General features: G+C 43.9%; 2 long non-coding RNA genes across 7 annotated transcripts in view; both read left to right on the top strand.

Annotated features, from left to right (window-relative positions):
• Positions 1 to 6,595, top strand: part of LOC121141549 — an 8,307-nt gene extending 1,712 nt beyond the window's left edge. The window contains exons 2-3 of the long non-coding RNA XR_005878491.1: positions 162 to 1,087; positions 5,590 to 6,595. This is a non-coding gene — a long non-coding RNA (uncharacterized LOC121141549). The remainder of the gene's footprint in view (positions 1 to 161; positions 1,088 to 5,589) is intronic.
• Positions 6,596 to 41,163: 34,568 nt separating this feature from the next.
• On the top strand, positions 41,164 to 122,084 carry LOC110340884. Of its 6 annotated transcripts, none has more exons than XR_005878490.1 (8): positions 41,164 to 41,448; positions 59,301 to 59,480; positions 79,425 to 79,567; positions 94,372 to 95,480; positions 107,546 to 108,737; positions 117,775 to 117,887; positions 120,122 to 120,233; positions 121,344 to 122,084. It is a non-coding gene; the product is annotated as an uncharacterized LOC110340884 (long non-coding RNA). The 6 variants fall into 6 exon arrangements; XR_005878486.1 differs by having other exon boundaries at positions 41,170 to 41,448; positions 117,637 to 117,887; XR_005878487.1 differs by lacking the exon at positions 79,425 to 79,567 and having other exon boundaries at positions 41,171 to 41,448; positions 117,637 to 117,887.
• Positions 122,085 to 144,179: the final 22,095 nt, after the last annotated feature.

Below are 144,179 nucleotides of genomic sequence, written 5' to 3'. Positions count from 1 at the left end.
TCTCCAGAAAGACATTTATCAATGCATTTTGCTCCAATGTTGACTTTATTTTTTTAAATTTCCTACCACCCCTGTGTGTGTATGTGTGTGTGTGTGTGTGTACGCACATCTAAGTACACTGCCTGCAGAGGCCAGAAGAGGACCTTATATCCCCCTTGTAGGTGGAGTTACAGGCACTGAGTCATGCAACGTGGAGGCTGAGGACGGAACTCAGAAACTCTCAAAAAGCTGAGTGCTCTTAACTGCTGATCTCTCTCCCCCTCCCTGTCTCCTTCCCTCTCACCCCCTCTCTCTACCTCACTCTTCCTCTGTCCTCTCCCACTCTCTGAGACAGGGTCTAACTATGTAGCCTTAGCAGAACTAGAACTCCCTATATGAATCAGACTGGCCAGGGACTCCCAGAGATCTACCTGCTTCTTATGTCCTGAGTGCTGGGCCACCACACTCACAGTTTTTTCATTACTGCTATAAAGTCAAAAGTCCCCCTTGTATACATTTGTTTGGACTCGTAAGCCCAGGGATTCCTGCGCATGTCTGAAGATTAGACCTGAGGAGTGCTGGCCCTCAGCAAGGGTTTTGTCTAGAGGCTTCTGGGGGTATATTGGCTACAATAAAAATGCCAACTTTGCTGTTTACCGGGTCCTGTACTTTTCTCTTAAGATACTGTAAAACTAGTTATTTATGTTTTGGTGTGTGTGGTGTATGTTTATGCTTACACATGTTTTTTCAGGTACCTACACACACCAGCTTTTTATGTGGGTCCTGGGATTTGAACTCAGGCCCTTATGCTTGCACAGCAGGTACTCTTATGTGTTCAGCTGCCTCCCAGCCACAGCTCTTCTCTTGCCCCACGTTTAACTTGAGTTATACTTGTTCTGTAAACATTACATCACAAGACAAACAATATTTAGAAGTTGTTTGCTAAATTTACTTCTATTTTTAGTACATTTATTTTTTGAAATTAAAATATAATGACATCATTTCTACCTTTTCCTTTCTTCCTTCCAACCCTTCCAGTGTACCCCGCCTTGCTATCGCTCAAGCTCATGGCCTATGTCTTTGCAACTGCTGTTATATAAACACACATGTAAGTAAATTCCTAAATGTATAAATGCCGTCTTCTTAGTTCATATATTACTACTTGTATGTATAGCTGACCCCTTGGTATTGGACAACCAGTTTGTCTGTGGGTGGCATTTTTGTTCAGGTCTTGTTTTGGCAGTTGTATTGATGTGATGTTTGCAAGTGAAGCTGCTTTGACATTTCTAGCAGGCACAATGAATGGCACAGCAGACTACCTGTTCCCTTGGTTCTTACAGCCTTTCTGTGCCCTGTTCTGCTATGATCCCTGAGTCTTAGGTGCAGGAGCTGTGTTGTGAATGTACCAGTTGGGGATAGGCACCACGTGGACACTTGTTCTTTGTATTTTGGTTGGTTGTGGTTCTTTTTTTCTTTTTTATAATGATCCCTGTTTGTTTTAAAATGAGGGTTATTTTACTTCTTACATGTACATTTCTTGCAAATTCAGGACCAGGGTGATTGAAATCTATTAGACACAAAATAAAAGGAGCCACTCATACCAGACCATCCAGGTGCATGGCCAGTGCTTGTGTTTGAGTGTCTCTGGCATTGTGTGCCATCTCACTCAAGCTCTGGCACTGAGTTAATTAATTAATTTTTCCATTAATTATTTCAAACTGCTATTTTAAAGAATGTCCGGCACGGGGCTGGTAAGATGGTTCTGGGGTTAATAATCCTCTTGCAGAAGATCTGAGTTTTGTTTCTAGAGCCAACATGGGATGGCTCACAATTGCCTATAACTTTAGCTCCAAGGAATACATCTTCTGGACTCTGAGGGTACCTGCACTCACAAGTGAATGCTAACACACACACATGCATACATACACACACACATGCATACATACATACACACAATTAAAAACAATAAAAACCAAATCTTTTAAAAAGGAAATAATGATGAGTGTAACATGTTTCCTCCATCTCAGAAGATGTGACTCATACACATTTGCTTACTTTTTCTTACACGAAACTCTATAAAGCAGGCACAATCCATACCATCCCTGTTTTATAGGTAAGGAAACTAAAACATGGAGTTGTTAACTGAATGTTCCATGGCTGTTCATGTAGGAAGCGCCAGATCTGAGATTTGGATTTGGGCCATCTGATTTTTAGCTCTTGACCTCATATTTTCCACTATATCCTTCCCCAAGGATGTTACATGCCCTAGAAAGGTTGCGCAGCTGGTTTTCTGAACACCTGAGTTCCACACTGTGTAACAGAAGTTGATCGTATTACTTGGGGTTGGAAACTATCCTCAAGAAATTTCAGAGTAGGGACTAGAGAGATTGTTCAGTGGTTAAGAGAACTTGCTGCTTTCCCAGAGGACTGGAATTTGGTTCCAAGCACTCATTAGGGGACTCAAAACTACTGTGACTCCATCTCCAGGGGATCATAACCTTCTTCTGGCACCCATGGCTACATACATGCACATGCAATTGCACACATAAATAATAAAAAAAGGATTTTCAGAGTAGCTCTCCAAAGCATCTTTGTTCAGATGACAAATCCCAAGATGGCTCGTTTTCCTCAGAGTCTTTGATTTTTGGGTTGGTCCACTTGTACATCCATTCAACAACTATTTTTGGAGTCCTTCGTATGTGCCCAGGTATAGTTCTGATTGCTGTAATTGGAGCTCTAGGGACAATGATGCCTTCATCGTCACTTGGCTTCACTATAATAAGGAGGAGAAATCAGACGTTAATAAAGAGGGAAACATGTCAATGCCAGAAAGAAAGTTAGACTTTCTAAGACTTTGAGGGTCTGAGTGTTGGGTGACGGAGGTCAAGGAAGGCCTTTTTGAGGAAGTAGCATTTGAATAGAATCTTGAGTGACATGAATTAGACTGAGTGTGAGCCTCACATAGCAGTGTTGTAGCCACTTTATAAATAAAAAATTTCCATTGTGTATTTGACTTTACACTGAAAAAACAGCACAAGATCAACATAACCCACGAAAATGTCATTCACCAAGTCATCAAGGGCCATTTTAATCTAGTTTCTGTGGCAGGAGGGAGTAGGTTGGGAGATGGTCCATAAAACTATTTGCCTCATGGGCATACCCTTCTGGCCATGGGTTTGAGGACTGCTGAGTGATTCCCTGTTTGTTCTCCTGGATTAAATTAGGGTTCGGGCAGCTTCCATTCTGCACTTTTGTTCTTTAGCTTCCGGTGGACCGGAGCATCTGGCATTTCTTATTTGTATTGATTCCCTTGGAGGAAACTGCCTTGTGCATGCAAAATACACCCTGATTGACAGCCACGACCTCTATTTCTATTGGCTGTTCCTCAAAGCAGAGATGTAAGACCTCTGATTTGAAGTGTTGCAACAGTAGGTTTTCATTTTTCCTGGGAGCTAGGTCAAGGACAGAGGCTGAGAAGTCAACATCATGTGTAATACACTAGACAAGTGAGCGTCCTGGGTGAGGCTGGATCCTTCTTCCATGAAGAGATCACTGTGATGATGTCCTCAATTTGCTTGAGAACACAGGGCTGAATTGGCCAGCATCTTTTGATTCTAGCGCGGATTTGCTAGACATTTCCATCAGCAGGTTGTATGGGTTAACCTTATTGTTGTGAAGGCAGAAATTGTAGATGTTCCCAAGGCACCTTTGACTGAAGGCAGTATTTTAGCTGTGTTCAGAATAAAAGTTGAGGTTTTTGGATTAAAAACAAACAAACGCTTTTTGCAAACTCAGAACTTGTCTTCAGGTTTTGTCCTGCTTGTTGTTCCTTGGAAGACTCTGAGCATCTCAACTGCACCCATCTTTAGGATGACCACTCACTTAACAGACAACACCAAGTTCATGGCAGTGCATGGAGTGGGGCTCTGCCACAGTTGTAGCAAGTCACAGTGGGGTAAAGGACGAAGAGAGGAAAGGCAGGGAAGTGGGTACAAAGTGTAGAAGAAATAAAACTTTTCTAGTCCATCCAGGCAGACGATGGTTATCTGAAGGACCATTGTGAACCCTAGTAACTAGTAGCAGTAGATTCAAAACTACTGGGTGATTTCATATGGTGACTCAATCTTTCTGAGCTTTGGGTTTTCTTCCTGTGGGAGAGAAGAACTGAGAAACTGATTCCACTGAGATAAGCCCAGTCAGTTGCGGTCATGTCTGTGGTGTCCAGTGAATTGCCTGTGAATTACTCCATCTCAACTCTAGCTGGACCCTGAGGTCTCCACTGCACTACCTGCCCTGGGGTGAAGCTGCCCTCTTGTGTTAGTCAGGATTCTCTAGAGGAATGGGTGGGACAGAGTGAACACAGGTTCTGGTTGTCTACCCAAGACAGAGGCTGAGTATGAAGAAGAGTCTGATGCCAGTGAGGATGGCACCAGCAGTAACACCAGTAGAGACAGCCACAGTCAGTCAGAGGCAAAGGCAGGTAACCAAGTAACCCTGTGTTTCATCTGTGTAGACAGAGTTTCTGTTCTGCCTGGTCCCACAACCGCTTAGCCCCAAATAAACACACAGAGACTTATATTAATTATAAACTGTTTGGCCGATGGCTCAGGCTTTTTACTGGCTAGCTCTCTCTTAATTATTAACCTATAACGATTAATCTATGTATTTCTACATGACCTTATCTTACCAGAGAACGCCCAATGCATCCTATTTTCCTGGTAGCTACATGGTGTCTCTTTGATGGCTTCTCTCTGAATTCTCCTCCTCTGGTAGCCTCGCCTATGTTCCTTCCTGGCTACTGCCTAGTGTTATATTCATCAAGCAATAAGAGAAACATATATACAGAAGGACATCCCCCATCACATCTGGGCTGCAGCTGGAAGGTCCCTCACACCCTCTATGGTGGGCAAGCCTTTTTCTATTTGTTAATCTTTCCTGAAAGCACATCCACAGAGCTGTCCAGAGACAGCTCCTGGTATCTCCTAGTTGGCTCCAGATCTAGTCAAGATTAAACATTATACCCCATATCTCAGATTCCCAAAGATTGTACATAGCCAAAGCCTTTTTGATAAAGGAACCCTTCTCTATTTTCATCTGTATATGTCTATAGCACAAATATGTGTATGCATGTTTGGGGGTACATGTATGGAAGGTTGCATGTGTGTGTGTGTCTGCATGCATATGAAGGTCAGAGGTTGATGTGTAGAATCATTGAGGCAGATCTTTCAGTCAAACCAGCATATTACTGATATGGCTAGATTTCCTACCGGCCTTGCTCTGAGAATCCTCTATCTCTTTCCAAGGCTGGAGAATTACAGTCAGGTCACCATGAACACCAGGCATTTTACAAAGGTTCTGGGGATCAGAACTCTGTTCCTCATACTTGCATAGTAAGTGTTTAACACTGGGACATCTCCCTAGTCACCGATGCAAGAATTTCACAGCAGTTTAGACACCAGCAAAGCTACTGAATACTGTGATGTCTTTTCTTGTTGCTGTCTTGGATGTCCGGCTGCCATCAGTCTTTAATCGTGCATCAGTCTGAAGGTTGTCAAGAAGGTGTTTTGTGACATGACCTGTATTTAATCCCATTTACTTTATGTAAAGCAGGTTACCCCCAAAAATGTGGGTGAACTTCATCTGATTGCAGGCCTTGAGAAGAGATACAGCTTTTCCCAGAGAAAAAACTCTGCATGGCAACATCCACTCCTGCCTCAGTTTCCAGCCTGCCCTGTGGAGGTCAGACTTTTCTCATCTCCCACTATTGTACAAGCCAGACCCAGAAACTCCACAAGCAAACATGTATTTGTGTTTTTTACTATGTTATTGTATTATTTTATAATTATTGTATTTCATATACACAAGTTATAGCTGTTGTATATTGAGTAAAAGTGTATTATAGTACGTACTATTACATGTTATCATATGCATTCTATAACAAATTATATTACTATAAGCACATATTTATAATACATACATACATAATACATGCATATATATAGAGGGGTGTGGTCTAGATTATATTTTCTGGGGAGCCTGAACAGTAGATTCCTCTGCTGTGTACATGAGTGCCCCCCCCCACACACACACTATGTTCACATATAATTTTAAGTAGAAATTTGTTGTTTCTGTTCCTCCACTATAGGAGTTCAGGCCTTAGAGCTCACTGTAAAACAAAGGACAGGGGAGGATACTTACTTGGCTGGATGAGCTGGATTTCCTAATCCTATGTTGAGAAGAGGACTTCAGGGTAGATTGGATGTCTTCCCAGCCCTAGACCAGTGGCTAGTCCTTGAAAGGCTCCCCAGCCATTGGGTGGAGTGTGCTAGTCTCCGTGCGATGTTGTTTGGCTTTTCTGGGCACTTTCCCACCCCAAGATTGGTGGTGGTGGTTTGTTTAAAATTAGTTTTTGTTTGGCCTGTGGAGAAAGAGCAAATTGCAGAGTCTAGGTTGGATTCAGAGATTTTTGCATTTGAGGTTCTGGGGGTTGTGTTATTCATCTATTTTGAAACTAGACAGACACGGATCTAAGACTGCCATTGACCTAAAATGTTATCCTGGCAAGAAGTGGTCAGAAGCCTAAGGGGTGTTGAAGGCCATCATTTGAGGAAGAGAGAAGGGGAGAGAAAGGGGGAAAGGCAGGGGGAGGGGGAGGTGGAAGGGGAGGGAGGGAGATAAAGATAGAGATAGAGATTGATTAGAGAAAAGCAGACAGGTCCCAAATCACTGGACCTCAGTTCTGAATGGAGCAGAGTAGCCATTTACTGACTGGTGTCTGGTGTGTATAGGAGGGTCACATGTACTCCATGTTCCTGAAAGAACCATACACTAAACTTTGTGGCCCTCATCTGGATGTACTCCTGTTTTAACTGCCAAGATCAACAGCCTCTGCAATTTTACCACCTGGGCCTGGCCAATGAACTGTTGTTTGCAATCAACCAGTCAGGTTGAGCACTTCCTGAATTCTTACATCCTTTATCTGTATATTGGATTTTATTGCTATCCTATTCTATTCATATTTCTATTCTCATGAGAATGTGGGCAGCACGGTTCTCCACATAAACTATCCCTTCTCTTTGTTCCTTCAGAGTACACCATCATTTAGTACCTGAGACTGCAATACCCCCTGTTTGAAATTTTTCTATTTGTTTCTTCTACTTTTAAACTATTTTACAGTGAAGTTTTGAAGATTTTTTTTTAGTGCGTGTGTGTCAGGAGTGAGATCTGAAGTAACTTCCTTGATTCTTTTCTCTTATTGTTTTAGGCTGTTAGTGTGGAGACAACTACAAGAGGCACCAAGTCTTAGTTGTCTCCCCGACATTGTAAAGATATATTGGGTAATTCTTTGTTGGAGGAAGTCCTTCTGTGTATATGTGTGTCTTATTGGCTGATGAATAAAGCACTGTTGCCCAATAGGGAAGCAAGATAGGTGGGACTAGGAGTAGAGGAGGATTCTGGGAAATGTAGTCAAGAGCAGGGAGTCACCATGTGATCTCAGGAAGAAAGGATGCATGAGGCTGGTGTCCTTGGTAAGATATGACCTTATAGAAACACACACACACACACACACACACACACACGCACACACACACACACATATATATGTAGTTATGGGTTAATACTTAAGACAGAACTAGCCAATGAGAAGCCCTGGACATTGGCCAACTGCATTGTAACTAATAGAGTCTCTGTGTGTTACTTGGGGTTGATGCGGCTCTGGGACCAGGCTGCTGGGAAGAATGTTCCTTACATGATGGCACCCGAACAGGGACATGATGTAGCTAGTTCACTCAGGACTTTCACTACACTAACATTTTCTTCCTGCAGGATCCCATGAGGTTATTGTCGTCTCATTTCAGCAGGAAGTAATTCTGAGAATACTATGCCCCCTTCCCCTACTGCTGACATTACAGGATAATTTACACGTGCTTAAGTGTTAGTTTTCAATTGTTTAGGGTTGGGATTGGAAGGTAGTGTTCAGACTTGGGCATCTCTTTCAGATAAGTTTAAGGTTTAGAAGGGATAGATATGCTTAGAATGGGATATAGGTAGATTATTATATCTTCTGGTGATTTATATTTTGGTTGTGAGCCTAGCCTTTAATGGCTGAGCCATCTCTCCAGCCCTCTTCTGGTGATTTATAATTTGTATACTGCAATTTGTCATACTGTGTAAGGTCTTCTTTCTATTCACAATGTTTGACACATAAATATCCTTATTATCTTGTATGTATGCTTTGTATATGTTTAAGACATTTTGTATATTGACACAATTTAGTTTTGTTTCAAGTCTAAATCTTTTCTTTAGACTAAAAGGGGAATTGTAGGAAGAGACCTAGGCACTTGTGCCGATGACCACGCCCATTTTGGGAGTGGCTACAGGTGCATACAGGCATGTGGAATAAAGGGCTGAGGAGAGAGGCACTCGGCCTCTTTTCAGGGTTCCAGAGTGTGACTGAGACTGGATTTCTCAGAGCACCAATCTGGTTATCAGTTTCTCTTGTGAGTGGTTTTCTTTAATAAATTGACCATCAGTATTCATACCCCATGTACCGTTATCTTTCCTTAACAATTCTTCATGTATCTAGACCCTCAGACACCCATGTTGAAGTCTCAGGGGTCTTTATTTCAAGTCAGGAAGGGACTCCATCAATTAAGTTTTATTTAGGAGGGACTCTCTCATTCATATGATTACATGCATATGATTACAAGAGAGAGGCTGGGGTGATGCCTTCCTGAACTACTTAAAGTTTCTTAGGAAGTGATTCCTTCACCGGGCAGTAAAGAATGCATAACTTGTTTTTGAAATCTTCTGCTGATCAGCTGTGCTCTGAAATCCTAGCTGGCTTTATGACTACAGAATTAGATTTGGAAAAATGTAATAGACTAACTCTCTGGATGCGGAAAACCCAAGATAGCTCAAATTGTTGTTAGTTCAGATTGGGGCTCTTTTAACATTGTTTTTCTGTGTGCACAGATAGAATAAAGGAAATACAAAACTTCTCATGCAAGGAAGACATTTCTAAATTGGCGATTTAAGAACCTTAGGGGCTAACTCAGTTGGCAGAATGTTTGTCTGGAGTTCATGAGATTTCTTGGGCTTTGATCTCCCAAACTGAGTAACTGGGTCTGGTTGTGCATACCTGTAATGCTAGTGCTTGGGGGTTGGATGCAAGAAAATCAGGAGTTCAAGGTTGTCTTTAGCTATATAGCTTATAGTGTGAAAACTCTGCCTCAGAGAGAGGTGTGGGGAGAGAATCGGTTCATAATTACTTCAATAGATTTGAACAAACCCTTTGCATTATGTACTTTTTTTCATCACTGTAACAAAACACCAGGCAGAAGTAATTCAAAGACTCGCTTTGCCTTGTTTCAGATGGTCACAATCCGTCTGTCTTAGTGGTTTCTACTGCTGTGAGGAGGCACCCTGACCACAGCAACACTTATAAAGGAAACACGTCTAATTGGGGCTGGCCCACGGTTTCAGAGATGTAGTCTGTTATTGCCACAGCAGGAAGCATGGCAACGTGCAGGCAGACATGTTGCTGGAGAGGGAGCTGAGAGTTCTAGGTCTGGCTGAGCAATCAACAGGAAGAGAGGATGACACTGGGCTTGGCTTGAGCGTCTGAGACTTCGAAGCCTATTCTCCGTGGCACAACTCCCTCCAACAGAAACACTACTCCAGCAAGGCCACACCTCCTAATAGTGCCACTCTCTATGAGCCCATGGGGGGGACTTTTTCATTCAAACCACCATACCATGACAGCTGGAAAGTAAAGTGGAGTAACGTGGTCTGTGGGATCAGAAGTATGCAGCTGTGGCTTACTCAAATGGAGGACAAGGAGGCTAAGTGCTTGAGGTTAGAACTGGGGGTGGCTATCATCTTCCCAGGCCTGCTCCTAATGACTAACTTTCACCCAGCAAGACCTTCTGCTTAAGCACTCCAGTGGCTTTTAAACAACAACATCCTTTTCTTTTAAAATACTGTCGCATAACTTAGAATTCTAAAAATTCTTTTAAAAACTAATTTATTTTTATCATATGCGCATTGGTATTTGGTGTGAATGTATGTCTGTGTGAGAATGTCTGTTGGATTCCCTGGAACTAGAGCTGCAGACAGTGATTGCTGGGAGCTGAACCCAGGTCTCTCTCGAAGAGCTGACAGTGCTGTTAACCACTGAGCCATCTCTCCAGCCCATATTGCTGAGAGTTTTATACATTTACACTATTTGCAATGATCATGCCCACTCCCCTTATGTCTCCCCTCTAACTCTCCCAGACTTCATCAACGTTTCCCCCTCCCAACTTTATTTCTTCTTCGTCGTCCTCCTTGTAGTTGTCGCTGTCACCTTGTTGTCTTCACCTTTGCTATCCTTATCCCACTATGTCAAAACAAACAGTAACAACTTTCAGTGAAACACCAAGAATGAGCATCCAAAGGATGAGCCTCTCATTTTGTTTAATTCATTCTTTAGGGGCTGGGCTTTCTGGGGGCTCTAAGCACATACACCCACATGATTTCAAGGAAGTAGCAAACATATCCTCCTGAAATGTTTCCTCAGCTATGTGTCTGATAAAGATCTGAGTGAGATAAAGCATCTCAAGCCACCAGAGCCTTATAGCACAGAGAAACACGGCAGGATAATGGTCCAGCTCCTAAAGGCACTGTCTAACTTACCCTACCTCTCATAATCAGGAAGTTGTGTTTTCTGCACAACCCTTTTCAAATAAGCACTATTGAGTGCAAATACTGGCTGTAGTTAAATCCTGATCAGGCTAATTCAGCCTTCATCTCCAAACAAAATTAAAGGTGCTCTGGGGAAATTGAGAAGATATTTGCTGTACCTAAAAATGAAGTAAGAGGATTAGAACTGGAAACTTGGGGTTACACTAGTTAAAGCTTGACATCAGGGTTACTCTACCCATCTTTAGCCCTGATGCTTTTTCAATGTCTTTTTTTCAGAATTTCGAATTTACCCAAATGGTTGGAGCATCCAACCAACCTTTAATAGTTTTCAAATCTCTATACAATTCTGTTTCTTAGTTGTCATGTGGTCCTTAATGGATATTTTGGGAATGAATTTTTAGAAGCTTGTAAATCATACTCATTCTATTGGCACCATAAACCTTCTGGGGAGGGATGTTTTGAAGTATGTCTAGCTCATGCCTCTTTCCAGAGGGAGATGATGCTAGAACGAAACCTACGAAGAAGGGGTTCTGTTGTTAAGGACACGGCTCTTTTCTTACCCAACTTCCCTACTGACTTCATTAACTCTATTTTGCTCTCTAGGAGTTTCTCACACGGGTCTACGTTCCAGCATGGTTCTTCATCACGTTCATTCAGTACCTCCAGTCAATCCCCAATGTACCATAACAAATCTGCCCCCAGTATCTAAGTATCCTTAGATCTTGCTGGAATATGAGTCAGAGTGGACAACTTTGCACAAAAGGTCTTCATTCCATGCATCAGCCCTTGTGATCCTTTCATCTTAACTGCCTCAAATATAGTGGAAGGGAGTGGTGACTTGCTCTGAATCCCAAGGCCATTAATGGCATAGCTGTCTATTGTATGCTGCCCAGAGGCCCCTGACCTCGTATCTTGCTTTCCTTTGTTCCCCTCAAGAACCAACACTTTTCAGCTATTGACCTCTATGACAATTTTTAAAAATTATATCAACATGCTGTTATAGTCCGTGCCTTTGTCTTTGCTTGGAAGGACCACTTAGACTGTCCTTCTTCAATAACATACTGAAAAGCTACCTGTAATGTGTATTCTTCCCACCAGCCTGGTTCCTGAATTGCATCAATCCCAAATGAACATGCAGGACACTATATTAATTATGAAGCTGTTGGCCGTTTGCTATGGTTTCTTAATGGCTAGCTGTGACTTAATTATTAACCCATAATTACAAATATTTGTTTTTTTAAGGACTTATCTTTATGAGGGCACCAGACTTGTGTCCTCTCCTTCTGGGATCACATGGAGACTCCCTACTCTTGACTACCTTTTCCAGAATCCTCCTCGACTCCTAGTCCCACCTATCTTGCTTCCCTATTGGCCAACAGTGATTTATTATCAACCAATCAGACAAACATACACACAAGAAGGACTACCCAGTTTCTTTCAAATCCTTTAGAATGACTATCTGGTGCCTCCCTTGGTGTGGGCCACCCTTACTTCAGTACACACATTATCTGTTTTCATGTTCCCCATCTTAAGAGGCTTGTATTGCCAACCACATTTGCTCATTGTGTTCTGTGTCATCTAGAGATTATGTGGTCTCTAAGTAAAAACCTCAATCAGACCTTGATTAAAATTTTGTATCATGTCTTGATGTACAAACATCTAACTCCAATATTTTCCATCTTCAAGTCAACTTAGCTTCTCTTCTCCACAGTAATAGACAATTCTGTGAATTTTGATGATGTATATAGGTTGCTACCAGAACTGATGGCTCAAATTTTATTTGATGTTGTGTTTATTTTATAATTTAGAAAAAATTTCCTCTCTTGTTTAGTTCCTTATGTTCTCTGCTGGAACACAAGTTTCTGAAGATGTAAAATACTCAATGACTTTAGCTCCTGCTTTAGAACATTCTGATTAAATCTCTTTCCCTATTTGTTCATGAATAGGAAAGGGAATACTCTAGAATGGGCCAATAGAGCACTTCAGTCAGTGGCCCAGTGGTTACCTCCACCTTTGAAGTCATTTGTTTCTGCCTGTATTCTCACGGAAGTCACTGAAAGGATGGTCATGAGATCTCTCTTTCATACCTATCCATGTCACCTATTGGAGACTATTCTTGATTCCTATGTCCTTAGCTAATTTCTGCTGGTCACCTGAATGTCTATGAGATCTTTCTCCTCAACTTCCTTGACTTCCATTAATAACCTTACTGATTTCTGGAACTGCCTGTCATTCCTTGTCCACAAATTCCTTCTTGAAGGACAATGACTTATTTGCTATCTTATCAGAGGTCTTAAAGACCCTTTCTTAAGGGAATAATATTCCCTGAATGAGGGAACTTGTAGGGGTGAGCCCAAAAGGGGCATGGACAGGAGTGCGGGCGCAGGTAAGGATAAACGGAAAGGAAAAGGAAAAGCACTCTCTCTTGGAAGCCTGCCACACTTCTGATCTTCCAGCTTGTGTCTAAGTTCTTTTTCTGGTAAATAAATATATTAATTTCCATATTGCTTTAACCTCCCTTTTCAGGAATTACATTGATTATGTTCTTGCTTTGCAGTGTCTTTTTCTGTGTGATTACAAACACCTCAGAGTGCCCATCAGGTATAACTGGAAACGTTGGCTAAATCTGTAGAGAGGATACTCAGAGGGTTCAGCTGTATTAGTTCCTCTCCCTAGCTCAGATATTTTCAGCTGGTCACCACTCTCTGATGCTAGTTCCCTTTTGAATTTTGCTGTAAGTTTCTTATGGCTTGTCTAGGAGTTGGATTAGATTAAGCACTTGGCTTTTTTCTAAGAAAATTCTAGCCTGTTTTAACAGACATTTACAAGACACTCGCCCTTGCATTGTATTAACCCAACACAGTGGCACTGAGATGGGATGTTTCTGTTCTAACCTAACATTTGGAGCTGGCAGATGATAGGTTCGGATTAAAAGGTAGAAAATGTGAACCGAAAAATAGCTGAGCCTCCTAGTATGGGCTCTGGAGCTACGAGGTCTAAATGCTGAATGGAGCCTGGTAGTGCGGGTGGGGGGCACACACGTACTCTGTGTTCCTGGAAGAACCACAAACTGAACCTTTCAGCCCTTGTCCAGCATGTTCCCATCTCAACTGCCAAAACAAACAGACTCCAGAAAGTCATATTTTGCTACCTGGACCTGATCGATGAGCTGTGATCTGCAGTCAGCCAATCAGGACTGAGTTTTTCCCAAAGGTCAACATTTCTCATTTTCCTAAGTGGACTGGAACGAGCGAGAACCCGGACAGGAACGTTCTGTATATAGGATAACCATCCTCTTTGTGCTGTGGAGTGACCTTTCGTTTTGTACCTAAGGTTGTATTTCCCTACTTTGCAAACTTTTTTTTTTCATTTTATTTTTCATTGCAAATTCTTCCCTGAGAATTTTTGCTGGCAACACACACACACACACACACACACACACACACACACACACACACACACACACACACACATACACACACACTCCAAGTTAGGGGTAGAATGCTTACCTCGCATGCACGAAGGCATACATTTTATCCCAGCATCACATAAAAAGGGTGAGGTGGAGGAAGGAAGCTCAGACATTCAAGGTCATTCTTGACTACATAGCCTGGGCTACATGAGACTCCATCTTTAAAAAATGACAACAAACAAACAAACAAAAACTTCGAACAAAAACAAGAGACCTCCATCTACAAAGATATGCACACGTGCAATACTTGTGCACCCTTTTGCATATCACACCTAAAACTTTATTACCGTATTAGCTCAATTATTTTCTTCATTTCCACTTCAGGGTTGTTGGATTTCTTTGATGGATATCAATGGCAAAGCAAAAGTGATTAAAGGTGATCACTTCTAAATGCCTGAAGGTAGATTTCTAGATCTTTGGTTGTTCAAGTGCAGTCAGGAAGGAATGCTCTTGGGGGCTGTGGTGATGTGAATGAGAATGTCCTCCATGGGCTCATTCATTTGAACTTGGTCCCCAGTTGGTGCTGTTCAGGGAGCTTATGCAACCTATAGGAGGTGGAACCTTGCTGAAGGAACTATGTCACTATGGGCAGGCTTTGAGAGTTCATCATCTCACCCTATTTCCAGCTTATGTTCTCTCTTTTGAGTTTGGAGTTGAAAATATGACTTCTCAGTCTCTTTCTCTGTCTTCCCGTCACCATGCCTACCCCCGCAGCCATTATGGCTCTCCATATGTAACCATGAGCCCAGACAAACTCTTTCCTCTATAAGTTGCCTTTGTCATGAATCTTATCATAACAACAGAAAAATAAGCTTTCAAAGAATATTTGATTTTTATAAGCCCAGAAAGCATTAAAAATCATAAATGAGAACATTTTCTTTAAATTTGTATTAATTTACGAAGAAGACTTCTATATACACCCGTTATAAAGAGTAGCTTTTTCTTCTAATGATAGGCAGCCATGTTCTTGATTATTTAGTAAGTAGTATTTATATAGTTTATATTTAGTAAATAGATAATGTAAGTGATGACAAAACACTGTGGCTAGTGTATTGTGAGTTACTAGTCTAGTATCTTGGTCCTGCTTTCCTTTTCCTAACAGAAGCCTTCATTGGTTGTGCTTTTGGTAGCAATATTCCAGGGAATGTAGACCTGGAAGTTCTTAATGGAGAAACTGAGTCAATCAGGATATGCTTTTGCTCCCCTTTGCCAGTGACTGGCTTAGGGGAAGCCACCCAAAAATTGACACATGGAAGATGATAGTCAATTACTGGAGGATCTTGGGAAATATTGCACAAAAAGTTTTACCATTAACCATCCTTTCCTTTTGTCCTTCAACATTGCCATAATTTTTGATGCTGTTATGGACAAATTGTGATCTTCAGGGACAGTCACCTACTTCCTAACTTGTAGATGTTTTTACTTATTTTTAACAGGATAGTCTGTTACTTGCTATTAAAAATAGTGATGAGCAAATTGGCAAAGAATGGGCTGGCAAAACCAGCAGAGACAGCTGATCTGAACAGGGGAGAGCTCTTGGACCCCAGACTGACAGCGGGGAGGCTAACATGGGACTGATCTGGACCCCCCCCAAATGTGAGTGTCAGTGAGAAGGCCTGGGCAACCTAAGGGGCCTTGAGCAGTGGATCAGTGTCTATCCCTGGAATACAAACAGTCATTGTGTGCCCATAGCACAAAGAGGGATGCTCTCTCAGCCTGGACTCTTAGGGGAATGCCTAGACCCTACCCGGAGTGAAATGACAGACTCTAGATATCCCCTATGTGGAAGGAATTGGCAATAGGGTGGGAGGCTGGGGGGGGAAGGGGAGTGCGGGAGGAGGGGAGGGAGAGGGAACTGGGATTGACATGTAAAACAAGCTATTTAAAATTAAAATAAAAAATGATATAAAAATACTCCTCTAAAACACTGTCATAGTAATTAAGAAAAGAGCTGAATATGAACAAAATTTTTGTCTTCATATATGTGTGTATTTGTCTTCATGAAAGGGACATGCAATAAATTATGTTAATGGTAAGTTCTGTAATTGAATAATGGAGCAACTTGGAAAACATACGTGTGTGTGGGAGCGCATGTTGTCCTACTCCCCATCCATTGTCGAGGTTGATGCCTTGGAGTTTCTAGGCATTGGCTGTATCTTAAAACGGGTTGAGGGCTGGAGACATGCATATTCAAAGTATATGCTTGAATATGTGCTGGTGTGTATATGTGCAGGTGCATGTATGCACGTGTGTGTGGAAGACAGGTGTCAGACTCTGGTGTCTTTACTTAGGAAACATGTGCCTTCTCTTTTGAGGTAGGATGTCTCTCTGGTACCTGGGCTTGCTTATTAGGCTAAATGGCTAGTCAGTGAATTCCAGGGGCCCTCCTGTCTCTGTACCCCATTGTTGGGATTATGGGAATGCACTACCATGCCTGCATTTTATTTGCTTATTTCCTTATTATCAAGCATGTGTATGATATATGTGTGCTCATGTTCATGTGTAAGTATGGATATATACATGTCACAGCATACAAGTGAAGGTCAGAGGACAACCTCAGGTGCTCATCTCACCTTCTACTTTGTTTGAGGCAAGGTCTCATAATATTTTTGTTTCATAGGCTACTGTAGCTGGCTAGTAAGATTGCAAGAATTCTCTTGTCTCTGCCTCTCATCCCATCACAGGAGCACTGTGGTAATTGATGTATGCCATTGTGCCTGGTTTATGTAAGCTCTAAGAATCTGAACTCAGGTCATGATGCTTATCCAGCTAAGAACTAACCCACTGAGCATCTCTCCAGCCTCATGGCTGGCTTTCATGTGGCTTCTGGGGCTCTGAACTTGGATCCTCTTGCTTGTGTGGCTTTGCCAACTGAGCTGTCTTCCAAAGCTGGGATTTTACAGCTTCTTACGTGTAAGAATAATAAGTCGTCAATGCGTAGATAAGGAGAGAAGGGAAGAGGAGACCTAGGGAGCTGCGCCTTTAGATAAGCATGAACAGAAAGCAATTCTCAGTTCTGTTGAGACTTTTAGCCATAGTCCCCCATACAGCTAGAAGTTAGGAATTAGGAGATGGCTCCATCAGTAAAGTGCTTTCCTGCAAGCATGAAGATTTAAGTCCCATCCCTCCCACCTATATGGATGCTGGAACTGACAGTGTGTGTGTCTATAACCCAGAGCTTTGGAAGCAGAGACAAGATCCTTGAGTCTTGTTAGTCAAACCCTGTCTCAAAAACTAAGCAGAGTTGATTAAGGAAGACATTCTGTTGATGTCTAGTCTCATGAATATACATACATACACATACACTCACATACCCAAGTGTACATATAGATACACTCAAACACACACATACACACACACACACACACACACACACACACACACACACACACACTGCAAGATGCAGCAATGTCAGGACATGCAGGGAAGAAAGAATGGTCCGAGTCCCAGTGTTCCCCAGGACAACCCATCCTGCACGTGACCCCGCTGATCCTTCTACGGAAGCTGGCGTAGCATGCTCTGCTGTCTGCAGGCCTGTTGCCTTGCTGTGGGCTGAAGGTGTGCTAATCCCTGGCACTGCTGGACTCACTCAGGGTTGATCATAGGAAAGGTGGTTTCCATTTCAGTTAACCCAGCCATCTGGACTGCGCTGGCCCTAATTGCTCACTGTAAGAAGCTGCATTCGGAAGAGATAAATTTACTTTTGTAGTTTAGGGAAAGGGGTCAAACGGGTCGCTCTTGGGGCCTTGCCAACACCAGACAGGCTGCTGCTAGAGATCTTAAGTGTGTGTGACAGGTCAGAACACCAGGCTTCCAGGTTGCTCCAGGGACACACTTCCTGGCAATCACTTCTCATTTTAAACCTTTCTCTTGGCAGCCCAGCCGTGAAGGCATGGCATCTATAACTTTCACCCGAGGAGCCAAAGAAACATCCAGAAGTTATCACCTGAATTCTGGTCTGGTGATCACCAAGTGACTTCTCAGGGCCCAGGCAATGTGTGAGATAATGGGCTAAGTGGGAATCCAGGGAATCCAAGCAAGGCTTTGCTTTGAGGCTGAGCATTTCTAGGGAGTGAGATGAGAACAATGTAAGGCTAGGAGGACACACATACAAACTCACACATTCACACACATATACTCACACTCACACACTCACACACACAGTCGACTAGGGACAGGATGAAAGAAAATCTTCTGATAGGGTCTGGGGAGTTAGTTCAGTGGGTAAGGGCAATTCCTCTGCAGGCATGAGGACCTGAGTTCTCATTGCCAGTCCCCACGTAAATTCCTGTAAGTCCAGTGCTTCACATGTGAATGTACGGTGGTGGTGGTGGTGGTGGTGGTGGTGGTGGTGGTGGTGGTGGTGGTGGTGGTGATGGTGGGTACAAAAACAGACACAGAGAGGTTTCTGGGACCTGCTGGCTGCCAGTCTAGTTTCAAGTTGAGTGAGAGACTCTCTTAAGGGAATCACAAAAGAATGAGGGTAGAACAGCCAGCATCAGATCTGACCTCTGTGAGTGCTTATGGGTGTGTGCACATCTGTATATGGGCACATGTGCATACCACACACACACACATGCACATCCACACTCAATCTTCTGACCTCTGTGTGTGCATGTGGGTGTGTATGCCTGCATATAAGCAGTGTGTATCTCTCTCTCTCTCTCTCTCTCTCTCTCTCTCTCTCTCTCTCTCTCTCTCTCCCTCTGTCTCTCTCTCTCTCTCTCTCACACATACACACAGAGGTTTTGATAGAAGCAAGTAGGGAGTCACAGAAACTCAACTTACCACAGGTTTCAAGCACCTCCCCTTCGGTGACACTCGTTGGGTAGTGGTAGCTTCTACCCCATGGTGTGGAGTTTCCTCTACCTTATCAGTTTAGACGTGTGAGAAAGGGAGGATTGATTGGTTGTCTTTTAATTTTCAAGTGTGTGAAATCAGTTCATTTAATCACAGAGGAAGCCAGCAGCATCCTAGAGGACAGGAGGGGAAAGGCCCAAGGGCCACATGGGAAATATGAAGGTGCAACTGGGAAACACTCTGCAAGTCAATATTCATGACTTTGAATCTATGGAGAAACTGTTGCCACAAATAGTCCTGCTCTTGTTTTGACCAAATTAATGTCTTCATTAGGTCAGTTCCACACAGCCTTCCTGCAGTCCTTCACTGAGATCGGCCCCTGGGGACAATGCATTGGTTGTATTTGAAATCAATTCCAAGGCCACCAAGTACCCCAGACCTCATACCTTTACGTTGACACTTGCTAGATTTATTTAGTTTTAGATCGATGTTAGTCTGAGCAGAATGTACTGAGACTTCCCTTGGTGCCCTCTCCCTACACTGCAGGGTCTCCCCGAACAGCAACCCCAAAGGGTGATGCATTTATTGGGATGGATGAGCCACAGGAGCCCAGCAGCGTTATCTCCCAGAATCTACAGTTTTACATCAGGGTGGCTTTTACTGTTGTGGATTCTATAGGTGTGGGAAACGCTGAACATCATCTACAGGTATCACACAGAGTAGACCCACTGTTTGGAAGGTCTCTTTGTCCCTCCTACACAACCCTCCCCCACAGCCCTCCCCATAGCCCTCCCCACAGCCCTCCCCACAGCCCTCCCCACAGCCCTCCCCCACAGCCCTCCTATATAACCCTCCTACACAACCTTCTTACCTTCAACCCCTGGCAACCACTAACTTTCCTTGTCACTATCTGTACTTTTGTCTTTTCCAGAATACACAGTTGGGGTCAAATAGTATGTAGATATTTTAGTATTATACACTAAAAATATTTTGTCACATTTATTTACCCACTTATTTATTAATTATTTGTGTATGTGTGTGTGCACACGCAGGCACCCGTGCATCTGTGTCAGGTGTGTGAAAACCAGAGGAAAGACTGCTGAATCCTGTCTCTCCTCCCACGTAAGTCCAGGTCATCAGACTTGGTGGCAAACCCATTTACCTGCCGAACCAGCTCATCGGTTCCAGGCATTTTAAGGAGATTTTTCTTTAAAAATTTTTATTCTTTATATTTAGACCACCTAGTAATTTTCAAAATTACTAGGCTGTGATTAAATAGATTTTTAATCAGAAAAGAGATATGATACAGAAATAACAGAATGGTGAATCGACAAAACATACTCGTAGGTCACTGAAACCTGGTCACTGGTGAACTGGTGACCTTACAGCTTTTGCCCGCATTGCTCTGAGGTGTTGCTTCTGAGTTCCAGCCTTCTAATTGTTTTCCCCACAGACACTTGGTGGCCGCGCTTTTTGTTCGCGATCTAAAACTAAATAAAAGTCAGAACACTTTCTGTTCTGACACAGCTGGCACGCTCCTGTTTGAGTGAATGTACTTCCCAGGCTCCTGTCCTTAAGTCTAGATTGTGCTTCACAAGTGTGTCAAATCTGCAACCTAGGAGCTGCAGAGAGCCAAGGAGAGCTATGAGTGTGGCCCAGAACAAAACTGCAGGTGTGCTTAAACTATTGTGCTTGTGGATCTCTCTGTCTCTGTCTCTGTCTCTGTCTCTGTCTCTCTCTGTCTCTGTCTGTCTGTCTGTCTGTCTGTCTGTCTGTCTGTCTGTCTGTCTGTCTGTCTGTCTCTCTCTCTCTCTCTCTCTCTCTCTCTCTCTCTCTCTCTCTCTCTCTGTGTGTGGTGTACCTCAACTTTGTAGTTCTCAAATGGGAACTCTGTAGATATCTGCATGGTGCTGGTTTGGGAAACTGTCAAAGCACACCTGATTTAAAAGAAGACTCTTGTTCTCTGGAGTAGTATTAGTGACAAAACAATGTGAAGTACCACAGCTTTATTTTCTAAGTGTTTGTGCAACTGAATTTCAGTACACTCAGTCTTCATAGTGACATGTACTTGAACTTACACACTGGCTTCATCTAATTCTCAAACGGGTTCATGGTGCACAAGTTTCTCAGAATCTCTGATGTTCATAGATAACAATCCAAGAAAATGGATGTCAGGGTAAAACCATCACCACCACCACCACCAGCACCACCAAAAATAAAACCAAAAACTCCTTATTACTCCAGTTCTCCTTGTGTTTTACAAGTGGGCTCTCTATTTGCAACACATGTTACATTGGTTAATTGTCATGTGCTATATGAGCTGATGGAGAAGATGTCTCTGGAATCAGGGCTGCCCTCCTCCCAGATCCAACCATGCTTACATCAAATGTTCTTCAAGACCCCTTGTCCTGTGCCTGACTGCCTTGGTCTCCCTAGTCCATTTATGCTGTCTGGTACTCAATTTCAGGTTGTTGTCTATCTGCTACTATTCATTGTCATCACTTGGACTCAACCAAGGGGACTCCCTCCTCCATCCAGGACACTTTTGATGGAAAAACTCCAGCTGGCTGCTTCAACGGGCATTTCCCCGTCGGTGTCTATTGGATGTTTCTAAGTCCCAAGTTTGATGACATTACCTTTTTTGTCTCTCTTGGTTGGGTCTTCTCTCCTGGGTGTTGAGAGCGCCTGATCTGATGCGGCATCTCTCTAACTGCTCTTTGTTATTTATTCTTTTACTCCTGCTCTATACTTAATAAAGTCACCCACTCAAAACTGAAAGCACATCTATCATAGATCACAGTTCCCTACAAAGCCGTCTGATCCCTGCCTCTCAGTGTTTAGGGACAAGATTTGTCCCTTTGTGATGGTCATTATATCAACTTGTAAGAGGAGTAACTCTCAATTTGGTGTCTCGTTACTCACTTCTGAAGCAGCCAATGAGAAGCTGCCAAGTTTTTCACAGTTGCTTATTTTGGTCCCAACACACTCTCCATGCCCTGCTTGAATGTTTTGCCAGATTGCCTCCAATTTATTGCAAAACCAATTGGCAGAACAATCAGGAAATCTGTCTGGGGCCAAATTTTAGCCAATGCTGGTGCCTCCTCTTTCTCCACCCCCACTTTCCCCTAATCCATCGAGCTTCTTCCGGATCCAGCCATTCTTCACAGGGATGCGATACTGTGCGTGACTCCGAATGTAAAAAGCAAAATAAAATAAAAATAAGGCATTTTTCCTCTCCTTGCTCCACTGGCCACCCCCCCTCACCCTATCTCCAACCCTTCCTTCAACATCTGCAACCTTCTCCAACATACACTTCTCTCCTCAGAGACATAGACCAACCTGACATTGCCAGGTTACAAATGAACCCTATGTGAGAGGTGACAGTAACCTTATCAATATAGGAAGTGGCGCATTTAAACCTCTTCCTGTCAAGGTGTGACACTTTCACAACTGGCCGATATTTCTGGTGCAGTCTGTGAAGGCAGGGCCCGTGAAAACTGAATCCTGGGGGACCCTTGGCGGTCTGCTGGTGTTGACTTCGTTCTCAGGTTTCTCCACTCGGTGCCAGGCAGAGGAGATCATTTTGGGTGGGGTATTAAGTGAGGAGGGTTCAGGTAGGAAAGCCAAAAAAAACCACACCAGTCATTTCTACAGAGAGAGTTTGGTAGGGGGAATTGAGGGAATTGGATGTGTCAGCTTTGGCTGGCTGAGAAACGGAAATGATAACAGCAGGATAACAGTGGTGGTGATTGCAGGGAGAAGTCCACACTAGAACCAAGGAGCAAGAGGAGCCATTGGGTCTCTTGGGAACCATAGGAAAGGCCCGAAGTCCCTGGAGTAGACACTTTCAAGGGGGTGGGGGTCTCAACATGGTTAAATCTCTGGGGGTAGATGCTTCCAAAGGGGTGGAGATTCCAGCCTGGCTGTTAATACCACTGTAGGGGCTTGGAGGAAGGCTTAGAGTTGCAGTTCTCACCTCTGAGGAGGAAGCCTTATGCGTTCTGGAGGTTGTACCTTCAAGAAAGCCCTGGGAGAATGCCACCAGGAGATGGAGGCTGTATCTGCCTGCCGCTGTGGGGTAAAGTAGGGGCTGCTGTAGGTGTAGGGGCTGCTGTGGGACTGGTGAGGAAAATTGCCTTCTATGTTTTCCTTCATTTTTCATGTGTATGTGTTGTGCCCACATAGACATTCCTTTTGGATGTATGCGGGCTCGATTATGTGGATGCATGTGTACATACGCATGCAGAGACCTGAGGTGGATGACGGGAATCTTCTGCCGTACTCACTGAGGCAGAGCCTCTCTGGGAAGCCCGGAGCTTGTTAGTATGTTTCATCTTGCTGGTCAGCTTGCTCTGGGCTCCCCTTTCCCCCTGTAAAGAGGGAACCACCATACTTCCTAACATTTCAGTGGTTCTGGGCATGCAAACTCCAGACTGTATTTGCTCAGCAAGAGCTTTAACCACAGAGGTCTCTCCCTGGCCACCCCCTCCTGTTTTCAATCTCCCCCTTTTTTTCTCTCATTGTCAGAACTGATCAGAAAAGAGGCAACAAAGGAAAAATAGAAGTTCTCAGAATTCTTCTTAGCACCCCAAAGGAGAGTCTGGGAAGTTTTGGATCTGGGAAACAATTGCTTACTACCCGAGACAGGTATGCAGGACATTTGTGGTCTCCAGAGGATCTGCCAGTCATTCACGCTGAGTCCTAGTATCAGGAAGAGGCTGAGTTGATGCCAAGTCCACAGGTCATAGAGGAATGGACTCGAACTGCCATGTGAGTCACCGAGACCTGAGTTTCCTAGGTCCTGTCTTTCGTTTGCATAGCCTTCTTGCTTGGGGCAGAGAGAGTGGGCTGGTGTGGGAAGGGAGAGATTGCAGAAGGCAGAGCTGTGGGTGAGGATGCCAGGGCCCCTCATCTAGCTGTGTAGGCTTAGAAACTGCAGAGTGGCTGGGGTGGGGCTGCAGGCAGGGGTCAGGCGGAAAAGAGCTGGCAGCTGATGGAGTAGCTGAAGGTGTCAGTGTTATCTATCTATCTGTCTGTCTGTCTATCTATCTATCCATCCATCCATCTATTTATTTTGGTAGAGCGATCAACATATTGGGTTGCTGTAGCATCCAAACATGCTTATAGATCAGATGTGTGGACTTGTAAGTAAAAAGTATCTCCGGGGGTAGTGTGTGTGTGTGTGTGTGTGTGTGTGTGTGTGTGTGTGTGTGTGTGAGAGAGAGAGAGAGAGAGAGAGAGAGAGAGAGAGAGAGAGAGAGAGACCCACCTAGGAACTCTGTGATGTTTTACTTCAGGTCTTGTCTTTGTCTACTTGGGCTTGAGCTGGTGTCTCTCATGGGCCTGTAACTCACCAAATAAGCTAAGCTGGGTGTCCCCAGTTGTACAGCAAATCCTGGGCTCCACCTGTCTCTGCCTCCCCAGCACTGGGATGATACACATGCCCTCATGCCCTCGTGCTGGCTTAATTTTTTTCCCATGGGTTCTTAAGGAGTGAACTCAGGTCCTTATCCTTGCAAGGCAGGCATTTCAGCAGCCGATCCATCACCCAGCCCAGGAAATACCTTGATAACAAGAAATCCACAGCTCTACACACTTATCAATAACCATGGTGTGTCTAGTACATGTAATCCATGGTACCACCTGGGACCCAGAAATGTGAAGACAATTGAGGTGAAGACGAATCAGCCTTGGGGGAGCTCAGGCCTCTCAGCAAAGTCTTATACTCACAGTTGGGGAGTCACTAACTCACTAGGGTGCACGGGGGAGCAGCTCCACAGAGGGGGTACTCAGCAGGTGAGAACAGCCAGGGGCTGGAGTGCCTTGGAAAAGAGTGGGAAGGTAGGAAGGCAGAATGAAGGAAGGAGCTGGGGTCTTCTTCCAGGCGGTGGCTGTAAGGTCTTGGTTGGAATGCACTACTAGGGAGCAGCCTGACCGGTTTCGGTTTCACCTTCTGCTCACCTCTGATGAAATCAGGTGTTGTCACTGTCCAGAGGACAGCCAATGGAAAAGAAATGCATGATCTGGACGAGGCATTTACTGGGATAAACAGCTACGCTAGTTGAGAGACATTACTGGAGACTTTCCTGGAGTCCTTTTCAGATCTGACTGGAGGCTACAGGTGCCTCTGAATGAATCGGCCATTAAGCGCACCATCCAGGAAGATGCTTCCATCCCAGAGGATGGAAGCCTTGCAGCAGACTTTCGGAACCACCTCCCCCCTCCCATCTTCAACCTTTGGCTTCCCTCTGACCAGCCTTGACACCCAATGTCCAAACACTGATAAAAATTGATCCCTTAAGTGTGGGAAAATCCTAGCGCATCGATTGCTTCCTCCTCCGCCCCGTGCCTGGCGTGAACACTCTCCCAGGATGTGCCTTGCTTGTTAGGTTGGTGGAGGTCAAAGCCCTAATGAAAAATGAGTGGAATGCCACAGGATCAGACCAGTCTTGATAAATGACAGCAGGGGATTGTTTGGCTGGCGGTGGGGGGGGGGTTGGGGGAAGATGGATCCGGGGAAGTGAGAATAATTGGATGGCTTAACAGTAATCCACCTTTATCTGGATATATATGTATGACTTGCAGGTCGAGGGAGGTGGGAGGACACTGAGGGGCTGAGGAGGAAGTTTACAGGGGGAGAGGACGGGGAAGAAAAGAGGGTAATGGGAGATTAAAATTTTTTTTCCGCATGTGGAATCTAGGTGTGTGTGTGTGTGTGTGCGCATGTGTGTGCATATGTGACACATGCACACACATGTGACACGAAGGCAGATGGGAGACTATTTGGGGACAGGGCCATCAAGAGGTGTGGGGGAAGGGGAGGGAATTGGGGATAGAATATAAGAAAGCTACAATATGATATATATATATAATATATATAAAACTACAGTGGAGATACATATATATCTCCATTATTTATATATATATGTATGTTATTTATATATAAATAATGGCTGGGGATATTGTTCAGCTTATGGAATATTTCCCCAGGGTACAGGAAGCCACATAAACTGTGCATGGTGGTACATGCCTGTATTCTCAGCTTGAGGGTTAGGAGTTCAAGGCCATCCTTGGCTATATAGTAAGTTTGAGGTCAATTTGGGCTGCATAAGACCCTGTCTTAGAATAAATGCCATAATGAAACCCACTATTGTGTACATTCACTGAAAAAGGCAATAATAAAGAAAAAACAAGAATTCACTTTTGCCTTCCCTTGTTCCGCTAGTCTACCTGGTAATTTCACAGTAGACTAACTTTTTGCTCCAATGTTCATTTAACAAGAAACAAAGGACCTATAGAATCCGTTTATTATTATTTTTTATTTAATGACACTTAAACAAATTCTTGTGGTGATGTTTTATTCTTTTTCTCAGAGATGAGGCAGGAATGACTGTCATTGGTCTTAGCTCTGTTTGGTTTGATACATTCCCCTTTCAACTCTGATCTGATCTGACCACTTTCTGTAGTGGATGTCCATTCTGCTCTGATTTGGGACTGATGTTAAATAGCCCTACCCAATCTGATGTGAAATGAGAGCATGACAAATAGACTCTCTTCTTGTGACCCTGCTGATTCTAGAACAGGTAAGTTGTTTACAAGCCATACCAGAGTGGGTAGAGGATTACAGTTGACACCTTCTCAATAGTCAGAGTGGCAGTGCATTGTGGGAGATCACAGAAATGTTTTCTGTCATTCTGCCATGGGTTGACTGAAAGATTCCTTTGGGAGAAGGTAACTCCCTGAACTTTCAGGTAGTCAAGAAAATGTATGGATATGTACTTGAAAAAACCTGAGGTTCAAAGGACCTACCTAATGGGGTTCTTGACCCCCACGGTCCACTGGACTTTTGGGGGAGGCCTCTCCTCTGCAGGGGAATTACCTTCTTACTGTTTATGCTACACTACATTCTACAGGATCATGACAGGAGGGCATCCTGCTTATGTTAGCTCTGGGTTCATAAGTGTGCTGGGTTTCTGGTGAGGGACTTCATCACACAGAAGTAATTGGGAATGGGGGTAGAGAATAGAAATTTCTCTTAGCATGGCAGCTCTCATCTGGGGCGGCTTGGTGAACAGACAAGTAATGCACAAGGAACTCCCCACCCCCACCCGAAAGGAAAGTGACCTGATTCTCAGTGTCATTTGTTAGGACATATTGGCTAGTGTCTATGGGTCCCACAGTAGTAGCATAGTTATGCTCAAGCTTTCCTGCTGTTTGGTGACAAAAAGTCAAATTTAGTATTTATGTTTGGTGTGAGTTTAAGGACAATAAACATGGCTCATATGTATGTGGGCGACTGCCACTGACTCACCATCTCCCTTATTTATGATGGTATTCTAAGGAAGACATATAATCTTCATTGGGGACACATCTGGATGTGGAGCAGGATGGAGTCCTTTAGATAACATAATTCTTCTGCCTTCAGCTGAACTCATGGATCTAACTGGAAATGCCCCCCTGCAGACTGTCTCAGAATACTCGTAATTCACAGCTGCCAAGCTGAGTGAAGTCTCCTGGCATCATACACCCCTGCTTTTGTGCCTGTCCCTTAGCATCTTCTCCACCATCTCTGACTTAGAGTCCCAGGCCACCATAGGTGAGGCACAGCTGGCTTCTTAGCTGGTGTAGAGGTCATGAGGGGGATGAAAGCCTCATTTCCCTATGATTGAAGAAGGCCTTGGCCTTTCAACAGTGAGGAGGCATTGCTCTGCCCAATCTACCCTCATATTCTACAGCTTTTTTTATGACTGTTTTAGAGAAACAAAATCATGCTTCAAAGGCTTCATTCTGTCAATTTCCCCTGCCATATGTTCTTATTAAAACATTTATGACACTCTTTATCTTGGGATTAATATGTTAGAATGGTCAGTGGTTAATAAGCCACGCTACAGCTTCCAACTTAATGATTACATGTATTCTTATATATAGGAGTAACCCATGCATGATTTATATCATTTTCAAAGATAGTCCCCAAATGCTCTGAATAGCAATGAAGAATGTTTGCAAGTTGTATTGTTTTCAGAGTTGAAATAAATATTGTAGATAGTTGAACTATATCTATTTATTTATTGCTATGAATGTCTAAGGTATATTTCGCTATTAACAGCAACAGAACACTTGCTGAAGTGGTTTAAATGATCTATAGATATCTGTAACTTCCTTGTCTAATATTTCTGGCCTCTGGCCTCAGTGATTCCTTTTATGATGCTGTTTTAGTGTAAATGTGTTATATTAGGGTCAAAATTAAATGATAAACATGCTATTTCCATTAAATGATTGTGTCACTGGATTATAAAAAATGACACATCATGTAAGAAAATTGAAAACAACACAGGAAAGAAAAATATTCATAACCCCTTCCATCCATCCACAACACCATAATGGAGTACATTAATAGATAGCTGCACCACACACATACTCATGCATAGATAAGTCAAAGGCATGCATATTGAATAATTCATTGTGCATACAAGTTTGTATACTTCCCTTAATGTCCATACTTTGAACATTGCCTCATGTCAGTCTAGAACTTGTATGCATGATGTTGAGAGTCTGATGGTAGAGCTTTATAAAGGCATAGCATATGTCTTGGTTACTCCCAGGAGTTTTTAATTCTTTGTGACTATAAACAACACTACAGTGAGCATTGTTGCCCCAATCTTGTGAATTTTACAAGGATGAAATGAGACGATCCATTTGAGGCTCCTCACTGAATATTCACAGATGATCAAGATGTCTGGTTTCTCAATTCTTTTTCTCTATCCACCTTCTCTCCCCTGTCTTTAACACATTTTTAGATAAAATTTAAAAAGTTTCATTTATTAGTATTAATGTGAGAGAGAGATAGAGAAAGAGAGAGAGAGTGTGTGTGAGTATGGTGTGTGTGTGTGTGGTGTGTGGTGTGTGTGTGTGTGTGTGTGTGTGTGGTGTGTGTGTGAGTATGCATGACATATGTGTTAGTTTAGAGGACAACTTTCAGAAATCAGTTGTTTTCTTCCACCATGTGATCTAGCCATTGAACTCTGGTCAACAGGTTTATACTGCAGTTACTTCTGCTGACTGAGCAATCTCATCAGTCTGTATTTTGTTTTTCCACTTTGATAATCAGGTACCAGAATTGTGACTCCTTATATGCAGTATTTCTAAGAGTATGTTATAGGGCCACCAATTGACTTTCTAACTTTTATATTACTTCATTGAAATGTCCTTGTCATTGCAGATGGTATTGTGTTGCATAAGGACAGGTCCATCCACCCATAAAGTATATAATTTATGTAGAGCATATTCTGCCCTCATGCCCTCTATTATGTCTTTGCTCCTTCTACTCTGCTGTCCTTAGTTGCCTTTGTTACTCTACACAATTTGCTTCTACTCCCCGGTCACATTTGCATGCTCTGTGTGAATCTACACAGAATACAAGACCTACAAATTAGATCAGGGATGGGAAAATTCATTTCATGACTGTCTCCAGCTGTAGCCATTTTCCTGCAAACATAACCTCATTTCCCATTTTAAAAGCGGAAAAACAAAATCCCATTGTGTTTATATCATGACTTTTTTACCCATTCCCCACTTGTTGGATATCTGGGATGTTTCCCTAACTCAGCTGTTGTGAACCGGGCTGGTGCTGCAGTCACTTTGGGTGTGCAAGTGTCTGTGGTGTGTTGACTTTGAGCCCTTCAGGTAAATACCTAGTAATAATGTTGCTGGACTATATGGTAGATCTATTTGCAATTTTTCTCAGGCATTTCGATACCGATTTCCATGGTGAACTGACTAATTCTTTCAGAATTTGAAGCTGCTTTTACTACCATGTTAAGTACTGTGATGTGGCCCTGTTTCCCGATTGTTGGATGAGTTCTGTCATCCTCTGCCTCCGTCTTCATTCTGGTTTAAATATGAGAGGGTGGGAATGAGGGTGTACCCCAGCCAGCCGTCTATGGGTAAGAAGGCAGAGAGTGAACAGGTTCCCATGGTCACCTAGCTTTAACCCACTTGAGGATCAGGCCAGCTGGTTCCTGAATGAATCCAAAACAGTAGGGATGCATTAGCCATTCTGTCTGCTCTAGGAGTCCAGAGTTATGTGTGTCATTAAAGATAAAACACAAACTCCTACCTGTTCACGAAGTCCAGTTGATTCTGTTGTATTTATTAAATTTATATCTACACTCCTCTTCCTATTCTCCCCTCCTTCCTTTTCTTTCCATGCTAAGATGGAACCCAGGGTCTCATGCATGCTAGATAAGTGCCCTACTAATTAGCTACCCTCCTCTAACCTGCTCTCATTTGAGACTTAAATTTTCCCTTTTCATTGCAACTGAAACCCAGCCCTGAATGCTAGATTGTTTGGCTAAAGTCTTAACACCCTAGTCTGGCTTCTCTTGATTTTCATCCGGGGGGAGATGCATTCTCCTCCTAACCATATGACCCATGTGGAAGCATAGTTGTTAGTCTGTCTTGTCCACTTGAGACATTTGCTTGGTTCCCCACCCACATGAGCAAACTCCCACGAGTATGTATGGTATTTCACATCATAGGTGCATTTTCCATTCCTATTTGAAGTTTTAGCTACGTCTCTTTATATAGCATTGATCATGGAGCTAAGTCAACTGGCTGTTTAGAGACTATTCTTCCCAGAATCCTCTGCTCTTCCTGGCATTGGTCAGCACTGCCAGATTCTCAGGCTGCTCATGAAACAGCACCCTCTGGTATACTCTGGCTAAGCCATGGTCATAATAGAAGCAGCAGCTGGCAAGAAGTATGCTAAATACACCTGGCTCCTATGGGAATCACATCGTTAAGCATTCCCACCCTTCAGGGTCACCTTTCACAAGTGAATGTGATTGAGTTTTTCTTGATTGTGTGTTTGCCTGGCCTGATCAGAGAGTTTGGGCAGGAGTTTCTGTTGACACTTTCTTTCACTTTGGGTAAAGTTTAAACACGGTTTATCACAACCCTGACACATCAGAAAGGCTTCATTTGCCCCTCCTGCTTCCCACCTCTTCCCTTCATGAGAAAAAAAGGGGGGGTATAAAGGCTTTAACATTTGTGCACGGGAAGCAAGCTGGTCCCTAGGAGATTTCTAGTTACAGGTCTGGGCTGTTTTAAGTTATAATTGCTATGAAACAATCCTTCTTACTGTTCTCTCCATCTTCATAATTATTTTACTTCCCTTACGGTAGGTATTCCCCGGGGAGATGCCACCAGGAGGCTTATGTCCTAGGACCCAAGTCTGTGTCTTTGTGAAGTAAGTCAAACTTGGAGGTGAAGTAGCAAATGCTACAGGGCTGTTGAGTCACAGACTAGACAGATTGACGCTCTTAAAGGTCAACTTCCTACATAGGACAGAAATCACCCCCCCACCCCCGTGTGTGTGTGTGTGTGTGTGTGTGTGTGTGTGTGAGTGTGTGTGTGAGTGTGTGAGAACAGCCTGTGGAGGAGAGAGGTCAGCTTTGGGTGTCATGTCTCAAGATGCCAGGCATCCTGTTATTTTAAGATAGGACCTCTTACTGACCTGGAAGTTGTTGCCAAGACTAGGCATCTTCTTGTCACTGCACCCCCCTCCCCCAGCTCCATACCTGTTTTAATTTTCCAGGTGTGTTCTAGGGATTGGACTCAGATCCATATGCCTGTGCAACAATCATTTTACCAACTGAACCATCTGCTCTGCCTGGCAATCTGCTTTATCATACCCACACTACACTGTGAAGATTTTTCCCCTCTAATTGGTTTAATAAAGAAGCTGACTGGCCAATAGCTGAACAGGATAAGGTTAGGTGGGAGAGCCAAACTAAGAATGCTGGAAGAAAGAAGAGGAGACACCAGTAGGTGCAGAGGAAGCAGGATGTGTTAAAAAATGAGGTGACAAGCCATGAGACACGTGGTAGAATTTAGATAAGAAGTGGTTAATTTGAAATGTAAGAGTTAGCGAGTAACAAGAGTAACAAGCCTGAGCTGTCAACCAAGCATTTACAATTAATAGTGAGCCTCTGTGTTGGTCATTCAAGAGAGGCTGCTGGTACAGGAAAACCCCACCTACAGTACAGCAATCATTGGTTTGTGTACATGGCCAGCATAATGCATTTTGGGCTTTCCTGTCATAGTTAACATATTTCCCCTAAGTATCTCCACACTGCCCAATTATATGTCACCAAAAGCAAAAGTAGAAAACATCCTGCTCACACCAAGGTTTAGCTGAGTGATTCTCCATCAGCAATGTGGCTGGAGCACAGGATATATGGCTTGATAAAGTCCAGGATTTACCTTCAGGAACTTAGTCTCAATATCTAAGTGTATAAACTGATACTCAAAGCAGGTTTCCTACTGTCAGTGACTTGTATCCTAGAAGGTGAGAAGTATCAGTCACATACACATCTATTCATATTGTAAGGATAATAATAGAAATACTGTATGTGCCTCGAGTGCACCCTTGGAGTGATTGACATGAGCTAGCTCATTTATCCTCCTGGGCACATTGAAGTTGGTGGATACTCCACTCTTAATAATATCCTCTTTTTAATACTACTTGCCAACTATTGAGAGCTTGGTTTGTTTTTCTGTTTTTAGTTTTGATTATCCGTATGTGTTTGTGTCTGTGTAAGGGCATGTGGACATGAGGGTAAGTGCCCATGGAGGTCAGAGGCATCAGATTCCCCCAGAGCTGGGATTGCAGGTGGTTGTGAGCTAACTGACATGGATTGAGAGATTCAAATTCAGGTCTTCCACAAGAGCAGTGTGTGCTCATAACCACTGGATCACAGAGAAACAGAGATGCCATTGCTCAAGATCATACAGTCAAGAATAAGGAGAACCAGGACATGTGTCCAAACACTTTGTCCTTCAAGGTGTTTCTCTGTCATGTTTTGTGCATTTTTTGCAAGGACCAGAGAGAGAAACAGAGAAATGGTGCATGAAAAAGTGCAGTCTCCCTTCTAAGTGATTCACTTTCATTGTAGGTTTCCCTTGAGTATGGGCCCAGGTCTGAGGGAGCAGTGTACAAACAGCTTAATGTATTGTCTGCCACCTGTAATTTACAGCAGGAGAGTTCACAGTCAACTGAGCTTTGGTGTTAAAAATGATAATGTCATATGCTTTTGCTGTTAGTGGGTGACAATAAAAAAATCAATGGATGATAATTACGGGATCTTGAAATTTCATGTTGCGCCAGACGGTAATGAGAATTCATTTGTGTTATGACAACTGCAGATTAGTAATTTATCTCTCGCCAAATAGCAGGGTGGTTTATGATGTTGCTGGTTTTGTTACCTCTTACAGAAGGCTCAGATACTGTGTCAGGTTGCCCCATGAGTAATAGCCTGGTTTTATGATGCAGGATAAATCAATCACACAGACTTCTTGCGTTGGCTTAATGAGGTTAGGTCAGCAGGCACAGAGCTTGGGAAAATGTTGTTGGTCAACAGATGCCAAATGCTGACAAAGGACCCTGGCTGGGCTGAGTCTGGAGTGGGCCCTCAGCAGTTCACCTGCAGGTGGGTGTCAAAGGTCTAGGTTTTGCTTTAGGAATTAGCTCTCAAGAAGAGTTCTAGCATGGAACTGAGCTGCAGAGAACCTCTGGGGGTTAAATAGATGAGGAGTTAATTCAACACAATCAATAAGAATCAAATGAAAAACATGTCTGCATCCCCCTGAGCAATGGCTCTTGTGTTTGGAAGAGCAGGTTCTCCGAAGGGAAGTAGATTACAGAATTTCACAATAGCAGGTGTCCTCCAGAACCGTGTTTGGTATTCTCTGTGGGTACCACTGGCTGGGGTGCAGGTGGTTGTTTCAGCATGCTATGCATTGACTCCCTATCTTTCCACCTCCTTGTCATTGTTAGAACCTTCCTTCATTGCTTGAGCCAGGGTCATGTCGAGGGAAGACATTCTATTTGCCTGTGCCCTTTGTACCTTGTTCTTTTTCTAGATGAGCTAGGAACCTCCTCTGATCTCCCTTAGACATTTGCCAGTAAGGGACGATTAAACATTACCAGGAACTTCTCACCTGAGTGCACACTCACAACCAAATGTCCGATGGAGCTCTTCTGTCTGCTTATCTCTGTATGAGCAGCCAATGAGAACACTGCATACCAGCAATTCAAGTGGCCACATGGGTTGTGTTAGGGGACCTGTAAGAGAAAGTGGAAAGAGTCAGAGAAACATAGGATTGCCCTATATGCAAGTTTTCCCTTCCTGCGTCAGTTGCATCTTGCCTTTGTAGGTTTAACCATGCTCCCTAAAGACATTCCAGTTGAGCCTAAGAAGAGTTTTCATTGACTAATGCTGTGTATGTGTTTCACGTCATGCTTCTACGCAGAGACTTAGACTTACTAGCTACAGCAAACACTAGATAAGAGTGTGTTAGAAACTGAGTAAAAGGTTATGGAGGAGACATAAGACGGTATTTCCTAACAGGGGCTGTGATGACGTATCAGCTAGGGCTGGCTGAGTTGTGGTGTGGTAACCAGCAGCCCCCAAATAAGTTTTAACCTTTTAGTGTAAACTCAAGGGAAGCTGTACGAACTCAGCATTTGCCCCATGACTTAATACAGAGTGAACACTCTTCCTTCCTTCCTTCCTTCCTTCCTTCCTTCCTTCCTTCCTTCCTTCCTTCCTTCCTTCCTTCCTTCCTTTCTTTTCTTCTGTGTAGCTCTAGAGCCTGTCCTGGAACTCACTCTGTAGACCATGCTGGCCTCGAACTCACAGGGAATCACCTGCCTCTACCTCTCCACCTCTTCCAGTGTGCCACCACTGCCTGGCCCAGAGCTAAAGCTTCTATCTAGCACTCAATCTGAAAACAGCACAGGCAGGCACCCAGAACCCCTTTTGACACTGACCCTCTACCATGATTTACATGTTAAACAAACATCCCCTCCAAGGCTTCCATGTTTTGAACTCTTGATCTCCAGCTGGTAGAAGTGTTTTGAAATGTTTAGGAGGCAGGGCCTGGTTGGAGGAAGTTGTTTGCTCAACTGGGGAGGCCTTACAGGTTATAACACAGGGTTAATCTGAATGCCTTTGATTCCTGATCATGGCTGTGATTTACCAGTTATCTAATGGGGATGCAGCCACAACCATAAGTCACTCCCACTTCCGTGTTGCCCCACCATGGTGAACTGTGTCACCTTAAACTGTGAACCAAAATAACTCTTTCCACTTTTATGTTGCTTCTATCGGGGACTAAGTCACAATGTCGTTAAAGTAATTAAGACATATTCTGCCTCTTCCTTTCCTTAAAAATCTATTTACCGCCCTTACTTTTGTAGTTTTGGCCCTCAAATCCTAATAGTTTAAGACAATAAAAGCACATTAAAATACTGTGAATCTATCACCAAAAGCTGAATATTCTTCATTTGTCATTATTATCTTTGTTCTAGTCCAGATGCTGGCAGGACTTTCTGGAACATTGTAGAGGGGTTTTACCTTTGGAGTGATACACATACTTTTGTTTATAAGTTGCTGGTCGAATGGCCACACTGAAACTCAGAGCCCAAGTAGGTAATCCCATAATATGTCCAAAAGGGGGAGTTGAGGAGAGACCAATAATCAGCCTTCTTGGGAGAATGAAATGATGTTTAATTTAAAGCTTTAGGGCAGTGCCTGGCAATCTTAGCATTTGCTGAGAGCTTATAATTATGAATACTGTTTAGACATTTTCTGCTCAGGTATGATAATCAAGACTGACAGACATTCTTTCCAACACCATCTAAGATGGGACAGAGACTGAGGGTAACCTATGTGGTCTGAGCCAATAGTAGCTGTTTTTACATTGCAGTGTTCCAGACTATCTGACAGGAATAAGTTAAGGCAGGATGGGTTTGTTTTGGCTCATGCTTCTGGAGGGATTGCAGTCCATCACAGCAGGGAAGACAAAGGTGGTGCACCATCACGTTCACGGTGGGCTCATGAGGCAGGAGGAGCTGTTCAGACCATGGTGGACCAGGAAGTAGAGGGGGCAGAGAGCAACGGGAGCTAGGGACCTGGCTAAAACCTTAAAAGGTCTTTCTCTACTGACCCACTTCTGCTAGCCAAGCTCCAGTTCCTAAGCAACAATACTAGCCAGGGACCGAGCACTCAGAACATGATCCGAGGGGGCTGGTGGTTTCACACTGGCACCATAAGAAACCTCATGTGTAAACATGAAGGAATAGAGCTGTCGGCCATCCTTTTATAGTATCTTGGGTCTTTCTGTTTCCACTCCATGGTTGCCTCATCTAAGCTGGGGAGCGGAGGGAGGGAAAGGAAAGTGAGATAGCCCATTGCTAGATACCTTTGAGGTTTCTATTTTGTCATTATTATTTCATGATGTTGGACTTCCCCCACTAGTTTGGATGAAAAGAAAGTGATTCATGTTCAAGGGGAGGGACCTCATCCCCCATTTCATTGACAGCACGACTGTCAAAAAGTCCATCCCTATAAACATTGACCTGGCAAATGAGACCAAGCCTCCACATGGAAAATCAAAGTCAGGGATCTGGCAGTGAGTTGAGAAGATGGTTTGAATCAGAGGCAGAGACAGCCCACGGGTTTTGGGGTGGGGGGCTTGGGGGCTCTCTGTACCATTGTGCCAAGATGGCTGGGGACTTGGGCCAGTGAGTTTCCACTCTGAGGAGAAGGAGGTAGGGTCTGTCTGTAGTGGAAGCCAGAACATGGCAGTTCTCTGGTTTAAATTCGACTCATTGGAGGGTCCTCTAAGCTAATTCGGATGGAGCAGGCTATGTTTTCTTTCCTGCCTAATAATGGGGGCTGTGGAGAAGCGGGGAGAATTGCTTACAGCCCTGGACTTTATTAGGGAGAATTTGACATTGTTTTGTTGGACACAGGCTCCGTCCAGGGAGCTAATCTCTCACACCTGTTTGGCTTCATTAAGGAGCTAGGGGCCGCAGCCTATTTGCTCTTGGTTATTACAGAGACTGATACAAGGAGAAGGGAGGCAGCAGCCGAAGAGATGCTGCCATTTCTCTCCTTACTCCTAGCTCTGAAACTCAAGTGCGTATGGTGGTGCAAATGCCTGTATAGACTTAATGAGTATGATGTCTGCATTCTGTATAGATCCACAAAAGGACTGGAGTCCTCAGTATTCAGTAAGAAGCTGTTGGGTACATGACATTGTCCGGTGCTTTCAAGAGAGCCAGGCAGGGTTCCTGTACTTTGGGAATTAACTTTTAAGAACTTTTATTTTGTGTGTGCCTGTGCGTGTGTGTGTGTGTGTGTGTGTGTGTGTGTGTGTGTGTGTATGCAGGCATGTGAGTGCAGATATCTAAGGAAGCCAGAGGCATCAAGACACCTCTGAGGCTTGTGTTAAAGGGGCTGCTGTGGGTTTTGTAGCACAGTATTTGCTCTTAGCTGCTGAGCCATCTCTCTTGTTCCCACTTTAGGAATTTATATGTTAGTCCATCCCAGGAAAATATTGGAGCATCTTTCCTGATTCTAGGAAGCAGGGAGTCTGAGGAAAAGGGGTTCCTCCTGGCTCCTGGCCTTGCTCTTTGTACTTCTATGGTGGGAATTCCAACACTTCCAGAATAATGGTCAGTAGAACTTGAATGGAAAACAAAGGGTATACCATGAGCCTGGGGGAGAATGGAAAGTCCCTTACACAGAGGACGAGTACAGGGCTGTGGGTGTCCTGCCACATACACGTTTTCTTCAGTTACATGGCACCCGGCAGAAGATGAACCTGCTTGTAGGGTTTGTCTCTGAGCCTGGGCCAAGTAATTCTGCATAAATTCTGGGTCCCACAACAAACAGAAACCGTGAAGAAGACCTGTCTGGGAGCTAGCATGCCATGGACTCAGAAGCCCACAGAGGACTGGTAGTCCCTGAGAGATTGCCACCTCCCTTCTGGAGAAAGTACAGAATGCAGCTGTTTCGCAGGCAGATGGTTTCTGTGTTTCCCACCTAGGAAGCCATAGGGTGGGATTCTGCCTTGATCCTCTTGGCACCTGCATTCAGGTTCCTGCTGGCCATGGCGGGCATGATAGAACAGCAGATTTTCTTTGTCAGGGATTAGGTATTGTCCTAAGTGGATGGCAGCAGCCATCAGAGGGAAGGATGGAAACAGACACAGAGGTCTGGGTGCTGGGGCATAGGGATCGAGCGGTAGAGGACCCGTTTCTGGAGGGTGAATGTCAGGGGCAGAGGCCTCAGTCCTGCATCCTCTCTCTAGGTTTTTACATGCATTAAAAAATAACATTTTAATACAATTTTTAAGATAGACACCACCCTTTCTCTATGAAGCCTCAACCCAACTATCAGTCCTTGGGGTCCCCCTCTGTGATTGCACTCCAGAGAGCTGGGTGAGACCTCAGCTTTACCTTGGAAAACGGCCAAAGCTTGAGGCGCTCAACTGGCTTCAAATCTTTCTGCCCAGAAGGATATGATCATGCCAGTGCTATCCCCAAATGATGTGGAGATACGGTTGACATGATGACACAGTTGAAAGGCACAGGGCTCTGTGTGTCCTTATGAGTATCATCCATATGATTGTGACATCACACCTACCTTCTTGCTTTCCCTGTGGTATGAGGTATGCTTACCACTTCATCTTTTTCCACCTAAATCTACCATTCTTACTGATTTTGAGTGGTAGAAGAATACTTCTCTTTAATTTTAATTGTGCAATTTGTGATAGCAACACCCCCCTCACGTAGATATAGTATTTTTTCTTTTAATTATCACTGTTGATTTCTTCCTTACTGCCTTATGTCTGGATGATTTCAAAGACACAAATAAAACTAGGGATTTATAGATTTTTTTCCTGGCATTTCACATCATTGACCATTTGGAAAATCTGTGGGTACGTGTGTATATCTGTGTGTATGTATTGAGTGTACATGTGTGAGCTTGTGAATATATGTTTATGTGTGGGTGCACATGTGTGTATGCATGTGAACATGTGTGCATGTACATGAAGAGACCAGAGGTCAACCTCAGGTTCTTCAAACCTCATTTAACCTTATTTTTTTTAGGTAGCGTCTCTCACTGAATCTGCAACCCCCTGATTAGAGTAGGCTGGCTGGCCAGGGGCCTCCAGGGATCCACCTGTCTCTATATCCCCAGTTTTGGGATGACAAGTACATGGTACCATGCCTGGCTTTCTTATGTGGGGACTAGCGATCGAAGTTAGGTCCTCATGTTTTCATTTACTCCACAATCCCACTGGACACTGTAAGATAAATGTGGGCCAGGACTGAATTGGAAATAGGCAAAATAAATATTTTCAGGACAGATACACAATAGATATGTTACCTCAAGAGCGTAGATAATACCATGACCTTGTGAAAGAACAGGAAGAGATAAACTCATCATTTATCCACTCGTAAGCTGAGAGAATCTAATTTTGAACAGTGTTGTGCTCAATAATCGGCTGGAGAGACTCCTAAAAGTGTTTCCATCTGCTCCAGAGAGTGGGTGTAGCCTTCCTCAGCTCATCTCAGTAGTTGTTTTTTTCTTTCTCCAGATCTGGGATTTTTTTTTTCAGTGTTCAGAGAGAGTCTATGTGTTAGATGCAGCGGACTCGGTGACGTGCTCCTGTCTCATGGAGCTTACCACCTTCTGGAAAACCAAATAAATAAGCGGTGACTCAGAGCAGTTTCCAGAATGCGTCTTCACTTTCTTTTTATGAGATGGTGGTAACGGGCGTGCATGTCTTGCTTCGGCTTCCCTTGCTGTCTCAGCCTGGCATGGACTTCCAGTTTTCCAGCTATAACTTCTTCCTCTTCTGCTGTGTTTGTGTATTCATCTGTGTGTTCAGGTCAGGGCCCAGTGTTAGATGTCTTCCTCATTTTATTTTTTTGAGACAGGGTCTCTCACTGCATCAGTCACTTGTTGATAGCCTGGCAATCCTCCTGTCTCCAACTCCCCCACCAGATCACAGATACACCACGCTCCCCAGCATTTTAAGATGGATTCTGGGGATCAACTCAAGTCCTCATGTTTGCGGATCAAGTATTTTACCAGCTGAGCTGTCTCCCCAGCCCCTAAATCCTTTGCTTTTGATGAAGAATTTTGGCTGAGGTCCATGGCACAAAGGAAGTTGGGTTTTGAAGCCCAGCTCCATTCTTGATACCTTTTCCCATGTAAAAGAGTTAATTTAGACAACTTCCAGTGTGTAGAGAGGCTTCACTCAATCTCTTTTTTTTTTAAGACCTTATTTCTGGTACTTTCACTCTCTTTTATGGGGAAGTACTCACTTGAGATCCCAAATAAAAGGAATACATGCATAAAACCTTTAAAATGTTCTCTGATTATTAAGAGCAAATTGGTCACTGTTTGGAAAGGACGTCTTCATTTTGTAGGCTTCCCCCGACAGAGAAGGAACTTGTTCAGCCATAGTGACACCTCTGCATACACGAAAATATGTAGGCCTGGGAGATTATTGATTATTTTGTCCAGAAATGGACGCACATAGTGTGCATGGGCTTGCTTACATGGGGGCCCATGCATGAAGAGAAAAAGCATGTCATCACATCTTAGCAGAGAGTGTTCAAAGCAAGGCTTAGCAGTGGACTCTGTCATCGGGCCCAATATCTCCCAGAATGACTTGGAAAACTTTAATTATGCCAGGGTCTTATTTTCAGCTCGAGATAGCTTTTGAACTCATCGAGAGTTGGGGGGAGGGGTTATCCCAAGTCTAAGCTTTTTCTAAAGAGCCTTTGTCTCTCTGCCCAGGTATTAAGTTGGTGGTGCAACAATCCCAGGTACCTTCGGTTCACTTTTCTCCACTCCACCCCCACTCTGTAAGCACCATCTTGGCCCTGAATGTGAGCCTGTGTTCTCCTGACCTACCATCCTGCACAGGGGACTGAGGAAGAATGGGCCACAGGAATGCATGCAGAACAGAGCCAAATTGTTCAAGCTGCATGAAGAAGAAAGAAAAAAATGGGAGAGGGGTGGGGAGGGAGAAGAAGAAAAGATTCCCTTGTCGGGTCAATTTCTCTGGAGATATTTGGAGGATAACACAGTAATTTTTAGGAGGGGGGAGTAAAAAAACGGGAGAGCCGAGTTTTATCGGCACAGTGGCACACACAGAAAGGTGACATTTGAGAGAACAATTGCGAGGTTGTTTAGCCTCGTTTGGTGCTATGAATGAAGCTTAAGAAAAGGTGTCTTTGGACTGCTCCTAACAGTCATCTTCATCATTCCTGCTCACCCTCTCTCTCTTTCTCAGTTCCCTTATGAAATAAGGGCATGCAGGTAATAAACAAAGCACTATAAAAGATCAGATTGAGGTATTCTGTAGGCTCATTCAATGTCTGGAGCACACGTTGGGCACTCCACCTCGGGTACTCCGAAGCTGCATGGAGCTTGGAGGATAGTGGTGGGATGGTACTAGACCCCTCTCTCCATTCCTGCAACTGTGGTGAATTAAAAAAAAAGACCACATCCTTGGTCAGCTACACCATACCAGATGGCCAAGAAACAGAGGAAATGTGGCAGGGCAGATTCCCTTGGATTTGCCCACATGGAGTTTGGATATTTACCTGATTTCCTTGTCAAGCCTTGGGCCTGATTCAGGTGAGTAGGAGCCGAGATTCAGAGGCAGTCTGACGGTTGGATCTGACTCCCTTCCATTTTTGACAGAGGGTTCCCTGGTGGTTCTCATTTCTTCTCATTTGCTTTTGGGTTGGACACTTACTTGAAGCTCCTAGCTACCTGCCTAGTGTACAAGAAGCAGGCTGATAATGCAAAGGAGTTGTATGTTTGTATAAGAATGGAGGGGAAAAGGACAGTTAGGTGGATTTGTTTGGTTTTGAGGGGTACTGTACAATGGATGATTCCACTGGCAACAGGCAAAGACACTGAACTTCTTCCCGGCCTCACCTCTGCCTTCTTGTTTTACCTCCTCTGTAATTATCTTTTGCTTTCAGTCTGTATGATTCCCCATAATCAGCCGAAGGAACTGTCGAGGGAGGAATGGGCACCAGTGTTTAAAATAAAGGCAATAGATAAGCATGCAGCGGTGGTGGACACTGACAGTGGGTCTGGTTTCCTACAGCACGGGTGTAGGCAATGTTCCCATCTAGAGACTTCATTCACATACAGGTGCTAATGAGCTGGGCTCCCATGGGTTGGGCTTGTGAAGATGGAAAAGGGGACACTGGAGTTTTGGGGACTCTTCCTAAGAACCTTGCCGTTCTTTGTTCTCTGGATTATAATAAACAGTCCTAGAAATGTCATCTAGTAACAGACATGAGTGAAGTCACCCCAGTTTTGCAAAAAGAAATAAAGGGCTTGTGCTGGTACTGTGTTTAGATGGGAGTGCCTGGTTGAATGTTTAAAAGATTTGCTTGACAAATCCTTGGATTGCCTGGATTGCTTGTAGGCAGTGGAATTATGTTATGGGTGCTTGGTTCTAGGTGTCCCGGGGAAAAATTGCCCTCGCAGCTGCCCATCTTTTTACCAATATATGATATAAAAAGGTCTTTCAATATATGCAATGTATGAGACTAAATTTTCTTACATTCATATGGCACACTTTTGTCCTTGGATTTGAGGTCTTCTCTGAATGACCTGTTTATTAACTTGTATTTTGTGAGTATAGTATAGTCATTTGTAGTTTTATTTCACTTTACATTTAACTGAAACATTGGACTTCCAAGGTGAGAAACAGATTCATTCCCTCCTTCTCTGTCTGTCTGTCTGTCTGTCTGTCTGTCTGTCTGTCTGTCTATCTGTCTCTTTCTCTCTCTTTTTCTTTAGTGTTTCTATAAGAATATACACTATGAATGTTATATACAAATGGTTTACCAGTCTGTTTGTCTGTCTCTTTCTCTCTCTTTTTCTTTAGTGTTTCTATAAGAATATACACTATGAATGTTATATACAAATGGTTTACCATTTTCTCTGTTCATATGACTGAATGAATACAAAATAGTCATTTTATTATCGATCCACTATGATTTAGTGGCTTAAATTCTGGCTCCAGATCTTTCCAGAGACAACGCTGATAGCCTACCACCTGAGAAATGAGGCCAAATGCTTCAAAGTCGTGACTCTAATTCGCAGGAACCGGGCTATATATTTACAACTCCGCAAATGCGGTTCATAGACACGTAACTCAACATCCCTGGCTCTTTGAACATTTCCCTTACTTTCTGTAAAAACAGCCAGTGCTCTTAACTGCTAAGCCATCTCTCCAGCAAGCAACTTCCCTTATTTTCTATAGCACTGAAAAATCGTTTTATTTGTTCAGCTTTGAGAATATTCCTTTTTCTCTGTCTGTCTGTGTTTTCCAAATTGAGTGGATTTCTCTGGAACTAACAAAGCTTCTCATATGGCTGTCAAAAGAGAAATGACTTAAACCTCTTGATATTTATATGCGTCTGGAACATTGTAGATATGTAGCCATGGCTTGACTATCAAAGGGAAACCTGAATAGTTCTCAGAACTACAGATACTGATTTACGAAGCGTGTGCTTCTCTGTTTGTTTATATACATTTCTGCTTTCTCGAGTGTAAATTTCAGATTTTCTCCCAGTTAACAAATGTTTTTCTTAATGTCTCTTTTAATTTAGCAGCGGTTGATATTTGGTTAATCAATTGATTGCTTCAATATTCATCAAGTCCCTTTGCATTTTTTAAACCATTGTTCTTTGTATATCTTCCAGTATCACTCACAGTTAGTCTGAATACTTAGGTAGTCTGTTAGAATTTTTTTCTCTCAGGCTATATCTTGACACACACAGGCAACATAAATATGTGAATGCTAACTCCTAGAATAGAATTTAATTTATTTTCCTGTAACTCCTGACTAGAGGTTTAGAATGACCAGGAGAACTATTGGTAGCCCGTGGAGCTGAGAGACCATTATTCCTTTGAGGTCAAAGGGAGGAAAAAAAAACAATCGGCACTAATGCAGTCACAATCGATGGCCATGCTCTAAAAAGCAGTTTTCCTATTTAATGCTTGGTGAGGCAATTGCCAGGGATGTTCGGCCCTGGGCATCTATCCTTTGCAGACTTATGGGGGCATAGGGACCCAAGGCTTAGACACACATTATTTAATGTTTCTTTCTGTACTTATTAGCCTTGTGGGTAAGAGCAACATTAACCACTGGCCTAGAAGTCTTCGGGAACAACATGGCAAAATTTAGGAGAACACATAGTCTTGTGTTTGGGATTTTAAGAGACTCTGAGGCGACTTGGTGCTCAGGAGGATTTGAGAGCAGTTTGGCTTATAGCCATTACTGTTGGCTAATAATTGCACTAATCTTTTCTTGAGGGGGGTGTTGTGTGGGCATTCCCCCCTGTCCCTCAGTCCTCTAGTTAGAGAACAATAGGGACATTGTGTTTCTGCACTGTTCCATAAGATGGGTCAGGGGCTGCTACTGGGTGGATAAGGTCTTCAGTGGATGACCCACCAGGCATTAGCTCCCAGCCATAATTAAGGAACCCGAGAGCTCAGCATTGCAGCTTTGGCCGGATGAGAGGAAAATGTTTTATCCGAGGAGGGATCTCAACAGCAGCTGAGCTGGGGTTATCAGATCCAGCGACCCTTGGGGGGCAGGCTCAGCAGCAGGTGCAATGCTTACCGGAAGACAATGGGAGGCTGCACACCCAGGAAAACCGTTCTGCCTTCGTAACAACAGAAGTTGAAAACAGGAGTAGAAAGAGCAAGCAGAGATGCCTCTGCAAAATGAGCCTGGAGCATATGCTTGTGTAGAAAACATCCGTGCCTTCAGTATTGCAGTTCAAATGGTCAACTCTACTTGGAAGTATTAAAATATCCTTGGAGGGTTAGCTAAGACGATTTAGATGTCCTTGAGTGCAGCCCTCTACAGAAGCAGAAACTTACTTAAGACATCATGAGATATTTTTTGCCTTGCAATTTATTATTATTATCATTTTTTTGTGACTCAAATGTGAACTTGTCTAGAATGAACTTTGTAAAGGACAATGTCAAATTAAAATGTCAAAATTTGGACATGACTGATTCAAAGCAGTGGGGCTTTAGAAGGATATGTGTAGGCTATATGCAAACAATTTCATTTTATATTAGAGGAGTGTTCTCTTCAGGGTTCAGTTCCAGCTGGGTCTTGGAACCAGAATCCTGGGGTTACTGAGGGCCACCTGTATCCTCAGGTGTTCAAAGTGTGATTTGAATGTTAACATGTGGTGAGGGCACACTACCATTTCAGAAGTAAGTGCTCTGATTACCCCAAGATCCCAAGAGCGGGTGAACACATTATGTCACAGTTTGTGCTATTTCTCTGCATTCTCCTGGAAGTGGAGCACATAACTATTTAAATATTTTTGTGAATGCAGGTCTCTCTCTCTCTCTCTCTCTCTCTCTCTCTCTCTCTCTCTCTCTCTCTCTCTCTGTGTGTGTGTGTGTGTGTGTGTGTGTGCACTTATTCATGTGGAGGCCAGCAGACAAACTTAGTTGTTCTTTAGGAGCTGTTTTCCTTTTTTTTTCTTTGAGACAGAGACTTGCTGGTTAGGCTAGCCTGTCAGGCCAGTGAGTCCCAGGGATCCTCTATCTCTGCCTCCCTAGTGCTGTGATTACAAGCGTGCTCTCCACTCCCCCCCCCCAATCCCTGTGCATGTACTTGGTTTTGCTGTCCGGACTCAGACCCTCATACTTGCACAGTAAGCGCTTTATGACTGCACCATCTCCCAACCCACGCAGCCATTCCTTTCAGTGAGTTTCTACAAGACTGCTAAAATATTCGGATGGTAAGGCAGTGCCGTTGCGGTGTGGCCGACGCTGAGCATTTTCATTACTGCATCCTTTGGTCCCGTGACCCCCAGGGATCATGGATGTCTGTGTCTCTCCTCATTTTCTCTATAGCTGCTGGGCTCGGCGGGGAGGAGGCAGTGGGCAGAACCCACTGTTAGTAAGATACCTTCAAGCTGCGCACTGACGCAGAAGGCCAAGGGAGTGAGAGGGTGGGAAGACGTTTCTGTGGCGTGGCAGATGGAGGGCAGGTTAGAGGGGTTGGACATCAAGTCCGTGGATAGCTAATGTCCAAGGTGGGCACTGCCGACTTGAATTTGATTGACGTCCTAGCAAACTCACGGTCCCTCCTCCTCAGACCCCAGGGGTTCTCCAGCCTGCACTTTCCAGCTCCCCGAGAACATTACCAAATTACAAAAATAAAATAAAAAATGCGTGTGGAAAAATACAGTACAAATGACAGCACCTCCCCAGTTTCCAATGGTTCTGTTTTGACTTCGCCATCAGCCAAACTGGAGCCCCTGAGTAGCTGGCTTAATTTGTCACCTTGAGTTATTAACCGTTTCCCTGCCTCTCTCAGTGGGTGTCCTTCTGGCTCCTGGCCCTTGGCTGGCTTGGAGAGCTGTTAATCCTGTGCCCTCTCTCTTGGGCTTATGGATCTGTCTGCCAAGGAGCCGGGCTTCCCTCATGGAGACACATTTGAAGTCACCACCCTGTCACCTCCCAAGTGGTTATTACTGAGGAGTGGCTCAAACCCAAGGGTGCGGGCGAAGGGCAAGGGAGGACCCCAGCACCAGCTTTCATATGGTGCAGGGTGCCCTTTAGAAGTTCAGTGCTGTGGTCTGTTTCTCTTGGTTGAAGGCCAAGAGACAGAGAGAGGTTCATTGTAGAATCGGATGGTACAAAGGGCTGTCTACAGGGAACCAGAAGGGAACATAGTCCCACTGCGTATTTCATTGATGGTTCTAGCTAAAGTCTCTCCCTCTGTCTCTCTGTCTCTCCCTCTGTGTGTGTGGTAATGGTGCTCACACCCCATTCACGCTCCTCTCTCTCTCTCTCTCTCTCTCTCTCTCTCTCTCTCTCTCTCTCTCTCTGTGTCTCTCTCTCTCTCTCCCTCTGTGTGTGTGTGGTAATGGTGCTCACACCCATTCACGCTCATGCAGAAGACAAAGGAGGACATCAGGCGTCCTACTCTTCACCTAATTCCCTTGAGACAATCCCTCACTGAGCTTGAACCTAGGCTTGAGGCCAACAAAGTCCCAGCAATCCTCTTGCCTCTGACCCCAACAGCCGTGAGTTAGAGGCAAGCATGTGTTCATGCCCAACTTTTTACACAGGTGCTGGGGATTTATAGCAAACTCTCTTACCCACTGATGCATCTCCTCAGCCCTTCCTAGATACTTTACGCCACACAATTTAGTCTCTGTGTATCCAACTTCCCGCCTTAGACATTCTATTCTCCTTTGCCCATCATCCCTTAAGAACTGCATGCCTGCATTTTTTTTCTCTTGAGCTCTTGGACTAGTCTTGATGATTCCAAATATTCAGAGTCCAGATACGATTGAACACATTTAATGAACTCTCTCAAGAGGAATGGTTCCCTGTTTTACTAAAAGAGGACGTTTCAGAACAAAGGTGTCCTTTAGACGCTCTGTACTATGGAGACTGTCTTATGTCTAAAGGGGCGACTTAATGGCTTGACTGACAGTTCAAAATATAAAGCTGGCTACTGTGAAACTTTCTCCAGCATCTTAGGTCAGTCACTGGAGCCGACTGAAGTGACCAGTTTATTTCTTATTCTTCCAAAGAGATTTTATTTACATGTAACTACTTGGATAATCTACTTTTTTTAATTTTAAAGGAATGCTTGTTTTAGAATATAATTTTGTGTCTAAGGAAAAATTTCCAAGGTAAACCCCATCACCCAAGTGTTCCTTTTGCTAGCATCTTATATTTTAATGCTACACTTTGAACAGCCATAATATCATAATTATACTAAATTTTGTTGTTGGCAAGGAGCAGATAATTGAATCTTATAGCTTATTAGATTTTGTCAGTTTTACCCCAATGTTCCTTCTCTGTCCCAGGATTCCATCTAGGATGCTGCCTTAAATTAGCTGTTGTGTGTTCTTGACTTAGCCTGTTCTGCAGCAATTGCTCAGACTTTGTTTTCTTTTCCTTTTTTGAAAGCATATTTTAGAGATTTTCACATGCCAACTATAATATTCTACATATTCTATATTTAGGGATTATTCTAACATCAAGGTCTTCCATGTGCTTCATTGATTTGATTCTATCTTATGGGCATATTGATATCATAACAAAATAACTAGTCCCTTTGTAATAGGCACTTAAGCTATAATCACAATTTGGTCTTACATACAACACTGAAATGAAAAACCTGGTGTACTTTCAAGTATATCTGCAAAATGAATTCCAGAAAATGAATGGTTATGCAAAGGTAATTGTGGGTAATTTCATGAACTGTTGCTTATTGCCTTTTATGGACATTGAGCCATCATAGGTCTACAGAGATAAATCACTAAAACGATGTTGTAGGTGGAGCTTCAGTTTGGTGGATGAAATGATTCCAAATTGATAGATTATCCAATGTTTTAGTAAGTCTCCTTAAATCACAGTGCCAAAGCAACGCCCACAGGAAGCACAATGATGAGCAACTTGGTTGGTGAGCTCTTGAAATGGAATCTAGACCCCAGCTTATGGCCGAGGATGTCACCTGTGCCTCACCTAGCTCCTTAACCAAGCTCGTCCACAAAGCCAGCTCCATCACACATCTGGGAAATCTTCCCATCTTTGCACAGAGCAGTCTTCACTCTTCCAAGACTTGCATCTTGTACTTACCGTCAGTCACATGGTGTCTGGCTTTTCACTCTGAAGCTACTTCTCTTCACACTGTGGTCTTTGGCTTGACTTTCTGACCCTTCAGGCAATGGTGTCAGGAGGAAGTGCTTTTGAGAGGAGCTATCCATCACCCTCATGAGCAACATTTGCACTCTCCTAGCAAAGGCTCTAGACCCACTCACCCTCCCAGCACATGAGGCGACAGGGATAAGATGCCATCCACAAAGCAGAAAGCAAGTCTTCACCAGAAACTGCCTTGATCTTTGACTCTCCGTATCCAGAGAGTCTGTGACTTGTTCATCACCATTTCTGTACAAGTATGCCCCATCTATATTACAGCTGATTACCACTGGATGTGACTCTGTTCAGCCTCTTGAATCTAAATGGTGACTTTGCTTTCCGTGCAGTTTATGATTGTGTCACATTAAAAGACTATATTTTCTCTTTATTGCATAATTCCCGCAAAGGTTCCTGACTGCCACGTGTGTAGTTAGAATTCCTTATTACCCTCTCGTTCCTCTCCTGTCTTCCACACAGGCTATGGAAAAGCAAGCCTGGGTGGGATGTAAGCAAATGTCTGCTCACTGCAGAGAGGGCTAATTTCCGATTTGGAGAACTAATGAACGTATTGGGGTTACTTACAGGGGTATAGGTGAGGGGTTACTTACAGATGACTTTGAGGCAGCTGCATCACCAAAAAAAAAAAAAAAAGCTCACTCCAGTGTGGGTGATGATTGACAAGCTTGCATCCCTGGAGTTCTCTGCCTAACTTGCATGCGTTTGGAGGGGTGGAAGAGTCTCTTCCAGGCAATTGGGCTCATTGGAACATCTCCTCTTTGTTGCAGTTATTTTTGCTTCTATATCCTTGGAAAGGAGCCTCCTGGATCTTGCAAGTTTTGGTTTTCTGGAACTCATGAGATTTATTTACTTCCTAAATTTCACAGCCTTTTCTTCCTCCCAGGAAGAAAGGCTTCATTACGGAGGACGCTTACTCTGACTTCTTGGTACTCACATCCTTTCCTCAGAGTAAGACCACAGCCATGGATGTTTTCTGGGACACTGAGTGATGATTTCTCAGAGCTAGTGAGCAGTAGCTATAAACGCACCTGGCTCTGGGTGATGGAAGGAGTGGTGGTGTTGGAAATGTGACTGATCTGATGTGATGGCTGGAGCTGCCTTGAATTTAGAAGGAGCTAGGCAAGACACAGGTGAAGTGTCCAGAAGTAAGATGGCCTCTTGAGTTTTCCACAAGAGCCCTGTTGTTTGGTGATTTGGGGATACTTGGAAAACCTACCTGAAAATATTTCCTTCGTCAGCCTGGAGTTCCATCTCCAGCATCTTCTACTGAAGCCGAGTTGTCTGCAGCTGGGAAAACCTCTTCAACTGGGCCACCCTGGTACTGCACTGGGTATTTCTAGTCTGTTTGGGATGTTTTTTTTTTTTGACAAAACCCCATAATTTGAGTAGCTCATCAGCAATGTGAATTGATCTTTCACAATCCTGGGGATGGAGATCCTAAGATCAAGACACGGGTAGGTTCAGTTTCTGGTGAAAATATGAAAGTCTGTGAATGAGCCCTCTCTCTATGCCCTCATGTGGTGGGATGGTTGAGTAAGTGTTGTCTGAGGTGATGAATCTCACCTCCAAAGAGTCCCACTTTCTGACACCATCCCCTTGAGGGTCAGGAATCTAACCTATGAATTTGGAGAGGACACGCATGCAGGCGATAGTATCAGGCTCTTTTGGTAGAAAATTCTAGTTAAATATAGTAGTCTTTCCTTTTTCCTCAGATCAGGACAACAAGAAACTGAGACCAGTTACATCTTTTGTTTGTTTGTTTCTCATTTTGTTTTTTCGAGACAGGGTCTCTCCGTATTGTTTTGGAGGCTGTCCTGAAACTCACTCTGTAGACCAGGCTGGCTTCAAACTCACAGAGATCCGCCTGCCTCTGCCTCTCAAGTGCTGGGATTAAAAGTGTGCCCCACCAACGCCTGACGACCAGCTACATCTTGTGTGGAGACAGACTTTAAAAGAAAAAGTCTACACAAATACCTCCTTTTCACTTTTACTATCTTTAAAAAAAATAATACATATTGATTGTACATAGTGGGTTTCCTTATGGTATTTTCATACGTATTTAAAGTATTTTTATTATATGCCTCCCATTTCTCTCTCGTTCCCCTCTCACTCCTGTGAGCCCTTTCTCTCCCTGTTTTCTCAACTAGTTCCCGGTCTACTTTTACACCCCACCCCTTTCCTCTCCGCCCCCACCTCATATGTGTGCATCCCAGTGAGTTTTATAAAGGTCGCTTACAAGAATACGGGCACCTTATCAGTCGCTATACTACTGAAGAAAATGTTTCTTTCCCAGCAACCGCATGTGTATAAATCCTCAGGCAGGTGTGGGGCCTCATGAGCTCCTCACTGCTCCAGAAGAGCATGCTAGTGGGCCAACATGCCCTCTGTGTAGGTAACACATGTGCTGAGTTCATGAGCACAACGGGCACTTTCACTTTCTAAACCCCTTAGCCCACGTGTGTGTCTATTAGCATGGTTTTTTTTTTATCCTGTTGGGTTCTTATCCATTCCATCCTTTTAGAATATGGGATTTCGGAATTGGAAGGAATGATGTAACCCAATGAAAAGGTCAGAAAGTTGGCAGAAGAATCCCAGTGTCAGCCCAGACTGCCTTCAACTCCCGTGGGCCCGCTTGTTTCTGCTACTCTCCCTTACTCACCAAAGCGTCCGACCGTAGTGTTGACACGAATAATAAGGACAGTGCTTATTTACTGTGTACCTGACACGAGCCTACTGTGTAGGAAATTGTTTACTCATATTGTTTCCCTGTCACATCCAATTTGAGAAAATTATAATTTCCCTCACTGAACAGATGAGAGTGGTTAGGGAACAGCGATCAAATTACTTGCCTAAGGATACACCGCTGAGGGTAGGTGAAGTCAGCTGGTGCAGTTGCAGAGAACACATACACGATGACCTGGATATTGCATCTCTCTGCGAATCCTACAAAGCAAAGTCATACATAGACTGCAGAGAATGTGCTAGAGACTGCCTTGAGTTTTCAATCTAGCGAGGAGGAGGGAAAGTTGTAGGAGAGAGTAAAATGCAGGAAAGCATCACACACCCACTTAAACATAAATTAATGATCAACTCTGGGCATCATATATCAGATACTGCATGTGACATATATAGACCAAAACTTCTTTTTGATTGAATTCAAGTCTGGCTAAATGTCAGATCCCAGTTAACATTACACAGTTTTATTTTTTATACTATATATGTGTCCAGAGAGTACATGTTACATACTTATCCTAAGGAAATACTGCATGGGCTATATTTATACCAAAACTTTTTTATATCTCAAATTCAAAATAACTGAATGTTAGATTTTAGCTAATATTATGAAGTTGGTCTATTTATTTATTTAAGTATTTCTCAACATTGCATGGAAAATACTTATCCTGATGCCACGTGTCATACTTCATAGGACATCTTTATTTTGAAAAGAATATTTCCATGTTGATCTGAAAGTCAGATTTCACTGGGTGTCTGGAATATTTGTTTGCCAAACCTGGCGACTTCTCAATGGCAGCCCTTTTGGAAGACACTGAAAATCATATGTGAGGCACGCTCTCCCCTTTTCTCAGCCACAGTGGTTTCTCTCCAGACATTCCCTATCCTACCTTCATTTCTATTGCTGGAGGAAAGCAGCTTGGCCAAAAGAGACAGAGAGGGAGGAAAGGGCTTATTTTAACTTACAATTCTAAGTTACTGCCCATTATTTTGGGGGAAGTTAAAGGCAGGAAATTAGGCAGTCACTTAACATCCTCAGTCTAGCATCGAGGAGAATAAACACACGGGCCCTTGATTACTTGCCACATGTCTTTACTCTCACACAGCTCAGGACCAAGCCTAGGGTGTGGTGCTACCCAAAGTGGGCTGAATCATTTAACACTCAAGATAACCCCCTCCACCCCGACTGATTTGCCACTAGGCCAACCTGATCTACATAATTCCTTAATTGAGACTCATTTTCTGGGTGATTATAGGTTGCGGAAAGTTGACTGACCTTTAAAACTAACCATCACAACCCCTTATCCTTCTCTCTCTTTGCTGTGTTCATTCCATCTAGAAGACATAGCCTATGGCAGAAACAGCATCTTCTAGAGTTGCACAGGCTGCTCAGGCAAGGAGATGTTTTCCTTCTCTGTCCTGGGACACACCCTGTGACTTCCAGGCTTTCTCTCTACTCCAAGAACACCTTCCTCATAGCTCTCTGCATTAGCTGTGCCACCCAGTCCTCTACCCCGCCCCAGACGTATACTTTGCCAATGTCACCACCCTGCCCGGTGGCTCATACTGGTCTGAATCTGGCTACTTGATGTTCATTAATATTCACCTAAATCCCAGGAGTCCCCCTGGAATGAGGCAGCAGAAAGTCTGGCTTCCTTGCTGTCACTCTAAGGTAGGGTTTCAGGGGATGGGGTGAGCCCTTGGGGTAGGCTGGGTGGTGCCCTGAGCACACTAGCCACAGTTAGAGCTTCTGTACTCTCTGGGCTGGGGGCGTTCCGTCAGCTATTTTAAGGCCAGACTGGTGAATGCTGGGTTCCCTTCGTTTACCTAGGCGTTCGATATTTTCCATGGCAGACACCAAGGTGGTCACAGAATGTGGGAAACCAGGCAAGGGAAAAAATGAACGCTCTGTGATGACGCCCCTGGTAGCTGCTGCTAAATTCCATGGAAAAGCTGGGGGCTTGCTATCTTGGCCTGTGGGTGTCTCCTAAAGTTGGTAGCTGCCTTGGCACCTGCTCAAGGCGAGAGACATGGAAAAAAGCAATCCGTCTGCAAAGTTGGTGCGCAGCCTGCCTGGTAGCCCAGCTCCACCCCTTCCCATGGAATGCCTTTGCCCACCGTGAATGCCCCTTTATGGTCAGTGAACGATACTGGCTTTTCAAAAATACTATGGAGGCCTTGTATCCCAGATGCCTGCTGCATGAAGGACCTGTTTCCCTTGCAAAGGTGCTGGCTGAAAAACTCACCTAGAAATCCGGAGAAAATATCTTTACTGGACAGCTGGGGAGGCCGACGCTAACTGCCTTCTCTTTCTTAGTCCACTGGTCACAAGTGACCAAATGGATAGTTCTTGTAGGAGAACCAGGTGACTTCAATATTGAAAGGAATCTATTCAGATTCTCATGAAGATAAAGTTGTCACTTTCCACGAGGAGCTTTGCAAGAAGGTGTCCTGCTGACTTGATGCAGGATTGGCCCTCTTGGTTAACCCTTCCTCATTAGGGCTTCAGTGGAAAGTTAACCTTTGTATACTTAGTTAAATACCAGCTGTTTGCTCACCATGGACCACACATTGGCTATACATGTGTACCAATCTGTGCATATGCAATGTCCTTCAGCCTAGACAACAGCACTGTGTAGTAGGGAGGGGCCATTGCATTTGCCTTATAGAGCCGGAGGAGGTAGTTTGACAATTTCTTCTTCCTTTACACTAGTTCTCTTGAGCTCATCTGTCTGTAACTTCATCCTTTTGGGAAAAAGTAGTCATATGCAGACTCGATGACTTTGCATTCATTAGCCTACACACTCATAATGGTTCCTATTCCTATCCAAGGAGTAAATATCATAACTCTAGTAACATTCAGTTATAAATGCCTCACCCCTAAGCAGTTCTCTTGCCTCTGTCTCTCTCCCTCTGTGTGTGTGTGTATATGTGTGTGTGTGTGTGTGTGTGTGTGTGTGTGTGTGTGTGTGTGTGTAGATTTTAGAAGTTAATCTCCATCAGCCTGGCTGGCCAGCAAGCTGCAGGGATCCATCTGTCTGCACCTCACAAACATTGGGATTACAGCTTATATCAGTGCACACATCTTCTTACATGGGTTCTGGGTATTGAACTCAGGTACTTGTGTTTGCTAGGCAAACACTTTGCCTACTGAGTTAACTTCCCAGCCATATAGTAGTTGTCTTTCTATGGTGTGATTCTGTTGGCTGAGAACCAATTTCATATCAAGCAATCAAAAGGCAGAGACATATAGTCTACAGGTGACTTACTGTGGGCATCACAGTCAAACTACTGGGGGCCATCCCTGTGAACTTTTGTTCCTGCGATTATGATGCTCAGTATTTGAGCAGTAAGTGTGGTCAGCTCCACAGTTGGGAGTTGAAAATTTGTTCAAAACCCTTGGTTCTATCAGTTAATGTTTGACAACTTGACACAAACTTGGACATACCTTGGAAGGGGGGGTCTCAATTGAGGCATTGCCTCTATCATATTGGCCTGATGCTAATTGATTGCTTTTTTTTTTTGGTTTTACGAGACAGGGTTTCTCTGTATTGCTTCGGAGGCTATTGGTCCAGCCCGGCCTCGAACTCACAGAGATCCGCCTGTCTCTGCCTCCCGAGTGCTGGGATTAAAGGTGTGCGCCACCACCGCCCGGCTGCTAATTGCTTGCTAATTGATGTAGGAGGGCTGAGTCCACTGTGAGCAGTGCCATCCCTAGGCAGGTGGGCCTGGGCTGTATCAGAAGACCAAGCCACATGGAACAAGCCAGTAAACAGCGTTTCTCCATGGTCTCTGCTTCACATTCCTGCCTTGAGTTCTAGCCCTGGTTTTCCTCCATAATGGACTGTGACCTATAAGCCGAAAGAAACACTTCCCAGATTGCTTTGGGTCATAGTGTTTATCACAGGAAGAAAACTGCTATTTTTTTGGCTAAATCTAGACACAGTGACAGTTTTTATCAACTTACTATCCCCTATGGTGATTCTAGTGACCCAACCATCTCCCCCTGCTCTCCATTCTCCATAGGAGTCATCCTTTGTAATTGTAGTGATTGCTATTATTCTGAATGTCCCCCAAACCATCTATACATGAGCAAAAGGGGAAAAAGTATCAAATCAGCAACTACAAAAAATACCCCAAACAAACAAAAAATGATTCCCTGTGCCATGCCCACATTCATTACTAATACAAAGGATGTTTTCTCAGTTAAGGCCATGCTTGGATCTCTTGATTAAAATGGTTTCATTAGTGGAGAATGCACCCTCAAGTGGGTTGGAATTTCTTTCTGTGTTTGTTTCCTTTCTTAGTGCTGCTGATTGAACTGTGGGGCTTTTCACATGCTGGGCAAGTACTTTCCCACTGAGTCACATCCCAGGCACACACTTAAAGTCCGTTCTTGATAGCCCAGAAGGCCTTGTTGAGTTGGCAGACTTTACCATTGCCCTAGAGATTTAAGTTCACAAAACACAACAGAATGTACCCTTTCTTGTTCTTTGACATGAGACCAGCACCTTGCAAAGGAAGGGGGTGTGGCTTCACCTTCAGACCTCTATTGATCTTCATCAGGCATTGCTCCCTCACTCTGTGAGTGCTGAGTTTAACCCAGGTGTATTTGGGGGTTGCTTAGCTTTAATTTAGGTTATTGATTGTCTTTCATCATTCTGGGCTCTTTATATCGAATAGCAAAGGGCATAGCTTCCTGATTTTCCCAAAGCACCTACTATGAGCAAATCCAGAGCTCAGTGCTCTGAAGGACATAACTGAGACCAAGCATACTGAGGGGACTCCATGACTATGCCTAGAATGAGCAGATTAAAAAACAAAGCAAAACTACAATAGTGGCAGGTGACAAGGTGTTGAAAGTGACAATCTCCTAAGCCTTGTGCACTTCTCTGCTAATAGTCAGCTACATTAAAGCTCTGGGAAGTGAATGTGGAGAGTGCATTCACCGGCTCATTCTGATGGACACATTTAGAAATTACTTTCTGAAGTTTTTTTCTATTCCATTGTTTACAAACTTGTTTATATTAATTTTTTTTGGCATTCCAGTTCCACTTCCCTTCTTTCCTCCAACACTCCCCTCTTCCTCTACCCCCATGCACCTCCCATCAGCTCCTCAGAGAGGATAAGTCCTCCCCTAGGAAGTCTTCTAAGTCTGTCCCATCATCTCGTTGAGGCAGAAACAAGGCACCTCTCCACCCCCACGCCCCTGTGTGTAGGCCGAGCAAGGTATCTCTCCATATAGAATGGACTCCACTAAGTCAGTTTGTGCATCAGAGTTAGATCTTGGACCCACTGCCAGTGGCCTCATATATTGTCCCAGCCCCACCATTGTCACCTATATTAAGGGAGTCTAGTTAGGCCTTATTCAAGTTCCAAAGTCCTACAGAAAGCACCAAGTGGGAAGCCGAGCAGACTTAGGCAGGATTCACCAGAGAACTTAGAAGTGGGTTTTGCTTGTATTTCATTACAGGTCATAAACAGGGAGCTTGTTGTATACTATGGGATTTATCATTTTTGGAATGCAAATTTCACTGGCCAGATGCAAGCAGATTACTCTGTCATGGATTGAATTCTTTAATTTGGCTACAATACTTCCAGTTGATTTGACAGCTGAAGTACCCTTACACACACACACACTTTACTAAACTTTTAGGTACTTCTCTTTGCTTGTGTGTATATTTATGTGTTCATGCATGTATCCATGTATGCGTGTGCATATGGAGGGTAGAGGTTGATGTGGCGTCTGCCTTGATTACTCTTCACCTTTTTTTTTTTAAGACAAAGTCCATTCCTGAATCTGGAACTCACTGATTTGTCTAGATGTACTGGCTAGCAAGCCTCAGGGACTCTCTACCCCCCCTCTCTTTCTCTGTCTATCTGTCTGTCTGTCTGTCTGTCTGTCTGTCTCTACCTCTCTCTGTGTCTCTCTCTCCCCAGCAGTGGGATTATAGGATTACAGGGAGACACCACTCCTTGCAGGTCTCCATATGAGGTGCTGGGGATCTGAACTCAGGTGGGCACTCAAGATTAATTATCACAGCCATTGCAAGGTTCCCTGCTGTATATCTGTAACTATGTCTATGCATTTATCCATTGTGTGCCATGCGTGTCGGGAAAGGGAGGCATGAATGCTACAGTGCAAATGCAGACCTCAGAGGGCAACTTTCAGGAGCCAGATTTTTCCTTCCACCGAGTACGTTCTGGAGACTGACCTCCTGCCTTCAGGCTTGGCTGCAAGCATACTTATGAAACTGAGCCATCTTCTTGGCCCTGCTAGTATAGTCAATAACAAACGCTTCAAAGTAGAATCCCGTGGGTCTAGGAGGGTCCAGTATTCTGATAGATTCAGATGCTGATACCAGATTTGCCACACTCAATGCATTGTAGATCTCGCACCTTCTTGTCTTCCTTCCAGATGTCCGGGGATATCTTTTGGGCTTTGGAAGCAGTAGAAACATATGGCTGGATTCAAGATTCTCCCCAACTCTTCTGGTCATAGGAAATGCCTAGGGGCTTGTTAAAAGTGTTAAGTACTATCTACTCACAGTAACTAAATCAGATCCTTCAACAAAGGCATGGGAAGCTTTGGACACAGCCAGACAGAAAATTCTGGCATGGAAAGGCAACATTCCAGATTTTGATGTGGGACCCAGGGTTGGTGTAATTCAGAGTCATGGGAAAGTGACAGACAACCCTTGTGGGGGAGATATCTGAAAGGGATACTGAGTTTTGCTGACCTTTTCCTTGCACAATTTTCACAGGATCCTAGATGCTGCTTTTTCAGGGATACATTAGACACGCTGTACAGGAACAGGGAACCTGGAAGGGAAGTTGATAGGGACCAAGAACTTAAAACAGATAAGCATACTGCTGTGTTATTTCTCATTCATGAAATATGCAGTTATGTAACTGTTATGGCAAAAGTGCCCCCCATCCCCAGAAAATGATCATGTCACCTACTGGTTGTGTAGCATAGCCTATGTGCTTGTCACTCTGATATTTCATATATGGTCTTTATGTCTCATGGTGGTGACCTAGAGTAGGTAATTTTTGAGGCTCCTCAGGATAAAGCAGTTTGTTGAAGTCCATGCATTCTATCAGGGGGAAAGCCAGAACTGGAATTTGGTTCTCTGGGGTTCTAAGATCCACAAGACCCTGAATTTGCAAATGCACTGGATATATAGTATTCAGAGGGGCATAGAAAAAGCCACAGGATGAGTACGGTTCACTGTGACAAGTTGGTTTACACATTTTTACCTCCAGACAAATCGCATACTATTTTAGGGGAGATAGATTTGTCAGTAAAGTGCTTGCTGTACAAACATGATGACCAGAGTCCCATCCCCAGCACATTTGCTCAAATACTTCCAGTGCTTAGGAGGTAGAGACAAGAGGATCCTTGGGGCCTCCTGGCCAGCTAGCTTGGCCAAATCTGTGCATCCAAGTCTCAAAATACAAGTGACAAGAGATTGAGGAAGACCCCGATAGTGATCTTTGGCCTTCAATTGCAGACATAAACATGCATACGCTGATACTCCAACACTCCACACACATAGAAAAGGCCACAGTATAAATACACAGAAAGTTACATTTGACATTTTTTTTTTACTTTAGCGCAGAGGAAACGTTGCTCTAATGTTAAAGCTTAAAATAGGGTCTCTAAAGCACTGTCTGTTGTCAGAGGGCTAATCCCGAGCCCCAGAAATCTCACTTCCTTTCTGCTTTGCCTTCGCTGACTTGAAAACTTTGAGGAATGCCGTGTTCTTTTCAGTCACCAACATTCACCTCTCAGCTTGTACACTTAACGAGACATGCCATGAAAAACATTCGGGGCTTGAAAACAGCATGGTATCAAAACACCTAAAGCAAACATCCTTTGAATATGCAAGGGCAATTTAGGGGAAAAGAAAACACACTTGTAAACCCAAATGAGCACAAAACCACAAAAAGAGCCAGGGAGCAGACTTCTGTTGCAAATGGCTCCTTCATGAATGTCTCTTTCCTTCCTTCCTCAGGTAAGTGTGGTAGGGCCCTTGGACTTGCAAGGGGCCCATGTAGACAGCGGTCCTCGAGCTGAAGCATTTGTGCCGAGCAAGAAATCTGTAGTGTTCCACACCCTGCGGCCGAGTATGTAGAGCTGAGCAACATGATGCCCCTTTGTCATTCCATGAAAGGAGACTCCATGGAAGATGATGGTAGGTTTCTCCTGGATTGCTAGCACCTCATGACCTGCTTCCTTTGCCCTTTTTTTTTTTTTTTTTTTTTTTTTTTGAGACTGGGTTTCTCTGTGTAGTCTTGGCTGTCCTGGAATGCTCTCTGTAGATCAGGCTGGCCTTGAACTCACAGAGGTCCTCCTGCCTCTGACTCCCCAGTACTGAGATTAAAGGTGTGCACCAACACTGCCTGGCTTGCCCTTAATACTCTTTTAAAAGGATGTAGAAGTATGGGCAACACATTCAAGGACTTAACAGAACAGAGGATCTGTCACCACCATGGTAGGTGGATAGTAGTGACAGGAGTGATGGTGACAAAGATAGCATCTAACATGCACAGAGCAGTTACTATCTGCTGGACACTAAAATGGTAGTTTGTTGCCAGAGGTGACTTTAGTTTTAGCCTCTGGGACACATATGGAAATGTCTGATGACGACGTGTGTGTGTGTGTGTGTGTGTGTGTGTGTGTGTGTGTGTGTGTGTGTGTGTAATAATGGGCAAGATAGTGGTTTTATTGATACCACCTAGTGGATATAAGCCAGGGATGCTGGGGCTGGGGAGACAGTTCAGTGGTTAAATGCACTGGCTGCTCTTCCAGAGAATGAAGGTTTAATTCTTAGCATAAAGGTGGGGGGTAAATGAGTCCACCGGACCCAAGATAAATGATAAATAATAAATGATAAATAGGTATTTGTTAGGGAAACACACAGATAAGAGTAAATAACCACCTCGGTCTTCCTGCCCCAGAAGATGCAGTCTCTGTCCTTCCTATGCTCTCCGGAACCCAAGAGAGCACCCAAGAGAGGGAGAGCCCTCCCCTCCTTTCTTTATAATAGGTCACATCCGAACCTGAAACCACACCCCAAAGATGTGGCCCCTGGCAAGGCAAGATGCCACTACACTAGCACTCCTGTGGCAGCTCACAACCATCCCAAACTCCAGTGCCAGGCCATCCAGTGCCTTCTTGTGACCTCTGAAGGTACTGTATTCAAGTGATGCTCCACCATGACCCAATCCCCTTCCCATAAAATAAAATCAGTGTTTTTAAAAATGAAAGAAAAAAAGTCAAAGCCAGGAATGCTGGTGGTGACCCTGGAGACTGGGGCTGCAGCTGAGTTGCTACAGTGTTTGTCTAGCGCAGAGTTCTGGGCTCAGTCCCTAGTACTGAATGAACTAGGCATGGTGGCACATGCCTGTAACCCTGCTCTTGGGAGGCAGAGGCAGAATGATAGGCCTGGGCTACTTAAGTCTCTGTTTCCAAAACCAAACCAAACAGAAAAACAACCTTTAATGCACAGGCCAGAGCCACTCACAAATATCCAATGAAGAATTATCCTACCCAAAATATCGATGGTGTCAAAGTCTGGGTAAACTTATAGCCAGGCAGATGTTTACATATATTTAACCATCAAAAGAACTGTCAGGTCATATTACTGTCCTTCCCATTTTATAGAAAATATTTAAGTCTAAGGAAATTAGCTATAATTGTTTCGGCTTTGAGCCCACTCACATTTCTTACATAAGATGCTTTTGGTCCTGTGGTCATTGCAAGCATTGGAGATTCGTTCAGTGCCTGGGAAATGGTTCCCTTAAATGTCAGCATAAAAGTTATTCAGCTCAAGCGGACCCGCTCAACCCCCATTCTCTTGTGGAATCAGGCTGGCTAGCAGCTGGTGCCTGGAGCATGGGCCACAGATATATACTGTCTACAAAGGCAATGACAAGTTGACTTAACCACGAGATAAGGAAATAGTGAGACAGAGTGGGACTCTGAACTGATTGAACAATATTTTTTCCATGCGTGGTCGCTAGGCTGTTTTCCCACATCCTGTGTTCTTCCTGGTGTCTGATAGTGGTATGGCATACAATTATTGAGTAAACAGGGTCTAGGATGCTATGAGAATCAGACAGTCCCCTACAACAGCATTAGACAGAATTAGGTCATAGAATTCCAAGAGTATTGGGTCCTTTGGAAGACGGTTTCTGTTTTTCTTTCTTCTGTTCTGATAAACGCTAAACTCCTTGTCAAAATGCTAATGACTAGATAGCAAAAGCAGACTATGTCTTCTGAGTCATTTCTTTGCTTCTGGTCTAGATATTTGATTTTAATTTTGGAAAGTTATTGTGTGTGTGTGTGTGTGTGTGTGTGTGTGTGTGGCAAAGACCAATTTTTGGGAGTTGGTTCTTTCCTTCTACTGTGGAGGATCTGGGAACTGGGACTTGAACTCACGTCATCAACCTTGTATGGCAAGCACTCTTACCCACTGAGACATGCTGTTGACCCAGAGTTGGAGGTTTGACTATGTCTTTTTCTCCTGCTCTATCAGTTTCTATCTAGATAGTCTCTATTAGTTCTAATTTTTGCACAGTCATTTCTGTTCACATTCCTCCTTCTCTTATACTGCCCTCTGTCCATGTACAATTGTGGAAGGAGAAACATTCACAAGAATGGTCTAAATGATTAGACCCCTCACTAGGCAAATCTATGTATTTGTTCCAAAAGGGACAGGGCAAAGATGTCTTCAGTACAATGAAGAGAGATGGACTTTGAAGTCTTTTGTGAATGCGAGTTTCCTAGAAGTTCTTGAAACTTAAAGAGAGCACAACCAAGGTCAAATCCAAAGGTTATTTTTCCTTCCTTACAATAAAAACACCCTTCCTGTCTTCAATAGCTACTGTGAACGAATCTTTTCAAAAGGTACTATTATTTAAAATAATTGTATCAGTGAATCTCACAGACGTTAGTTATCCTGGATATGGGGCCAATTCGTTCGTTACTGTGAGAGATACCAAAGGGTTGCCTCTGCCCAAGTTGAACTTGACATTTTGTTGGAGAGTGAGTGACTAGATGTCTGATTATCCTTACAAGTAGTTGTATCAGTTATCTGCTACCTGTTGCAAATTACCCTGAAGTTTAGAGGCTTTACGTAAGCTCATGCTGGTTAATCATTTTATGGCTTCTGTATACAAGGAGTCCGACCTTGGCTCCCCTACTCCTGTGTGACAAGATTAATTACAAGACTGAAGTCAGGGTCTAGGGTCTCTAGTCCCATCACTTCTGGGCTCATCCACGTGGCTGTTGGCAGAGCGCAGGTCTGTGACTGTTTTGGTCAGTGGGTCTTGCTGTCTCACTCCCTTCCTGGTTGGTTGGAGCCACCCTTGGTTCCCGCTGTGTGGGTTTCAGCACTAGATTTTGCTTCCTAGAAAAGGAAGCCTGAGAAGGCAGTTGAGAGAACTTGGTAGCAAAATGAAAGGTATGGCAAACCGAGTCAGGAGGTAAAAGTGCTTGCTGCCATGCCGGAGGATCTGAGTTTGATTTCTGGGATCCACATGATGAAAAGAAAGAGAGAGCTAACTCTCACAAGTTTCCCTCTGATCTTCACATATACATTGTAGTGCAATCATGTGGTGTATGCACTCGCACACACAGACACACACACACACACAGACAGACACACACTCACATACACACAGAGCAATAACTATACAAATACATGTCAAAAGTTACATTATGTAAACTTATTTTGAAAGTAGCAGCTTGTGCATTGCTTTCTATAGGAGAGATCCATTCTATCCAGCTCACTCTCCAACTTCAAATGCTTGGATACCAGGGCTTGGGTACTAGGAAATCCTGGGAGCTGGATCAGAAGGTGCCTCCTATGTGGGGCTTTAGGGGTTGTCAAAAAGGGGAGAAGAAACTGTGATTCCCTAAGCCCAGGGTATGGTAAAGAAACCTCATTTTTGCTGGTCTGCTGACATAGGCTTGTAATCCCAGCTTCTTATGAGTTGAGGCATAAGGATAACAAGTTCAAGTGTTCAAGACCAGCCTTGTCAGCTTATCAAAACTGTTTCAGAATTCTGAGAAAGCAAAGTAGAGTAGGGAATACAGGGTAAGTATAGAATGCTTGCACAGCATGCACGAGGCCAAGACCCAATCATTAGTACTGAAAAAAAAGAGTGATTAAAAGAATTATTTTCTGAGTATCCTGGGAATGAATTGTTCTAGAAGGGTTTGAAACTTACTTTGAGATTTGCAGAAAGTCCAGACTTGATTTGGAGTCTTGGAAAACTACCACATTGGGTATAATGCCCCTAATTGTGATGACAGATGGAGGCCTCCTTAATATCCCCAACATCATGTTAATAGTCTTGGTCTTAGAACGTATTTGGGGGTCTAAAAGTCAGTTAATTATTTACGTACTCATTCACTTTATGTAACTGTCAATGGTAAATAGTGAATCTCAGATGCAATTTGTCTTTGAAGGGGCTGGATAATAAAACCACATCAGAAGTAAGTGATGCCTTTGTAACTCTGCTCTCAGTGAAGACCAGGAGAGGGTACCACAATGTGCAGAGTTAGGCAGGGTGTTTAAATCCCCCTCCACCCATCTCTTTTTGTGTAACCCAAGGAATGAAGAGCTTGGTTTTGCATTTTATTAATGCTTGGACAAAGGGCAAGGGAAGAGTAATATTTTGTGATGCACAAAATAAGAGGAAACTTAATGTTCAGTTCCTATCAAGTGGCAGCCACAGCTATCTACTTCCATGCTGTTCACTACTGTATGAATTCGTATTATGGGATACCTAATCCCCAGTGTGCTGCTATCCGGGGGGAGAGCTTTCAGAGATTATTAGTTGATGAGGATGGGACCCTCATAAGTGGTGTTAGTGTACTTATAAGAAACCCTCAGAAGCTGACTCTTCCCTTCTGCAATGTGAGGATGTAGAGAGAAGCTAACACTAGGGAGAAAGCAGGTCATTATTAGAAATAGTATCTGCTGACTCCTTGTTCTTGAACCACTCGGCCACCAGAGCTGTGAGAAAGTTGTTTGTGATGTTTATATACCATCCAGTCTCTGGTGTTCTTTCTGGGCAGCTCAAATAGATCAAGACGTTGGTTGTGCTGCTTCAGCCAACATGGCTACATGGAACAGTTGTCATGGAGCTTGTAGAAGGTCTTTCAAAGCAGGAGGAGGAAAGAAGGAATGTATATTTCAAAGGTCAGGAGCTGCTCATCTTTTCTCTTGAGACAGGGTCTCTCATGGGCTTGGAACTCACCAAGTAGGCAAGGCTTGCTGGCTAGTTGGATCTACCCATCCCCACATTCCCAGAACTGGGATTGCAAGCAGGCACCACCATACCTGCCTTTTGGGATCCTGGTCAGGTCTTTGTGCTTGTATAGCAAGCACTCTACCAACTGAGTCTTCTCTACAGCAACTCTCCTCAACAGGTTTCAGTAGGTTGGGGGGGGTCATCACAGTGGGCAGTCATGTGATCCACAGGGAGTCAGAAAAGTATTATAGAGAATACGACACTTGTGGTGTCAATGGTGGTAACAGTGCTGTGAGAACAGGAGATATGTTTCTTTGGCTAATTGGTGAAAACTTAGTTACAACAAAATGTTCTAGACCCAGTGGTTCTCAACCTTCCTAATGCTGTTCAACCCTTTAATACAGTTTCTCATATCATGGTGACCCACAACCATAAAATTATTTTTTGTTGCTGCTTCAAAACTGTAGCTTTGCTGCTGATATGAATCATAATATAAATACCTGTGTTTTCCAATGGTCTCAGGCGACTCTGATAAAATGGTCATTCAATCATTCTTTCAATACACGGGTTGAGAACTGCTGTTTAAGATTGTCAGAGAGATGATTCGAAGCTGAAATGGGTCTGAGACCTGGGGGTGACTCAATATGGGGTACAGCATAAATGAGTCCAAGGATGCTGACCTGAGCCAAATACAACAGGTTGAATCTTTGCTTTCAAGTGACTGCTCCATCAAAATAGCGGCCAATGCAGAGAGAAGTTTCTTTGACGATGAGCGAGACCATTGTATGTATGTACATATATAAGTACGTGTATATGTATGTATAGTTAAGAATAAAAGCAGCTGATAGGGAGGCATGCCCACTGAGAGCTGATAGCCTGGCACTTTACTATGTTAAAATGAGAAGGTCTGGTCAGACTATGAATCAATCTTTGATCAAAATCACATCCCATACCCCAATTCAAACTCAAACAGCATGGACTCACTCCGCCTCTGGCTCTAGGAACATCTGGCCAAGCAACCAACATCCATCTGAAGACGCAGCTCCTTCCTGGGGAACTGAGCCGCGTGCTGCATTATGCAGAGGGCACAGAGCTGCCTCATGGTAGCCTCCGGAACTCGCTAGCAAAGGGCTCTCGGGCCATGAAGCATATGGAGAGGTGGGGCAGAGAGGTAATGGTTTTCACCGGATTCCTTTTTATATTTTATTTAGATTAAGTTCTTCTCAGCAGGGTGATTTCTTAATTAGAGCCGCCCAGCCAGGCAGCCCTCTAGCTCAGACCCCTCGGCTGCCTTCTAAGGTTTCATGAGGGACCTTGTCCAGCCTTATTTCCTGAGTTCTAATATTTGAATAGTATGCAGTGGATTTCAATGGGAGGAAAAGACATGTAATTTAATCATCTTTATTAGATTTTGCCTGTGGATGGGGAGAGGAGGAGGAAGGAGAAAGGGACATGGGTCCTCTCTGAATTTTCTTCTTCTGCGCCTTTCTTCCAGTAGTCAAGGAGGAAGAAAAGCCGTGTCTCCCCCAACCTCCTCTTTAAAAATAAAGATGATAAGTGGAAACATTAAGCCAGAAAAAGAAGTCCATAGGAGGCGGGGTGTTTCAAGGTCTGATGGAGCTGTTCATATAAAGCGATTACGCAGCCCCTTTGTTGGTGACCTGGACACTAAGTGTGTGGTTCTGAAGTCCCTTGTCCTCTTCACTACAACAGAAGCTGCATGTAGACCGAACTCAGTAAGCCTAGTGACCCAGTATGCATAACCTGTGGCCAATGCAGCCCAACACAAAATCATAGACTTACTTAAGACATGAAAAATATTCTCCTTCCTTAGTTCCTTCATTTCTCCCTCCCTCCCTCTCCCTCCCTCCCTTTCTCCTCCTCACTCTCTCTCTGTGTCTCTCTGTGTGTCTCTGTCTCTCTCTCTGTCTCTCTGTCTCTCTGTCTCTCTGTCTCTCTGTCTCTCTGTCTCTGTCTCTGTCTCTCTCTCTTTCTCTGTCTGTCTGTCTGTCTGTCTGTCTGTCTGTCTGTCTGTCTGTCTCTCTCTCTCTCTCTCTCTCTCTCTCTCTCTCTCCCCGGCTGATTGCATGGCATGCCTGAGCTTTATAGAGACAGTGTCCAAAGGTGGGACTCTGTAAGGCATTGTTTTGTCTGATCATAACTGACACATATCCAGCCACTCTCAAAGGAAGAAAATCAGCTGATAGTAATAGAGAAAGACATAATGGGAAGTTAGCTTGCTCTCCCAGAGCATCAGAAAGAGAGGTGGGCCACCTTGCCACCTGGGGAAGAGGGAAATAGAACTGTGATAGGTCAAGTCAAAAGGACATTGTGGAGGAAACAGTTCTACTGGAGATACTTCTGTGGCTCATCCCATACAAAAAGAATTGCGTTGCTACAGTTGGCAAAATTGCTCAGTGGGTCACCAAGCCTGATGACCTCAGTTTGATTCCTGGGGACCCCCATAATGGAAGGGGAGAACCAACTCCTGCAAGCTGTTCTCTGATTTCCTCCACACAGACAAAGATAAGTACATAAATCAGGTCTTTAAAGAACCACATTGCTAATTCTCCCAGTTGGCATTCAAAACGACCCCCTCCAGCCTATAATCCCCATCTTTCCTCCGTTGAAAATGGTCAGAAAAGAAGTTATTCATTGACAAGTTTTCAAGATGCACAATTCTACTGTTCCATTCAAATGAAGCATGACCTGGAATTTTCAAACCATTTATATCACAGAGAAAACATTTTTTTATCTAGATACCCAGAGCTCCATTATCTATTTTCTTCCTGTCTGTGTCCAAGAAATTGTCAGCCTGTTTAGATTGCCTTACAACAAGGACAGAACATTGTTTACTGCGTCAATTTTGGGGCGGCGTCAGGGGTATTGAAGAGAAACCTTCTCTTAAAGTTAGGAAGGACTCTTGTTTGCACACTTCATGTATAGGCTGATTTTGATCCTCATAGTTGTTTTGTTTTTTTGTTTTTCAAGACAGGGTTTCTCTGTGGCTGGTCTCAAAATCACAGAGATCTGCTTACCTCCACCACCCAAGTTCTGGGATTAGAGGCATGTGCCACCACCGCCGCCTGGCTGGTCCTCCAATTGTTAAAGATGCTTGAATGAGAGTCTTATTTACATATCATATATCTTAATTAACTAATTATATGAGCAGAAAAAGTATTTTCGTAGCAATTGCAATATAGTTGATGAAAAGTTGTCCTTGGTCCTAGAGATAGCCTACTTACTTGAAATTTATGACGATGGGTTTCAAGAAAGCCCAACCTACAGCCCTAATTTTGACAATTCCTTCCACTATAGCTACAGAGAGTTGTGATGTCACAGCCAGCAGTATCAGGACCGTTGTCTCCAGATCCAAAAGAAACTGAAAAATAATAGCCTCCTGCCCACCCATAGACATCACCCTTGGCAGTGCTACAGCACAGTTTACTTACAGAGCCCAGTGCGTCTGTGTCCTAGTTTCCAGTCCAGTAGCTGTGATAAAATACCCCAACAATAACAAAAATAAAGGGGGACAAGCGATTTATTTAGTTCGTTACTGTGCATCCTTGTGGAGAAGTCAGAGCAGAAACTTGAGGCAGAGAGAATGAATGTGTGCTTCCCTGAACCCAGCTAGGTTTCTCTACTCTTAAACAGTCCAGAGCCTCACACAGGTGTGGGGGAACCCACTATGGGCTGACTCCTCCCACATCAGTGAAGATATGACAGTTCCTCACAGACATGCCCACAGGGCAGCCTGATCTGTACAGTCCCTTGCTGAGACTCTCAGTGACTGGTGATGGTTAATCTGATAACTCAAAGTAACCATAACAGTCTGGCATGTGGTCTTTGATTTAAAAAACTCAAATGGCAAACTCAAAGACAAATTGCTCTGTAAATCCCAGGAGAGTGTTTTCTGTTGTTTCCAGAACATTCTGTCTTGCTTGCCAGGCTGTCCCATTAAAGATACCATTGGCAAAGTGGTATCTGGGTCTTGTCCTGGACTCCATCTGCTTTCCTGATTTTCCTAGGGTCTGAGGCAGATTGGGTTAATGTTATTTTAGTTAGGAGTGTGAAGGGAATGGGATATTGATCAAAGATTGTTTTAATAGGTCAATGAATCAATCTTGGTATGCTCGGATATTGATTTACTGACCTAAACATATACATAGTATCTTAATGCAAAGTTAACTCGTCTTTTCTGTACTTACAGAAGAATCCTATTCGAAACCTCCTGCCAAGGAGAAAGTGCCTTATTTATTTATTGACCTCTTGTATTTGATTCACACCTTATTGAAAAAGGCCAGGAATGATAGTACAAACTTGTAACCCCAGAACCGGTTAGTGAAGAGAGGCTGACCCCCCAGATTTGCTGGCTTGCTCATCTAGCCTACCTGGTAAGCGCCAAGGCAGTGAGGGACACTGTTTCAAAAGCAGTGGACGGTGCCTGAAGGACAACACCCAAGGTTGTCCCCTAGACTTCACATACATATGTGCACACAAACCACACACAAGTGCACGTAAAAACATACATAGACAACCACGATTGCAAAAGAGTTTTAATGGGAAATAAGACACAGTGGCTTTGCCTGAATGAAACCTCAGGTGTCACCAACATGTTCCAGCAGAGATGACATGGCTGTGGTTGATACCAAGGGAAATGGAGTGCATCCCAGGCTTAGCCCTATGGATGTACTGAAAAACCCTGTTAGCCTTTCAAAGGCAATTAAGCCAAAATGTCTTTATGTGCTCATTCTGTGTGCCTGTGTCTTACAACCTGATATAATCGTTAAGGACTCACAATGTTAAAAAAAAAGCTCTGGGAATCCGGATGAATTTTCTCTGTTCATTTTAATTGTAGCTAGGATGCACCCATGGCCAGGCATTATGCAGGGTCTGGCTTAGATTAGTCCCTGGCTGAGAGGCTGAGCTAATTTAGTGCCTGCAATTATGTCTGCCCCTGATGGCATTCTGCTTTCTGCAGGACATGCCCTTCTAGTTGTTTTTCTCAGATAGAAGCCATGACTGTGTCGGGCTGTCTATATTTTCCTGCCCGGGGCTTCTTATGACGCAAATGGGTGAGACAACTGGCTGAATTGAGGGGTATGATCTATGACCTTGGAACAACATGAAGTTGATTGACATTGAGGGGGTCCATCCTAGGGAAATCTAAAGTACCAGAAAGCATGACCCCCAGCTGTATCAATGTGGACCCACTACCAAAATCAGAAAGACAAACAAACAAACAAACAAACAAACTTTTTAATAATGCAGTGCTTTTCTTGGGGTGTTGCCCAGACTCGGGGTTCAGAGTAGCAGTGTTCATGCCTTGTGAGAACTGAGGGACCAGCCTGGGCTTTCTTTCTACAGAGGCTGGTCAGCTGCCTGGGAAAACAAGCTGCTGTGTAGTTAGTTATAAGTAAGTCTTGGGACTGGAGAGAGGGCTCAGTCGGTAAAGTGCTCGCTGTGTAGTTAGTTATAAGTAAGAGCTGGGACTGGAGAGAGGGCTCAGTCGGTAAAGTGCTCGCTGTGTAGTTAGTTATAAGTAAGAGCTGGGACTGGAGAGAGGGCTCAGTCGGTAAAGTGCTCACTGTGCAAGCATGCGGACCTGAGTTTGATATCCAGCATCCGTGCTGAAAGGACAGAACAAAACAAAACAAGAGTGCAGCTGTGTAATTCACTGCAATTCAGTGTAAGTCCAGCCCAGTCGAGGTGGAGACCGAGCTGCCCACCCAGGCTAACTGAATCACTGAGCCCCTGCTTCAGTGAGAGACCCTGCCTCATTATGAAGTTGCCAAATTCTTTTGATAATAGAAAACAGTGTATGAGAATTCTTCCTGCTATATTTCTCGGTTTCTGGAAGTCTGAAATTGCATCAAAATAAAATTTTCTCGAAAAGTAAGATTTGCAAGGTGGAGGTAGACATTCATTGTTGACCTCTGGCCTCTGCTTGAAGAAGCATACACACTACTACGCATGTGCACGCTCCCATACATGGGCTCATCCAAATAAAGGTGGGTGGGGGGCAGTGTCACACACTTTTAATCCCAGAATTTGGGAGGCAGAGGCAGGTGGATTACTGTGAGTTCAGGGGCAATCTAGTCTACAAAGTTAGTCCTAGGACAGCCAGGACTGTTACACAGAGAAAACTTGTCTTGACCCCCCCACCCCCACAAAGAGTGGGTGGCTATATCAGTAGATTGGTGAGGGATTTCTTTCTTTGTTGTAAAGACAGTCAAAGTCCCCTGTTTGGGTTTATGTTACTGTTTGATGCCCAGAGAACCACAGAAGACACAGCACATTGAAAATAAATCAATCCCAAACAATTTCGAGATGCATGTTAGGAAATCCTTTCTGCTACTGTGTCTGGATGTTTTCTTCAGCTGAGAGAGTGGGGGATGCCATGACTGCTTTGAAACCAGTCTGTGCTTTTAGGTTTAGGAATGATACCTGCTAGGCAGCTGCTGTGATTGTGTATTTGGGGAGTTGGGGATCTACAGAGGGAGGGCAGGCTGCTCATCATTAGTGAGTACCATTTCTCTCTTCCTGAGTCCTGGAGCTTAGCTGGGAAGCCACGGGAGGCTGGGGATGCAGAGGGTGAAATAGGAAGAGGAGAAGTGAATGGTAGGCTGGTGCCCAGGAGGGCTGCTGGAGATTAACTAATCCCATCAGAGGGGGCAGGTGGAAGTCTCTCCTGTGACTGGGTGCCTTTGGGACAGCCTTACAAAGGGAAGGGAGGAAAGGTGATTTCCGAAAGTCTCCAGCATTCCCTCCTGCCTGCTTCCCTCCTTCCCCTGGCTGCTCTTTGCAAGAAATAATTGAAAGAAGGATGTATCAAGCTCCAAGAAGAAAGAACCCCTGCCAGTCTCCCCCAGGACCCTCAACTCCAATTCTGCCTGGGCTGTTTTTCTTTAACATAACTGACTGAGGTGCAGGTCCCATATCAAAGGACAGAGGAATGACACAGGGTCCTGGGCTGGTGGGGGAGGGCTTTAAGTCCCTACAGATGTCAGTCAAACACCAGCTAAGACTCCCTACCTCCTTTGCTTGGCTGTTCTGAGGAAATACAGAATGAATAGCCAGAAACTCCTTGTACTCAGTGGCTGCTGTTCGTTGTGTGATTTATTATAAATATTAACTATATGTATTTGATATAATTATCTCCTGAGCTGTAAAGAATTGCTGCTTGTTACTGTGTTAGAATATATGCTTTTTAGGAGCTGGAGAGATGGCTCAGCAGTTAAGAGCATATTTGTTCTTTTAGAGGATCTGAGTTTGGTTGTCAGCACCCCTGTCTGGCTACACACAACCATTTGTAACTCTAGGGAGTCTGATGCTGTCTTCTGGTCTCCATGGGCACCCACATCGCATGAGACATACACTCACACAGGCACATATACTGATATATATATTAAAAGATAAGCCTCATTATATTTACAGTAAATTATTTCAAGATCCCTAATAAAGTTCATTAAGAATAGGTTCTAAATCCTACAGTTACAGTTAGTACAGAGGAGGGCTAATTTAGCAGGAAGGACCAGCCTTCTCTGTGTGATTGTCTTATGTATCTGAACATGTAATGCTTTTGTTTTGCTTTCCATTTGCTTTCACAGAACATGGATGTGGAGAGCTGGGTCTTTGCTAGCAGTGGGGGTGGAAACAAGCATGGGGAAAGCATCCCAATTTGCTAGGCTGGATTCTATGGAAATCTGAGACCCACCCATTAAGCCTAGCACGCTTTTGTTCTCATTTCTACCTGTTGCAGACTTAGGACAAGTCAAATATCTTTATCCTCTGCTTCCAGGTGCAGGAAGAGAAGCCTGGTGAGGGAAAAAGTGTTCCCTCTTGATTGTTTAAGGAGTAAAGGGAAATCTGCTCGCATCACAAATATGTATCTCTTATTGCAGCGTATATGTGAGTGTGTGTGTGTGTGTAGACACATGGCAAGGTGATGTCTGGAAGGTAGAGGATAAGTTCGTAGAGTCAGTTTTCTCTGTCCATCTTTACATAGATTCTGCAGATCCAGCTCGAGATGCCAGTCTTTTGCAGAAAGCTCCTTTACCCACTGAGCCGTCTTGCCGGCCCCTCTATTTCTTCACGCTCTCGAAGGGCAATATGAAATGTCTGAGAAAACTGTACTGGAGCTGAGCATTTCTGTTGTCTGTCCTGTTTCCTGTCTTGGCTGACAACATGTTCGTTGCTTTTTCAGAGCTCCCTGAGAGGGAGGACCAAAGGTAGCCATCAGACATCTGTGTTTCTGAGTTGTTCTGGTCTAGCAGTTCCCGCTAAGTTAGTCCTCTGAAAATACCCAGGATCTCTGAAGGATGGAGGACCTCCAGAAGGGTTCAGATCCAAAGCCAACTAGAGCAAAGACACCCTTAGTTTGTGTCCCTTGTGGTGTCTCGATGCAGAGTTGCTTTTCTTCTTGTTTACCAAATCCTACTGGTTTTTATGTAGGAGAAGTGGAGTCCGTGGCCAGCAGACTATTGGAGGTGGAGGAAATTTGCAAAATTCCTGCTCAAGTCTTTAATTTTTCATTCATCTTTGCAAAATTTCTGCAAAACACCCCTTAGTATATATTAACTCATTGACTGGCTCATTTAGTCACCCAACCGTGTATCCATGCCATGCTTCAAGTAGAATTAGAGGGAACATTATCCTTTCAGCATACTGCCTTCTCAAGTTTGCCTTCCTCCCCGTCTGTAGGCCCTGTCAGCCTTTTAGAGGGGTGTCTTTGAGAAAGAGTAGGCAAGGCACAATCTCCCTTTCCCAGGGGTTGCCTAAAACCACCAGAAAACAAAGGGATTTACATTACCATTCACAGCAGTAGCAAAATTACCGTTACAAAGTAGCAATGTTTTATGGATGGGGTCACCACAGCATGAGGAACTGTACTAAGCGGTCACAGAAGTAGGAAGGTTGAGAACCCCTGCTCTAAGTGCTTTCTGTCCCAGTATTTCATCACAGCAACAGAAAAGACACTAACATCCCTGGTTATGTGGAGATAGCTCTTGACAGTTCAAAGAGATCTTTCAGGTGGTGTAGCAGAGTGAGAACTGGCTTGACCAGGGGCAGCCATGAGTCCAGTGGTGATTTCTGAGGCCTTGGACACATGGCACATTCACTAGACAGTTAACCATGTTCACAGTCATAAAGGTCGGGGACCCTGTCCCTAGTGACCAGTTGATCTGACAGGATGACTGAGGAAAGCACTGGAATCTTGATCACTTGGCTTAGTTTTTCCTGTTGTGTTGTTGCTGTGGTTTGGAACTTGAATGGCCCCCAAGGCTCCACATGAAAATACTTGGCCAATGGCTCAGAATTATTATCAGCTAGCTCTGATATTTAAATCAACCCATTTCTGTTAATCTAAGTATTGTCATGTGGCTGTGGTGTTACTGGTCTGCTGGCATGTTGTTCCTTGGGCAGCTGGATGGCATCTCTCAGACTCTGCCTTCTTCTTCTATATCTCTGCTTGGATTTCTCTCCTGGCTCTATCCTGTCTGGCCATGGGCCAAAACAGCTTCATTTATCAACCATTGAGTGTAACACACATTCATAGCATACAGAAAGACATCTCACATCAAGGCCAGGCTTGAACTATGTCCCAGAACCACCACCACCACCACCAGCAGCAGCAACAAATGGAGTCAATTGAATATGAACTCAACCCTCTGCAGCTGTAAACCAAACAAACCTTTTCTTTCTCCAATTGATTTTGATAAGGTATTTTGTTACTGAGACAGAAATATGACTGACATTGTTTCTCACCTGTTTCACTCTATGTTCAGAAGAGTGACCCAGACAGTAGCTTAAAGTAGGGAAACCGGTGGTTGGAATGACCAAGCATGCTGTCGGTGTGGGCACTTGTTTTTGTTTCCATGGGTATTTTATTCAGAATTAGCATTCAACATAAAACACATAGTCTCTGGGTCCTTAAGTCTTGACCCATGTGTTATTTATCATCAGATGTCATGGGATTCCTAATTGAACTTATTTTCTGGGGACAAGTTGTGCCTTACTCTGTTTTCAAGGGTCCCCTCAAAGTCAAGTAACTTCATGAAGGATATGTGCTCTTCAGTGGACGTTCAGGACAGTTCCAATGAGTAGGACTTGACACGTCACAGCTTCAGCCTGCTTGAGTGCTGGTGAGACCCAATCATGTGACATCTCCCAGCCAAGTTGGTCACAGGCTGGGAATATTACTCATTCTTTGATATGTGTCCACATGTACCCACTCTGGGTTTGAAAAAAAAAACAACCAGAGCACTTTTTCCATTAATTTTTAAAACCCAGCATTCATGTTAAAGGAAATGTAATACATAGGGTTCTGAATCATTTATAGCTAAATCTTCAAAGTGTGATTCTCTAAGAAGCAACTTGTGTCTAAGGCATCTTAAGACATACACACACATATGTGTGTTTGTGTGTCGTGTGTGTGTGTGCTTGTGAATTCCTTTGAAACACTGTGAAACGGATGTCGTAGTCTCTGCAGTGTAAACAGGAGTGGCCCTTACTCCTTCCTCAGTTGCAGGATGAAGGACATGAAGGTGGAGACGGGCAGATGAAAATTCCAAGAAGCACTAACCTCAGCCTCTACAGACATGAACACAGCCAGTGCTTCCTGGTCTCCACTTGGTTAGCAATGTCTCGCTCACAGCCAGGGGAGCAATGGGTGGCCACGACTTTTCCATTCTGATGGTGTGCTGAGGTTGGCAGAGAAAACTTGCCAGCTTTCTTCAGAGAAGACCCACACGGGCAAGACCACCCCTCCCTTCTCTTCCCCTCCCACCCCCCTTTTTTCCCCTTTAAAGAAAGTGGCCATAATGTGTCCTTTCATTTATAATTTTATGGCAGTCTCAATTGAACATGTAAAGAAAGTGGAAAAATGCTAAGTTGCCATGGACTTCTGGCTTTTTGCCCACTGTACTATAATCTGCTCTCTCCCCCAGAGCAAAATGATTTCAGAGGTTCTGATAGGAAGAATGTAGCACAGAGAGGCCAGCCGTCGAGAGTCGGGGCCTTCAGGAAAAATCTCTTACTTTCAAATATGATCCGCTTAGCTTCTCACATGGCAAAAAGAGAATTCCGCTGCATCCCATCACGCTGGTAACTCCTGTAAGCAAATGCACTCATCTGATGCCTTCTTTCACTAATGTGTCTGCAAAGTGCTCAATATGCGGTCAAGCATCTCTTTGGTGGCTTGTGTGTGTGTGTGTGTGTGGGTGGGTGGGTGTATACGCGTGTCTGTGCACACATGGGCACGTGTGTGTGTGAGGGTGAGTGTGCAGTTGGAGACGGGATCCTTGATAGCTCTGATTCATTGAAGCAAGGTCTGTCAATCCAACTGATAGTGCATCCCCCTGAATGGCTGGCCTTACTGGCCAACTAGCTCTGTGGATCCCATGTCCTCCTTCCAAGGCTGGAATGGCAGATGGCTGACACAATCACCAACATTTATAGGGCCTCGGGAAGCTGGGCCCTGGTCCTCAACTTTTGTGGCAGGCATTTTAACCACGAACCATCTCCCCAGCCCCTACCTTTTGATCTCTAGATCATATTTGATTAGTGTCACAGCATTCTCTAGAGTGCAGGCATAGGGGCTGTGCCTTCCACTCTCAGGAAAGATCTGCCCCCAATCTCCAATGTGGCTTTATGCTTCTTGAAATTACTATTAGAGAACAAGGTTGTGCGTGTTTTAAATTGCTTTCTTTTGAGTCGAAGTCCCTACAAGAAGAAGATAACAGATGCTAATATTCGTTGACACTTTTGAAATAATTACTGCTGCAGTGCCAGGCTACCATGGAACACAGGCCAGACAAATTTCTCGTGCTGACGCTTGAATTGACAATGCAGGATCATGAATGGGCTTTCCAGCTGAGAAGCTGAACTAATTCTAGATCAGGGGCTGTTTTATTTTACTTAATATTTTCATCTATCTTTGAGAATTTCATATAATACATTTTGGTCATATTCTTTCCCCTTTTTCAAGGTCTCCAAGATACTCCCCTCCCCCTCCCCCTCCCCCTTCCCCTGCTTGCATAGACAGCACATTTGCCACTGAGACTGGTTTCAAAAATATATATATATCTTGCTCTACATAGTTATCTTTAAAGTTCACAGAATAATTTGTATATAGTTGGAGGTATATTTTCTCCCCATCAATAACAATATTTCTTGTTATCCTTTGTTCATGATGTGCTTGCTTAATGAATGCTAACCGTGGGCATGATAAGGCTGGACAGAAGGATGTAAGAGATGTTGAACTCCTAGAAACTCCTAGAAACCCACCAGAGTGTGTCTCCCTCATGCTTCTTGAGTAGCATTTAGCTTCACCTCATCACTTCCAGCTTGGACTTGAATGTTCTGGGAGGAATTGTGGGAGGAAGGCTCCCCCACATACTCAGACACCTTTGTTACCCCTATAAACTTGTCTGGTTTTTTGCCACGAAGCATCAGGTTGATTCAATTTGTGCTATAACTTGAAATCCTGCTAACTAGCGTGTAAGTAATGCAAGAACAGCCAGCGACCCAACTCTAGTTTTGGTTGCCTTCTGGCTTTAAGCACTGGAAGAGGGGAGAATCCATCCATAATTTCCCTGTTGAGAGCATTTTAAAAAGTTTTCTCTTTCATTACGCTGAATTACATCGACTTTTTAAAAATAATTTTTTCATATGTTTCCATCATTTTCCCTGTCCCCCAACTTGTTTTTAATAATTCCAGTTATGTGTACAAACATCTGCCCCAGCTTGTGGCAGTTTTGGAAGGTCCACCTTCCCATGCCTCTCCTCTGTGTGGACAGTTAAAAACTAAGGAGAAAACAACTAATTAACTGATCATTAGCAGGAAGGTGAAAGATCATACTTAGATTTACATGTTGCCTTCTTGATCAAAGGGCAGCGTCAGCATCCACTAATTAATCCATTGGCGAAGAATGCTGTCAGCATGGCTCCGTCATTAGCTAATCTCTGGAAGAAGCGAGATGATTGCCCGTGCATCAGATGGCTTCAAATGACTCTATGTAATTCATTTTTCATCCATCAGATAAAGTGGCCGGATCTGAATTCAATTTCCAATCCATTATCTTCATTTACAAATAAATTCTTACTTTATGAAAAAGACCAAAGTTATATAGCAGACTAGGCAATGGACATAAAACAAATTAATAACCAGAAGCACTGCCTTTAACTTAAGCCTTTTGGGTTTCTAAAAAAATGCTCTATTTCCCATAAACTGTGAATTTAGGCATGTTTCCTTTATGATACAAAGTAGAGTGTTCCTTCTTTTTATAACTTTTACCAATGTACTTCTGATTTTACAAGTTGCGTGTGTATATATGTGTGTGTGCCTCTGTGTGTGGGGGGGCAGAGAATTAATTATTCCCTTCAGGCTGTGGCTTTCCATATATCAAAAATATTTCTGTATATCAAATAATTAATTGAGAATCAGAATTTTGCCAAGACTTTAGAGAGGCACACATTTGTATCCCATAAGAGTCATTCATTTATTCATTCATTCATTCATCTGATTTGGGAAATTCCTTTTGTAATGATGGGTATAACGAACAGATATATGTTAAATTTTGTGGGGAAATTCTAAAAACACACAAAAAGGCACTTTAAAACTGAAGGCAATCTGGGGCTGCAGAGAAGACTCAGCAGAGAAGAGCAGGTGCTGTTCTTGGAAGAACTAGAGCTTAGTCCCCAGCACCTACAACAGGGGCCTCACAATTGCCTGGAATTCCAGCTCTAGGCTGTCCAGTACTTCCTGGCATCCTGGTGTACCTGTCCTCATGAGGATCTACCCCCTTCACCCCTCACCATGATTACACACACACACACACACACACACACACACACACACACACGTACACTTACATAGCAAAAAAATGAAAACCAATCTTATGAAAGAAAGAAAGGAAGGAAGGAAGGAGGGAGGGAAGGAAGGAAGAGGAAGGAAGGAAAGGAAGGAAGGAAGGAAGGAGGGAGGGAAGGAAGGAAAGCAAGGAAGGAAGGAAAGAAAGGAAGGAAGGAAGGAGGGAGGGAAGGAAGGAAAGCAAGGAAGGAAGGAAAGAAAGGAAGAAAGAAAGAAGGAAAGAAAGAAAGAAGGAAGGAAAGAAAGAAGGAAAGAAAGGAAGAAAGAAAGGACGAATGAACTTTTGGGCACCCAGACTCTAAGTCCAAATGGTTATTTACTATCCTTTCTCTGAAGCACAGTCAATCTCCCTAGACTCAAAAGATAGACAAACAGGAAATTATCTCAATTTAAATTTCCGTTTGGGGTTGGTTTCAATTGTGCTTGTATTCAATAACAAAAACCTCCCCAATTCAGTGAATCTAGATAGCCTGTGGAAATTGTTTGTGGGGCTCTTCTCTTCCCATTCGCTTTACTGAAAATCTTTAGCTCAGCTCCAATTTCTATCAACTCCCCTTCCACCCTTTACTTAATCATGGTAAATGAAAGTCACAATGTGCTTTTAAATTAGAGCCTGGTAAATTCATTTTCTCACTGTGACTGGGCAGAGTCTACTGCCTCTGAGAGGAAAGCTAGGAAGCACAGACCACACTCAGCTGGGCAGAGATAAACAGAAAACACGCTTGAAAAAGAAAAAGCAAAAGAAATCAGAGATGCAGTAAGCTAATGGACTCAAGCCTAGATAGCGGCAGAAAGCCAGAGTGGAAAATCACAGCCTGAAATGTCCCTGATATCCAAGAGCTCTCTCCTTTGATGGTAGTGGGAGCCCCTTTAGAAGCTCAGCCACTCCCGGGGCTCTAAATGCTGGAATCTTCCAGCACAGTGTGGCTTTTATCCACTGCTAGTGTGATTTCCTTTTCCTCAATGAACCTACTAAGACTTTTTATCTTCTCACACCTAGGGATTTCTCTGTTTGTGATCATTTTGCCTGCGTGTCCGCTACAGATGAAATGAATGACACGACTAAACCCCAGCAGCCTCTGCCTCCATCACATCTAGAGGATGACATGTCCCTTGGGATTTTAGAGTGGCCCTAAGCACCCTGTAAGTCCACTGTGTTCTTGCAGACACACTTAGTAGCTCATTTGGAAAGGTACTTAGGCTCTTAAATAAATTCATTCAAGGACAATTATTGGGGACACTGGGAACTGCTTTTCCATGCATGAGTCTTTCTTTCCTTCCAAGGCCTCTGTCTAATGAGTTGGTGACTCCTCTGGTTCACATAGCAGTATATATCTGATTCATCTATGAGTCTGTTTTATAAGCTAGCATAACAGTTGACGTGTAGCCTTAAAATACCTTGGAAAGTATATAGGAGCTAAGAAAATACCCTTGAGAATCACTGGTAGCTTTGACATTTTAATTCATACAAAGTCACTTGATATCTAAAATTTCTTACTAAAAGACAAACATCATGAAGGTTGAATATCCTTACTTTCACATGCTCAGGAACAAAAGCCCTTCATGTTTCAGTAACTTTCAGGGCCCTTTTTTCCTTTTTTAAATTTGTGTAGTCTTTACCAGGTGAATTCCAAGACATTCAAGGTGCTGGCATTTAGAGCCTTTTGGAACTTGCATTTTCAGATTAGAGATATTCAACCTACAATAAAACATTTTTTTGGTTTTATGAGACAGGGTTTCTCTGTATTGTTTTGGAGGCTGTCGGTCCAGCCTGGCCTCGAACTCACAGAGATCCGCCTGCCTCTGCCTCCCGAATAGCAACTATAAAACGTGAAAACAAAACCAAAAGCAAACCACTAAAATCATAAAGTAACACCACCAACAAAAGCATAGTACAGGCAACAAAGAAGGAACAGATGGCTTATTTGCCCTTGTATTGTCATTTCTGTAGGAAAAAGCTCCAGCTAGTGTTATCTGTGTCTTAGGAGCCCACATTGAACAACCACATCTAGCTGCACCTTTGCTTCTCAGACTAACTAAATTTCTTTCATTCATAAAATAAGACCAATCCAGACCAACTCTGGAGATTGACCAGCTGTCTGGGCATGCCCAGGACTCTCTAGATTCTAGCATTTGAAAGAACAGCATTCTAGGTAACCACTGACTCCTGAACAAGCCAGTAAAGGGAGTTGGTCACTTTTTCTTTATTTTTAAAGAAAACCATGAGTAAAAACATTCAAGATGTGTAAGACCATGCCCTACACACATGGGATCTCAATTTAGTAAGGTGTTGTGGTATGTGTACAACTCTCTCTCTCTTTCTCCACACATTTTGGATATATCTTTGTGAAACAAGCAGGAAATAGAACCTTCCATGCCAGTTGTCAACCTGGGTGAGTGACACCCTTCTTGATGGACTTGAGGAGTCTGGAGGCAATATATCATGTACCCTCCTGAAGACAATAGAGATTTCCCAGTGTCCCCTGTGATTGTCTATGAGCAGATCTACTTAAGTCAAAGCCTCAACACCTTCCAGAGAGGTGAGAGGTGGAGTATGGCACACACACACACACACACACACACACACACACACACACACACACACACACACACACACACCAAGGCTTGTTGTAGTAACATTAGGTATCTTATTGCCTCATGAACTCCAACAGTGGCAAGTGTCGTCTTTCCCATTTGGTGCACGAGGGCATGAAGACACAGAGTGGAAAGATTTGCTTGGGGCTTGAGCATGGTTTGGCAGGAGCCAGGATCCCAGTGAAGGTTACCCGATTCTATGATGACTCTTTACCTAGCTCACAGGGCTCCTGGGCTCACAGGGCTACAATGATTGGTGCATGAAAATGGTTGTGCGCCTTCAACTGGAAGCCAGGGTGTTCTCATTACTCTTATCACCAGTGTCTGTCCATTCTTGCCTTGCTGTCCCAAACTACAAATGCTTTGAGAGATAATATGTCTGCACCCAGTAAGGAGGTCCCCTCTTCAATCAAGAAAGCAAAGCCATATGTCCTTGGGTATGCAATTTACAGCAAAGAATCGTCCCCACTTTCTCAGGTCAGCTATGGCTCTGTCCTTTCTTACCTTTCTGATGAGGTTTCCTGCATCCCTGTGCCATGTAAAGGTGGGCCCCATAGCTTTGAAGGTGGAAAGCAGATGATAAAGGTTAATTCGGGATTGAATTACTGTTATACATGCTCAAACTGCAGATTAATTGCCATTCAGTCCTGTTTCTCAAAAGCTGGACTGAACAGGGATGCCCTTAGCACACAAAATAAAAGGAGCCTAGCATTCGTGCATTCAATCCAGGGTTTGCTTTGGATTAGAAACTTAACAGAGGGTGTGTATTCACCTTCAGCATTCTCCATTTAGTTGGACTTGCCTGCTGATTAATGGAGGCTGTAGACTCGAAATGACATCCTCATTGGGGCAGCAGAAGTGGCAGAAACTTCACCAGGTGTGGCTAGTTTATGTTCAGGTGTGGACAGGACAGTCATTGAAAGCAGAGCCCGATTTCATCTCCTACCTAAACTCAACACCTCCCCCGCCCCACCCCTGGCAGCAATTCCTTGCCAGCACAACCCTCTTTTGCTTGTTGGGCATGCAAACCCTTCACTCATCAGAGGCCCAGAGCACTTTGGAAGGCTAGGATGTGTCAGTATCAGTAAGCTAATGGAAGCCATGTGTTCCCAGTGTGGAAAAAAGCATCCAGACCTGGCTGGCTTAAGTGAGCCTGAAGCAGAGACTCTCTGGTGGAATTTATCCTTTTCCTAGCAGCTGTTAGCCACTCTGAAGATTAGCTTGCTGTTGTTCTGTCTGATGACCCCATGCTTAAACAAAAAGGACTCATTTAATAAGGGCCAGGGAAGCCCCTAAGATTTATCAAATAGATATCGAGGCTAGGCAGTTCAATGATGTGATAATAATCAGAAGAACCATTAGCCCAGCCAGCTGTGTGTTTAGTACCCATACCTGCCTTGTAAGAGTCCTATCTTGATGGACCTATGTAATCCTGACCCCAAGTAGGCAACTAGGCATTGCCATTTCCATGCAACACATCAACACCTTTGTACAGGAGGGTAGAGGAATGTCTCTGACTGTGACACCGTGGAATGGATTGTCATTTTAGTCTTTACACTTTTTCCACACGGCACAATGGCCTAGGAAGGGGATTTGTGATATTAATGTTCTAACTAAGAAATATGAAATGTAGACATTATCTAAAATCTCAAAGGCTATATGGTAGGGAGAGGACAACAGACATATGTTAACATAGGGTCAAAAATTCAGTCCGGGTAGCCTGACTTGCCAGGAGTAGTAAGGTAAGGAGGGCTTGTCCCAATAGGCTGACAAGATATGGGTTTAATACACCCTACAATGACATTGATATAAAAAGAGGGAGAGACATTTTGGGGGAGAGGGTTCAGTTATTTGGTGAACATTTTACTTTAATTTTCATTGTTGTGATAAATACCCGAGAAAAGAAACTTCGGAGAGAAAGAATGTGTTTCAGCTCACAATTCCAGGGGACAGTCTGTATTAGCCACTTCCTGTTGGTGTGCTTAAAAAATGCTGTGACACAAAGTGACTTTTAAGAGGAGGAGTTTCTGTTGGCTTGCTGTTCCAGAGGGAGAGCCCATGGCAGTGGGGGAGCGTGGCAGGAAGAGGCTGAAGGAGGAAGCTGAGAGTTCACATCTTCAACCACAAATGAAGCAGAGGGAGCAAATTGCAAGTTGGGGGAGGCTCTACACATCAAAGCCTGCCCACAGTGACATACTTCCTCTAACAAGGCTCTACCTCTTAAAGGATCCATGACCTCCCCAATAGTGACACCAACTCGAGTCCAGATATTCTATTGCTGGAGTCTATGAGGGACAGTTTTCATTCAAACCACCACGGTGCCCATCATTTCAGGGAAATGAAGGCAGCAGGGATTTGAAGCAACCATGTTCACATCCGTGATCAAGAGCGCAGAGAGTATGTTTGTAGTCAGCTTGCTTTCTCCATTCACACAGTCCTGGATCCAAAATCAGAAAATGGTGCCTCCCCTGTCCCCACAATCTTCCCACATTAATTACCATTTATGTAATCAAGGCAATCCCCCAGTTTTCTGCGTAGTTTTTCATAGCAACGAGGAAAAAAATTATCTAGTACTTCTGTGACAGAAGAGGCTAGAACCCACTCCCCAGATTTCAAAAGATGGAGGTAATCACGGTTCTTCACCTTCCTTCTGACCTCAGAGTCCCCATGCCTACCCCTCTGCTTCCCACCTCAACTCTACCAAGCCTTTGGACTCTCATGCAGTAGAAGCTTGGCCCTTCCCCACTCACGGACTGGGGCCTGTGGGAGTCTTTTAGACAACTCATCATCCAGATTGTAGAGGTCTCTCCTTCCTTCCTTCCTTCCTTCCTTCCTTCCTTCCTTCCTTCCTTCCTTCCTTCCTTCCCTCCTCCCTTCCTTCTTTCCTTTCTTCCTTTCCTTCCCTCCTTCCCTTCTCTCCTTCCTTCTTTTCTTCCTCTGTTGCTTCCTCCTTCCCTCCATCCCTTCCTCCTCTTTTTTTAAAATTTTATTTGTAAACGGACACTTAGAAGCTTTTCACTCTGGCTTGCCAACTGATTTGGAAAAAAAATCCCAAAACTGAACTTGCTATTTCCTGAAAATTTATCAGCCCTCCCTGCCCCCTTCTAAAAATATATTTTGTGTTGGAGAATCAAAGTCAGGGAACTTGATAAGCAGTTAATTAAAACGAATGAATTCTGTCTGCGTTTGAAGGAGGAACAGCCCCACCTTAAAGTTCTCTCATTTGCTTCCTTGAACATGGCATTTTCTCGATATATCATAGTGTTGGAAAACCTACGTCTTTGAGGCAATAAATAAGAGTGTACTGTTTTCTCACTTGGGGAAAGTGATTATTTGTGTGTGAATACTTTAGGTAATTTTTGGAGGCCGAGTGGGAGAGATTTCACTCTGTCACATCTGGCTAATTGGCAAGCCAGTTGTCATCCTGGCCCTCTGTAATGTGGGAAGAAAATGCATTAAATGCCAGTGTAGAGGGTTGGAATTTTAAGTAGCATTGATTTGACAGTTGCAAAAAATATTTTCATCATTTTTGGTCTTTCTTTCTGGAACAGTCTTATAAATAGTAGCAGAGGTACAGGTGAGCCTCCTCCTTCATCCCCATTTACCCTTGTGAATCTGAGGCTAGACCTTGCCCCTCTGGAGACTTTCCAGTTTGAGAAAATATGTATCTTTCAAAGTTGACCACAATCCACATTATTGCAAAGTACTGAATTGTGTTTCCCTAGAAGTGACAAAAAAGAGAAATGACTAAAGGTGGTAGTGTGATCAACAAAAAGAAGCTGTCCTTCTGTGTTCCATCATGGTTGTTCATGTAGTAGTGTGTGTGTGCGCGCGCGCACGTGCGTGCAGGAAAAATCCTCCATACAATCTTCCAGAGATAACTGCGGTTGGTAGTGTGTTGGCAGGCAGAGAGTTGAAGGTTTGGGCCTGCCAGTGTCATTGCTGGGAAGTGTGTTCTTTGTATTGGCTTCCAAAGGGTATCTAGTATAGTGTAGACAGGATGATGGCTGGTGATAGCCTGGATCTCAGGAGCATTCTGAGTACCACTGGCCAAAAATAACTAGATAAATACAAAGCCGTTTCCCCTCTTAGTTGCCAACTCACCACCAGCTGTATCTTCTAGTTGGTAGAGGATGGAGGAATTAGAAGGTGGACTGGGAAGTTGGAGGTGTGTCAGTTGCTGCTCTGTTTCTGACCAAGTGCATCTCTTGTCTATCATTCACGGGTCCCACAAACTTCTTCACTTACATAGGTCCTCTACTTCATTACTGTCTGGTATCCATGGAATTGCACTTTGTCTCAAGACAGGAGAGCATAGTCCCCACTTTTCAGAGTGGATGTGAAAGAGCATCCTTTGGCTGGTGGACTAAGTAAGGTGCCTATCAGGGTGAGTGAATAAAAACATTATCAGAATCCAGGCCAGGCTGAGTCTCCTTGATTCCTAATTTGCCTGTCCAGTAGTTAATTATGTTTTAGTAGACAGCATTTGCAAATATGAGGAGTGAGAGCTCCCACAAGGAGGGTGATCTGGAATCCCTCGGAGCAAACTTGGGAGTTTTAGCAACATTCATCAGAAGTCAAAGAGGGTGAATAGCAGCGAAAGCATCAAGTTCAGTTTCAGAGTGAATCTAGAATAGTACTTCCCAGAACAGTGTTGCTGTTCCCAAGAAGTGAGGAGGCAAGGTTGTAGATTATACTTGCTCCATAGGCATAGGGATTGTCCCCTCTTCCCTCCTCCTTCCTCCCATCCCTTTGAATTTAGTCTGGAGACTTTAATAAATGCCCAAGACATTGGCTTTAAGAACATGTTTTGCTCACACAGAGGACCTTGAGTTCTGTGCCCAGCAACCATATGGGGCATCTCACAGCCACCTGTCTCTCCAGCTCCAGGGGATCTGACACCCTCTTTTGACCTCTTCTGATACTTGCACTCATTGTGTGTGTGTGGGGGGGTATGCACATACATACCCACACTTGTAGTTAAAAATATAATCCAATTCTTAGTGAGTCTCTCTTCAAGACTGAATAGATTATGGTGATTGACTATAATGTATTTATTCATTATTCATTATCAATTAATATTTGTGTTAGTGGGCTGGGCCTAGTGGCTCATACTTGCAATCCCTGCACTCAGGAGGTAGAGGAAGGAGGACAGAAAACTTGAGGCTTGTTTGAGTTATATACTGGGACTACATCAAAGGAAAAGAAACAAAACAACATAAGAAAAAGGAAATGGACCTGCATTTGTGTGTATGTAAGTCGGAGTTGTCCTTAAAGGAGTTGTCTTAAGCACACAAAGAGATTTACAGGCTGCCACAGCCTAAATATGAAAAGGGATTATTTTTGTGGTTCTATTTTCATGTGTGTATGTCTTTGTCTCTGTGTGTATGTGCATACCTTGTGTATGCTGGTGTCCACAAAGTCCAGAGAGAGCATCTCATATGCTGGATCTGGAGTTGTGATCTGCCAGAGTAGATGCTGAGAGCCAAGCCCAAGTCCTCTGATGAGCATCACGTGCTCTTAACCATCGAGCCAGCAGTGTCTGCAGCTCTGAACAGGAGTTCTTAAAGTGGGTGCTTCATGTCCTGTGGACTCTGGGGGTGCTATGTAGCTGACTGCTTCCTTGGTGATCTCATTCCCTAATGTGGATTGCCTGGATTCCACATCCTCATCAACTGAGCAAGATGCTGTATAAACGAGGTCTCCCCATTTGCAGAGCTGTCTGCATGTGCCGGGGAGCTATCCATACAAACTGATCCAGCAGCGGAGGCCTGAGATGCCCAAGCTCTGGGTTTTCTGATGAGGCGATTTGGACTTGGGATGGGTGTGTGGTTTGGTCCTAAGTAGACAGCAACAGCTGTTTTTGCATTGAGACTGAGGTGTTTTGGCTCTCGGTTGAGAATGATAGGCACAGGGAAATCCAAGAGCAAAGGGATGATGTTGGAAGTACTAGCGGAATTTGGAAGGGTGGGGACAGGGAAGGATGCTAATACCATACAAATAAAACTCTCGTCAAGGAACTGGGCACTTGCCTGCCTCGAGTCCCTGGATTCTATTCTCAACATTCAGGCTGAGTCACTCTGTCTTCTTCCTAGGGTTTTCAGTGCACCTTCCAGGATTATACATTACTTCATCTGCAAAGGCAGACTCGGGCTTGTCGGTATCAGGGCTCCTGAACACTATCCCTAGGTCTTTGGAAAAACATTGCACTTATTTAGGCAACTTAAGCTCCTTGTCCTTGTCCCAGGCATGCTCCCCACCTCTCTCTGAGTTACTAATGAGTCAGACATTCAGCATTGCCCACCGATGATGTGACTGCAGCAACAAATGAGGCAGGTGAGCAGCCTCCCTCTACACGTACCAACACAGCACACTTTTGGTTGCTATGTGCTAGCTGTGTTTTCTCTGAATTCCAGCCAGTGTCTGTGATACATGGAGATTGTAGGCAGTGCCGTGGAAATATTAGGACAATGTAGGAGGGGCTAGTGTTCAAATTTCTGATGGATCACTCACCAAGAGTGCCATCTTAGCAGAGCTAGCCAACTTGTGTGAAGTCAAAGATGTTCCGTGGGAATTGGACTAAGATGCCATGACAGAATACACAGGAAAAGTATCGGGAGGTGCCCCTGGTGGCTGCTGTCTGTAGGTCACCTTGGATAGTTGTTCCTTTTAATAGCATTATATTATAAAAGAACTAACTATTCCCTAGCTACGGTATTGAGTGGGAGGAGCCATGAATTCTTTTGTTAACATAGAGGCTTGAGAGTGACTTTGGGTGTCTTCTTTCTCAGGCACACTCTACTGTGTTTTTTGGAACAGGGTCTCTCGTTAAACCTGGAGCTCCCCAATTCAGTTAAACTTGGCTGACTGATCAGCCCCAGGGATCTTCCGGTGTCTGCCTCCCCAGCATGAGGATTACAGGCATGTGACATCTCACCTGGTTTTCTGTGGGATGCTGGGGACACAGGTCCTCACGTTTGCACAGCAAACAGTACCAACTGAACCTCCTGGAGCTCTAAATTCTTACAGTTGATTTCAAACACCAGCAGAATGCAGATAGGATTTAAGGCTGTCTTGCTATAGCTATTGGTTTCCCATGCCCTCAAGACTGCCTCATCCCTTTGGGGCTTTTCTGTAATCTCTCCTGAGATTAACTCATTTTTCCTTAATAAAATTTTTCCAAGTCATGGGTGTTTGTCTCTATTAGGTTTCTGGTGGTGTTGTGATGACTTATAAGCCTAGTGGTCTGAAGGAAGAGACGTTTACTATCATTTCTGGTGGGAAAGTTTTACTAGAATAGGCTGGGATGCTTCTCACTGGAGGCTCTGGGGATGGGTCATTTCCCAAGTCCATTAAGGTTATCTAATTCATTTCCTACGGCAGGTCTTTCTTTTGATTGCCAGCTCCTGAATAATGACATGGAGACTTCTTATTAAGTATGGAAGCTTGGCCTTAGCTCAGGCTAGTTCCCGACTAGCTCTGAAAGCTTAAATTAGCCTGTTTATATTAATGTACGTTCTGCTGTGTGGCTTATTACTTCTCCTCAGTAGAGTATGTCCAACTTCCTCTGAGTCTGGTCTAGTTGGTGAATCCCCAGCCTCTCAGATTCCTTCCCAGAGTTCCTACCTCTGCCTGGAAGTCACGCCTATCCTCTCTTGCCTAGCTATTGGCTGTTCAGCTTTTTGTTAAACCAATCAGAAGGCACCTTAGGCAGATGAGGTGAAACAGAAACACATCTTTGCAGTGGACAAAGAGATTATCCCACAACAGGTTCCTCTTCACTTCCTCTCAGCCAGGTCTGCTGCACTCCATGGTTCATCCTTCCGACCTTCTTCTTCCGTGCTAGCAAAGCAAGTTATAAGTTATATGTTGACCTTTCTTTTGGCTTCCTTTCTTCTTCTTACCTCTTTTGCCTCCCTCTTTTCATTTTATTTTAGTTTTTTTTACAATGTAGAGGTCAGTTTAGTTTTATTCTAAAAATGTATTACCTCAGAATTTCATGTATGTATACAATGAAATATGAACACACACACCCTCCATTTCCTTCCTTCAAGTTCCCTAGGTGCACTACACCATATTCTGTTTCCAACTTAATTATTTCTTCCTCTTCCCCTTCCCCTCCTCCTCCTGTGCTTTCTGCCCCCCCTTCTTATAAAATAACCAGAGTCCAACTAACACTGTCTCTGTGTGCATAGATGTGGGGCTGTCTACTGGAGTATGGGTAACTCACCAATGGCCGTAAACCCTAAGGAGAATGACTCTCCAGCTCCCAGCAGTTATCAGCTGCCAGTAGCTGCTCTGTTAGGGTGAGGCCTCATGAGCACCTGTGATCTATTTCACTTCTGTGAGTAATCCATGCTGCTTTCCCTGCCTCGAGGCCAGCTGATTAGGAAATCTGATTGCATCTTCAAAACCCCTTCATAACAATACCTAGGTTAATGCCTGATAGGACAGTCAGAAGGGGAATTTGGAGGGTAGGGGAAAGTGTAATTATTTCTGTGGCATCCTCCCACAAGGTGACACAGGAAGCTATCCATCATCAGTCCTCGGCTCCTCTGGGATGCGTTTTTTTCCTTTAGATGCTTTGGAAGACATTTCAGCGGTGGGGGTGGGGCTTTTTAGATCTAGGGGACCCAGGGTTAGTGGTTTTTGTGGAGAGAGCTTGTGAGACCCTGTTTGAGGGTGAGAAGTATCCCCTGATTGCTAAATAATAAGATGTATTAGAAATACACGTGGTCCTCATTAGTAAAATAAATGAAAAACATTTAAATATCTTGAAAATATGTGAAGAGATTTACGTAAACTAGAAATGGGGCACTGGAGAGATGGTTCTGCTATTGATATCGTATACTGCTTTTAGAGAAGACCCAAGGTCAGTTCCCAGCGCCCACATAGAGTGGATCACTACCACCTGTAACTCCAGCTTCTGGGGATCCAGGGCCTGTGGACTTTTCAGGAAACTCAGACATAGACACAGACTTACTGTAAAAATAAAATAAAACTTGGAAAACCCCCCCTGGATATGGAAGAAACACCCCCTTCTTTATTTATTAAGTTATTTCATTTCACATGGTGGCCATGTGAAATGAACTCTGTAGTTACGATGCTAGCAATTTTAGACATTCTACAGATACCAATGTATGGATAATACATGTTAGTTCAAATTATGAAAATCATGAGGTAAGATTCTATTGCTTTGCTTGGTGATATTAACACAAAATTGTACCTATCTATATCTATGTCTATGTCCATGTCTATATCTATATCTATGTCTATATCTATATTCATCTTGCTACTATAAATTCATGTGGCTTTGTTCCCTCCAAAGAAAGTCCACACATGTCCAAGTCTCTCCCATAAGTTGCTGTAGTACTTGTATATAAGCTAGGCACATCTCCCTGTATCTTTTAAGTCTCTAGACTACACATAATGAGCAATATGTCAACACTGTGTAAGTAGTTGCTATCCTGAATTTCTTAGGAGTGAAAACAAGAAAAAAGTCTGTGTATGTTCACTACAAGCACAAGTATATTCTAGGATATATTCAGTCTTTAGCTGGTAGAGTCCAAGAGCATGAAGCTATGTTTACTTACTGGTAGGTATAGATATACAACAATAAACAGGACCAAATATAGGCAGATACAATGTATATTCTTTCTTATCACTCTATGGCATGGCTATAAGTCTTTGCACTCTTGAGCAAAATCAATTGTAATACAGTACAAGGAAAAGAAACATTATTATCAATTTTGTTTCCACCCACATACTATTGTTACATGATTCTCTTTATCTCTCAGGCACCCTTGGGTGTGTGTTCTCTCATCCAAATATCCACAAGGACTCATTTCCCACTGCCAGGCCTTTTTCTTTGCGTAATCATATTCACTCTGAGGTCATCCTTGCATGGTCTTTCTGTGAATTCCCTTCGGCTTGGCTCAGGTTTATAGGAAGGACTAGAAGACAGCTATGCTTTAGATAACGGCCTATCATTTCATCAGGTCTGACACATTCAGAATTCCACCCAGCCTTGACATAGAACCCCTGGTCCTTTCAAATCACACATTAATCTGTGTCAAATTGACCATTGTCTGGTGTTCAGGCCTTTGACTGGAAGAAGCAGGACTGAGGGAGAAAGGAAATCATATCCTGTCAATAAGCGCTGAAAATATTTAGTGTGGCAGGCTGTGTGTTTTCTTTCTTATGAAAAGCTGATTAATATTCAGTGGTTGGAGGTTAATGCCCCATTCATTTTATTCGCTTTACATCCTGCACACAGCAGTGGTTGTTCCAATTTCGGCTCCTAATTCATACAAGTCTGTTTCCAATCAGGAGATTAGTAACTTACTGCCTAAGCAGAGACAAACCACACAATTGCTTAGCTTACCTCTCTCCCCTGCTCAGGCATGCATATACGCTTAAAACAGACTTACTCGAGGATGGTTATGGATGCTTTGAGAGCAGCAAGATTTCTTCAGCGTGGGTATGTCTAGGAAACTTTATGTATGGTCTAAGCATGGGAGAGACACAGTTGGATGAAAGTGATTGGGGTGGGGGATTGTCAAATCCATCCCCAGGCACCAAGGTCTTCAGCCTTGCTCAAAGACCAGATATCCTTGAAGTTTTCTCAGTCGCAAATACTCTTCCATTGAATTGCCTTTCCACTGTATTAGTGTGAGTCACCGCTGACAAGATACTTTCTGCTTTGTCCTGCAGAGCATTGCGTCATCTTCTAAGTTTATCACTGTATAGCTTATCATCTACAAACTCCTCCTTATTATTTCTATTTTTGAGGCAGGGTCTCACTGTGTGGACCAGGTTGACCTCCAGTTCACAAAGATACACCTCTCTCTTCCTCCCGTGTGTTGAGATTAAAAGTATGGACCACGATGTACACTGGTTTTTATTTTATAGGATCTTTGATATAATTGGAGCTCCCTCCTTCTTTTCCTCCAAGGAAGTGAAATTGCAGGAGGATGAATTCAAGTGGAATGGTAGTAAAGGGTTTTGTTTTGTTTTGTTTTTTGGTCATGCAAGGAAAGCCTTTGAATGGGTCAGCAAAGCATTTCCTGAAACATCTTTCGAAATCTTACCAGATTTGTCTAGAAAGCATTCAGAGTAGAGCTGAAGGCTCACCCACTTGACTTGCAATTATTTAGTCACTATAGGAAAGGTATTCACACTCAGGATAGTAGAGGAGCCATGACGAGGACTTCGCGTATCAGGAGTGCACGTGCAGGACAGTTGGCTAAAAGGATTCACCATCACAGTGGTTGTCTGTCTTGGGGCTAGGTGTGGTTTTGATTGCATTTATTTCTTATATAGTCATATCATGCATCTAAAAATTGGACATGACTTTAGAATGGAGGGGCTGGAAATGCATGAAATCATGAGCTTGATCTCCAGCATGGCATGACTGGACATGACTGGACATGCCAGGAATCCTAGTATTGAGGAGATGGAGGCCAGCCTCCATTGGATAGTGAATTTGAGGCCAGCCTGGGAAATGTGAGGTTCTGTCTCAAAATGAAACAAAATTTTAAAGAAAAGGGATTAAGAAGAAGGTCTTAGCTTGAATGATTTGCTCAGAGATGTTGAGTTTGGTTGTGATTTTTTTTTCCTCCAAAGGGTGTTTTCCAAAAATGTTCATCTATCTTATTTCAAGGCTTGAAATCTACCTCCATCACCTAAGCACCATGAGGGTACCTTCCTTTCCTTTCCTCTTTGACTGACGTATTAGTAAAATAGAAAAGGATATTATTTTGAATAAAACACAAACCAATCAATCCACTACTGAAAATGTTCACCCAATCCCAGGTTGGAATTGACTCTGTGTTAGTTACTAGTGAAATTGCCCTGGTCTCATGGCTGTAAGCCTTACTGTCTTTTAATAGGCTTAAGATAAAGTAAGCCAACCTACAAAGGCAACAACAGGATGCTGGCACAGTGAGGAAAAGTGCTTGCTGTCCAAGCATGAGGACGTGAGTTCAAATCCTCAGCAGTCATGTGAAAAAAAAAAGCCAGCAATGGCTATGCCTACTATTGCAACCCCAGAATTGTGAGGGCCTGAGACAGGAGGATGTTTGGGGACTAATGGCTGTTAGCCCAGATCCAGGTTCAATCAGAGACCCTTTCTCAAAAGAATAAAACAGAGCATTATGCCAGGATACCCACATCTTTCTATGGCATCCACAAGTGCGCACTGGTACAGTTTACCTGCACTTGTAAGGCAGTATACACTACACACATCTCCCAGGGTACAATAGTGTCAGTTCATCAGAGGGTCATTGTAAGGACTATATGATTTGTATCTGTGAAGATACATGTAAATCTATGCATTGCTAAACAAATTAGTCATCACAGCTAGCTCTCTGTGCTATTTTTAATATGTCCTTCTCCTGACTCTCCAGCCAGCCTTCCAACATCAGGCAGCTCCCTGCTGTGTTCTCATTGGACTGGGAGAAAAACAATTGCCTTAACTTTTCAGCTAAGTCTCAAACATCTTCTATCCCTATACTTAAGGGCCGGGTCAGCAAAAGCCCAAGGAATTTGGGTGAAAATTTTATCAACTAGAACTGTGCTTCTCAGAGAATGCATAATGCCCTGCCCAAACCCCTTGAACATCTGTAGTCTTGTGTCTAAGCACCAAGTCCTGGAAGCTGCATGTGAGAAAGCCCTTGGAGTTTTAGCTGGGAGCTTCCTAGGCCGTTTGTGACCTGATGTCTCATTATCTTTCTTTAAATGGCAGTGCCAGCCACAATGTTACCATCCTCATCACTTCAAACATTATCTCCATTGATACCAAATACGATGCTATGTGACTGTCCCCACCCTGTACCATCAGAACTCCTCATCTGATAACACTCAAACACTGTCCCCATCAAACATCAATGCCCTTTGGCCCCCTTTCATCTTCTTCTAGGCCCCAGCCACCACGCCACTCCCGCCTTTATGACCCTGGTGTCTCTGGGTACCTCTTACAAGTTGCGTTATCTGAGGTGCTTATTTCATGGACCATCTTGTCTGCCAAGCACATCCCCAAAGGATACACACTCCTTTCTTTGTCTGAGCAAGGCTGACAGCTACAGTCTTCAGAGGCATCAGGAACCAATTGGTTGTTGGGGAACCAATCAGCTTGGATATTGGCAATGGTCCCAACATTAGCCTCGGTCTTAATTGGTGCTGATAAAAGCGCCCACTGACCAGGCTTCCTTGAGTCTCTGGGAAGAACTCCAGGGGTCCAACACTCTCCGGAGGAGGCATAGCTTCCGGGACACCAGGAAAGCACCGTGCATGATAGAGTTTCTCAGCACAGCAAGGCTTGCCTTTTAACTCTCTGATTTTTTACTTCACAGATGCCACCAGGAGGGATTCCTTGGCTTGTGAAAATACTATTTTCTCTTCCTGCCTTTGGGTGACCATTAAAAAAAAAGCCAGAGCTTGAGCAGAGCTCCGCACGGGGTGTCTGGCCAAAATGCAAAGTCGCACCGCAGTTTGCAGGCAGACGCTGTTTTTCAAGAGAGGGAGCAGAGTGCCGGGCCTTTCAGCACCTCTCCCGGCCACTTCTTCAAAAGATGATTTAAATTTGAGGCAATGGGCCCGAATGCTGAACGTCCGACACCCAGACAAGACCTAATGAATCATACCCTTGACCAGCACGGCTCTCCTCCAGCCTCTGAGCTTGGCGGCCATGGTGGTGTTTTGTTTTGTTTTTCCTCCCCCACAGAAACTTTTTTTTCCTTCCACAGACCATGTGCTTGTTAGCAGTGGCCCAGGCAACTCTTTGTATTTGTAACACGGAGAAGACATCCAGGGGGAGTCTACAGCCCCAAGTGCATGCTTCTTACCCGTGGGTCTGAGTTCCACACGGGAAGGTCAGTGGTCTTCTGGAGAGACTCTTCTTAGAACCACATCCCTACATAGCCTTGTTGCATAATATATAACCGCAACAGCCAGATGTTCCCAACTCTGTAGCATCGAGCTTTGTCATGACCTAAGTGATTCTAAAGGACACAATGTTCCCAGCTGCTTGTGGATGGAAGTGCTGGGGCTTGGGGCAGGGCTAGGGGGATGAGGTAGTTCTAAGTATTGAGTAGAAGTAACAATCCCCAGTGTGAGAAATTTCTCCATAAGGGGCTGTGGGATGACAGACTAGTGCATAGCTTACCTGAAAACTGGAGGAATACCATGTGACACTGTCCCTGGTAAGATGTGAGTAAATGTCCATTCACACCAGATAGGGACCTTACAGCAGCCCAAATTAACCATCCACCACAGTGAATTTACTACCTTGGTGAATCAGCGAGTTTGTTATGGTTATTTACAAGAGTATGGGGAAGGGGCCTACGTACAGGAGTGTGGAAAACTCAAAGACAGCTGCATCTCTGAAAGCCTACCACAGTGTGCATGACAACTCAAGAAAACTGGAAGCCTGGAGCTCTCTGCATTGCTTGAAGGCATTTGAGTAAGTCTGAGAGTCTCCTCAGCAATCCTCGTTGCTTATAGAACCTTGAAGAGGGAGGGGCTTTGTATATCTGGTAAATTTTAGGGACTTACTGAGACTTGTAAGTTGTTGACTTCCCAAGTCCTACTAAGAATTCCTTTCTAGATCATTTAATTCAGAAAAATTGCTACACTCCAAGGACACGGGCTGAATAAATCTGGGTTTCCTATCTTTCATGTAAATCCTACATTGGGCCTCACTCACCACTGTGACGGCTCAGTGTTTGATGGTTTCTGGTTATCATTATTTTACAGGTACCCAGAACCATACGCGCAGGGAGTTGGCAGGGATCTCCCCTCAGAGGCTGTAGCGTATGCAAACAATTTGATCTTCTAGTCCATTATTAATGTGAATGTTTAATATAAGCCTGATGTTAACATGATGTACATGAAGTTCTGGCAGGAAAAATGGGGATTTACATTGTTCTGCAAATCAGATATTCTATGCTACAGGGGCCAGTGCCTTTAAGGATGACAGGGATTTCCTTCACAGTGACAGGTGCACCCCAAAGTGCAAATGCCTAATGTGTCATAGGGGAGCCAGTTACTCACAGTGCCTCACTGTGATCTGTTGCAGGGTCCTCCCTGCAGGTAGAGCAGGGGAAGGGCTGGTCCAGCCGGTGAGTGTCGACGACTCAGATCCCTCCCCCCATTAGTTACCAGGGAGAAAAAACCACACTGAGTCGGGAGTCTGTCGAAGTAGGATTTCCATTTATTCAAACAGGCAGGAACTTATATAGGACTGAGGTAGGGGATGGGAATCTTGGGATAGGGTAAGGTGACGTCAGAAGTTAAGGGCCAATAGTATTCCACCAAGTAGGCAGGTAGCGAGGCAGGGGGCAATCTTGCATCAAATCTGGCTGAGTCACCCCCAAGTGGAGGTTACAGGTTAGAGACAGGTCACTAAACTCAAGTCAGGCTCAGGAGCTTACACTGGGCCTCGCATCCAAGCCTTTCTTAGGCCCAACAATCTGTGTGTTCAAAAACCCAGGGCTCATAAGTGGAATTTAGCTAATGTCAAATGGATGAGGTAGACAGAAAGTGGACAGTTCCATCTGTGACAGAACACCCCACTGCTGATGGCTCTAGGAATGGCAACTTCATCTCTCTATATATCTGAAAAACTAAAATTTTTATACAAAACTGGCCCCAGAGCCTGCCTGTTTTTGTCCAACCTCAAGCTAAGAATGGCATATGTATGTTTACATGTATGTATGTATGTATGTATGTATGTATGTACTACTGGGGGCCATGTGTCTGTCACAGTACATATTAAGAGGTCAGAGAACAACTTGGAAGAATTTGCTCTCTCCTATCACATAGGACTTGGAGATTAAAATCAATATTCAGGCTTGGCAGCAATTACCTTCACCTGGTGAGCCTTCTTGACAGCCTTTATGATGGTTGTTTTGAAACACTATATATTCAGCCCAGACTTTAACTCTTAGCGATCCTCCTGCCTCAGTCTCCAAATTGTCGGGATTATATACATGTCTTTTCATGCCAGGCTATTGCTACTGTTTTTACATTTTTTAATGACTGGAGAAAACATCTTTATGACATGTAGAAATGATATGATTATTCCAATTGCATCCTTCATAGATTGTCATTAGAACGTGGTTATGGTCATTCATTTACTATCTACTGTCTGGTGAGCTATGGTACAACATTAGCAGACTTTGTTTGGATTGTGACTACAGGGGCCATACAAACTAAATATATATTTTCTTCTTTTGATAGAAAATGTTTCTCTGCTTGGCTCTTGCCAGCCCATTGTCAATGACACCATGTTGACTGATTTTTTAATACCAGGTGTCTGTACACTCATTATTCCATGTTCACTTGACATACTGTACGTTCATTTTTCCCGTTAAAAGTATTTGCTGATGTGGCTGTCCCACTTAGAGCTGACCACTCTGAAGTCTCTTATTCTTTCACACTGCTTCTCAGGGCTCAAGATTTATCAAGGAAGAGGGGGGTGGGAAGTGCATTAAGGGCCAAAGGTAGTGAATGGCTACAAGGAAACATCACTCTTCAGTCACAATAGGAGGAAGCTGTATAGGTGAGCTCACAGAGGTTGAAACGGCATGCAACAAGACCCATGGAAGCCCAAGGTAGACAAAAATCTCAGTGTGGACAGGAAGATACTACATTGCATCCCTAGCTGAGGATTTGTTGGCACTTGGTGGCTGCCGGGAGACTATGGGTTTTCTTTAAGGGTGTCACCCCCTTGTAGCCATGGGTCAGCTATGCTCTGCGGAGTGAACTTGTGCTCAAGAGTGTTTGGGCCACACAAAAGCACTTCATGGGTTGAAGAAGACAGTGAGAGGGAAAGGGAGAGGGAAGGGGAGCAGAAAAGGGTAGAAGAGAGAGGGAGGGAGGGAGGGAGGGAGAAAATGAAGTTGGGAGGGTAGCTGGTGGGAGTGGACCTGGGAGGAGTTGGGAAAGGAGGTGAGTATGATAAAAATTAAGTATATGAAACTCTCAAAGAATTGATTAAAAAATTAAAAAAACATTTGAATGTTCTTGGCATCGTCACCTGTCTTTGCTTTAGGCTTTTTGCTTTTCATGTTAGTGGCTGTTTATAAAGCCACATTGTCAGACATCTGATGATTCATAAAGTAGCTAAGGGGGGGAAACAGTTCAGGGTTTAGAGGAACCACTTAGCATGCACAAATACCCAGATTTGACCTCTAGTACCATATAAATGCAGTGTGGGGATATACTTGCCTTCCCAACACTCTGGTGGTGGAGGCAGGAGGATCAGAAGTTCAGGAAATCCTGTCATAGAAAGATCTGTGTGTGTGCACACATACACATGCACACACGCCCACACACGCACACATATATACATATATACACACACATACACACAGTAACACATGCACACACACCCACGCATGCACACACATATACATATATACACTCACATACACACAGGAACACAGGCACACATATATACATACATACACACAGGAACACACACACACACACACACGCATGCACGCGCGTGCATACACACATTACATAAAAGTAGGAGCAGAAGGCAGGGGGCCTGAGGGAGTAGAAGGGGAAAAGAAAGCGCCCCAGGACTGAATATGTTCACAATGCATGATCTAAAAAGTTATTAAAAGAAAATAAGACAGACATTTAATGACACTGACTGATCACTAGTGTTTGCCCCTGGGGTGTTGTAACAGCTTCCTGAGCTCAACAGAGCAGCCGGAAGAGGAAACCCGGAATTCTCACGTGTTTGGGTTTTGCCTTTAACTCCCACCCACAGTAAGGCTCCGGTTGATTTGACGACAAGTAGCCAGGATAATGACTTGATGCTACACTTTTTTTTCTTTCTGAGAGACTCGGCCTACTTTTACAGATAACACCTGGCTTGGCCTTCCTTCAAAGCAACTCTGAGTCCCCTTATCTTTGACATCTCTCTCCTTCCAACCCCCAGGCTTCCCTCCCCCTACCATTCCCTCTAGTGAGTGGACTTTGTACGTTACAGTTACAGAAGTGTCTAAACTTGGGCACTTGAATGCTAGGTAGCACAGTTCCTGATAACAGACATGTCTCCCTCCCTCTCCTTGGAAAAGAATGTCCTCATGAAAGTGAAATTGCACCCAAGCACACTGAATTCCTAGACGAAATATACCGAGGAGTCTGTGATTGGCCAGGTGACAGCAGTCCTTTTGTTCCCAGCCAAATATTTACAATGGGGCCAGATTGTCATTAATTGTGACCGAACATTCCTGACCTTGGTGTAACCTTCTCAGAAGGTGAGGAGAAACCATTTAATCTCTGGGCTTTTATGGTGGTATCTTAATTTTTTTTCCTCCAAGCTTAGAATTAATTTCCCTAGTTTACAGGCTGCATGGGAATGTCCCAAGGTCCCCTTGGCCCCTCTGGATGAAATAATTAGCTGCACATGCTGTCCAATATTCTCGTCTACACGGGCCCCTCATTAGTTTCAAATCTTGGTTTAATTTCCAGCAGAAACAGTTCAGGCTTTCCTGAGACTCAGCAACCGAACCTGACCAACCACAGGGGGTCTCCTACCCAGACTGCCGCTTTCCTGGTTCTCCTCCACACCTCTCCATCCTCTCCTAGAGTCAGACCTCCTTAAGGTGCACTGCGAACTGTCCAGATCAGAAATCATTTCCTGAAAGCTTCGTGCTTCCTCTTCTGTCTTCCCCAGTTGCTGGCTTTGATCAGAATCCCTTAGTTTTCAGGAAGAGGGCTTCTTGAGTTTATTCATGATGCCTGGAGGCCACCGCAGAGTGGAGCATCAGTTCTTCCTAAAAGGAGACAAGCTAATGCTTCACTAAAATATTCTCTGTCATTTTTAGATTGCAGGTAAAGAAATGAAGAGATGGACAAAATAAGTGCAGGATAGCCTGGGGCCTTAGAGAGAGAGGGCCAGTACCTCAGGAGCAATGAAGGGAGAGGTAAGCTCAGTAGAGCAATGGGCCTCGGACATGGCTGATGGATGACGTCTCCAGATCACGTACAGAACCCTCCTGCTGAAGGATGCCCAGACTCAGCGGACTTCAAAGTCAGTAGAGTCCTGGCCTGAAGCACTCAGAACTGTGTATCTATACAAGTGGGTTCAGAATTCTATAACAATGGATTGCAGCTCTCTTTCTCTTTATATCAAGACTCCCATGATCCCCTAGCCGGTGTGACAGGGGGTGATGCTGGAATTATCTGATTTGATCATTGCTACTGAATCATGTGTGTTCTTTATATCCCACTCACCCCTAGAGACTTAACTCCAACTGGAGAAGCAAGAATGGCCTGCCTTGAGAGTAAAACTTGATTAATGCCAGATCTTTAAGCAAAGAGAGAAAGGGAGAGAGAAGAATTGAGAAGATGAAGGCTTTCAGAGTTTCAACCCTGATGTAGAGTTGTTTTTATTGGATGGAGTAACACTCTGATTATTCCCCTCTGCCTGGAACAGAACACGATCCCACATTTCTTTACAATTAAATTAAGGCTAAAGAATGGCAAAGACGTTATCGTTCATATGATATGTCTGAGAGATACTGGTTTTGGTCTGTTGGAATGGAGTGCAGAAGCCCTTGACTCGGTTGTTTTCTGAAATGCCAAGTTTTCTGGGCAAATCCCATTAAGGGGTTTCATGTAGCTTCTGTCTTTTTGTTTTCATTTGTTGGCTGCCACTGTTGGAGATGACTCAAGGACTGTTCACGCCAAGCTTGCACTTAATTTAGACACTGGAAATACTTAAATGGGGATATCTGTCTGGTCATTATTTCCCTTATCTGTTTATCCTGCAAGCATCGATCATATCTATAATAATTTCATTATAGGTACTTGGTCAGTTGTCAGTTTTCTTCACTAGTCTGGTTTATGACAAAATTTGTTATGGATTGTAGTTATCTTGTTTTTTTCATCTTCCTCAATACCTAGATGAATACTTTTCATCAAGTTGGAAAAATACTTGAACATTTTTTTTGAGATGGATTCTTGTGTAGTCCAGGATGTCTTTGAACTAGCAATGTAGCCAAAGCTGGACTTGAACTTCTGATCCTCCTGGTTCCACCTTTCAAAGGCTGGAATGACTGGTGTGTGCAGCCACATCAGGACTTTGTGCATGCTTTCTTCATTATTTTTTCATGATTCCTGTGCTGTGTTGTCCTTTCAAGGTATCATTTCGATTTCCTTGAGGTTTTTCCATAAGTCACTAAGGTTCTGTTTTTCTTTTCTTTTCTAAAGGATTTATTTATTTATAGTTTATATGTGTTAAAGTTTGCCTGCATGTATGTAAAGTATAACATATGTACACAGTGCCTGTGGAGGCCAGAAGAGACTGCGTGAATCCCTACAAGTTACAGGTATTTTGTGGGTGCTGGGAACTGAACCCCGGTCTTCTGCTGCAAGAGCAGTACATACTGTTGACAACTGAGTCATCTGTCCAATCTCCTGCTTGCTTTTCTTAATGGTCTTCTTTTGTTTCCTTAGTTCTTCAGTTTGGATCTTACTCATCTTTGTCTAAAGTCTCTCTCTCTCTCCTCTTTCCTCTTTCCCTGCCCTCCCCTCTTCCTAATCCAATCTGCTACTACATTACAACCCTCCAGTTCTGCATGATATTTTTTTTCAACTCTGGAATCCTGGTTGTTTATCGTGACTTCTGTTTCCCTGACAACATTGTGGTAACTGTTTGTTCTTTAAAACCCTCATATTCTTCCAAGATCCTGACAAACTGAAACAACTGTAAACCTCCCTTAAAGCTCATGCTCACAATTTCCTTCACATGGGAGATCCTGGGCTTGTTTACTGTGGCTGTTTCCTCCTGTGACCAATTATGGCTTCTATTTTCCTTCTTCTGTGAATTTTTACTGTTTTTGCTTATCCAAGACAGGCTGTCTATGTAGTCCAGGTTAGCCATAAACTGTGATCCTCCTGCCTCACCCCCTGAGTGCTAGTTAGTTTTATAAGCATGTGCCTTCATGCTTGTACATGTTCAGTGTTTTCTGATTGCCTGGTCAATAGCATGATAACAATGGTAAGGTGTCCAAGGTAGACCGTGTTTCCTTAGAGGAGGTTATATCCTGGGAAACAGAACATGCCCTTTATTCTCTTTGAGCCCATTAAACTTCTGTTTTAGGTTCAGTTGTGAAACCCTGGAGTATTGTTTACTTTAGGGCATGGTTTTCCCAATTGTTCTTCAAGGGCACAGTGGTCAATATTGTAGGCCTCTGGATGGATTTTCCTGTGTTGAACTAGTCACTTCTTTCACTGTAACATGACAACAGCCATAGATATCTATAAGCAAATAGGCATACTTGGGAACCAGCGAAATATGATTTATAAAAACAGATGGTCAGGCAACGGGACACAGTTGGTTGATCTTGAGCTGGGCATTGCATCTTATTCTTAAGTAGTTGCTTCTTTGGTGTTTAGTTGCAGGCTTAGGATGTTAGCAGTATCTTTCTCTTCTACGGGGACAAAGGCCCAATGTCTCCCAGCCTTCTTCCGTCTCAAGTTTCCATTCCATTCTTAGACTCAATGGTTTTCCCTCCCCATCAAAGTCATAGGGAGTACACCTGGCTTTTCTCATTTGCCCAACCCATGGCTTCTATCCTTTTCCATGTCCTTTCATGAAACCCCTATTTGCATTGGTGCTTGTGAAGGTTACTTTTGTCAACCTGACACAAGCTAGATTCACCTGGGAAGAGGGAACTTCAAGTGAGGAATGGCCTCCATCAGATTAGCTTGTGGGCAAATCTTTAGGGGGCGTTTTCTTTACTAATGATAGACATGGGAGGGCACTTGTGGAACCACTGGACAAATGGTCTTGAGTGTACAAAAGCCATGGAAATTAGGCTGGTAAGCAGTGTTCTTCCGTTGCCCCATGCTCAGTTCCTTCTACCGATTTCTTCTTGAGGCTCTTCCCTGGCTTCTCTCAATGACGGACTGTGACATGGAAGTGAGAGCCAAATGAATCTCCCTGTCCCCAGGTTGCTTTTGGTCAGAATGCTTTGTCGTAAGAGTAGAAAGTAAACCAGGATAGTGCCCCTGAGCTTTGATCTCTGCTTCCTGCATTGAGAAGGACCAGGCACAAACTTTGAGTTCTTTTCTGTGGACTGCCGCTGTTGAGAAGTGACCCCAGGAAAGCATCCCAGTGAGCAGGGAGCTTACTTCGTAAATCTCCCCTAACTCCAAAATTTCAGGGGCTGGAGAGATGGCTCAGTAATTAGGAAAACAAGCTGCTCTTGCAGAGGACTGGAGTTAGGTTTCTAGTACCCATATTGGGTGACTCACAACCACCTGTAAGTCCAGTTCCAGGAGCTTCAACGCCTTCTCTGATCTCTGTAGACAACTGCACTCGTGTGCACATACCCCAACAGAGACACACATATTAATTATCAAAATAAATCTTGTTTTCAGAAAATGAACCCTCCAACTAGCACTGCTAATAGTGACCCCCAACAAGCCCCCTCTGTCCAGATTTATCATCTTTTACAGAAGACAGTGATAAATTCTAAGCAACAGGGCTCAAAGTAAAAGTCTCCTCTTTGTGTTAAAGAAAAAAAAAGCAAGTGGGCTATGTAGTCTTAGGGAACCTGAGCACATTCAAGTCTTTCTTTAAAGCTGGGAGCACTCATGGTCTTCAGCATGTGGGTATGCCTCCTTTGACCACATTCTGCAACGATTCTTGGCTCTTACAAGAATTGTCATCACTTCAGTGTTTGAGTGATGCCTCCTAGTCAGAAGCCAGTATGCCTGCAGGAGATGCCACAGGATTCTTATTGATTAGCCCTCACCACAACATACTATCTGTCCTAGATTTATTTAGATTTTTTTCCTACAATGTATTTTAATCAAGTTCTTTCTCATCTCTCAGCTCCTCCCACATTATCCACACCTCCCTATCTGCCCAACTTCATATTTCTCTCTCAGAAATAAAAAAGGACAAAAATAAAAACAAATAAGCACCCCCAAAGCCAGTAGGATAAAAAGTACCAAAACAAAACCAAAAGCACACACAGAAAACACGGAGTCCACTTTGTGTTGTTCAGCTGCTTCTGAGCATGAGGCGTGTTCCCTAGTGCATGGCTGATAGGCTCAGTGACACTTCGCTGGAGAAAAAAGAATTCCTTTCCCAGGAGGTGCTGATTGCAAATAGCTTCTTAGTTAGGGGTGGGATTTTATGCTCACTTTCTCTTCCCAGTGCTAGGATCTTGTCTGGTTTGAGCCTATGCATGTCTTGTCCATGCTGTCACAGCATCTGTGAGAGTTCATTTGTGTGTCAGCTCTGCTGTGTCTGGAAGATGCTGTTTCATTGTAAGAAGGGCCACATCTGGCTCTTACACCCTTTCCTCCTTCTCTTCCATGTAGATCCCTCATCCTTGAAGGGAGGGCTTCCATACAGACATCTTACTTAGGGTTGAATGCTCCAAAGTCTCTTCCCATCTGCACCGCGTCTCTTTGTGGGTTTCTGTGTTAATTGCCATTTATTGCCAGAAACTTCTCTCATGAGGACTGAGAAAGGCACAGATCTATGGGTGTAGTTATATGTTATTGGGCATCACTTTGTTGCTATACTCTTTTTTTTTAGCAGAATCATAATCGGTTCTTAGCCGTGTCAGTGGTGCAGGGTGTGGGTTCTGTCTCATGCATCCCGTCTTAAATCCCGATTGAAAACCTGGTTGGTTACTCCCTTAGCTTTTGTGGCACTGTTGTACCAGTGTAACTTGCAGGCAGCTTGCTGTTAGAAGTCACAGGGTTTGTAGCTGAGTGATACCAATGGCTGCTTTTCTTCTTGGGTGGCGTGCAGTGTGCTTTCCAGTACTGTGAGTGCTAGTCAGTGGGAGGGAAACATCTGTCTAGGTACCAGCTCAACTGTTTGATATAAGTAGTGCCTTCATCAATAGGGCCTTACCATCAGGTTGTGGAGTTCAACCAATAACCTTGGCAGTTGTCTATGATGTTTGGGGAGCTCTTTGAGACCCCTTTGCCCCCAGCTCAGCAAGAGTTATACCATTATTGGCACTGGGCAGGGGGGGTTTACTTGGTTGCATAATATGTCTAATTGGGTCATTCTCTCTCCCATTATACAGTGTGTGGCGATATTTTGTTTGAGATCTAACATAAAACTTGCCTGAAGATCAGAGTGCAAAGCTAGTCACACCAGCCAGTCATATAGGCCAGGCAATGATGGTACACACACTTTTAATCCCAGCAACCACACTAGTTAGCCATAGAGACCAGGCAGTGGTGGTACACCCCTTTAATACCAGCACTAGGGAGGAAAATAAGATGTGAGGAGACAGGAGTCAATCAGTTTTCAGTCATGCTGAGGGCAGGATCTCCCCTTTTGGTCTGAGTCTTGGTAGAGTTAAGAACTCTCTAGTGGTTGGCTGCTTTGTTTTTCTGATCTTCAGTTTGAACCCCAATATCTGACTCTGAGCTTTTATTATTTGTGGTACAACAGTGAACGCATTTAATGGAGTTAAAATTCCTTTCACATATGCATATATTTTAGAAAGTTTCTCTAATGGTGAATTTTCATATGGCTTTTCAAAAGGTTTCTAGTGTTATTTGTTTTTTCCTGTTTTCCTTCCTTCACTTGTGCCGTCCTCCACCCTCCCATTTATTCCTCCTAGTCCAGTTTCTCCTTTATCTCTTTATAACACTGCATTGGGTTTCTCCTTCCTTGGGAGAGCCCTCTTGCCCACCAGTCCCTTACCAGCGACCTCTGTAGTTATCCTAATTGGAACGCACATGTCTAAAGTTTAAAAGCTAACATCTACGTGTAAGAAAACATGACATGTTTGTCCCTTTGGGCCTGAGTTACCTCATTCAGCTCCATCCACTTACCAGCAAATTTCATAATTGTTTAATGTGCATTGGTGTTTTGCCATGGGTGTCAGATGCCCTGGAACTGGAACTACAGACAGTCCTGAGCTGCCGTATGGATGCTGGAAATTGAACTCGGGTCCTCTGGAAGAGCGGTTAGAGATCTTTACCACTGAGTCAGCCCTCCAGTCTGCAATTTTCATAGTTTATTATCATGCTTCTTAACATCTAAACAGTGTTCCATGTGTAAATGTGCCATATTTTCACTAATTATTTATTGGCTGAAGGACATTTAGGTTGTTTTCAATCTCTGGCTATTATGAATAGAGAAGCAATGAGCACAGATGAGCAAGTGTCTCTGTAGTAAAACGTGGAATCCCTTGAGTACACACACATGTACAAAAGTGGTGATCTGGGTCTTGTACTGTGTCAGTTTTCAGCTTTTTTAGGAACCTCCACACTTATGTCCATGAGGGCTATGGCAGTTCATTCTCTCCAGCAATGAATAAATATTTCCCTTTCCCTGCGTCCATGCCAGCATGTGTTGTCATTTTGTTTTCATATTGAATGTGATCATTCCGACTGGCATAAGATAAAATCTCAGAGTAGTTTTGATCACATTTATCTGATAGCTAGTGATGCTGAACAATTTTTAAGTGTTTCTCAGCTATTTGAGTTTCGTCTTTTGAGAGGTCTATTTAGTTCTATACCCATTTTTTTTCTTGATTTTCGAGACAGGGTTTCTCTGTATTGTTTTGAAGTCTGTCCTGGAACTCACTCTGTAGATCAAGCTGGCCTTGAACTCATAGAGATCCACCATCCTCTGCCTCCCAATTTCTGGGATTAAAGGCGTGCGCCACCAACACCTGACTCTATAGCCATTTTTACAATAGGATTGCTTATTTTACTGATGTTCAGTGTTTTTGTTCTTTACATATTCTTCTTCCAAGTACAACCACACACACACACACACACACAATTGGCAAAGATTTTTCCTATTCCATAGGCTGCCACTTTGCTTGAATGATGGTGTCCGTTACTATACAGACTATTTTATTATGATGAGGTCCCATTTATTAACTGTTGGTCTTAAAACCAATGTTTTTTGGTATCCTATTCAGAAAGCCCCTTCCTGCACCAATGAGTTCAAGACTATTTCCTACTTTTTCTTCTATCAAATCATGGTATTTGGTCTAATGCTGAGGTCTTAATCCAGTTAGTGTTGAGTTTTGTACAGGGTGGTAGATGTTAATCTACTGTCATTCTTCTAAATCCAGTCATTCAGTTTGACCAGACTGTTGATTCTTTGTGTAATTTTTTGCTTCTTTGGCAAGAATCAGGTGTCCATAGGTGTGCTGAATTATGTCCTGTTCTTCAGTTCTGTTGCACTGATTAATGTGTGCGCTTTTACGTCAATGTGATACTGTTGTTTTATTGCTATGACTTTGTAATAAACTTGAAATCTGAGATGGCGATACCTCCAGCAGTTCTTTTATTATACAGGATTGTTATAACTATTCTCCCTCTGAGTGTTTCCATACGAAGTTTTTTTTTATTTGTGAAGATTTGTCTTGGAATTTTAATGGGAATTGTATTAGATCTGTAGCTTTCTTTTGATTGAATGGCCATTTTTCATAATAATCTTACTGATCCATGAGCATAGGCAATCTTTCCATCTTATGATATCTTCTTCATTTTTTTCTTCAGTGTTTTCATGGATAACTTTTTGTCAGCTTGACACAAGCGAGAGTCACCTGAAAGGAGGGACCTCACCTGAGGAGATGCCTCCATAAGATCCAGCTGTAGAATATTTTCCTAGCCCATTGTGGGTGGTGCTATCCCTGGGCTGGTGGTCCTGGGTTCTATAAGAAGGCAGGCTGAGCAAGCTATGTAGAGCAAACCAGTAAGCAGCACCCCTCTATGGTCTCTGCATCAGCTTCTGCCTTCAGGTTCCTGCCATGTTTGAGTTCCTGACCTGGCTTCCTTCAAAGAGGGCCTTACAATTGTGGAAGCAAAAGGCAAATAAACTCTTCCTCCCAAACTTGCTTTTTGGTTATGGTGTTTCATAGCAGCAATAGTAACCCTGACTAAGACAAGCTGGTACCAGGATACTGGGGTACTGCTGTGATGGACCTGACCATATTACGCTGGGGAGGATTGTGGAAGGACTTTGGAACTTTGGGCTATAAAATCCATTGACTGTTGAGAGCTCAGTGAGCTATTCTTTAGGACCTTGGAAGATAAGAATGTTGAGAATAGTGAAGATGATGGAGGCCAGACTTGTGAAGTTTCAGAGGGAAGCAAAGACTCCACTAAGTCTTTTGTGTGAAGAATCTGTGGTGTCTGGTTAGCTGGAGTTGAAGAATTGGCTGTGATTAACAAGAGACCAGAAACACTAAAGTTAAACCTTTGCTTTTCTGGGACAATGGACACTGGTCAGCTGGGGCTGAAGAATCAGCTGTGATTAAGAAGAGACCAGCACCACTGAGGTGAAGTCTTTTGGGAAGTTTTGCTCAGGGTCAGCACACAGAAGCTGTAGTCCAGAAGTGGCGAATGCAATACCTCATGCTGGCAGCCAAACTTGGTAGTGTTAAGGCTCACCCAGGTGGCACCGGTTGTGAAGGCATGAAAAGGTCATGGAGAGCAGCTGGGCTTGGCATTGTGTGGCAGGGCTGGAGTACCTGAAGAAAGACCAGGGGAGGCTTTTGATGAAATAGAAGTCCAGTTGCTACAAAAGACCCTTGCATCTTTGGGGATGCCACTACCATGGAGTGACCGAGAACAGCAGCAGTAGTGGAGTGGAGCCTAGAAGACAGACTGTGTGTGCTGCAGAGGGCAGAGCTGGAGAAGGGACCAATGCCCCCTTGGAGGAGCCCAGAACACTGGGGGCGAATCCCAGGTAACCGGACATTGAGCTATTTACACTATTTGGAGTTTGGTTTTGGTGTGTTTACATTGTGACTGTGCCCTGGTTACCGCCCCCCCCATCTCCTTTGAAACATTCAACTTATTTTTTTTTTATTTTGCTGGAACTCACACGTGAGAGAGTGCATTTGAAAAGAGATTTTTGGTTTTAAAAGAGTCTTTGGATTTTTAAAGATACTGAATTTTAAAGTGTCTGAATTTTTGAAGAATGCGGGACTTTTTTTCTCCTCAATATATATTTTTATTTAAATTAGAAACATTAATGCTTCACATGTCAATCCCAGCTCCCTCTCCCACCCTCTTTCCTTGTCCATCCAGCAGCCCCCCAGCCCCTTATCCCATTCCCACAGCATTCCCCAGGGAGGGTGAGGCCCTCCTTGGGGGGATCTCCAAAGTCTGTCATTTCATCCAGGGCAGGACCTAGGCCCTTCCCCAGTCTAAGAGAGCATCCCTCTATTTGGAATGGGCTCCCAAAGATCATTCATACACCATGGTAAACACTGATCTACTACCCAAGGCCCCAGTGATTTCTGTGGCCTCTTCACTGGCACTACATTCATGGAGTCTGGATCTGTCCCCTGTTGGCCTCTCAGCCATCAGTCTGGGATTCGAAGCTTATAAAATGTTTTATATCGCGACGTTGATGTCAATGTGTGATCTTGGGAATGAACAAGAAATCAAAGATTATGGCTTAACAGTGATATGTTTGTCGGTCAAATTGGCAAGGGGTCTAATTATCCTGGCTAGTTTTACGTCAACTTGATACAAGCTGGAGTCATCTGAAAGGAGAGACCCTCAATAGAGGATATACTTCCATTAGATCCAGCTGCAGGCCATTTTCTTAATTTGTGATAGATGGGAAAGAACCTGGCCCATGGTGGGTGATGCTAGCCCTGTACTGATGGTCCTAGGTTGTGTAAGAAAGCAGACTGAGTAAGCTATAAGTTGCACCCCTCCGTGGTCCCTGCATCAGCTCGTGCCTCCAGTGTTTGAATTTGTGTCCTGGCTTCCTTCAGTGATGGACTACAATGTGGAAATGTAAGCCAAATATCCCTTTCTTCCTCAACTTGCTTTTTGGCTATGGTATTTCATAGCAGCAATAAAACCCCAACTAAGACAAATGTCTTTAAAGATTTTATTATCATACAAACCTTTTGTTTGCCCAGTTAGAGTTATCACAAAACGACATGTTTTAGAGACTGTTGTAAATGGTATTATTTGTCTTATTTCTTTATTAGTATGCTTGCCATTTGTGTGTAGGAAGGGTACTGACTTGTGTGTGTTAATCAAGTGTTATGCTACTTTGCTGTAAGTGTTTATCAGTTATAGGAGTTTCCTGGTTGAATATTTAGGGTCATTTTATGTATAAAATCAAATCATCTACAAATAAGGATACTTTGACTTCTTCCTTTTTTATTTGTACCCTCTTGATCTCCTTCCGTTGTGCTATTGTTATAGCTAAGACTGAATACTGTTTTTAATAAGTATGGAGAGAGCAGACACCCTTGTCTTATTCCTGATTTTAGGGGAAATGCTTAGTATTTCTCTTTGTTTAGGATGATGTTAGCTGTTGGCTTGCTGTAAATTGCCTTTATTGTTGAGATATGTTCCTTGTATTCATAGTCTCTCCAGGACTTTTTTCATGGAGAAATTTTGGATTTCGTCAAAGGCTTTTTCTGCATCTAATGAGATGATCATGTGGTTTTTGTCTTTTATTATGTTTATATGGTAGATTTTGCTTACTTATTTATATATGTTGAACCATCCCTGCAATTGTGGGATAAAATCAACTTGATGATGGTAGATAATCTTGCTATGTGTTCTAGAATTCAGTTAGCAAGTATTTTATTGAGAAAATTCACATCTATGTTCATAGGGATGATGACCTATAATTTTCTTTTTTTTTGGTTGGGATTTTATGATTTTGGTATCAGAGTAATGTATAAATGTTCCTTCAGTTTTTATTTTGTTAAACAAATTGAGAGGCATAGGAATTCTGTGCTGAATCCATCTGGCCTTAGTATTTGGGGGTGAGGTGGGGTGAAGATTTTGAATACTGTTTCTGCTTCTATTTCAGTAGGGGTTATAGGTCTGTTTAAATTGCTTATTTGATTTTGATTTAACTTTGGTAGACTGTATATAACAATAAATTCATCATTTCATTACATTTTCCAATTCGGTGGGCTATAAATTCTTAATGTATTTGATTCTCTGAATTCCCTCAGTGTCTACTGTAATATCTTCTTTTTTCATCTCTAATTGTGATAATTTTAGACTTTTCTCTGCCTTTTGGCTAATTTTGCTAAAGGTTGTAAATTATGTTGATTTCCTCAAAGAAACAGCTGTTCATTTCATTGAGTCTTGTAATTTTTTGTTTTATTATGTTGATTTTTAGCCCCGAGTTTGAGTATTTTTTCCTATTTACTCATTTGAGGTATTATTGATTTTTTTCTACAGCTTCCAACTGTATTGTTAAGTTATTAATGTGGGGTATCTCTGTTTTTTTAAATAGCTACTTGGACTATGAACTTGCCTTTTAGAACTGCCTTCATTGTGTCCATGTATGTATCTGCCCTATCTTGAGACCCATCTACCTCTTAATTCATTAGGAACTTAAATTCCCGAGCACCTGAGAGGGGTTAGCTCTTAGGGTAGTTGCTGAACACACAAACTTGAAGGAGAGAGCCTCTTTAAGACATGATAATCTAATAAGGGAAAATAGAAATGAGAAATATCAATATGGTAGCAAGGAACAAATCATATAATGGAGGAGTGTGATGATTGGGACTGTCAATTTGACAGTATCTAGACTCAGAAAATAAAACCACCGGGCACACCTATGATGAAGTTTCCAGATTAGATCCGTTGCGGTGAGAAGGCCAACTTTAAATGTGGGTGGCACCATTCTCGGGCTGGGATCCTGGACAGAGTAAAAGACAAAAGGGGACTGAGCACCAGTGCTCAGCTTTCTGCTTCCTGACCATGGGCGCAGTGTGAGCAGCTCCCTCATGCTTCTGTAGTCGTGACTCTGCTACCTTGATGGACTGTACTCTCAAAGTGGGAACCAAAATAAATTCTTCCTTCCTCCATTCGGCTTTGCAGCAGCGATGAAAATAGTAACTAATGCAAGGGAGATTGGATAAGCTATATTTATGTGTATCTAGAGAAGTTTGCAAGTCCTTGAACCAGTTTTAACCAGCTAGTAGCAATTTGTCTGCCATTCAGCAGGTCATGCATGTGTAAAGGATTCTTTAGGAAGACAGGAGAATCACCTGTTTAGAGGCAACCAGGCAGTGATGGCAGGTGTTATGTGCCTGGGGTTAACAGGCAAGAGGTTGCAGGAGAAGAAGGTGGATTGTGAAGATGACCCTGGCTTAGAAAATAGAAAAGACATTGTAGGACATGATAAAGAATTTACATGGGATCCTCAGACCATGAGCAGCTACTGAAGTGTTGTTGGGAAGGACAGTGAGATGATCACACCCAGGCTTCAACAACACCTAGGTGGCCAACTGGAAAGAATTAATGGTCAGGGGTGAAACTTAAAATCATTAGGAGGAGGAAAACGGTGTACAAAGAGAGATCCTTCCACTAGAGCAAGGTATTGGAGCCAAGAAGAATTAGATTGAGAAATATGTTGGAAGATAATTTTTGTGGCTAATTCAATGATAGAGTTAAGTTGGAACAAGGTATGTATGGTGGACTTCAGTAGTACCCTTTTTGTAGGAATATAAAATATGCTAAGAACAGTTCTATGGAGAATGGTGGTTGGCAGATTTATTTCTTATTCATTTATTCAACAAGCATTTAGCAGATACCTACTGCATGCCAAATATTGCCACAGGTAAAGTTGATGCTATCACAGGGATGATACAACCCTTTTTAAATCCATAGGAATTTTAAGTCTAGATGTTAATAAATAAGTAATTGAAAATCAAAATGGGTCAAAGAGGAGTCCTTTAGGAGAATCTTCTTGGAGGCTGAGCTGAGACATGTATGGTTACTAGAACTTTGATATGCAAAGATGAGAGAAACACCTAGAAGGAATAAACATAAAGAACAAAGCTCTATGGTCAGAATGAACTAAGATTGTTAAAACAAGGTATGGAGAGATTGCTCAGTGGTCAAAAGCACTTGCTGCTCCTGAGGAAGACTAGTATTCAGTCCTCTAGCTCTAGGGGATCTAACACAATGTTCTGATCTCCATGGTCATCTACACACACACACACACACACACACACACACACACACACAGAGAGAGAGAGAGAGAGAGAGAGAGAGAGAGACAGACAGACAGACAGACAGACAGACAGACACAGAGACACAGACACAGACATGCATACAGACTAATAATAAAAATCTTATGCAAAAGATTGTTAAAATAATAACATGGGTAGGAGGGATTAAGATAAATTTTGAAGGGTATAGGGAGAGTTGGGAGAGAGTAAATAGTGTGATTACAATCTGTAAAAGTTTCTTAAAAGTACAAATGTTGAAAATAGGGGACATAAGTGTTTGGAAGCTATCATAATAGCAGACTATCTTGCTCTATGTCACAGGCTCCATTTCCCCTTTCTGTGATGAATGCAGCCCTCATTATGGCTTTAGAGATGATTGCGTTTGAGAGAATTTCAGGCACCTGAGTGGAGATGTTTGCCAGATACTCATCATAATTCTGCAGGGATACAAAGACAAAATAAAGTATTTTGGGGAGTTATCAACCAATAGGATCCAGTTGACAGTTGATAACTGAGGGTGTGGAAGCATTTTCCTAGCATGAGTGTGCAGAAGCAGAGAGTCTTGAATTAGCTATCTCTTGTGTACATTGTGAAGACAGGCTTGTTACAGGCAATAATACTAGATGGTGTAGCATCCCTGGTAGTGATGCATACAGCCAGCTTCCCCTCTCAGGCCTGGCTTGCTCTATGCTTTTAGAAGGCACACAGCATCCCCAATTGGCACTGAGTTTTACGAAACACAAATGTTAGAGAAGAGGATTTAAAATAGAATTTTGGAACATTCTTAATAAAAATATTCAAATTTAAAATAGAAAATACAAACATATTTCAGACTCACCAGGCTGTTTGTGGTAACCACAGGTAGAAGGTACACAGTTCACACATTGTAAATTTGATTTTAGCTGGGCGCTGGTGGCGCATGCCTTTAATTCCAGTACTCGGGAGGCAGAGGCAGGTGGATCTCTGTGAGTTCGAGGCCAGCCTGGTCTACAATACAGAGAAACCCTGTCTCAAAAAACAAAAAAAAAGTAAATTTGATTTTACTACATTATTTCACTAAAATAATCAATTTCCCTCTCTGTTTTACCTTGTCCAATGAAGCATCACCCTATGGTGAGAACAAGGTTGGTTTACATGTGCTAGCTAGCTCTCAATTTCCCACTAGGTATCAGCTTCAGCAGAGAATTTTCCTTTATTTTTACTACAGAGACTTTAAAGTTCAATTACAAGTGCCTCCTGTGTGTTAAGACTATCCAAGTTGAATAGCTTGCATACATGCTTGTTTTCTTTTTATGTGTATGCACCAATGACTGTGTGTCTCTGTGCTCACGTGTGTGAGTACCCACAGAATGCAGAAGATGATGTCAGATTCCTTGGGACTGGAGTTACAGGCAGTTGTGACTCTCTTGATAAAGGATGCTGGGCACTGAACTCTGGTCCTCTGTAAGAGCAGCAAGCTCTTTTCATCACTGGGCCATTTTCCCACCTTTCTATTTCTCTCTCTCCTCTCTTTCTTCTGTTCTGAAATAATCTTTTTTTTGTGCACTGTGACATTGTGTCACTCTGATTGGCTTAATAAAAAGCTGAACAGTCAATAGCTAGGCAAGATTTCCAGGCACAGAGAACACTGGGAAGAAGAAGCCAGGAGACTCTGCGGAAGCAGTATGGACAGTACAAAGGAAACTGAGTCATGTAAAGAACATAGATGAAAAGATATGGATTAAATTAAGTTGTAAAAGGTAGCTAGAAACAAGCCTGAGGTATCAGCCGAGCTTTCATAATTAATTATAAGTCTCCATATCATTACTGGGGAGCTGATGATCCTGACCAAAAAAGTCTGACTACAAATTTCTTCATTATGCTTTGAGACACAGTCTCACTCTGTAGTCCATGCTGGCCTGGGGTTCATGGCTATCTACTTGCCCCTGTCTTTCAAGTGCTGGGATGAAAGGCATGTGCCACCACACCTAACTCTCATTTGTTTATTTTTAATGTCCTTTCCCTTTCTAATATTAATGATCTCTCATATCCTTATATGAACATCCCATCCCTATGTGCGCATGTATATATCACCAAAACTTTCCCCATTGTGTGATTTAGATTTTGATATTATAAAACAGCTACAGATTATTAAAATGTAATTGGTTCTGTTCAGCCCTATCCTCTACAGGGGCAGTGGGAGTTTCCGCTGAGCTAAATAGCATGGTCACACTGTAGCTCTACTCAGAAAAATCTAGAAGACTACATCTCCAATAGTCCTCTGTCTGACCTGTGTCTGCATCTCATTCCAGCTAAAGAACACATATCTCATCTGTTAAAACTGCATAACATACCAAATTAAGCATTTCTTTTCTGTATTAAAACTTGCCTACAAGTTGTTTCTGGTGGTTCATTTTGGGATTCATGCACTTCCCTAAACACTGACTGTCAAGTACAAAGTGAGCAAGATGCCATACCAACAACATTCTCCAATGAGGAAGGCAGATGATAAGAGCAACGCTTCCAAGCCTGCTACAGATGAGAGGGGCAGGTTTTCCCCACCTTCAAAATAAAAGGTGAGAGAAACCATGTAAGTGCATTGCCTTTGGAGGTGGCAGAGTCTGCTAGCAGGCAGAACGCTTTTACCATGGCTTGATTGACATGCCCTGCATCTTTCTCTCTGCTCCCAGGATACAAGTGCTTCTTAGAGCAGGTGGGTTGGCCAGTCTGAGGGAAGTCCTGAGCTTCTCACTGAGACCTTTGTTGACTCTGGCATTTGGGCAAATTCCAGTGGCGTTTCAAGTCCCCAAGCCTGGGAACAGGATTCCTGCAGGACTGTCTCTGCCTTTGGCTATGACACACCCTTTGGTAGATACTCTCAGCAGTTGTCAATCTTAGTCTCAATGTGGAAATACATGATTTATCAACCCTTGACCATTGGTGGTGGTGGTGGCAAGGGAGACTTGATGGACAGCTCCCTGCATTTGTAAGGATATAGAGTGTTCCGTGAGGGAGGAAGATCGCCTTTGGCTTGCTCTACTTTGGGGGAATATAAGACAGATAGAACTAGGTTACATAATGAAGTGCTGTCAGGAGAATATCTGAACATTTCTAAACACAATAAGTGCTTGACGTATGTTACTTAATGTAAGATTTTGAAAGTTAATTCTCTGAAAAGTTCATGCAATGTATTTCGATCATATCAACCCCCAACTAGCTCCCCTCAGATTCTACTCACCCGACATTGTGGCCTCAATTCTTTTAAACCTGTCAAGCCCAATTTGTGTTGCCCATATGCTCTTGAAGGCGTGGCCATCCATTGGAGCGTGGTAGGATGACAAAGGGCCACACCCTCCAAGGAAACAGACTTCTGTCTCTCAGAAGCTATCAACTGCCTACAGCTCCTCCGCTAGGGGTGGGGCTTCATGTCCACATATTCCCCTCTCTGTGGTGGGATTTTGTCTGGATTGATGGTATTTGAATAAGGATATAAATAATCTCAATGAGACAGATTTATTTTTTTCTATGCACAAGTATTCCTTGGATATCATCCCGTGGATAAGTGACACTGTATTTGGCAGAGTTCAACACAGTTAATGGTTATCTGCATAGATGAGCCTTCTCTGGTTGTGAATTCCGCAGCAGAGGCCTTATCTACAAAACTGGGTAAAGGAAGGTTCAGGAAAGGAGTAGAAGTCACTGGTTGCTGGAGCAGACAATAGAGCCACCCTCTGAGAGTGCCAATTTCCATCAACTGAAGCTGGTTATTTAGGATTATTAAATGAGTTCAGTGATTTACAGGAATCGATGTCAGGCATTTAACCCTAGATAAACAACACTGAGTCAGGATTCTTACTGTCTCTGAGACATATTCTCTGAGGTTCAATGTGGAATGCTAAGTGGATAATTGCAAGTTGGTGGACTGTGTTCAGACCATCTGAATGTCATTCAAATCTAGGCTCATCAGACTTTATAATTGGAAAGTATATCATAGACCATCTATTACTATTGTATATAGTCTAGCTTTGTGTGTGTAAACACATAGTAAATGTAGGTGCAGCTGTGTGGCATGGCTATGCATGTATGCATTTATAGAATCGGAACTAAACTTCATGCATCATTCTCAGGACACAGTTTATCTGGGCTTTTTTTTTTTAGTTGTAAGTTTTCACTGGGCTGGAAACTCACCAATTCAGCCATGGACCTGACTAGTAAGTATCAGGGGTCTTCTGTCACCCAACCCCCCAAGGGCCAGGATTCTAAGCATGTGCTAACATGCACCACTGTTCAATATATATTGTGTGATTGTACTCACATCCTCACGATTTTGTGGAAAGCACTTGGCTGACTGCATCATTGCCCTAACCTTCTTGAAGTCACCATAGATGAAACAAAAATTAAGGATTGTGAGGAGAGACTGTAGTATATTCTGGAGTATAGACATCTTCTTCCTGATGTCTTCACACTTTCTTGTGGGGCTGATCAAACAGTGGATCTAAAATAGAAACTGTATATGCGTTTGTAGATGTCTCAGAAGGGATATAGCATTCATCCTCCTCCTTCTACTAAAGGAAGATAAGCAACCCAAGAGATGAAATGAACACCAACAGCACATATGTAGCCCATGAATTGACTTCTTCTTCTTATACTTCTCAGGTCCCTCAGTCTAATGTCTCACTAGAACTGGGCTTAGACTGGAATTGAAAGGCCATGTCATGATCTCATCTGATGAGCTTTTCTAACTTGATTCAGACTGCCTAAAAGTCATTAACTTCTCTAAATGCTCTTCTGGAGGTGGGAGTGTCTGAACACAGGTTGACAAGAGCTCAAGTAGGATGGAGGGCAGTAGAGATGACAAGCCTTCACACCATCATCCGACATCAACATTTATAGAATCAGGATGACAGGTAAGTATCACTTGTACCTGTGTGTGGAAAGCTTCAAAGGTTGTTGCTCCCTTTGAAGTAAGTTTGAAAGTGGTTGCTTCCTAAACCTGTCAGCATAGCTTTGCTTGATGTATCTGTCTGTCTACCATCCATCTATCTACTATAAACTATCCTGTCTGTCTAATCTATAAATCAGTCATCTATATACCTATCAATTAGCTATCTATATACCCTCTATCTATAAATATTCATCTACTTATATACATATATCAACAATCTATCACAACCATCTATCATATATCTTAGTCATTATCTATCTATCTATCTATCTATCTATCTATCATCTATCTGGCTTTACTGTTGGCTCGCTGATTAGATTCTGTCTTTAATTCTTAATGCTGCTTGGATATTGCTTTAGGCAAAGAAAGGTGTTGGTAACTCAGCACAGCTGTATATGGGACTTTCTGGTGTTTTTCTGGGGGTGCTGGATTGGCATTTGGGGTAAGGTAGTCTTGCTTGTGATTTTATCTCCAGGAAGGGAGGCTTGGGTTCTGAGTTTTACTATGCCTCTCCAGCTAACAGGCATTTCATAATATTCAGAGACTTGGATGCCTCCATTGCATGGCTATACTGAGACCACCTGAGCAGTGCCCTTGGGAAACTGGCTGTCCTGTTGTGATATTAGGAGGTGCCATGACAGCCCAGCATAAGGCTTCCCTACTGCCAATGTGCTGGGCTATTTTCAGATCTTTGCTACTATATCTGAGTTGTAGAGATGTTAGGCCTACCCAAGAAATTTACCATGGCCAGAGGAATACTTGAAGCTTTTCAAGGAATCACTCAAAGAAATGTGGTTTGATTAAGGGTAGATTCATCTTAGCAGACACACCCAGAATCTTCTGGGAGGACAGGAGACATCACTAAATCTGTCCCTAGGAGCCCTGCTACTGTACACTTCTCTTAATGTTCTTAATGAGAGTGTAGGGCTGATGAGGCTTGGCCAGCAGACACCACATGGGTGGAGCGATACTTACCTAACCACACCTCTGGTATGCTGAGACACCCCAAGGAGAATGTGTGTGTAAAGAGGCCCTTGGGAACACCACACCCCTAAGTCTGCTTCCCTCCCTGCTGTGAGAAACTAAGGGAGAGCTTCTAGACATCACCTTTACTTTCCCAGTGCACAGCTACCATCCCCAGACCTGTCAGAGATGGAGAAGGTGTCAGGTGGGAAAAGTTGTTCTGAGGCTTGACGCCATGTTCTCTGTAGGTATTTATCTGAAAATTCAAACTACCAGTTTACATAGTGAGCTCTCATGCCACCTAGAACACATTGGCATCTGAGACATGGGCAAGTAGACTCTTTTGAGTTGAGTTTGAGTGTGTGTGTATATGTATGTATGTATGTATATATAATTTCCAAAAGTGTCTCTCTCCTCTCCTCCCCTCTCTTCTTCTCTTTCCCTCTTCTCCCTTTTCTTCTCTTCTATCTTCCCTCCATCTCCCTTCCTTTTTCCTCCTCTTTTTGCCCCCTTCCCTCTTCTTTTCTCCTCCTCTCCCCTCCCTTCTTCCATCCCTCATTCTCTCCCTCCATGACCCCCTCTCCTTTCCTCATGTGAGACATAAGTTGAGATTACTTGTCACGACAACTGCTACTTTGCTTCATATTTTCTGGGTAAGAAAATCAGACTGGGGAGATGATCTACAAGGTACATATTACATGATAGTCTCATTGGTAAGCATTTTCTCTAACATTTTCCTTTATAAAGGAGGTTAGTGCTGCAAATGAGGAAAAAAACACCCAGAGTTAGGGAGCTTGTCTTGACTTCTTGGATAAGAGAGTGTATTTGTAAGAATAATCTCAGGGGCTGGAGGGGTGGCTGAGCAGCTATGTGATCTTCCTTCTCTTCCAGAGGATTCAAGTTTGGTTCCCAATATGTACATAAGATGGAGACTGTACCTCCAGCTCTAGGAGATCTAACATTCTCTTCTAGCCTTCGGGCACTCACCTGGTGTATACACACACACACACACACACACACACACACACACACACACACACACGCACGCATGCACACACTCACACACGCACACATGCACACACACACACACACACACCACATGCACACACACCACACATGCACACACAGATTTACAGATCTTTAAAAATATAAATGAATAATCTGAGTCATGGCATAATAATCAAAGCTCACAATAGCTCCCTGATTCTATATATATCCATTTGTTTTAAACAGGGAACACGATTCCCTATCATGAGGATGAAGAGAGTACTGGAGAGACGCTCATTTGCAGTTCTGTTCTGGACATGGCAAACATCACTTAAGCTCATCACCAAATAGCAAGCTGGTGAGCTGTTCATCCTTTCCTTATTAAGAAGCAAAGCCTAGTAGCTGACTAATAGAAGGAGCTAAGTCAGGGGTAGACCCTGGGCTCTCACCTCTGTGATACTGTGAGCTAAGTCAGAGGTAGACCCTGGGCTCTCACCTCTGTAATACTGCCCCAGAAGAGTGGTTGGGGCTCACTTATAACTTAAAAGGGCCTTGTTCATCTGTACATTCCACTCCCTTCCATCCATTTTTATGCTACCATACCTTCTCTTAAATCCCAAAGAGGCATAGTTTAGGACCCTTCTCAGGGGTTCTTCTGGGCTTGAGCTAGCTCCCATGTGCTCCAGACCAGTGCTCAATGCCCTGTGGCCCATGCTTCACCTTTGGGATGCATGTGATCAGCACCCACACAGCTGGGAATCACTGAGTCACGGGGCTGAGTTGCTGCTTGCATGTTTTGCGCCTGGAAATGAGATCTATAGGGCAGAGTGTCTTTGCTTCCCACGCTTCTGGCAGGTTCCCTGTGCATTCCTGCTGCAGAGCCATATAGAGCTCATCCCTCTGTCTCAAAGAGAAGCCTATAACAAGGGTCACCTGCGCAGATGACAGAGTACAGTAGATTTAGGCCTGAAAGCCACAGCAATGAATGCCTTGGCAGGCTGCTCCTACATAGTTCTGAACAAGTGAATTAGGGAATGTGCTCATTCATCTCTTCATTTCCTTTTTACCTTTTCCACTTACCTTCCAGGTTAGATGTGTAAGTGAGGGAAGGGAAGAGCCAAAGAGAACTCATACAGGAGCTGTTTGCAATGCTGCTCTGCAGGACCAACTCCTTTAAGAACATGAAGGGGAGAAGGAGGGAGGAGGGAGGAAGAGAGGGATAGAGGGACAGAGGAAGGGAGGGAGAGAGGGAAAAAGGGAGACAGACAGAGACAGAGACAGAGAGGAGAGTATCCATGGAAGAACTAATATGAAAAAAATGCAATTGTATCCTGTAAACGAGAAGTATGCTTCTAAAAATGATTTTTCGAGGAATTGGAATAATTTAAATCAAATTTACAAAGCCCCTTTTGTTCCTCCTTCCTTTTGGTTGACTCTCTTCTCTGTTGGCTTTTCTTCTATTTCACAGGATACCAGTTGTTCTTGTATCCTGGGAGTGGAGAGAAATAAGATAGCTGCAAAGAAACATCATGTGACACGAGAAAGAGCATCAGGAGTGGAGAGGGAGAGAGAGCAGAGCTGATGCTGAAGCAGCGGAGTCCGTGAGAGGAGGGAGACTGCTCAGTCATGCTTTGCAAACACGAGGACCGGAGTCTGATTCCCAGAATGCATGTGGCAATGCCAGGGGCAACAGCGTGTGCTTGTAACCTCAGAGACGGAGAAGTAGGGAGAGGTGGGTCTTTGGGGCTTGCTGGCCACGCAGTCTGGCCTACTTGGAGAGGGCCAGCCCAGTGAGAGTGAGACTGAGAAAATAAATCCATTTCAAGGATGCTGACATAAAACCACACATGAAAATCATGGCAACTGCACATATGAACTCATGTACAAGCTCCACCCACTCTAGCTGAGGAAATTTTGGCATTGGATAGACGCTGGGAGAGGGAGTCAGATTTCTTTAATGATGAGACTGCTGGTAGGTTGGCCACAGGCCAGGTCAGGCCCCATACCCAAGAGTAGTTGTGCAACATAAGCTGGACTTGATAGTGAAGGAAAAAGGAAGAAAATTCAAAATTGGGTGAGTAAGGGGGGAGTATAGAGAAGGTGGGTGTGGGAGGAGTTGGGGGGATATATGTAATCAAGATACACTGTATGGAATTCTCAACGAATTAATAAAAATATTCCTTAATAAAGAAAACCATGGCAAAATCTATCCTTGTCGTATCAGTCACAGGGCACATTTTGAAATACTCAATTCATCCAGAAAACCTGGATTTGAAAACCATCATGATACATACTGGTAGTGTCCCCCCGAAAAAGAAACCCAGCAACAAACATGAGATTAGACTCACCCACATATTCTCCCATGTGAAAAATCAGTTAGAAAGAGGATTCTTGTCCTGTCTCGGTTCTAGTTTGATTTGAATGATTTCGGTAAAATCCTAATACTATAAGCTAAAGGGGCCACTTAAGAAGTGAACCTAACCATTACTGGAAAAAAGGGAGGATGCAAAGTAGGCAGGGAACGTTTTAGAGGATGGTGATGATAGCACTTAATCACAACAACATGATGATGGCGGTAGACCCAATAGGCAGAGAGGCGTTCAGGGCAGATGTCCCAGTGGTACTCAGCGGTTCTTTCTCCTCTGATTTCAAGTGCCAAAGTTAATCACCAATGGGCTGTCCTACGTATCCTAAAATCTATTTTTAGGATAAGTGGTTAACTATTTGAAATAAAGTTGGCATCTTTCCTGAAATCCCACACCACAATATAGAGACCAAAGGGACCAAGAAAGTAGCCAGATACACAAAAAAAGAGGAAAATAAAAGTCAGGGGCTGGGGGGGGGGAGGAGTCTCTCCTTGAGTTTGGATTGGTTTGCCCACATGTAATGAGTTGGGGAAAATTTTGTTCACTACAATTCTACTTATAAATGGAGTTCATTAGTTGGAGAAGGTTCTTGAAGGAGAGACAGAGGCAGAAGCAGGGTCTGTGTGGTGAATATCACTCTGCTGGAGAGAAGGAAGGAGTTTACTTCATGTTGTAGCAAGGAAGGGAACAATGGTGTTAAGAAAAAGTAATGAAGACACACTGTTTGAGGAAGGGAGGAAAAAGAACTATGATGGTAGGGACTCAACATACCTTGTTTCTTCCTGTTTCTAGACTATAGTGGCAGAGTGGAATAGGAGTTATAGAGAGTATGTGACCCCTAAGTCTGGTAGCCTGACCCCAGGATCACTCTGTGAGTCCCTGTCTTCCTATCTGATGACTCTCCCCCATATGCGCTTCTGTCATTGTGACACTATCTGCCAGCAGACTTTCAGCAGACTCAAGCTGATACCTTGGAATATACAAGGAAAACTTTTTTCTTGATAAACTTCCCATCCTCCTGCATTTCATTGTATTAACAAAAAGCTGGCTCATTCATACTACTAATTTTTAAGATGTCAAATAAGAGTGAATTGTTATTTCCTTATGTAGGAATATTACTGGTCATTAATTACCATTAATACTATTATTTCCAGTTAATTACAATTTATGAGCTTAAAGAACATTTACAATATAGAAAAAAATGCCCATAGTGGTAATACTTCTGGGTATAAAATTGCATATTCAAAATGATACCAATGATGAATAGAAAAAAATTCATGTATAGACACATTATGTTAAAATATTAAGAGTGATTTTGATTTTCAGGAATAAGATTTCATTACCCTTTTTTATATTCAACCAAAAACTAACCCCACTTACTGATACCAATTAGGACAGATAGGAAGTCGGAAAATCCTGCAACTATTGAGTCATTTGATGAGGATCAAGTTACTTGGGCCCATTGGAGGAATTCAAATTTGTCTCTTACCTAATTTTGCCTCAGTCTCCTATGTTTGAATTCATGTATGTGAATGAAAAAGGTGGTTGGCAGTGGAGGGACCAGGCTTCTCTCAGTTCTCACATTCTGAGTTCTTCAGCACCTAGACTTGGCTTTGTCTGAGCCAGCGTCTTTCCATGCCTCCAGGATGCTCCCAGCTAAATCTACCTACCTCCTCCCTGCATCTGCAGCACAGGCCTCCCACCCATGTTCTTTGGGCAAGGTGCATTCTCCGCTCTAGCCCACCAGTCTACCCGTCTTGCCTAGGGTATCTGCTTAGATCTGAGTCCTTCCTAGCAGACTGTCAATCTAACCAGGAGGGGACGAGGAAGCTGTTGTCAAGGGAACTGTCATACACACTGTCTCCATGAATGACTACAGTCTATGGTGATAAGTATTATTTATACTATGGACTTGTCTAGGCTCAATGTCTCAACTCACATCACTGAGGTCTGACCATGTAACCCTTCAAATTGAACTGAATTTCTACGAGTGACCTCCAGAGCATAGGTGGCCCGGTCTGGCCCTGGATTTGTTTCTGGCTATTGGAATATACCAGGCCTGTGTGCATTTTTGTGCTTTCTGCTTGATAGCTTGTTCTCTTCTAATCTTCCTATGGTGCCCACTGCTCTTCAATCAGCATCTGCCTCGTTGCAGATCCTGAGTTAATTGCCTGTCTCTTGCCATTCAAGTGCAAGCTATGTCTCCCTTCTAGCCTTCTTCCCAAGAGCCAGGCCAGTGTGGTACTTAGTAAATATTCATCCATAGGTCATTATTTCTAGCCACCACACCTCATCGAGGGTTTCTACCAAGACAGGCCAACAACTGGTGCTGGGCGAGAGAACCCATTTTCTAATACACAGATAAGATGACTTTGCAGGAATTTCTTTAGTTCTTTCTTCACCTCCATTGACCCTGTGATAGCTTAGAAGGTTCAAGGCTCCTCTTGTCAAGTCTGATGGCCTGAGTTCAATCCTCAGAACTCACTTAGTAGAAGGAGGGAACTCCGTCTTCCAAATGTGTGTAGTACTGCACACATGAGCACTCGCACACATGTATGCTCACACATACACAAAGATACACATAAAGGTAAGTAAATAAATGTTTATATATATTAATATTAGCATATATTACTAAAGGTACTACCATGATATTGGAAATAGGGAACTGGGGTAAATCATACAGGTCATGCGATTTGCCCAAGCCATTTGGTAGAGGAGGGAATAAGACCTAAAGAAGACTCCAAAGAAAGATGAACAAGTACCATTCCCCAAGCTAAGCACCTGGGGTGATGTGGGAGGGCCCTCAGAGGGTCTGACGTCCACAGCACATCTTCTCTGTCTAAGCATTCCTTCCTCTCTCGGCTGGTGCTGGGAATACTTGGAGAATGCGTCACGTACAAAGGGCTTTCGTCCCTGTGCTGGGTCATGAGCTCCAGTACTCATCTCTACGCACTGTGACAGGGTATAGAGAACTAGAAGGGAAGGCTTGCCAGGACTCTGCCAGGGTTTGGGTTTCTGCCTCCCAGGCCAGCAAACATTTTATCAGATGGGAATGACATGGAGTCATCTGACCTGGCTCATGTTTGAGATACAGGAGCACAGGGGTGAATGTTTCTGGAACATACTTGGCTAATGAAGCCATCATGACATCCTTTGGCCCTGTGGGTGGACAGAGAAGGAGCATGATGGAGGAGTCTTTTCCACACATGGTATTGAATTGTGAGGATGTGAATGCCTGAGAACTATCAATTCAGTCACAAATGAAGAGTCCCCAAACCAGCATCCACCGGACATGGAGGGTGAAGTCATGGGCATTATAAGAACTGCATTATTTGGGGGAAAGTAGGAGTCCATTTGTGTCACTGTTGCTGGGGACAGAGGGAAGACAAATGGGCTTGAGGTCTGAGGGAAAGGGGACACAGGAAACTGTAGAAATCATGAAATTGAGTCTTCAGATGCCAAAAAAATGCTAGTTTCTCTAATCTGGGAAACTATGGTAATTTTTGAAGGCAGATGGTGAAATGGATGCCAGTTGCAGGACCAGGACCATCTATCAATAATATATCATATTGTAATGCATGCAAGCAGGATGAAGTGAGAAAATGACTCTGTTGATTGTACATGGGTTGGTCAAATGCAAGTATTTTCTATCCTATGCTCATTTTCTGAACTATGCCATGCGTTTGATGATGTTATCTCCTCCTTTTCCAAGAAAGTAGATGGGACTCAGGGAGGCTGAGGAGACCCATCAACAGGAAAAGGGAGAGAAGGGAAAGGGCTTTGAACTCTGCTTGTGTTCTGCTGATAACAATAACTGCCCCACTCTCAAATACTATAGATTTTATAGATGAACTGTGTCTTAAAGGAGGGGAGGAAAAAGGGAAGGGAAGGGAAGGAAGGAAGGGAAGGGAAGGAAAGGAAGGGAAGGGAAGGGAAGGGAAGGGAAGGGAAGGAAAGGGAAGGAAAGGAAAGGAAGGGAAGGGAAGGGGAAGGAAAGGGAAGGAAAGGGAAGGGAAGGGAAGGAAAGGAAGGGAAGGGAAGGGAAGGAAAGGGAAGGGAAGGGAAGGAAGGGAAGGAAGGAAGGGAAGGGAAGGGAAGGGACTGTCTGGGTTGCAGTTATCTGCTCATGACCCCTGTTATGATTTGAATGTGAAGCATCATACACAGGCTCATGTTTTGAGAACTTGGTCCTCAGCTGTCTGTGCTTTAGGAGGCTGTGGAAGCTTCATGCCTCAGAGCCTGGCTGATAGATTCTGGTCACTGAGGAGGGTCTTTGAGGATTATAGTCCAGCCTTCTTTTTCCCTGTCCATGTTTCTTTTTTTTCTGATGTGCTGAGATGAATGAAGCAAACCGCGGTGTAAGCTCACTGCCACAAATAGAGTCACTTGGCAGCTGCCATTCCATGTCTTCCCTTGTGATGGACTGACGTCCTCTGAACCATGAGCCCAAATGAATCCTGCCTCCCTTAAGTTGTTTCTGTCAGCCTTTTTCTTTGTCACAGTGATAAGGAAAACAAGGCAGCCAGAGTCCTCCTATCGTTAGGACTTGCTGTGTGCTTCCAGGGCCTTTCAGGCAGAATCTGCTCTGTATTCACCCACCTTTACCCCATCATCCTTTGAGTTCCAAACACATGGCCCTTATGACATGACTTTCTTTTTCTTTTCTTTTCTTTTCCTCTTTCTTTCTCTCATTTTTTGAGGCAGGGTTTCTCTGTGTAACAACTCTGTCTTTGAACTCGCTCTATAGATCAGGATGGCCTAGAACACACAGAGATCTGCCTACCTCTGCCTCCTGAGTACTAAGATTAAAGGTGTACACCACTGCTGGCCTACCCCCCATTATGTCTTGACTTTATAGTAGCATCACACTAGGAAGACCATTTCTTCCTTAGGGTTGACGGGGTCATGTGTGAGAAATCTGTGAAGATCCTAGCAAACCTTCCTATGGGATGTCTGTGGTCCTGACCTCCTCATTGGACTGTGGGCTCCTAGTAGTGCCCAAGTGAAGTTGCATTGCAACAGTAACACGAGGCTATTGCACTGCACAGCTATCACCTGGCTGATGGACCCCACAGTTGGACCTGTAACCTGGCCCTGGACTTAGCAGGCACAGCTATTAGCTAAGAAAAAGTGACATAGTAAGTGTTCAGATTTACTGATGCTGACATGGCCATGGCCAGGAGAGACCCTATGAGGAGCCTTGGTGAATTAGTTATGCAGGCATAATCCTGGATGTTATTTGATGTTTTGTGGATAGAGATGCACATGGGACAAAGAAGCCCAAGCAGGGTTGTTGAGACTGCAGTTTATCTACCCAAGTGTATTAGTTTCATATGGATGCTATGACAGATAAGGGCAGACACAGTGGCTTAAACAGCATATAGTAGTTATGTTACAGTTCTGGCAATATCAGGTTTCACAGGGCTAAAAAATTCAAGGTCCAGGCAGTGATGAGATACCCTCTGGATGCTCAGGAATGATATTTCCTTGCCTTTTCATTCTCAAAGCTGCCTGTATTCATAAACTCCTGATGCTCAGCCATTTGGCCAGTTTAGTTAGCCAGCCTGCTCCGAGAATCATCTGTCTCTGACCCACTGAGCACAAGGATTATAGGTGAGCTGCCTGCCTGTGGGTGGCGGGATCTGACCTTTACTCTTCACCCTTCAGAGGTAAACTTTTTTGGCCACTGAGTTACCTTCACAGTCCCCCCTCCTGCCTCAGCCATGCCATTGGTTTCAAGTGCTGGAGTTTAAGGCCAGTGTCCCTGCGTGACCCAGGACCGCTTTACAACAGAGCAGTAGCCTTAGCCTCAAAGGAGTTGAATTGGTCTGTTGGAGGTGCTTGAGTCCTTGGGTGATAATGCTGAGCCCAAGAGCAAGCTTCCTTTCCTGCTAGCTCTGTATTTGATGACTAAATTGCCAGTGCTCAGCTGTATCCCAGACTTCATGGTGAACACAAGTCACTTGGTCCAACCTCTCAGGGACAACCGTGATGGATAATATGAGATAATGAAAAGTGCTCTAGAAGGATGTTGTTGTTTAATCAAGCAGTTTCTATGACCTAACCCAGACAAATAGAAGAGGGACCAGCGTATGTTCCCACACACAGTGCAGCAACCATGACTCAGATCACTCGTTCCTCCGTTGCCCGGGTGAGTTGCTCTGTTGTCACAGGGCTTCTTTTCCTTTTTCTGTGTTGTAGTTTTACGTGTGTGGTACCTGGATATCAAGTATCATTAAAAGTAGTAGTGGGAATTTCTTTAATGTGCCAAAAAAAAAAGGGAAGAGAGAAGCAAAAAGGTAAAAAGGTGGCTTTGTAGACTCCCTCCTCATTGGTCTTCAGTGGAGGAAGTGATGTGTCTGAGATCATCGTCTGTGGCCAGAACACAATACCCAAGACTTGATGAGTTAGAAAGAAGCCCTCAGGCTGGAGAGGTGGCTCAATGGCTAGAGCCTTTGTTGCTTTTCCAGAGGGCCTGAGATCAGTTCCCAGCACCAGTGGTGTCACAACTGTCTACAACTCCAGTTCCGGATTCTCTGACGCCCTCTTCTGGTCTCTTTGCACACTGCATGCTTGCAATGCACATCCACACATGCAGACAAACACCAAGCAAGTAAAAATAAGGGATAAAAAGAATAGAGGTTCTGAGACTTGAGAATTCAAGAGCAGACCTGTGGTGTCTGCTGGACCCTGCTTCGTCTTGCATCTGATGATGGAAGGGCCAATGGGCATGTACAGAATGAACAAAGCACAGGCAGCAACCACACACTATAACAACCCACTGTTGTAACTAGCCCAATCTAAGTTACTGCATTAATAAGACTGGGAGTACTATTAATCAATCCTAATGGCTTTATCATGCCTTGCAGGCCTCATTGCTACTTCCAATTGCTCCTTTCCCTGTGGATAGTCAAATTTCAAAATGAGTTTCAGATGGAGGAACCATATTCAAATTATGACATTTTGATTATATTCTCCCAGGAAAATGAACTCCTTCCTTCTCTCTTTCCTTCCTTCCTCCTACTTCTTCCCCCTTCCTTTTTCCCTTTCTTTTTCCTATCTCTCTTCCTTCCTTGCTTGCTTCCTTTATTCCTTAGTTCCTCCTTCAATTTCTTCCTTATCTTTTCATTTTAATTGTTTTTGAGACAGCCTCACCATGCAACCCATGCTGTCCTCAAACTTGACGCAAAGCAACCTTATTGCAGTCTCCCAGGTACTAGGATCACAGGTCTGAACCACTGTGTCTGGCTTTCTTAGGACGGTATTTGACATGGTTGTCCAATGTGGACTCCTATAAGGGAGACCCCAACAGTGCTGAAGTAACCAAACTGCATCCCAAATGCAGGCCATGACTGCCAGAGGCCCATTCCTGACACCCATGTTCCTGTGATACAGAGGAAGGCCAACTTTGCAACTCTTTTACTGCCTGGGCAGTTCTGTTAAGAGTCCTGGTCTCTAGGATTAATCAGAAAAGCAGCAGCCTTTCCAGACTCACCACATGTCTTTCTGCCACTCAGTAGCTCCTACTCCACGCATAGTAGGCCCTGAAAATAACATTTGGTAATAGAATGCATGAATGAGAGCCGAGGAAATATGTTACAGGACGGCACAGAGAAACATTACAGCATGTTCACATTGTGGAGACTGATCGCTTTTGATGATGATGGATGATCTGGGGACTTGGGGCCACTCAGCAGAATTTCCCTGGGGTTTTGCTCTAGCCTTGCTCTTCTGGCCTTGCAGCCAGGCCAGAGAAAGGAAGGAGCAGGGCAGGCGGATCAGTTAGGTATAAAGGGAGCTAGCTGCTCCCTGGTCAGAGCCAAGGGCTTCTGAACTCTTCTCAGATCTTCCCCTAAACAAGCCCTCCTGGAGCAAGCACCCCCCCCTCCCCACCCCCCCTCCCCATGGCGCCTGCTTCTGCCTCTGCCCTCCTGGGCTCCCTTCCATTTCTCCTCTCTTCTGGCCTCTCCCTTGAGCTGGGCTGCCCCGCTCCTGGCCAGGAAGAAGGTACCTCCTCTGAGTCAGGGCTGAGTGAGCAGAAGTTGCTTCACGCCAAACCCCCAGGGCTTGGAGAGCAGCTAGGTTTGTCCACACAAAAACTGCAGGGCTGAGGCCAGTGCGATGGACTGCTCTGAAGCGAATAAGCAAAAGAAAAAAAATCAGATTTAATGGAAAATAACTACTGAGTCCAAAAACATTTTCCTTTCGGGGGGGCCATTCTACAGTCCAGGGGTAAGGGAGGTGTCTGCTTGTGAGTCAGACTCTGTAGCCCTTCCCCCAGCCTCAAAGTGGGGGGCTCAGGGTGGCAGCCGTGTGGGCGGTGCAGGGTGTGGGGCACAGGGTAGCCAAACAAGAGGGAGCAGGCTCCCCAGCCCAGCAGACAGCAGCAGAGACTGGGCTTCCAAGTATTGCACAGAGTCTCCATGGAGGAAAGATCCTGCCGTGGAGCCAGGAAGGCAGCGCCTAGTTGCTGCTGGCACTTGCCAGGCTGGGGCTGTCTGCTCTCCCAGGCTCCAGCAGGAGTGGGAATCCCATCTGCTCTGACCTCATGGATGAAAAAAAGCAACTGTGGCCCCTTCCAAGGTTGAGGCAGCCCTGCCCGGGCTCAGGCCCCGCCAGCTGGACCCTCCCAAAACGGGTTCTCTTTTGTCAGCTGCCTTTTATAGAACTATAAAACCCGAAGTTCAAGTGAGAAGCCTTAGACCAGTCATTTTTCAAAAAGGGGTCAGGCTTCGTCTCTAGGATTCTTCCTGCCTTGCTAGGCTGCTGGCATTCATCTCCCAGACTCAGGAAAATCCTGACACCCCTCCAGCGTGCTTGCTAACCCTCTCAGGACTGTTCTAGGATCAGCTATGGAATCGGATAGACAGAAGGGAGAAGGAAGGGAAACTGAGAAAGTAAAGCAAACTATCCTGGGGCGGGGAGCTAGTTCAGTGAGCAAGCTGGAGAAGCAGACTTCTTGTACCTGGTACCTAGTGCAGCAAGCCCCTGTAGCTCCAACTGTCCAGCAAGACTAACATAGGCCCATCCTTGGAGTTCACTGGGTGGCCAGGCCAGACATTTGAGCAGTTTCATATTCACTGGGCGACCCAGCTGAAAAAAAAAAAAGGCAGAAGGCTGCAAAGATGACTCAACAATCATGAGTGCTGCCTACTCTTCCAGAGGACTTGGTTGGATCTTCAGCACCTTCAAGGAGGCTCACAACTAGAGGTGGTTCCAGTTCCAGGGGCTCTGATGCCCTCTACTAAAGGGGACCAGGCATGTATCTGGTGCAGGGACATAAGTGCAGGTAAACCTCCCATACAAAATTTTAAAAAAATTAAAATAACAGGAGAGAGTTGCTGCCCTTTTGGTCTGTGAATGCACACATATGTATGCATACGCATGGGAACGTGTGTACATATGCATGGGAATGTGTGTATATACTAAGACATAGTGCTTCCCCTAAATCAATGGGTCCTAGGGAGGCTGGTTAAATAACTGTGGCCTTTGTCACTTCATGTTCCCTCTCCAAGTATGAAGCCCCTGGGTCAAAGAAGAGGAAGGTGGAATACCAGAAGAATTTGCAATCGACAGGCTTAGAAGGAAAGAGATAACTAGGCCCGTAGGAGCTCGAGAGAGCTTAGTTTTCACCATTGCTCAAGACCTGGAGCAGTCCTCAAGTCATGATTCAGGAAAAAGCGACAGATGAATCTAGTTACTATTTTCAAGACCTGAAAAAAAATCTGGCGTAAAATCAATTAATAAAATCTTCTAGATTCTTAGGAGAAACAACTTCTGCAGTTTGGGAACCTCTGTTTATATTTTAAGTATATAAGAAGAAAGACAAGAGCTAAACGGAATTTTCCCGAAGGTCCAAGATGGTGGCCCTCAGCACAGCTGCACCTGTGGGTCTGGCCATCTCCTTTACTCACCGTTCACATTTAAAAAAAAAAGACTTTATTTTTATTTGAGTGTTTGTGTGTGCACACGGGCCCGTGTGTCTAAGGGTATTCTTGGAGGTCAGAAGAGGCCTCCAAGGGTCATATGTCCTAGCACTGTACTTACAGCAGTCATGAGCCACTTGACAAGTGGGCTGCTTATTTGTTTATGTCAACTTAACCCAAGCTAGGGTCATCCAGGAAGAGGGAACCTCCACTGAGAAAATGCCTCCATCAGATTGGCCTGTGGGAATGTCTATGGAGTATTTTCTCGATTTAAGATTGACATGGGAGGGCCCAGTCAACTGTGGGAAGTGCCACTCCTAGGCATCTGATCCTGAGATGTATAAGAAAGCTTGCCGAGTGAAGCATGGAGAGCAAGCTAGTAAGCAGCACTCCTTTGGGGTCTCCGCTTCAGTCTCTCCCTCTGGTTCTTGCTTGACTTCCTTTGACTTCCCTCAGGTGTGGTTTTGATATGTAAGCCATTTCTCCAAGTTGTTTTTGGTCATAGTGTTTTATTACAGAAATAGAAAGGAAACTAAGGCAACACTGGTGCTGGGAACCCAACTTTCATCTTCTAGAAGAGTACTACTGAGCCATCTTTCTAGGCCCTGCTCTTCTATTTGAAACAGGCAGTGTAGCCTCAGTTTTAAGAATTAAGAAGAATCTCTAAGGAGCACTTAAGTAAAACCATTCTTTGATCAAATCAGATCTGGTATTAGATCCCACAAAGAGCCATTTTAAGAGCATAATCTATGCGGACTTTTCTACTCTTGGATTTGCAGTATCAACCTGCTTGCTAAACATCAGCATTCCAGTGGGTGTGTCATGACGTCAGGCTGTCATGTGACTGGTGTTAAAAGACTTGAAAGCATCTTAAAGATATGTTCTAAGCACATTTTGGTTTTGATCACTATTGGGTATTGAACCTATTTCAATGCACCATAGGAAAGTACTTTCCTATCATGCATTATCACTAGGCTGGCCTCCAACTTGCTGTGTGGCCCCAGGAAGGCCATGAACTTGTAATCCTCTCTTCTCTGTCTTGGAGTAGCTGAGATTACAGACTCACACCCCTAAACCCAGCTCCAATTCTTTAATTTATAAATGAGAATGATAAAGGCTGGATAACTTAATTCTTGGTGTACACTTACATTTATTGATCCAGGCAAAGAATGTTGTTGGGATGGCCCGTTTTGCTATTGTCATCATTATTGCTGTTCTATGCGCTGGAGAGTGAGTGGTGAATGAAGGGGCATTGTCGTTCTGTTTTGTGAAGTTTCATGCTAGTGTGAGAGGCTAACACTAACCAGATGAACAAGCAAGAGAATTGTACCTTTTCAGAAAATGATGATCCGATCAGTGATGGGTAGTGAGACTCAAGAGGCGATGGCCATGGCAGGCTTCTTTAAGCGAGGTGATATCTGAGCTGTCTTGGGAAAGACATGAACTAGCTGTGAAGACCTTGGAGAGACTTTTGCAAGCAGTAGGATGGTGTGTGAAGAGCCTCTGGGTGTAAAACAACCCCAGAAGATATACAAACATCCTAACCCTGAGAAGCCCCAGATATTAGGACATAGGATAGTCACGGATTATTGTGATCATATGTTGAAATCTGATCCATGATGTAATATTAGGAGAAATTAAGCCATGATGGCAGGCCCTCATGGGTGGGACTAAAAGTTCTGGGGTCAGGGAGAAGTGTAAAGAAGGTTGTTTGCCTTTCCCATAAAAGACATCGTTATAAGGTACCATCTCTCAGGAAGGGAGCCTTCTCCAGCTCCAAATACTGTTGGTGCTTTGGTCTTAAATGTCCCAGCCCAGGAGCTGGAAGACACAAGTGTCTGTTGCTTGTAAGCAACCAGTTTTACAGTGTTTTTATTGTAACAGCTCAAGTGGACTAGCACACAGATTTAATCAAGTTAAGATGAGGTCATTAGGGTGGGCCCCCACCCCACATGAGTGGTATCCTTATAAAAAAGGAGAAATTTGGACCCAGGGACAGCGAGGCACAGAGCAAAGACTGTGTGAGGAACAGACCGTACCATATCCTGTGGAGACTGTAGTGACAGCGGCCATAAGACTACAGGGACTGCAGTAGCTGGGACTGGCAAGGACATTCTTTCTCCGCGGGTCACAGAGGTCATGCGGCGCAGCTGATACCTATGTCACAGACACGTGACCTCCAGAACTGTGACACTGCACCCGTCTGTTCTCATAAGCAACGTGGATTGGGATACCTTGTTCTGGTAGACCCCGGGAAACAGGCATAGACCTTTCTTACCTTACGACTCTGTACACCCCAGATTCTAGCAAAATCACTAGTAGTCTTTAAAACTCATTTACTGCTAGGCGGTGATAGCACACGCCTTTTATCCCAGCACTTGGGAGGTAGAGGCAGACTGATCTCTGTGAGTTTGAGACTAGCCTAGTACACACAGCAAGTTCCATGACTGACTCCATAGTTACTGAGAAACCCTGTTGGGGAAAAAAAGGTATTGTCTATGCATATACCAAAATGACCTACCTTCTCACACTTTCTGTGAATGATGGGCTCAGATTCCTGTTGTACCTGCAGGGTTATCTCTGAAGCCCCTGGCTTCCCTTTCAGCCTTCCTCAGTGGCATCTGCTCCTTAGTTCCCATGGAAATAGCATCTCTACAGGGTGGCTGTGCATCTTGCTAGCTCCATATTCCATCCTTAGGCTGCTTCTTTTTTATTATTATTTATTTTTAAGTTTAAATTTAGATTAGAAACAAGGTTGCTTCACAAGTCAGTTCCAGGTCCCTCTCTCTTTCCCTCCCCTCCTCCTGTGCCCTCCCCCCAACCCCCGCATTATCCCCTCATTTCCCCAGGGAGGGTGAGGCCCTCCATGGGGGTGTCCATAGTCTGTCATTTCATACAGGGCAGAGCCTAGACCCTCCCCCAAGAGTTCAGGGTGAGAGTGCATCTCACATTGTTGGATGGGAGTCCAAAGTCCGTGTGTATACTGGGGATAAATACTAATCTACTGCCCAAGGCTCAATAGATTACCTAGGCCTCCTCACTGATGCCAACCTTCAGGGGGTCTTGATCAGTCCTTAGGCTGTTTCTTCATCCTTTCTACCTTCTCTGAATTCTGTTCCCTTGATGTCCTTCACATTAGATCACATGACACTAACTGCTCTTCCTGTGACCAGAAACCTGCCTCCTCTCACTGTCTTCAACTCTTGAAGACTTTGCACACATTGTGGGTACCTTACCTATTATCATAATATGTCAAAAATCACAACAGATGTTCTATCTCTCTCCTCACCTCCCCTCTTCTCTTTGATTTTTTTTCTCCTAAGGATGCTGTCCCCTACCCTTTGGCAGTCTGTTCCTTCCACAACTCTTTGGAGTCACTCTGAGCCTCCTTGCCTGCTGTTCAATGTTTAAGGGTCCCACTTTTTCTTTGCTCACCACTTGCCACCATCTAGATAAAATGGCTCTATGACCCTGACCTCAGAAAGTTTCCGACTCTTGCTAGTCTGTGAGCATGTTGACTCTCGCAATTGGATTGATTCCCCCATTCCCCCATTCCCCCGTGTCTTCGTTATCTTCTCTGTCACCTTAGCCACGGCATCAGCACTCAGCCTCCATTGCTGCCTCCAATCTGGAGGCCTGAACATCCCCTTCCAGCTTCAGCACAGATTGGGTTTCTCCCATAAGTCTGGAGCAGAGTTTCTGGGGCTAGCTGGAGAACGACACGGGCAGGACTGCACGGTCACCTCTTGGTGTTTGACCATTGGCATCCCACAGGCCCTCAGCAATTCCTGGCACTCTTTCTGCTATTTCCTGGTCAACTCAGTCCTTCCACCCTAGGCCACCATGTGACATCCCCTCTCCTGACATCCACCCCCTCGCTCTCAGTTGATGACCTCACCTTGTACTCACTGAGAGAGAAAACAAGCAGGCAGCCACCTAAAAATGAGTCACCTGTTGCCTCTTCTAACCCTACACCTTTTCCTTTCCCTGCACTCAGCACCCAGATCCCAGTAAAGGTCTGCTCCGTCCATATCCATCCCCAGGTGCTAGTGTAAAACCTTTACCCATCGGTTATCACCCTCGATCATGACACCGTTTTTTCTAGCATCCTCACTATCCACTTGTGAGTGTCCTGGAATCCCTCCTCTCCTGGATCCCTGCCCCCTTCCTCTGAGCTTCCTCCAGCTACAGCTCTCTTCTTTCTGCTGCATTAACGAAACCCTTTGAATTGCGGCCTGTAGGTCTACTTTCCTCCCTTTCAACTTCGTCCTATGGACTCTCACTCAACCTGCTTCTCAGTCTCTGTCTCTATTGCTCTTCTCCTCTCTCAGGACCTGGACACCTATTCCTAAATACCCAGTGATCACCTGGGACTTTTTCAGCATTGGGAGATACGGTCTTTCATCCCTTGGTCTTCTGTGTTTCTTGTCTTCTTGACAGATTCTCTTTCTCTTTTCCTTTCCTGGGCTTTGACCCACTTTGTTCCCCGGCCTGTAAATATTCACTTATGCCAGGCCTTAGTTCCTGGGGCCTTTCTTTTCTGTATCCTCACTTCTTACTTAGCAAATCTTGCCATGGATCATGGCTTTAAATGCCATTCAAATATGGATGACTCACACTCTTTATCTTCAAACCCAGTCTCTCCTGTGAAATCCAACTTGTGTATCTAATTGACTGTGAGATATCTCCACCCTGACAGCTGATAAAAATGGAATTCATAAGTTTCTTTCTGACCCTTCTCACATATATGTGCCTGCACAGGTGTTCCCATCCCTGTTTTCAATGTGACCATTCCCTAGCTGTCTGGGTCTTGTGCCTAAGAAATACTACCGACTCCTCCTTTTTGTCCATTGCACAGGCAAATCAATCATCAAGTGGATTATTCGGCTGTATATATTAACAGTAAAAATGGACTAATAGAGGTCCAAACCCTAAATTATGGATTCTTGTAGACAGTATGTACCAAGAAGCCAATGATGGAGTCTGGGAAAATGACATTAAACCAAAGTCCTCATATCGTTTTACCTTTCTTATCAAGGTGACAGAGTATCTGATAAAAAACAATGTTAAAAAGCAAGCATATGTTCTGCCTTATGGTTTGAAGTGATGTAGTCCATTCTGGTAGGAGGGTACGGTGATAGGAACAGGGGCCAGCTGGCCACACTGCAACCATGGTCAGGAAATAGGAATGCATTCTGACACTCAACTGTCTTTCCCCATTTCCTCTTTTTGCCCAGTCTAGAACCCTAGTATGCGTGATGCCTTGGCTCTCATTAAGTCCATCCTCTCTGGAACACCCTCTTGGGTACCCCCAGGATGATGTCTCCTAGGTGATTCTGAATATAGTCAAGTCCACAATAATTAATCGTCATGGTGTTTCTTGAACTATAGGAAGGCCCAGCTCCAGCAGGATCCAGGAGGGGAGCACTCTATCAGAGGGAACAGCAAGCATCAGAAAACCAGTAGCATGCCATACCCGAGAACCACAAGGTCAGAGTGCCAGAGGCAGAGGGAGATTTTAGATCAGACTACCATAACAAAATCTTGATTCTGGGTAGTTTGGACAACGGCAGTTCATTTCCTCCCCATTTTGGAGCCTGGAACTCCACCATCAAGACACCATTCAGTTCTGCTTTTGATGGAGGATCTCTTCCCAGCTTGAAGACTGACATCTTCTCCCCACTTCCTCCCACACCGTTTCCAGGTGCCTGCAAGCGAAAGGCAGTTTCCTGCTTTTCTTCTCCTCTTTGGAGACATCCAAGAGGCCTGTTGGGCCAAGACCCCATCTTTACACCTTTCTTTCATCTTTACTGCCGTCCACAGAACCATCCCTGTGTGCAGATGCACTGGGTGTTGGGGCTTCAGTGTATGGATTTGGGAGACCACCATTCTCAAGGGACCTGAGAGAAGTCAGAGCCTAGACTGTGAGATTTTCCTGACCCAGGGAGTGATGTTTGTGTTTTATTCTCATGGTAATGGAAGCTAACTAATGGGCAGTTTGAGCAGTCATATTTCATCCTGGCATGACTTATATTTGACAAATAAGGCTGCCTGCCCAATAGAAAGTGGATTGCAGGAGATCAAGAGGAGGAAGAACAGATCCAGCCAAGAGCCAATCAGACATCCTAGCCTCATGTCTGGCAACCTTGTCCTATAAAGGTTCACATAGTAAATTCTTCAGACTTTTTAAGGCCCATAGTCTGTCACAAAGACTGGATTCTGCCACCAAAGTCAAATCATCCGTGGATAGCATGTAGGTCAATGTTTTAACACCTCATTCTAACAGACGCTGGGCTGAACTTGGTGATTGAGTTGTGGTTTGTAGACCTTTGTTGTAATCCAGAAAGGGTTAGTCCAGGCTTTAAAGAGGTGGAGAGATATAATTAGCCACAGCAGAATTCTAGACCGTGCAAGAGCCTTCTGGTAATGAACTAAACATGAGAATATGAGTGAGAATGAGTGCCAAGTGCCTTCTTCCTGAGTATGCGTGTATGCATGTGTGTACTTATATGTGTGTGTGTGTACATTTTGAGTATGTGCCTGTGTGTGCATGGGTGTTATGGAATTTCCCGCCTGATTCTGCAGCCACCTCAGAGCCCCCAAATAAACACTCAGATGGTATATTAGTTATAAAGCTGTTGGCCATTGACTTGGGCTTTTTTGGCTAGCTCAGTCTTAATTATTAACCCATTTCTATTAATCTAAGTATTTCCACATGATCTTATCTTACCGGAGAAAGAGTCTAGACCTGTTACTCCTCTTGCATCCTACCTGGTGACTGAATATGCCTACATTTCCCAGAATCCTCCTTGTCTCCTAGTCCCACCTATCATCCAGCCTCACATGTGTGCACATGTGTGCCTATGTGTATACGTGCACGTGCATGTGTGTGTGTGTGTGTGTGTGTGTGTGTTAGCACTCATGCTCATGTGTCCATGCATTTGGAAGTCAGAGGACAGCTGCAGGTGTCATTTCTTAGACACCACTTACCTAATTTGCTACCTGGGCTCTCACTGGTCTGACACTCACTTAGTAGGTGAATCTGGCTAACTAGGGAGACCCAGGCATCTGCTTGCCTCTGCTTTCTCAGTGTAAGTGCACACTGCCATGCTTAGTTGTCAGTTTCTTAATGTGTGTCCCGTGGATAGAATCCAAGTCCTTATTCTTGCAAGGAGTGGATATATATGTGCCTTCATCTCCTTTTAAGCGTTCTAGTCCACTACAGGGACTTCTCACTCCTCACTGCTCAGAAGGTACTAATGTTTATGTTTCTGTTAGGGCAAACTGGGGAAATCAGGTTGCTATCAAAGAACATAGAAGCAATGAGCCAAATTGGTAGACAATAAGATAAACTTGACCCCGATTCTCCAAATGCACCCCAACTCCCTCCTACTCAGCAGGTCTTGGGGCCAGAGTCAGGAAAGATGATGCTGGGAATGGTTTGTTCAAAGACGAAGAAATATTTTACCATAGATAATATTTAGAATCACCAACACAAAGCACCGAGAGAAAAGCAGGCCCCCTCTTAATTATTTCCTTCATTGCTTTTAAATTCTCACCCTTCAGTTCACCCTTTTATTGCCTGTGCCCAAGGCAGGTGCACCCGCTGTCTCCCACTTCTTCCCAAGGAAACAAAGGAGGCCTTTGACTCACTAATGTCTCTCCATCTAAACGATGAGACAGGCAATCCCAATGCCCGCATAATGTTCAGTGTGATCTGCAGAAATCCACCCCCACCCCGCTATGGGAAAGAAAAAGGGGACTAGAAGGTGATGGGAGAACATACTACTAATCAGTAAGGGAGTCGATGAAGGTATCAATAACTGAGAATCTAGCAAGTTTCCAACCGCAGTAACTGGTTAACACAGAGGGTGAAGTAGCAGCCACTGGGACATAAGCTTCCACATCCCCTTTCCCGCATGGTATCTGCGGGAACACGCTGTGCTGGGTCAGGCTGCAGGACCTTCTTGTTGCGGTGACGAAGGGCACACTTGTAATGTTGGGCTGAGTGACAAGAACAACATGAAATAGCCCTCTACCCACCCACTGAGAAAACCGAGTGTGTCACACTTCTCTGTGTCATGGCTTTAAAAATATCTCCGCCGACGGTCCCAGGCTCAGGTTGGGGTTGAAGGGTGTTTAGTGCAGAACGGCACCAGGTGGAAAACGTTTCACCGGACGCTCGTGGACCCCCAGGGAGGAGATCTGCTGGCCTTCTGCGGTGCGCAATATCAGAATGAGTGCTTCAGCCAACCGGGGAGTGGGTGGCGATTTCTTCTCTCTCCAATCCTGTTTTATTTCTTGTTTAATTGCGTGTTCCTGACAAAGAGGTGTGGCCCCTGGCATTGGGGCTCGGACTCTCCTCCACCTTTAACCACACTGGGAGAGGGTTACTGAGGGCTTCTCGGCACTCAGGACGGATGGAAACATCCACCCAGGGGCCAGCCCAGACCTCAGGCTTTTCTCCCAATTGAGGGCTGAGCAGCCTCAGAGGCATCATGAGGAAGAAACCGGCTTCTCCACAGGGGTCACCTCTCAATGTCCCCTACCTCGTCTTCTTGTTTATGAAGAACGTACCTGAACCTGTGTCTCTTGGGAGTTTTATCCCTGAGTGTGGGGTGGGAGTCCAAACAACAGCAAGCAGTCTTGCAGGTATCATTTGCATCTTGGTTTGGAGTCTCCAGCACTTCCCAGCAGGGCAATTTTGGCACGTTCCTTAACCTTGAAGCCCATGTGTCTTGGCTTGTAAATTGAGATAATAATGGTACCTGCCCCTGCAGGTTCTTGTGGCGTGTGAGTGAAAATAATCAAGGCCAGCCCTTGTGCAGAACCAGACACCCTGAAGACCCCCTAGAAAGGCTCCCAGTTTTGCAGTGTCAGAGCTGTGATGGCTGCGAACACAACCAATACGGTTTGCACTTCATTCCTACGAAAGAACAATGCACAGGGCCCCTGCGGTCTCTAGACCCCACCTTCCCTGACCCCGTGGGTCTTCCTGGTTGTACTACCAGAGGGAAGGTCTTCCCCCATGTGGAACGTCTGGGTCTTGTCTCTGTTGACTCCTCTACTTGGAATAGTTGACTCCATGACATTACTATTGCTGGCTCCGTCATCATGTTCTCTCTGTCTCTGTCTCTGTCTCTCCCTCTCCCCCCTCTCTTTACCCCTCTCATTCTCTCTCACTCGTGTGTGTGTGTGTGTGTGTGTGTGTGTGTGTGAGTGCATGTATGCGCCTGAGCACAACCTTCAATGTTGTTTTCACCATCATTTTCTGAGAGGAGATGTTTCTTTCTGGGACCCAAGTCTTGCCAATTAGGTTAGTCTGAGTGGCCAAAGAACCCCAGATACCTACCTGACTCTACTTCCCCAGTGCTGAGATTGCAAGTGCTGACCAACACATCTGGATTTCACTGTGTGGGTTCTTGTCCAGGTCACAAGCCCTTGTTGAGAGAAGTCAGGGCAGGAACTCAAGCAGGAACCTGAAGAAGAAAGCATGGAGGAGCACTACCTGTCAGCTCTCTCCCACGTCTATGCTTGGCTAACTCTCTTGTTTAATTCAGAGCCACCTGCCCAGGGAATAATGCTGCCCACAGTGGGCTAGCTCTCCTACACTGATGAACAAACACAACTCTCTACAGACATGCCCACAGGCTAAAATCTAACCTGGGAAATCACTCTCTTCTCAGATGATTGTAGTCTAGGTGAAGTTGACAGTAAAAACCAAAACAACAACAAAAAGCCAAAACAAAACAAAAAACCAGAACAGTAAACTTGCATGTATTATCAACTAAATTAATGAATAAATAGTACACATAGATAATTTTGATTTTAAAGATGAACCATCAGGAGCTCAGAAAGATGTTTGATTCTCCCTTTAAATATGAACATTTAGGTACTTGATGACAATTTCACCTGCATAGCTACATACCTAACGAAACGCTGAGTCAACTTTGCAAGTTGTACCTGTAGGGAATTTTCTAGTTTATGGAAGCCATGAAAAAAAGTGATGATACCAAGATAGTTAAGAATATTCCGAGCTTTTACTGAGCCATCTATTGAGCAAATATATACATATATATGTGCTTATATATATTATTCCTAATTGCTCTGAGCCTTTGTCCTCAGACTTCTTGAAAATCACTTTTTTTTTTTGGTTTTTCGAGACAGGATTTCTCTGTATTGTTTTGGAGGCTGTCCTGGAACGAGCTCTGTAGACCAGGCTGGCCTCGAACTCACAGAGATCTGCCTGCCTCTGCCTCCAGAGTTCTGGGATTAAAGGCCTGTGCCACCAACGCCCAGCTTGAAAATCACTTTATTGAACTACTAAGAGTTCTTCTGACTGTCACTACCCAATGTGTTTCATGCTGATGGAATATTTTTCCCTACCAGGTGATGTAGTAACCCCTAAACCAGGATTGTAGATAGAAGCCCCCAGTCTTTTCAGACTTATTTACAAAGGAAGTCATGCAATTTCTTCACTTCTTGCACTTTCGTGTGTGTGTGTGTGTGTGTGTGTGTGTGTGTGTGCTTGTTCATGTGTACATGTATACATTCATATATGGAAGCCATAGGTAAACTTCAAATGCTGCCCCCCAGATTTCATCCACCTTGCTTTTTGAGACAGCCACTGGCCTGAAGCTTGCTAATTAGCCTAGGCTGGCTGGCTAGCAAACCTAGGGATTCATGTGCTCCCATTTCCTCAGTGCTGGGACTGCAAGCATGCTTTACCATAGTCAATATTTCCACATGGTTTCAAGGAGTCTAACTCAAGAGTTCCTGCATGCATGAAATGTTTTTACCAATTAGATTATTCCTTCAGCCCCTCCCCCATTTCCTAAGTCTTGGAAACATCATTAGAGTGGACCTGAGCCTGTGAAAGCAAGGCAGGGAGAGGCCAGACGAGTGGATGTAACGTCAGCTTGATGTTCTGAAGACATGTAAAAGAATCACCACACTCCTTCTTTTCTTTCCACATCTTTTCAGTATGAAGATTCCTGAGTTTGTTGAGTCCGATCCCCATGACCATTAAACAACAAAACATAAAATCCAAGGTCATCACTGAGAAAACTGACAGGAAGGTGACTAAATATTCACTGAGCCATAAACATTCCATGATTTTGCCAGGGGCAGAAGAGGTGAGCTCTGGTCCTTCCCCATCACTGACCTAGCTTTACCGACACATACTATGTCTAGTCCTCAGAAGTTCTGAGTTCAAGGTCAGGCATTTCAGGACTAGCTTGCATTTTATTTTGCGATTACTTTTCTTAGCATAAAAAGGTTTCTGGAGTCACTCTCCTCAAGGCCCAAGTATTCTCCAGTCTGTCAGGACCTAGTAATAGAAGACTTGCTTTGGCTTTCTGTCACACTTCACTTTGAACACAGTAATTTTCTCCTTAGATATGAACAGAAGCCCGATTGTTTGTGTCTGGTCAAGGGAATTTGTGATCCTTCAGCAGCTTGGCTTTTTACAGTGACCTACAGCATTTTCCTTTGCCATTTCAAACTCAAGGTTTAGGAAACAAGTCTAAAGTTCCACTCCCTAGTTTGTATCTCTTCCTGATGTTGAAAGACTTTAGCTTGCTGAGTTCAAGAAGAAGGAATGGGAACTATTGCTCTCAGAGTTGAGGGCTCCAATCAAGAACTCTTCCCTACTGTGCTCATTCTCTCCTACTGTGCTTAGCGTGGGAGTTCTCACCTGTCTCCCAAAGTTCACCATGGTGTCTCTTGGGTCCCCAAAGAGTCTGCCCTTCAGTGATGATGGTGGCTCAAGATGCTGCCATCGGATGACTTCAGACTCATTGGCAGTCACTACTGTGACACTTCTGATAATGAGCCAAGAGTTTTAGGAGCCAGGCATGAGGTGGATAGTTCAAATAACCATTCCTACCCAAACTGCCCTCAGCTGGGACAACCCACTGCTTATTAAAGGACATCTGTTGAAAGCATACAGGCCATCATGCCAGAAGCAGCCAGATGTCAGCACATAGAACCAATCCATGACTTCTCTCAGGA

This window comes from Mesocricetus auratus, unplaced genomic scaffold, assembly GCF_017639785.1.
Source record: "Mesocricetus auratus isolate SY011 unplaced genomic scaffold, BCM_Maur_2.0 Super-Scaffold_100007, whole genome shotgun sequence".
In the NCBI taxonomy this organism is placed as follows: Eukaryota; Metazoa; Chordata; class Mammalia; order Rodentia; family Cricetidae; genus Mesocricetus; species Mesocricetus auratus.
The sequence above is the reverse complement of the archived record's forward strand: the minus strand, read 5'-3'. Positions and strand labels throughout refer to the sequence as shown.